The 124,798-nt window shown below is 47.8% G+C and overlaps 10 protein-coding genes and 1 non-coding gene across 17 annotated transcripts; 4 read left to right on the top strand and 7 right to left on the bottom strand.

Moving 5' to 3' along the window:
- Nucleotides 1-14,785: 14,785 nt before the first annotated feature.
- Nucleotides 14,786-18,868, top strand: LOC127224265 (H-2 class I histocompatibility antigen, D-D alpha chain). Of its 2 annotated transcripts, XM_051187224.1 has the most exons (8): nt 14,786-14,930; nt 15,133-15,402; nt 15,636-15,911; nt 17,423-17,698; nt 17,826-17,942; nt 18,118-18,150; nt 18,299-18,346; nt 18,490-18,868. In XM_051187224.1, the coding sequence occupies exons 1-7, from the start codon at nt 14,858-14,860 to the stop codon at nt 18,343-18,345; spliced, it is 1,092 nt and encodes a 363-aa protein (XP_051043181.1). In that variant the 5' UTR covers nt 14,786-14,857; the 3' UTR covers nt 18,346; nt 18,490-18,868. The 2 variants fall into 2 exon arrangements, with proteins under 2 accessions (XP_051043181.1, XP_051043182.1); XM_051187225.1 differs by lacking the exon at nt 18,299-18,346.
- Nucleotides 18,869-74,262: 55,394 nt separating this feature from the next.
- Vps52 (VPS52 subunit of GARP complex) lies at nt 74,263-83,687 on the bottom strand. Its single transcript, XM_051187223.1, has 20 exons — nt 83,340-83,687; nt 82,488-82,572; nt 81,792-81,844; nt 81,566-81,641; nt 81,305-81,372; nt 80,887-81,062; nt 80,289-80,439; nt 79,479-79,579; nt 79,253-79,385; nt 79,085-79,142; nt 78,513-78,646; nt 78,031-78,186; nt 77,508-77,626; nt 77,080-77,203; nt 76,833-76,928; nt 76,627-76,734; nt 76,383-76,448; nt 75,762-75,873; nt 75,425-75,543; nt 74,263-75,270 (listed from the first exon to the last, which is right to left on the bottom strand). The coding sequence occupies exons 1-20, from the start codon at nt 83,427-83,429 to the stop codon at nt 75,124-75,126; spliced, it is 2,172 nt and encodes a 723-aa protein (XP_051043180.1). The 5' UTR covers nt 83,430-83,687; the 3' UTR covers nt 74,263-75,123.
- Nucleotides 79,891-79,994, bottom strand: LOC127224428 (U6 spliceosomal RNA). Its single transcript, XR_007834707.1, has one exon. It is a non-coding gene; the product is annotated as a U6 spliceosomal RNA (small nuclear RNA).
- Nucleotides 83,688-83,744: 57 nt separating the features above from the next.
- Rps18 (ribosomal protein S18) lies at nt 83,745-87,091 on the top strand. The gene is made up of 4 exons (XM_051187221.1): nt 83,745-83,880; nt 84,302-84,400; nt 86,595-86,875; nt 86,976-87,091. The coding sequence occupies exons 1-4, from the start codon at nt 83,878-83,880 to the stop codon at nt 87,049-87,051; spliced, it is 459 nt and encodes a 152-aa protein (XP_051043178.1). The 5' UTR covers nt 83,745-83,877; the 3' UTR covers nt 87,052-87,091.
- Nucleotides 87,092-87,552: 461 nt separating this feature from the next.
- On the top strand, nt 87,553-89,088 carry B3galt4 (beta-1,3-galactosyltransferase 4). Its single transcript, XM_051187220.1, has one exon. The coding sequence runs from the start codon at nt 87,764-87,766 to the stop codon at nt 88,877-88,879; it is 1,116 nt and encodes a 371-aa protein (XP_051043177.1). The 5' UTR covers nt 87,553-87,763; the 3' UTR covers nt 88,880-89,088.
- Nucleotides 89,089-89,401: 313 nt separating this feature from the next.
- Wdr46 (WD repeat domain 46) lies at nt 89,402-96,427 on the bottom strand. The gene is made up of 15 exons (XM_051187219.1): nt 96,312-96,427; nt 96,014-96,211; nt 95,835-95,915; nt 95,603-95,715; nt 95,417-95,504; nt 95,278-95,339; nt 94,911-95,015; nt 94,654-94,804; nt 94,411-94,546; nt 93,594-93,693; nt 90,371-90,684; nt 90,198-90,292; nt 90,007-90,102; nt 89,801-89,914; nt 89,402-89,712 (listed from the first exon to the last, which is right to left on the bottom strand). Exons 1-15 carry the CDS (start codon nt 96,378-96,380, stop codon nt 89,605-89,607), a joined length of 1,830 nt encoding a protein of 609 aa, XP_051043176.1. The 5' UTR covers nt 96,381-96,427; the 3' UTR covers nt 89,402-89,604.
- Nucleotides 96,428-96,911: 484 nt separating this feature from the next.
- On the top strand, nt 96,912-98,231 carry Pfdn6 (prefoldin subunit 6). The gene is made up of 4 exons (XM_051187218.1): nt 96,912-97,112; nt 97,282-97,352; nt 97,432-97,556; nt 98,024-98,231. The coding sequence occupies exons 1-4, from the start codon at nt 97,049-97,051 to the stop codon at nt 98,145-98,147; spliced, it is 384 nt and encodes a 127-aa protein (XP_051043175.1). The 5' UTR covers nt 96,912-97,048; the 3' UTR covers nt 98,148-98,231.
- Nucleotides 98,232-99,066: 835 nt separating this feature from the next.
- Rgl2 (ral guanine nucleotide dissociation stimulator like 2) lies at nt 99,067-106,056 on the bottom strand. Of its 4 annotated transcripts, XR_007834692.1 has the most exons (19): nt 105,957-106,056; nt 105,541-105,737; nt 104,208-104,291; nt 103,769-103,947; nt 103,617-103,667; nt 103,234-103,531; nt 102,726-102,977; nt 102,538-102,641; nt 102,372-102,456; nt 102,230-102,298; nt 102,033-102,107; nt 101,231-101,263; nt 100,989-101,110; nt 100,810-100,902; nt 100,617-100,728; nt 100,372-100,528; nt 100,235-100,276; nt 99,779-99,893; nt 99,542-99,691 (listed from the first exon to the last, which is right to left on the bottom strand). XR_007834692.1 is itself a non-coding variant. In XM_051187212.1 (18 exons), exons 2-18 carry the CDS (start codon nt 105,694-105,696, stop codon nt 99,483-99,485), a joined length of 2,331 nt encoding a protein of 776 aa, XP_051043169.1. In that variant the 5' UTR covers nt 105,697-105,737; nt 105,957-106,056; the 3' UTR covers nt 99,067-99,482. The 4 variants fall into 4 exon arrangements, 3 of the variants coding, with proteins under 3 accessions (XP_051043169.1, XP_051043170.1, XP_051043171.1); XM_051187212.1 differs by having other exon boundaries at nt 99,067-99,691; nt 100,235-100,528; XM_051187213.1 differs by lacking the exons at nt 105,541-105,737; nt 105,957-106,056 and adding an exon at nt 104,642-104,778 and having other exon boundaries at nt 99,067-99,691; nt 100,235-100,528.
- A 681-nt stretch (nt 106,057-106,737) lies between these two features.
- Nucleotides 106,738-113,862, bottom strand: Tapbp (TAP binding protein). 2 transcript variants are annotated; one of them, XM_051187216.1, is made up of 8 exons: nt 113,558-113,858; nt 113,249-113,419; nt 112,791-113,051; nt 110,455-110,853; nt 109,927-110,268; nt 109,762-109,851; nt 109,595-109,653; nt 106,738-108,141 (listed from the first exon to the last, which is right to left on the bottom strand). In XM_051187216.1, exons 1-8 carry the CDS (start codon nt 113,592-113,594, stop codon nt 108,130-108,132), a joined length of 1,371 nt encoding a protein of 456 aa, XP_051043173.1. In that variant the 5' UTR covers nt 113,595-113,858; the 3' UTR covers nt 106,738-108,129. The 2 variants fall into 2 exon arrangements, with proteins under 2 accessions (XP_051043173.1, XP_051043174.1); XM_051187217.1 differs by lacking the exon at nt 113,249-113,419 and having other exon boundaries at nt 113,558-113,862.
- Nucleotides 113,863-113,969: 107 nt separating this feature from the next.
- On the bottom strand, nt 113,970-116,716 carry Zbtb22 (zinc finger and BTB domain containing 22). The gene is made up of 2 exons (XM_051187215.1): nt 116,556-116,716; nt 113,970-116,443 (listed from the first exon to the last, which is right to left on the bottom strand). Exon 2 carries the CDS (start codon nt 116,372-116,374, stop codon nt 114,485-114,487), a length of 1,890 nt encoding a protein of 629 aa, XP_051043172.1. The 5' UTR covers nt 116,375-116,443; nt 116,556-116,716; the 3' UTR covers nt 113,970-114,484.
- A 939-nt stretch (nt 116,717-117,655) lies between these two features.
- Daxx (death domain associated protein) lies at nt 117,656-123,282 on the bottom strand. Of its 2 annotated transcripts, none has more exons than XM_051187211.1 (8): nt 123,138-123,282; nt 121,510-121,732; nt 120,407-121,238; nt 120,119-120,330; nt 119,691-119,892; nt 119,122-119,551; nt 118,780-119,002; nt 117,656-117,901 (listed from the first exon to the last, which is right to left on the bottom strand). In XM_051187211.1, exons 2-8 carry the CDS (start codon nt 121,714-121,716, stop codon nt 117,842-117,844), a joined length of 2,166 nt encoding a protein of 721 aa, XP_051043168.1. In that variant the 5' UTR covers nt 121,717-121,732; nt 123,138-123,282; the 3' UTR covers nt 117,656-117,841. The 2 variants fall into 2 exon arrangements, with proteins under 2 accessions (XP_051043168.1, XP_051043166.1); XM_051187209.1 differs by lacking the exon at nt 123,138-123,282 and adding an exon at nt 122,654-122,803.
- Between the last annotated feature and the right edge of the window lie 1,516 nt (nt 123,283-124,798).

Below are 124,798 nucleotides of genomic sequence, written 5' to 3'. Positions count from 1 at the left end.
CTGAACTTCCATTTGTTTGCAAAAGGAAGTAAATCTCTGAGCCCTATAGGCTGGCCCATTATCAGTTTTTAGCTGTTGAGGTTTTTCCCCAAGCCGCCCAGGCTTCCAGGCAGTGTCCAATGACATTGCGGGCTTTTTCTCCGCTTAAAGTCGTAGCATGTACCACACCTGAGCAAGTATCCACAGACACATGTACATATTTCAAAGCTCTGAATTCTGAAATATGCGTGACATCCATCTACCATATCTTTAGGGGCATTAACCCCCTAGGGCTTACCCCCACACCAAGTGGGGTATATTATACACTGTGGACAGTTCAAAACCACCTGTTGAGCATCTGCTCTGGACAAATGGAATTTCTGTTGAAAAGTCCTTGCATTCACATGAAATTGCTAATGGAATTGCCTAGCCTGATCTAAAGATGAGCTGTAAAAAATACATTCCACCCTTGTCCATTGATCAACAATGTCATTTCCTTCACTTAAGGGCCCAGGCAAACCCGTATGAGCTCTAATATGTTGAATATAAAAGCATTCCCTTCTCAACCAAATTAATCTTTGTAACTCTTGTAAGAGTGAACAAACAACACTACTAATTTTAATAGGGCCTGCTAATTCCAAAATTTTTACTGTATTCACCACATATGCTGAATCTGAGATCAAATTAAATGCAAATGGGCAAATTTTGAATACTTCGACTACAATTTTCAATTCCACAATTTGAGGGGATCCTGGCTGAAACTGACACAGCACAGGAGGCTTATTTGCAATCATATATGCCCCACAACCAGTTTTTGAACCAACAGTAAAAACATTTGGCGCCCCACTAAGTGGGACTGAGGAAGTTCCTTTTGGAAAAAATCACAGGGTGTTCCTTTAAAAATGGATGCTTTGGATAATGATTATCATTCCTTCAAACCCACATTGCAATATGGCCCAATTATCGATAGTGCCACACAAGGTCTTAACCTGGTGACTGGAGTAAGGCACCACAAGTAGAGCCGGGGGCACTCCAAAAACTTGAATGCTTTGTTGAATTCCACTATGAGCCAAACTAGCGACGGCTGTGGGATAATGTTCTATTGCTTTCTCTGGGGAGACTTTGGGATAAATCCAAAGCAATGGTCCTTCCTTCCATAACAACCCTGTAGGCTGATTATAGGTAAGGAGAATGCATAATGTGATAGCTTGACCTTCCTTCCATCTAGATAGAAATGCATTTTGTAGTCTTTCCTCAACTTTACATAAGGCTTCTCTCGCTTCAACAGTCAATTGCCTAGGAGATCAAGAGCCGGATCCCCTACTAATATATTATATAATGGCTTTAATTCATAATTTGGCAACTTTAAATAACTCCTAATCCAATTAACATCTCCTAATAACTTCTGAAAATCATTTAACATTTTCAAATTATCCTTTCTCAACTCAATCTTTTGAGGAACAATTTGCCTTTCATACACTTTGGCTCCTAAATAATTAACAATCTTATCCTTTTGAACCTTTTCAGGGGCTATAACTAGGAGTCATGCAGTGTTTATTCAGGGCTTCAACTTGGGCTACAGTAAAAGAAGCTGAAATCCCATATGTTCTCACAGACTCAGCCAAAGCCTTGATGACCTTGAAGTCTAAAGGCTCCTCATAGCTATTGCTTTGGGCATCCTGGAAAACTGGAAAGGCTAGACCAAGGTCAGTTCGCACTGCTCTCCAGACCTCAGGGCAAAAGGAACACCCTGTCCCTTGGGCCCCACCCTTCCTCCATCTGATAAGGAGGCGCCACCTACGGCCTTATTGGGGGGGGGGACGGCCTTACTGGGGGGATCCTCCTCCTCCTCTTCCCCTCTCTGTTCTCTAAGGATTGTTTCTGAACCTTTTCTATGAGGGCCTGCAATTCTTCCTCAGAGTCTGTTTCATCCGTATCAGACTCCCCTGTGCTCTTAACCTCTTCTGATCTTTCTTCTTGTAGCATTTCTAGCACAGCTTGCCCCATTTCCACTGCCTCTCTACAGCATTTCTGGTCCTCAATGCAGCTATGCACTAACTTCCAAACGGGTCTGACTCCAGGCTTTAGCGTCCCTTGTTCCCAAGTGAAGTCAAGATCCTTGCCTAACTTGTCCCAGCACGCTAAGGTAAGGTCTCCAGAAACTGCGAACCAAGGTGCAATGGCATCGCATTCGCCTAGGAACCTTTCTAATGTGTTTTTCTTTATTTTAAGTTTCTTTGACAAAAGTAGCTCCCGAAGAGCCAGAAAAATTGGATGAGACTGAGATGTCCCCATTTTAAAAGATTTTACTTTCGGTTCACTAGAACCTCTGGCCTGAGACTTTATTGCCGCTTATCCCCGTGGTCCTTATTGTCCCACTCTTCCTAGGGAACCTTATTGCTGCTTATTCCCTTGGTCTTTATTGTCCCACCTTACCTTGGGAACTTACCAGCGCTGCCCTGACTGCAAGAAGTTCTGATCTCCATCCCCGTACGGGCCACTAGTTGTCGCGCCCAACCTCGACCAGCAAGGAAAACACAACTCAGGGGAGATCTTCTAGCAGTTTAATCAGGATCCTTGAACAACCTTCTTCTGACCCTGGGGAAACGCCCACACAGGCTTAAATCCACTTGCACTGACCAACCCTAGTGAGCCACGTGGACCCTGCAGATAGGCTGCTCTTATATGGAAGCAAGCAAGCTGAACAGGCTTAGCCAAATAAGGACTTGTTTATGATAGAGAGCGCTCACCATCAGGAAGGTAGAAGGCGGAAGCCAGCACCATCTTTAAGGCGCCGCGGCACTTCGCAGCTCTCTACAGTCAGAGTGTGTGATGGCTAATGCTTCCAGAATCACCCAGGAGGCAAGCCTCAGTGGTACTTCTCAAATACTGTCTAGACTATCGGGCTGTGGTGATACACACCTTTAATTCCAGAACTCAGGAGGGGGCAGGCAGATCTTTGGGAGTTTGAGGCCAGCCTGGTATACATGGTGAGTTCCAGGACAGCCAGGGCTGTGTTAAGAGAGGCTGTCAAAAGCAAGCAAACAAAAAGGAAATTATGTAGACTAAGGTTTGCCTTTGAGAATGTCCATGAGGGGTTATCTTTATGTTAATTGATATGGAGATCTATCTTAACTGTGGCGGGTATAGGGTACTGTTCCCCATCTTAACTGTGGGGGGTGTGGTGGGACCATTCCCCATCTTAACTGTGGAGGGTGTGGTGGGACCATTCCCCATCTTAACTGTGGAGGGTGTGGGGGAACCGTTCCCCATCTTAACTGTGTGTGGGGGTATTGTTCCCATCTTTACTGTGGGGGGACCGTTCCCCATCTTAACTGTGGAGGGTATGGGGGGCTGTTCCCTGTCTTAACTGTGGAGGGTGTGGGGGGACCATTCCCCATTTTAACTGTGGAGGGGGTGGGGGGACTGTTCCCCGTCTTAACTGTGGAGGGTGTGGGGGGACCGTTCCCCATCTTAACTGTGTGTGGGGGTATTGTTCCCATCTTTACTGTGGGGGGACCGTTCCCCATTTTAACTGTGTGTGGGTACCGTTCCCCGGCAGGTATAAAGTGGAGACAGTGAGTTGGCAATGAGCATCTGTCACTCTGTGTCCTGACTGCAGCTGTGATGTGATCAGCTGCTTCAGGGTTCTAGCACTTTGACTCCCGGGACAGTGACTATGAGCCAGAATAAGCCCGGTTCTGTAAACAGAGGTGGAACCCAGTCCCAAATACCCATCAGCCACTTCCCAAATTACCACACAGAGGCTTATGTTAATTATAAATGCTTGGCTGATGGCTCAGGCTTATTACTAACTAGCTCTTACATTTAAATTAGCCCATTCACATTAATCTATGTATTTCCCACAGTCGTGGCTTTACCAGGTCTTTGGCATCTCGCTGCTTGGACATCTGACTCGTTTCTTCACTGACTCTGCCCCTCTTCCTCTGAGTCCTCAGTTTGATTGTCCTACCTAACCTTATCCTGCCTTGCCATAGGCCAAACAAAGTTATTATTAGCCAATGAGAGCAACACACATGCACAGTGTACAGAAGGACCATCCGACAGCACTCCATTCCCCACCCCCACATGGCTTTTGTTGGGAAACTAAACTGAATTTTGTCTAATATGGGACAGCTTGTAATCAGAATTTTCTTGGCCTCCCAGCTTCCAAATAATGACACAGAGATTTACTATTAATTATGCAAACTTGGCCTTTATCTTAGGCTCTTTTCCAACTTTTTCTAATAAAGTAACCCCTATTTTTATTAATCTGCATTCTACCGTGTGCCTTTTACCTCTATCCCATTCTGTGTGCCCTACTCATTCCAAGTCTCACTAGCCTCCCTCCGGAAGTCTCCTCTTCCTATTTCTGCATGGAAGTTCCACCTGTCCTCTCCTGCCTAGCTATTGGCCATTCAGCTCTTTATTAAACCAATCAGAAGGTACCTTGGCAAAGACACACCTTTACATTTCAAGGTCACAGTATCATCAGGGATAATGCCCTAGACTCCTGGTCCTGGGCTAGACCAATGGAGCACTGGGAGAAATAGAGAGAAAAGGAAATCGGTACTATTTAGTTAAAAATAATGGCACCCTGGGCAGTGTCTCATCTCCTCATCCTCTCTCTGAGGAATTTAACTTTTTTTTTTTTTTTTAGATTTGTGGCATGAGTAGATCAGATCCCTGGGACTTTCCCAACAAGGTCATTTTAAAGAGATAACTGTCTCTGTGGCAACTACTTCAGTCAAACCCTAGTCGGTTTACCACTCTAGAGGGAGAACAAAGTCTAAAAGTAAAACCTACTGAAGCCTCATGCCACAGCCAACTTCACTCAGACAGTTTATACTCTGAGGTTAGGAGATGTCACATGAGTGAAGTATTCTTAGAACAGTTCCATGTTTGAAGAAACAGTGGTCTTGTTTCCTTGGAGTTTTTCTCACAAACACTCTGAATTCTCCTCACCTAACTCCATTCTCAGACTGAGTTCAAACACTAGTCCAGCACCTCCCTAATTATCCTTCACCTCTGCCCCTCTCACCTGCCTCCCCTTGCCTTGAACTTCCTAAACTGTTATTACACTTGACTAGGAAAAAAGCTCAGAAAGAGCTTCAGCACAAGGTTCTCCCCCTACCCCTTGGTTTTTTGAGACAGGGTTTTGTAGCTTTGGAGCCTGTCCTGGAACTAGCTCTGTAGACCAGGCTGAGCACAGAGATCCTCCTGTCTCTGCCTCCCAAATGCTGGAACTAGAGGTGTGCACCACCAACACAATAACATCTTTACACATTGTAATCAAATATCTGCAACACTCCCGGTCCAGGAGTTGGCACTTTCATAGGAGTACCTGAAGAAAAATTAACCAGCAGTGCCTTCCACTAAAGAGGGGGCTGACTTGTTCAGTCTGGTGGGGGTTCCCTTAGGGAAGTCACAGGCTTAAACAACAGTTGCCACTTCGTTCCTGTCACCGTTCCTGTCACCGGCCAAGTAGGGACTCAGCCCCTGTATTAACTTGCCCACAATTTACTCTTTGAAGAGGGTGACAGCTGACAGAAGCTAAAGAGAATTCAACACTTTTGGAGGTGAAAAGTCACTGGAGAGGCCACTCAAGCTTCACCCATTTTGTTTTCTCTCCACAGAGTCTCACAGGGAAGCCCTGCCTGGCGGTGTCACACAAAACACACAGCTTTTGATTAATAGGAAATAGCAGATTGTTGTAGAGCCAAATTTCACCCTGTTGTTTCAGGGATATTCAATCACACTGCGGATTCCAAGTTTGCATCTGCATTAATTAAATAAGATCAACCTTGGCCCAGGGGGCGGAGCAAGCAACTAGTTGATCCAAATTAGTTATAGAGAGTTGGGCGGAACCAGGGATATGTATAAAGAGATGCACAGTAGAGTAAGGTGGTACTTGGAGTTTTGTGCTTCTTTTTCATTTGGGGTGAGTGGAGAGATGTGTCTCCTGTTGGGTCTTTGGCCAAAGAGGAAGGTCAGCTGGTTCCTTCTCAGCCTCTTTGATTAACAGGTTTTCACCCACCTCTGACTTCTGAGTCTTTGTTGATAAATAGAATGATAGAGACTTAGTTTAAACCTACACAACACAGCTGCAGCAGAACTGGGCTACAGGACTTGGATTTCTTCTAAACCTCGGCCTGAGTATCTGGGGGGGGGGCACTGACTCTGGGGCCACGGGCCCACAGACCATAATTAAAATATCAGTAGAATCATGTGCAGTCACTAAGCCAACAGAAAAACACAAGATCATGGGTTTAGGTTATCTCAAATTCCAAATTCTGATATGGTAGCAGTTTCAAAACATTGGGTGTACACTTCCCCTTCTCTGTGTTTTGAGGTGACTGTTTATGTTATGGGGCATTCTTCACAGCTTCAAATGATTATCAAGGAAATTTTCCTACATCCTGTACTGCTTGACAAGACTGCTCCATTAAAGCAGACATGGCCTCAACTTGAGGGGCCAAGCTTTATTGACCTTCATGGGAGGCCTGCCCCTTTCTGACCAGAAGTGGAGGAAGTGGAGATGGAAGATTTCCTGTCCTGACCACCTACTCTCTGTTCTGAGAGCTGGTAAATGATTTCTTTACCATTTACTATCAAGCAAAATCCATGGGGAGCCTGAGCCGAGTCACAAGCTGCCACTTACACCTGCCATCCCTCATTCCTCACTTGAAAAGGCCTGTTCCTCAGTCATGTCCATCCCCAATGAAAACCACACCTCTTGGACCAAAATGCAGACAGGTGACAGAATTCCTGTAACATTTCCCCCTTTTGTCTAATTGAGAAGGGAAGATTCTAACTGTAACATAGCAAAACTATACACAATAAGGATTATTATCAAGTGTTGTCCCAAAAGAAAGGAAATGTAATAACCTAACGCAAATGAAGCTACACACATCAAGAACAATTATCTAGTAAGAAATACATTCCCAATGTCCAGTCTCTAAGTAGCTGGCAATTATGTAGAGATTACTCCATCAGCTATCCTTTCCTGAAGAGGCCAAAGTTTTGTACCTCATATGCCTTTTGCCAAGATTCAAGAGAACTGTAACTGTTACTGTCTAGTCTTCAACAACATCAAAGATCTCAGAAGGAGATATTACCCGAGTAAGCAGGAAGTGTAAGCAAGCAACTTCCAATAAATGTGAGTACTAACAGAAACAGCTGGCTGCCTGGACAGTCACCACAGGTTCCTCTGTAACATTGGGCATCCATCTTTGGCCTACAGGCCTAGGATATCTGACAGATCTTTTTCAGAAGCAGGAACTTTTGAAGGACTGTCCTACCCTGTCTTGAAAAAGTTTGGCAGTTGCCTTTGGTTGTGTGCTGCTAGTCCAGTCTGGACAGCGTACTATCAGCAGTAGGGCTAATGGCTAGCTTGTGCCACAAAGAAGGCAAACTCCAAATGGAGGCTCTTCGATGCCCATCAATCCTCTTTAGAAGTAGATTGGGGCTGCCAGGAGCAGAGTTTCTCATGTCAAGAAAAGTCTGTTATTAAGACATTTCAAATTCCATATTCTGTAGGTCTTTGAATGTTTGAAGATGGCCTTCTATCTGAAATATATCTCTGTAGCCTAGAAAACCTAACTAACCTGATGGTAAGCTGCTCGCAATAGAGTGCTGGAGGGAGATGCCATGAAAAAAATAAAATAAAAGCTACTTAGGATGATAAAGAAATACAACACCACCATTTTCTTTATTTTTCCACAAACTGTCAAAAGTTTTATATATCCATACATACTTACATACATACACACACCATTGTGGCCAACAATTGATAAATCAGGATAATCAAATGCATTTGTGTCTTTAAGTTTGTAAAACACTTCATGCCATTAGTTTTCAGTGCCCTCTCAGCTCCCAAGAGAGATGAAAATAACTGAAGGGCTTTGGGAGCTGTAGGTGTTGGCAAATTGGAAAGGCTTTGGCAGATATTTAGAAGATTCATCCTTATATTTCTGTTGCTCCAGAACCACTTTGCTATATTTGCTGTATTAGCTGGGGTTCTCTCTACTATGTGTGTATGTATCTGTCCATCTATCATATTTTAGAATGACTAACTCTGTAGTCCAGCTAATCCAACAATGGCTGCCTATGAACAGGAAGTCCAAGAATCCAGTAGTTGTTCAGTCCACGAGGCTGGAAGTCTCAGTTGGTCTTCAGTAAATGCTAACTCCTGAAGAAGTAGCCTCTAATGCCAGTGAATGAATGGACCTACTAGCAAGAGCAGGCAGGCTTGGAGTCAAGCTGCCTCCTTCCATGTCCTTGCATAGGCTGCCAGCAGAAGGCATGGTTTTTCCAGCCTCAAGACTTTCTAATCTCAACGATCCGGGTCAGAAGTTGATCTTCCCTGTTCAACTTAATAAAAAAAAAAAAATCCCTCAAATTGAGCAAAAATCCCTCTGTTTGGGTTTTCTTTAGTTAATTCTGGATGTAGTCAAGTTGATGACTGAGAACAGACATCAGTCTGTCTCAGAGTTCTGGAAACGTCCCTGGGTCCAGGCTTTGCAGCCTCCTTTGGTTTTCAGGCTCTGCCTCCTCCCTGGGGAAGAGGGGATAAGATGTTTCTTCTCACAGGTAGAAAAGGTTGTCAAGTTCCATCTGGCTGTAATTTTGATGAGGGCGGGTCAGCCTGAGATCCAAGACCCATGGAGTAGTGTGGGCAGGAGCGTGTGGGACAGCTCAGCCAGCCATGGTCCCCCTTTAGCCTTATCGTGGTAGGATAAGACCCAGTGCTGTTTTTTGTTTTTTGTTTTTGTTTTTGTTTTTGTTTGGGGGGGTTTCAACAGGTTGAACGCCTTAGATGCTGATGTTTCTCTCTCACATTAAAAAAAATGAGACCCTGGAGAAAGAGGAAAGATGAGGACAGGGAACATCCCTGGCTGCAGGAACTCTCTTGATGTCTGGGATGTCATGGTGTGTTACACGTTACCATTTAATCGCTTGACTAAAATTTTTCTTGTTCAACAGCAATTAAAAACCAATACAGGGCTCAAGTGCAAAGATGGGCACACACGGTGTCTTCTTCCTGGAGTGTGGCTGTGATCCACTGTGCACAGTAGGTTCATAAAGTGAACTCTGCTTGTATTTTGATTTCATACTGTTTTGCAAGTTTTCATTTCAACAGTCTATTTCAGTCATCAGTGCCCTTCCTTTTCGAGCTCTGGCTTCATTGGCTGGTGATTCAATGTTGACTAAACAGCCCTTTGTCCTCAGCCTCTGTGTGTCACATTCCAGATGTCTAGGAGAGGGAGAGGGAGTTGTTGGAACACTTTTTAAAATATATTTTTTAAATTTTACTTTTATTAGATGTATTTTTTTGTATATAAGTATGTAGGTGCACCAGGCATGGGATTCCCTGGAACTGGAGTCACAGATGGTTGTGATGCACCTGGTGGGTGCTGGGAACTGAACCCTGTAGTGGGTATTCACTCTGCCCATGACCTTGAGCTCCACATGCCTCTTGTAGCCGGTTCCGAGCTGCCTCCAGACACCGGAGCTCCTGCGTGCTGCCTGTGTGTGGGGCCCGCCCAGTACTCTCCGCGCTCATCCTGTTCTCCTAACAAATAATGTGTCCCTTGTAGTTTAAATTCTCTTTAATAATAACAGGTTATTAAACCAGGGCAGCAGTATTCCAGAACCTGCTTTGGCGCCACGCTGCGACACCTGCTGGCCAAACATTGTCATTACATTCTAAAATCACTTTGCAAACCTGCCATCCATACCTGCCTGTTTAATTAAGACCCTAGGACACCTAGGACAATGTCCTGAGGAGTTTATCTTAGGTAAATTATTAAATTTTACACTTTAAATTGATAATCAATTATTTTTTGTACTTTGTAAGCCCCTTCAAAGTCAACGTCGGATAATAGCACCATTCAGTTGGAGTGTGGCTCTCTCCTCTAAATCTGTCTCATATCAAAAGAGCCACCTGTTGTGCCGACAGAAGAAAACAAAACAAAACAAAACAAAATCTAGGGACTATTGTTGTCAAAACTCTGTTATCTCCCCAGAATTCTATTCCCATACTTATTTTTATCTCTTCAGTACCTTCCTGTGTATAAATATCTACCTAAAATTTAAACTTTCCTTTTTGATATTAATAATGTTTAAGTTTTACACAGTGAACAATAAATTCTCTTAACAGCAGTCTATGAAGTCTCCAGAAGGAAGATGGGGCACACACAACAATTCTACCTGTTTATTATGATGCCATCAAGCTGATAAGCACCACTCAAAGATCAGCTTGGACTATAAACTGCTCAAGACAATTCCACATTGGCTAGCTGCGGTGGTCCACCTTCTTATAACATCTAGCCAGTAATTCAGATTAGAACCAACATCAAATAAGCCTTACCCACTACTCAGAAACTGGCTACAAATGTTACAGCTCAAAAATGGTACCTTTTGAGACTTAACTATATTTTAGGTTTTTTTTTTTTTTTTTTTTTTTTTACCATAGAGATACTGTCACCCCCAAGATACCAGGAAGCAATTCTAAGAAAACAACGCGCCCTCTGCCAACAGATTTTGTTTTCTTGGGATTATAAATAATTGTCACCTGTTAGGGGTTGGCTATAAATTGTAATAGGGTTGGGATGGAACAATTAAGTTTAGACTCAAGAATCTCTTTTGGAAAGAAAAGGGGGGAATAGATAAGATAGGATATTAAAGTGCCTTAATGGCCTTAATGTATCTTTTTGTAAATTATTTTAGCAACTATTAGTTTTAGACAATTTACATTGATAGATTCTTGTATATTGATACATATGTAAAATTATTTTGTATTCCCAAGATAATTTGTATATTGATACAAATTCAAAGTTATATTTGTTATATCATGTATGTTCCTATTCCTGTTTACATTATTTTGCATACAAATGTAAAATTATTTTGACATACTGTATCTGTGTTCCTACTTCTCTTTAAGATGTTTTGTACATTGACACAAATTAAGGATATTTTTGTCATATTGCTCTGTACATTTCTACCTCTGATCAAGATATTTTATATATATGTTACAATTTTTTGAGGTTATTGTCCTCATGCCACACATCTGCTTAAAGATTTTTCATTTTTATACTGTAAAACTTTACTCTTTAAGCTATATAGGTTATCAAAAATTACAGGTTATAGTCACCCATGTTTGTCATAGTTATGTTAGTTAGGTTCTCTAGATGTACAGAAGTGTACTACACATAGATAGGTAATCTTCAGACACTTCAAAGACCTACAGAATATGGCATTTAAATGTTTCAATTATTTAGAATCCCATTGACATGAGACACATCTGCTCCTGGCAACACCAATTCATCCCAAGAGGAATTGGTACCAAAGACACTCCATATGGAGCTTGTTTTCTTCTCGAAAAAACTGGCCTATCAGGAAAAGAACTTCCCTTGACTCGACTGCTGACAGTAAGCATGCTGTCCAATCTGGACAAGCAGACTACAAGGAAAATCGACTGTTGAACCTTGCCAAGACAAGGTAGGACTGTCTTTCTAATTTTCCTGCTTCTGAAAATGATCTGTCAGATATTCTAGGCCTATAGCCAAAGTCGGTTGCCTCAACATTGCAGAGGGACTTTGGGTGACTGTCCAGTAGCCAACTGTTTCTGTCATTTCTTGCATCTTTTGGAAGTCACTTGCTTTCACTTCCTGCTTACTCAGGTAATATTATTTTCCTTCTCAGGTCTTTGATGGGGTTGAAGACTAGATAGTCACAGTTATTATCATCTCATATCTTAGCTAAGATATATTAAGTACAAGACTTAGACTGTTCAGGATAAGATAGCTAATGGAATAATCTGTTATTTGCCAACTACCTATGACCTGGATATTGAGAATGTGTTTCTTACTTGACATTGTTCTTGTTGGTTGTATATCTACTTTTGTGTATGTTATTACCTTTTCTTTCTCCTGGATAATACTTCATAATAGTTCTTATTGTATATAGTTTTATATTAGGTTTAGAACCTTCTTATTTAGACAAAAGGGGGAAGAATAGTGGGTATTCCCTCTGTTCATGACCTTGGGCTATCTGGCCTGATAAAGGCAGTGCTTCTTGTCTGTGTGTGACCTCTTATAAGAAGAAGGGGCTGGGGATTGTGCTCTCTTGGAAGGTGAAGACCTTGTTGGATGTGAAGTAGTGTGTAATCAGTCCCCAGATTTCCAAGGACTCTGCAACTGGATTTACCATATCCCTTTTTTCATGTCTTAATGAATCCTTGATACTCCTCAAACAGTATTTCTCACTACAGAACCTGAATCCTCTGCAACAGCAACAGATGATCATAATCTCTAAGGCATCTCTCCAGCCCTGAATGTGGCTTTTAAAGAAGGAAACCACACAGCCTAGCTCACAGCAAGAAGGCTCACTACAGAAACTGGATGCAAAGGAAGAGACAGAGTTAATGCAGAGCTCGAGTGAGGCCTGAGGAGACAGAAGGGCTGAGCAGGAGGTGACAGGAGAAGGGGGGACGTCCTAACGCAGTGGGGTCCTCCTGTTTGAGGGTGTTTGTCTACGGATCTCAGTGGACACATCTGCAGAACCCTGCAGGGCAGCTCACATTCCACACTGAATACTGTGATGGTTTGAATGAGTACAGCCACACAGGCTCAGAGGCTCAGATACTTTGGCCCCACTTGCTGGAACTGTGTGGGAAGGATCAGGAGGTGTGGCTTTGTTGGAGGAGGTGTGTTACCAGTGGTTTTTCTGCCAGCCTGGTCCCACAGCCGCGCCAGCCCCAAATAACACACAGAGACGCTGTATTAGATAAAAAGCTGTTAGCCGGTTGCTAGCGTTTCTTATTTGCTAGCTCTGTCTTAAATATTAACCCATTTCTATCAATCTAAGTATTTCCACATGGTCTTACTGGAGAAAGGGCCCAGACCTCTGCTCTCTTGTTTCTTACATGTTGACTCTCTTCTACTACCAACCCCCAAATCCTCCTTGTCTCCTAGTCCTGCCTATCTTGCTCTCCTATTGGCCAACAGTGATTTATTCATTAACCAATAAGAGAAACATATTTACAAAATGACATCTCCCATCAGAGGTATGTCACTGGGGCTGGGCATTGAGGCTTTAATAGACTCCCACTATTACCAGTGTCTCTGACCCTTGCTTGTGGATCAAAATGTGAGCTTTCAGCTGTTGCTGCCACCACTCAGCTGTTCCTTTCCTCTGCCATCGTGGACTTAAACCCTATGAACACTTAAGACCAAATTAAACAAGTCCTTTTATACGTTTCTGGGGTCAGAGTGTCTTATCACAGCCATAGAAAAGTAAGTAAAGCCAGGTGTGCTGACACAAACCTTTAATCCCAGGACATGAGATGCAAAGACTCATGGATCTCTGTGAGTTCTAGGCCAGCCTGGTCTATCTACACAGTAAGTTAGTTTCAGGACAGCTAGAGGGGAGGAGACAGATCTTGTCTCAAAAACAAAACAAAAACACCAGGAGACAGCCACAGGCCAGAATATTTCATGCTCTCCTCATCCTTCTTCTTGTGTTTCTTCAGAAGTCAGACCCTGGATTCTTTTAGAATAAAGTCACTTGCACAGGCTCTGACCTGCAAGCACCACACAGACTCCCACAGCACCCGGCTCCTGTGTCCACCAGCAGGCGGCGCTCACACTGCCCAGCCTGATGATCAGGAACCTGCCCTGTGAATAGACTTTGCCTCTTCATTCAGGATCGAGTCTTCATAGCCTTGAGTTTATACTCAGACTCCGAGAGTTTCTTCACAGATGATCTGTGGCTCCTCGTGGTTGTGTTTTACACGGATCTTCATTCCACAGTCCTGAGACTGTCTGTGTGGACCTGGGTCATTTTCCAGTACATTAGACTCCCTTCCCCACTGGGACAGAGACCCCGTGAAGACCAAATACAGCAGCAGGGCACTGATCCCTGTCTACACTCTACATTTCCGTGTCCATACACTTTCATGTACAGTTGCTTTAGTGAATAACCATGGTAAGAGAGGAACTGTAACTAACTATAAAAGAGAATAATGATGATACTGTAGTAGAAGTGACCACCCTCTCGTAAACACACTCTCTCTGACCTTCACTCACACTTTATGAGCGGATGAGATGAGGGAGATGATTATCACGGGCTTGTGAGACACTATTTCTGATAACTGTGTTGGCTCCTGGGTTCCTCGGGCCTATGCGATGTGGACACTGGACAGCGGGTGATTCTCATGGCAGAGGTACACACTGGGGATTCTAGGTTTCATCCTACGTTCAGTAGTGTGAAGAAAAATCATATTTATAATTTTTTTAATTTCTGAGGATTTTGGTTGATGTCTCCAAATCCCAGCCACACATAACTGAAGTAGAAAGTGAAAGCAGAGGAGGGTAGGGGACTCCTTCCTGCACCGAGAGTCACATATGGCACAGTGTGTCAGAAGGGCTTGACCGGAGCTATAAAATCTCCAGTCACCTCCCATGCAGGCGCCCACGGCCCACACACTCACCGGGACGGCGACAGCACCTGTCCCCGTGAGCATTCACTTTAAGCGCTGCCTGTATTTTGCCTGGAAACGTCACGCTCATACGGCTCATCCTGATGAACCTGAGGAGCAGTTGGCTCAGAGACACCGCAGCACAGGGTCAGGCAAAGTCTTAGTCCCGGGCGGGCGGGCGGTGAGGTCCGGGTGGGGGAAGCCCAGCGCTGGGGATCCCCTGTCCCGAGTTTCACTTCTCCAGCTCCAAACTTGTGTCAGGTCCTTCTGCCCGGACACTGATGACGACTCTGCGGTCCTCACCCCCATTGGATGTGGAGATCGCGGGGAACCAACCAGCGTCGCCGCGGGCACGGGTTATAAAGTCCACGCAGACCGCGGAAGCCCAGATCAGAGATGGGGGCGATGGCACCGCGCACGCTGCTCCTGCTGCTGGCGGCCGCCCTGGCCCCGACCCAGACCCGCGCGGGTGAGTGCGGGGCCGGGAGGGAAACGGCCTCTGCGGGGAGGGCGGGGGCGGCCTCGGGGAAGCCTCGTCCCCGCATCGCCCGGCCAGACCCTCCCGCCCCTTCCCCACCCGCGTCCCGAGCCCCGCGCCCCGCTCCCCTCCCGGCCCGCGCACCTGCCGGGTCCCGGGAGGAGGTCGGGGTCTCACCGCGCGCCGCCCCCAGGCTCGCACTCGCTGCGGTATTTCTCCACCATCGTGTCCGGGCCCGGTCTCGGGGAGCCCCGGTACATGGAAGTCGGCTACGTGGACGACACGCAGTTCGTGCGCTTCGACAGCGACGCGGAGAATCCGAGGATGGAGCCGCGGGCGGCGTGGGTGAAGCAGGAGGGGCCGGAGTATTGGGAGAGGAACACACGGAACGCCAAGAACAACGAGCAGACTTTCCGAGTGAACCTGAAGACCCTGCTCCGCTACTACAACCAGAGCGCGGGCGGTGAGTGACCCCGGGTCGGAGGTCACGACCTCCACGTCCCTACGTGTGGGCCGGAGTCGCCCCGGCTCTCAAGTCCGAGACCCGGGAGGAGGAGACGGGGACCGGGACCCGGTTTCCCTTTCAGTTTAGAGGATCCTCGGTGGGCGGGGCCGCGGGGCGGGGCTGACGGCGGGAGGGCGGGGCAGCAGGACACAGGCGACCCCGGGGCGGGGCTGACCGCGGGGTCCCCGCAGGCTCTCACACCATCCAGTGGATGTACGGCTGTCACGTGGGGCCCGACGGGCGCCTCCTCCGCGGGTACAGACAGGACGCCTACGACGGCCAGGATTACATCTCCCTGAACGAGGACCTGGAGACGTGGACGGCGGCGGACGCCGCGGCGCAGATCACCCGGAACAAGTGGGAGCAGGCTGGTGCTGCGGACAGATACAGGGCCTACCTGCAGGGCACGTGCGTGCAGTGGCTCCGCAGATACCTGGAGAACGGGAATGACACGCTGCTGCGCACAGGTGCGGGGCCGCGGGCGACTCCTCCCTCTGCCCTCGGGCTGGGCTCAGTCCTGGGGAAGAAGAGACCCCTCAGCTGGGGCCATGCCCCTGTCTCTGAGGGGAGACAGTGGCCCTGGGGCCCTGATCCAGCATGGCAGGGACTGCACTGATCTCCCAGGGCTCAGCCTTCTCCCTGGACAGTCTCAGCAGGGAAGGGGAGAAGATGCCCACATCACCAGCAGTGGCTCCTTCAGTCTGCAGCCCGCTGTCAGCCATGGCCTCTCTCAGGCCGGGTTCTCTGTTCACACCGGGTGTCTGAGTGTGTCAGCCTTACACACCAGGACCGGAAGTCTCCTATACCTGACAGAGAACAATGACGCCCCTACCTGAGGGTGGTTCCCCAATTTCTAGAACTTTCCAAAGGACACATTCTCTCAGATGACTGTGTGTGAGGTTTGCCTCCCTCCCTCGCCCCAGTACATGAGCAGTTATGGGGTGCCCTGAAAAAAACTCTAAATTATGAGATTTTTTCCTTTAATCTTTGTTTCTTTTCTTTTTTCTTTCTTCTTTCTTTCTTTTCTTTTCTTTTCTTTCTTTTTTTTTTTTTTTAACATTGTTAGTGCTTTAATCAGTTTTTCTTCCTCCCTGGGGTGGTACTTTTTCAAACTCCCTTTTTATTATTCTCTGTACCAGTCACCACTGCTGTCATGGGGGACTGCTAATCCACATAACTATACAAGTCACTATCCCTTCAAAGAAAACATTCCCATAAGTTTAGACTATTTTCTGCTAGAATTAACCATTCAAACCCCCACTGCCCTCCCTCAGCCCTAACAAGTTACAGTGTTGCCCCCAGTGAATTAGGAGGTGAACTTCCTCAGACAGGGTCTAATGCACCTCCAGGACTGCAGTGACAGAGAAAATCCACACACCCCTGTGAGCACAGCTGTGTCCCAGTGAGTGCTGCACTGGGACACAGCACACTTCCAGGGATCCTGGGTGACGACAGCTTGTGTCTGAGCCCCAGAGGCAGGATTGGGGAGTCATTTCTTTTGGCTGAGTGTCAGAGGTTCACCCCATTCCTGCTGCACACTTTGGTGGTAGCTGTTCACTTGGACAGACAGTTATGCTGGTCAGCAAGATAGACACAGTGGTTTTTTTTCCTCCAATGATGGCAGAAGAGGGTTAGGGGCAGCCTTTATGTAGCCTGTGTCCCCAATTTCTTATTATATATATATAAATTATTTTTTATCCCTTCTTCCATTCTTTTACCACATAGCTTATGCTATAAACACCACATCAAGAAGAGCATGTGGACCCACTGGTTCATGTGATTCCCTCTTAGCTTCTGGCTCCCCCAGGAAAATGTGCAGATCAGTGATGAGGGTACCAGCTCCACCTACAGGTCACCTGTGTGATGACAGTCAGAAGTGTTCAGACACATAGTAGTACAGTGTCATCATTGATTTAACATGTCTTTGCAGATTTCAGTTTATCTTGTTGTTGTGGGATTTCTTAAATCTTCCACACAGACCCCCCAAAGGCACATGTGACCCGTCATCCTGGACCTAAGGGTGATGTCACCCTGAGGTGCTGGGCCCTGGGCTTCTACCCTGCTGACATCACCCTGACCTGGCAGAGGGAGGAGGAAGAACAGACTCAGGACATGGAGCTGGTGGAGACCAGACCTTCTGGGGATGGAACCTTCCAGAAGTGGGCAGCTGTGGTGGTGCCTTCTGGGGAGGAACAGAAGTACACATGCCATGTGCAACATGAGGGGCTGCCTGAGCCCCTCACCCTGAGATGGGGTAAGGAGGGAGGGGGTACAGAGCTGGGGTCAGGAACAGATGGAAACTTCTGCAGAGCCTGAGCAGGGTCAGGGCTGAGAGCTGTGGTCATGACCCTCACCTCCCCTTCCTGTCCTTCCCTTCCCAGAGCCTCCTCAGTCCACTGTCCCCATCATGGCAGTCATTGCTGTCCTGGTTCTCCTTGGAGCTCTGACCATCATTGGAGCTGTGGTGGCTGTGGTGAGGAAGAGGAGGAGAAATGCAGGTAGGAAGGGGCAGGGTCTGAGTTCTCTCTCAGCCCCTTTTAGAATTGTGCTCTGTCTCATGGAAACACATCCACACCCCCACTGCTCCTGTCCCTGAACTGGGTCTGCTGTTGATTCTGGAAAATTCCTAGGGTCAGGCTCCTCCCTGGTCTCTCACAGCTTTTCTTCTCACAGGTGGAAAAGGAGGGAACTATGCTCCAGCTCCAGGTAAGTGTGGGGAATAGGACTGTCTCTGAGGCCTGTGGGGTCAAGCTGGAGTATTGGGGGGCTCTGGAAATCCATAATAGCTCCTCCAGCAAAATCTTCTGCGGGCCCTGTTTTTATTTTTATTTTCCTATGAATGTTTAAACCCTAGGCAGGGACAATTCCCAGAGCTCGGATGTGTCTCTCCCAGACTGTTAAGGTGACACTCTGGGACCTGATTTGGGATTGGGGGGCAAAGTGGACGAGATTGGGTTTTGGGGACTCCCAGAATCACCTGTGAGTGAGTGCTGGGTTGTTGGGATGTTGTCTTCACAGTGATTGTTCCTGACTCTTGTTCTGTAGCATGAAGACAGCTGCCTGGCATGGACGGAGTGACAGACAATGTGTTCAGGCGTCTCCTGTGACATCCAGGAATCCTCAGTTCACTCAGCAACAGTGTCTGATGTTCCCTGTGATCCTATGGGCTCCATGTGGAGAACTGGGAGCCCAGCCCAGCCTGCACACCAGGACCCTGTCCCTGAACTGCCTGTGATCCCTTCCATAATCAACCCTCCTGCTCCAGCACAGAGGAGGGGACATCTCCATCCTGTCACCGCCATGCTGCCATGAGCTGCATTCCCTGATTTCCACTGAAAATAAGAATCTCAGTTTCAACTTGATTGTTCACATCCTTGATCTGACAGGTTGATTGGCTGTTAAATAAATTATTGAGATGGTTGGAGTTTGTAGAGGAAATCAATGGCAGCGTGGAGAACCTCCCAGAGTCTGTGTTCATTGTGCTCTGTGCATCTGGAGGGACTGGTGAGGCTGTGGAGCTGAGTGAGAACAGGGCTGTGTCCAGGAGGAGCTCAGTCCATTGCTGGCTGTGGCATGGTCTCTCCTCAGCTCTGTCACCTGCTGGCTCTGTTCTCTTCATCCCTTAGAACCACATGCTGAGATCTGTGGTCACAGGGACACAGGGATGGCCAGAATTTTGTCCTGCCCCAGGATTGAGCAGCCAGGACAGCAGGGGCAGGTCAGCCCAGGCACTGTCCTGGCTGTAGCTCTTCATGTACTCATCCCTGTTTATTGTTGTCTTTTTAGTGTGTATGGAGGACTAGGCCTGTGTTGGAAGCTGCCTTTGTGGGGCTGCAATCGGAACCAGCGAATCAGCCCCAAAGTTCCTACCTGGATGGGGGTGTGTGGATGAGGGAAAGGCTAGCTATACATGATAAAAGACAGAGATGCAGAGTAAAATCAGGAGGGCAAATTCAGTTAATAAGAAATGCCATGAGTTTATTTTGAACCACTCTTCTATACCATAACCAAAAAGGGGAACATGGTATCATGTATACAGAACAGACTTTTCTTCCTCATTTCTCTAAGGGTTCAGTAACAACACCTTAGATTCAACTTCTTGTTCCCTAGCATTGAGTATCAGCAGTAGCCACACCTCAGGTCAGTTCTGTTGTTATTTAGAATAGGACAGGCAAAGAGCCTCCTGTAGCCAGACCTTTGACCTTTTGGTCTCATGACTTGCCTAGGACAGTTTTGAACTCTCTGCCCTTGAGCCAAAATGGAGTGCAGCCATCTTTTTGGGCACCAATAGACCTATTCTTGCTCTGTGGGTGGAGCCTGCCTCCTTATCCCTTGTGCTCCCTGAGTGACAGTATTAAATAAAATGTGCTTTTCCATGGTTGTCCCCTCAAGGCCCAGCTAGGCCCGTGCACTCAGGAGACTGTGGCCTGAGAACATGAACTTCAGTCTCCAGAACGCCTACCTCATTCCAGGGCCCTCCCTAGAGGTTCTCTCCTTTCCCTTCATTTATAATTTAATCAGAGTTGTAGGATGGCAGAGAGGAAGGATCCACAGGGTCTCATCTCAGATCTGCCCTGTTGGGTCTGTGTTCTGCCCAAGGTTCCCCTCCCTCCCTGGCTCTGGAAATGCTGCTGCTGCCTCCAGTGGTGACTCCATAATTCCTTTTCCGTGGCTTCAATATCCCTGTGGGCACCAGATAGGCACCTGGTGCATATACATACAGGCAAGAAAAACACTGATAGACTAAAATCAATGAATCTTTTAAAAAAATAGATTGTGGGGATGCTGGAGTTGGAAATTACTCCATCCCCTGCTCTAGGTTCTGGCCCCTGTGGTTTCTCCTGTAGCGTTGTGACTTTGAGTCAGGAGCTCCAGGAGACTTAGCAGAGATGACTGATGACCAAGGAATCTCTGTCATGATGCAGCCGTCTTTGTCTTGTGAGAGATGATGACTTCCCCTACCAGGAACTCTGCAAATATTCCCACCCAATAAATGTTTGATAAGTGAATAAAAACATGAATAGGGCCATGGGTCAAAGACAGGAAGGCAGGTGGGGAGAGGGAGGGAGGGCTTTGCTGAGTGGAAAGCTCAGGTGACCCTGACCTCACTGTGAGGGGGCCTGGTGCTGCACTGGACACACCAGCACTTGGCCTGAGGTTGTATTAATAAAGGGAGCTTCTGTTGAAGAGGGAGGTGATGGTGTGAATTCCTCTAGACTGAAGGAACATCCCTGCTGGAGCCAGGAGGAGGCTGGTGAGGCTCATGAAACACAGAAGCTACAGGTTCACGGAGCTGACACAATGTAGCACTTTCCTCTCCGGGTCACACCTGTTGCCGTTCAGAGGGGAGAGGAGACTACCGAGTGGAGCTGCTGGGAGCCATACAGAGGACTGCAATGATGCAGCTGTGTGGGTTTCATGCACACTGGAGTGGTCAGCTCAGTGGTTATCCCCTACTCCCCCAGGATCCTGTAGGTGACCAGTGTATTCAGGGCTCACCGAGCTGACCACAGATGGATATTTTTATTGGTCTGCTGTCACTGTCTCCATCTGGGGTGGAGGAAATCTGCTCCTAAGCAGGTGACATAGCTATGCCCAGTTTTATCTAAATTGTTCTATTATTAAGCACATGGGAGTCAGATATAGGAGTAAAATCCTGATAGATGAAAAGAGCAATGCAGTAACAGACATCTGAACTTCTCTCCATGCCTCCCACATTGAAAGGCCCACAAATCTTTTTTGTTTGTTTTCTTTTTGGTTTTTGGTTTTTTGAGACAGGTTTTCTCTGTGTTTCTTTGGAGCCTTTCCTTGAATTCCATTTGTAGACCAGGCTGGCCTTGAACTCAAAGACATCTCTCTGCCGCTGCCTCCTGAGTGCTGGGATTAAAGGCGTGCTCCAACACCCAGCCAAGGCCCATGAATCTTTCTAAGCCATTCCCTCATCTTTCCTGTGCCTCTCTATCATATCATATCCTTGGTCCTCCAAAACCTCTATGGCTAGTTCCAGTCACCTAATTGTTGTTCTGTCTCTTAATTCAAGGATAATTTCATTTGCAGTCACAGAGATACTTAGAGTTTGAGATATTTCGAGTTTGTAGAGGAAATAAATGACAACATGGTGAACCTCCCAGAATCTGTATTCAGGTCCCGCAACATTCCCCCTTTTGTCCAAACAGGAAGGAAAGTTTTTAACTCTAACACAGTAAAACTATATAATGAGAACAATTACCAAGCTGGGTGGTGGTGGTGCATGCCTTCAATCCCATCACTCAGGGAGGCAGAGGTTGGTGGATCTCTGTGAGTTCGAGGCCAGGCTGGTCTACAGAGTGAGTTCCAGGACAACCAGAAATACACAAAGAAACCCTGTGTATAAAACAAAACAAAAAACAATTACAGGTATTGTCTAAATAAAAATGGAAGGTTTAAACTGACATGATAAAACTATATACAACAAAAACAAATATCAGGTAAGAATTATATTCACAATGTCCAGTCCATTTTTATTTAGTAAATTTGGAGAATTTACTCTATTTTGTATGCTATCTTGATGAGTCCAAAGTTTTATAGTTAAATCACTTTGTCATAATTTGTATTACTATCCTAAGATTATATTTTTAGACCTTAAAACATTTTCTTAGATGAACACCTTTAGTTTTTATATCTCACAACCTTATAAACTTTCCGTTTCTTTTGTAAGTTTCTTTTCTGAATTTGGCAACAAAGAAAATAGTATAATTGTCAGGTCTTCAACCCCATCAGAGGCCAGAGAATGACATAAAATTACCTGGGTAGACAGGAAGTGCAGAACACACAACTTCCAAAGTTATAGAAATGACAGACATCTGGCTGCCTGGACAGTCACTCACATTTACTGTTCAATGTTGGGGCATGCATCTGCAGCCTACAGACCTAGCATTTCTAACAGACTTTTATGTGAAGCAGGAATTTTGAAGTACTGTCCTATCTTACCTTGGCAAAGTTCATCAGTCACCTTCTTTTGTGCCCTGCTTGTCCAATTTGCCCAGCATACTGTCAGCAGTCAAGACAAGGGCAATTTCTTACCCTGGATAGTTTTGCTGCACAGAAACCAAACTCCACATGGAGGGTCTCCAAATGCCATTTTCTCTGAAGTAAATTGGTGCTGCCAGGAACAGACATGTCTGACTGTCATGAAAAGCTTTTGTGTTATTAAAACCTCTTAAATCTCATATTGTATATATGTCTGAGTATTTGAAGACCATCTTTCTGTTTAACCTTGAAAAGATGCCTATCTTACTACAAGTTTGATTGTTATAGATGATTTCAACTTCTAAGCTGCACTTTTTTTGTTTGTTTTTTGAGACAGGGTATATCTTCATTGCTTTGGAGCCTGTCCTAGAACTAGCTCCGTAGACCAGGCTGGCCTGGAACTCAGAGTTCTACCTGCCTCAGCCTCCTGAGTGTTGGGATTACAGGGATGCACCACCAATGCCCAGCTCTAACCTTCATTTTTTAATTATCCTAAATAGTTTATAATAATCACTTTCAAGGACTAAACTTTATGTTACAATTTTAAATGAGCTGCATGGATACAGTACCTTAAACAAGAGTAGAAACATATATCTAGTATAACAATAATAACCTTAAATTTGTATCAATATACAAAAATCTATACCAATGTAAAATATGAGATTAATAGCTGCTTTTTAGTTTAAAATTAGATTCAATCTTCTACATGCTTATCCTATCATTGCTATATCTCCCCCCCTTTTTTTAAAATCTTTTCAGAGAAAGATCCCTGAATCTAACCTCCTTTGCTTAGTTTCCTCCCTGACCATGGCCAATAACAACTTGCAACTAACATCCCTATACAATGACAAACATTCATATCCATTGAATAACAAAAAACCACCCAGCCCACCTCTTGGGAATGTGAGTGTCATGTCCTTAGAGTTACTTTCAGCTGCCTGGGCAATGACAACTTTAGGGGACCCTGAGAAAATTAAGATAGTAGCAAGTTCTGGGAGAGCTAGCTGTTGTCTAGTCTTGGTATGATGGGAAAGTGCAGGGCTTATCTTGCAAGACTCTCAGAATGAGGAGTCTCCCAGTTTCGTTCGGTATCCCCAAGAACTCAATGTCCAGTCAAGTTGCTGCAACACACAAGAGGCTTTAATGAACAGGAATCATTTGCATAAATGGACTCCCTCAGCATGCAGGCTAGAGAGAAGCCCCCTCCCCCGAGCACAGGTATTTTTAAAGGCAAACCCACAAGTTTAGGGAGGGGGTGGGACCTTCTGTCCATTGAGTATGTGACCCTTTGGAGGCTGGATGGTCTGCTATTAGGGTCAACAGACCTTAGGGCCTCAGGGTGTGCTAATTAATTTTGTCTGGGCAAACTGGAGTTGCAGCTATCTCTTTGTTTCCTAAGGACCCTATTCACCACTTGCTGACTCACAGGAAAGGAGGGGCAGTGTGAATTCTTGGTGTCTTGTTATCTCAGGGCCTTGTGAGGGGAAGTTAGCAAATTCCAAGGAACAGATATTGGTTTCCAGGTTAGTCCTTCATTTCAAGTGTGGGGGTTTCTTTAACTTTACTTTTTTGTCTTTCAGTCACAGTTCACTGCAAAAAAAGGTAAACATTTTAAATGTCACACGCAGACATTAGAAGTTAACATGAGAAGTTAAAGGGCCACAATATGTTGAATACATACAGGCTACACAACCTTAGTTCCTAGTTACCTGCTTTAGACTCAAGCCTGAAATCACCTACAGGAAGCTAGATGGAGCTTATTTCTAGAATTAGTTAGTGCTTTATATGGCCATTAACATTATGAAAAATGTTTAAATATATATATATAATATTTTTATAAATTTTGAGATAATATTTATTCCTGAAGAAACAGTAGAGTCAAAATAAAACCAATGGATTATGACATTAGTAACAACACAATAGTCCCTTAATTTTGGTTTTTATTCTGTCTCATGCCAGGTGGCTCTTCCAACATGAGAAGAGATTTTGGATTTTCCATTAACAACATGCTTCGGTTAAGAGGGAGAGAGACACACTCCAACTCCAAAGACAGCTTTAATTTTTAATTGAATTGGGACTACAAAGAGACCATTTTCATTATATGTCTAGAGAACAGCATTGACAAACATCTGGGAAGAGTTATGAGAATTTATCATATTGGATTGATGCAATACCATTAAGTCAATTCACTCTCTTTACTGGGATTTCCCTTGATTGGTCCTTCTTATGTCTCATTTGTCCAGTGGTCTTCAGTGTAGCGCCCACGCTACCATCTGTTCCACAAATCAGGCGAAGGCCTAGAGATTGAAATAAAGAGACAAGACAGCAGGTCATTCGTTCAATGGCAATGTCTGAATGCCGAATGCCGTTTATTGAGGGGATGGAATTTGCTTAAATCCTGACTTACAGCACAGTGGAAAATAATAGGATTTTTAGGCTTAGCTCCTCCCCACAAGGTGTGTGTTATCATGAGGTGTGTGCTATCAAAACAGGACGAGTACCAATAACAGCTTTGGGGCAAGGAGTTCCAGCCAACAGCTTCAGGCTAGCTCAAGGTGCCTCGGGGGTCCATGAAGGGCCTTGCAGGTCCCCCTTTATTTTAATATAAACTAACATCTGTCTTAGGTGGCAGAGGATGTCAGCATAATTCCTTACCCATCATTGGAGAGGTCACCCAGGCCCGTAACCCTCCTGTCTTAGGTTGGATATTTGCCCCTGCCTTACCCATCTCTGGTGAATAGTTTGTCTGTCAGCCATACACGGGCAGAGGCATTTTCTCTTCAACCAAAGACAGTAGAATCTGTCTTGTTTGAAAGTTGGCCTGGGCCTGTCCAATGCTTTGGCGAAGAAGCACCTTGAAGTGCAAGGACTACAAACCCTAGTGAGAGAGAGCTTGACCATTCTCTAAATATCTGCCTGCAAGTTGAAGTCCTTGTAAAAGGTCTTCTGGACTGGCAGGTGGTACTACTCAAGTTTCATTGATGTTAATGGTCTGCATGGCTAAAGCATGTGTATAATTTAAAAACTTATGTATTAACACAGACATGTGTGAAAGAGAGAGAACATATGAGCCTCTCACAGAAAATCCAAGTGTTCATATAGGAGGCTATTTTGTAGATTTAGTTTAAAAATGCAAATTTGTACTAGATAATCAAGTGTGTTTTGGGTGGCTCAGGCTTCAGCCAAATCACCTGATAGTTGATCCACTGTGCTTGCAGTATTTACAGATTGGGAGAGGGCTATCCTAGAAACTGTTTCTTCAGTGGAGGAGGCGGCACTGGCAGCCATGACCCTGAAATCCTTTCCTCTCTGCTGCACACGAAGGTCATCTGTAGAGGTCTCTTGCATAGGTACCACCTGGGGTACATGGCCACAACAGCTGTTACTTCATACGTCCAGCAGCTAACCAGTCGGCAGACCTGCTGAGAACAATTGAAACTTCTTCCAAAATTAGTAGCATTAGTTACAACAAAAAAAGAAGGGAACCTGAACACAAGTGCCTGAAATGAAGGTGAAATTCTTATCCTTTGGATCAGAGTGTAAATTTATAGCTGCTTGATCCAAACTATAATTAGTGGTCAGGAAAAAGGGGTCACACAGGGCTACTCAGACCCACAGGCATCAGAATGGGTAGACTCTTGATGAAGGCACATCAGATCTTCTCGTTGGCTGCTACAATCATGGCCCCTCCCCATATGGCAAACCAGACACTCAGGCACCCAAACAGGGTTATCTGCATCTTGTGGAAAGACACAAACCGACCCTTGGGCCCATACTAGAACTGGCTCAGGGCCACACCATTGTTCAGTAGTGACATTCTTCCACATAACTGAGCCATAGTCAGATGACCAAGGGCGCCAATACCTGTCGGCCACAGATCGAGCAGCACCACCAATAGTTAAAAATTTAAAATATAAAGGACAAGAGAAAGGTGATTATGAAGAGACCCTGTAAATTCCCCCTATTTTGTTTTATGAAGATAGGCTTTAATTGTGCGATGTGCATGCTCTACCATGGCCTGACCCTGAGGATTATAAGGGATGCCCATCTTATGTGAGATAAAAATTTTTGCAAGAAGAGTTGAAACCCTGACTAGAATAAACAGGGCCATTATCAGTTTTTAATTGTCTGGGCATTCCCATATAAGCAAAGGCTTGTAATCAATGGTTCTTAACATCCTAAAGCCTTTCTCCAGTATGGGCAAAGGCAAATATGAGATGAGAATGGGTATCCACAGATAAATGAACAAATTGTAGTCCACCAAAGGAAGGAACATGGGTAACATCTATCTGCCAGATATCATTAGGCATGACACCCCGGCCTGGGGTTGACTCCAAGGTGTGGAACAGGTAAGAACTCTGCACATAGGGAACATTTCTTAACTATATCAATAGCTTGGTCTCTAGTAATTTTAAAATGGAATTTAAGTGACCCTGTATTAAGGTGGAAGGTTGTATGAGCTTTGCAGGCTGCTGTAATAACCAGACTCTCTCATCATCATGACAACACTATCTGTTTTAATATTAAAATTGGCAATGGCATTTCCTTCACTCAAAAGGGCTGGGCAAATCAGAATGCACTCAGAGATGTCCTACAAAAATTGGATGAGAGCACCTCCATAGTAGGCTTTGTATGGCTAGTAAATGTTCCTGTACATGAGAAACGGGAGCTATATAGGCAACAATTTCTAAGGGGGCCAATATATAATACACATATTTACTGTCCGTGTATAAGTTAAACAGATCATCAGAAAAATGATGAAGGGCTAATTATACTGCAGCTAGTTTAGCAAATTGTGCAGATTTCACTTGTAGTGTAGAGCGTTTAATAATGGGAAAGTAAACAACTACTGTAAAACCATTTGAGAAGCCATCTATAAATACATCGTGAGCCCCCTTCAGAGGATTTTTCGAAATAATCTTGGGGAAACACACAGGGTGATTTTTTAAAAAAAATGAGCTAGTTTATTGGAAGGAAAAATGACTATCAGTGTGGCAGGGTTTGGAACACATGAAATGTGACCAATCCTCATCAAACTGTTGAAGCCATTGTATCTGTTGTTGAGTATAGGGAGTGACAATTACATCCGGGATCTTGCCAAAACATTGAAGACTCATTTTGTATGCCTTTTGAATAATGGAAAGCATTGCCTGGGGATAAGATCTGTCTTTCCTGGGGATGCATGTTCATGCACCCATAATATAGGACCAATTTGCCAAAACACTGAGGTAGGGGAATACGTTGAAGCAAAAACTAATAACATCAAGTTTTGAGAATAGTCAATATAATTTAAGTGTGCAAATTGGAGGCATTTTTGCACAAGTTGCATGCATTCTTGCGCAGCAGGTGTTAAGGTACGTGGAGAAGTGGGATCAGAATCTCCTTGTAAAATATCAAATAAGGGTCTAAGCTGTCCAGTGGTTAGGGCCAAACTAGATTGAACCCAATTTATATCTTCCAATAATTTTTGAAAATCATTTAGGGTGGTCAACCTATCCAGCCTTAAAGTAATCTTCTGAGGACGGATACTAGAATATAACAATTAATGACCCAGGTATTGATAGGGAAATTCTTGTTGCACTTTTTCTGGGGCTATTCTTAAGCCAGCTAGTTGAAGATTATGTTGCAATTCCCCCAAAGTCTCATTCACTTCATTAGGATCCGGGCCAGCTAAAAGAATATCATCTATATAATGTATAATATACAGGGATTAAAATTTCTCTCTAATGGGGGCAATGGCCAAAGATACATAAATTTGACAAATAGTGGGACTATTGGTCATTCCTTGAGGCAACACCTCCCATTGATATCTCCTATAGGGCTCTTTAAAATTAATAGAAGAAATGCTAAATGCAAATTGCCCACTATCCTGAGGATGCAAAGGAATGGTTTTAAAAAAAAAAGCAATCTTTTAGGTCTATAACTAATAAATGATAACCTTGAGGAATACCTACAGGGGAAGGTAAGCCAGGTTGTATGGCTCCCATAATTTGCATACAATCATAAACACCTCTGAGATCTTGTAGGAGTCTCCATTTTCCAGATTTTTTTTTCTTTACAACAAAAATTGATGTATTCCATGGGGAAGTGGAAGGAACAATATGTCCTGCCTCTAATTGTTCCTTTACAAGTTGATGTGCAGCCTGTAATTCCTCAATAGATAAGGGCCATTGCTCCACCCAGATTGGGTTTTCAGTTTTCTAGGTGATAGGAATGGGAACAGGCTGCACAGCAATAGCCCGTAAGGAAAATTTCCCAGCCCAGAGCGATCTCTGGCTCTTTCAATAGTTAAAGTTTTGGATGCAATAGACTGAGGGTCACCTTGGAGGAATTTACACAGTCCTCTTCCTTGTACATAACCTTGGTCAGCCAGCATATTTTTAACAGGTTCAGTAGTAAGGACTGCTCCCATGGCCTGAAGCACATCTCTTCCCCAAAGATTAACAGGAATATGACTTAACACAAAAGGATGAAAAAGACCTGTATGTCCTTCAACATCTGACCATTTAAGAAGCTGAGTACTACATTCTGGAATCACCACAGTACACACTCTTATGCTAAAGGCTACTGAATCATCTATACAGATTCCTTTGGCTCTTAGACCATGCAGACTTTAGCCATTTCCCGCTGACCTGCTCTGGAGGCCAGCTGTGGGAGGTGCAGATTGTCAACCCTTCCAATTAAGACATTGACCTGATGTCTTTTTAAACTATATCCCAAGCAATTCAAATAGTACCTTTTGTATGGAATTTACACATTCATAACCACACTTCATACACACGTTTGTGTGACCACACAAACATACAGAACATACATACATATATACATACATGCATACAAGCTGGCATTTGTGCTCATAAGCTTCAGAAATTCTTTGTCTTAATTGTTCAAATTCTGCTTCCAAAGTATCTTCTTCATCAGTTACAGTAGAACTATCATCTTGTAGTTGAGATCCCTCTTGTTTTTATAGATTTCACAAAATCTAAATCTTGTGCTTCCTCAAAAGTCCTAATCATCTCTGCCATTTTTTCTTTTACTTTATGGCAATGAAATCTTTAGCTGTTTTGTTTTAAATCCGGTGCCCTGTCTTTTCAATAGAGCCACTAATTGCCCACTGAACATTTCCTTACAATTACTGGCACCCATCCTTCAATACACCTTCATTCATCTACTTTGCCAGCCGGCCTCCGAAGGCGATCTCTTAGGTGATCCTTTCTTTCCTGATCTCGGTGGGAGCTCCACTTGTAGTGCCGGCGCTATGATCTGTTTCATGAATCTGGCAAAGGCCTAGAGATTGAAATAAAGACAAGGCAGTGGGTTATTTGTTCAATGGCAATGTAGGAATGTTGAATGCCGAATGCCGTTTATTGAGGGATGGAACAGGCCTAAATACTGACTTACAGCATAGTGGAAAATAATAGGATTTTTAGGCTTAGCTCCTCCTCACAAGGTGTGTATTATCAAAATAGGAAGAGTACCAATAACAGTTTTGGGGCAAGGAGTTCTGGCCAACAGCTTCAGGCTTGTCTCGGGGGTCCACGCAGAGCCCTACATTTCAGATTTCTTAGTTGGATGCTTTTGTTTTCCCAGATAGACAAAAACAAAACCTTGCCCCAACCTTAACTTTGGGGAGTTCCTGTTTTTTGGCAGATTATATCTCATCAAATGAAGGGCATTTGTTAGTCTTATAAATTAGGTTAGACTCAATGAACTATCTTGTCTTCTAATCAAGAGGTCTCTCCACTTCAAATCCAATCTTTATTAGACTTAATTGTATCCATAGCTTGTCTTCTCCTATGGAAACTACAGTAAAACCTGTTCCCTAAGGTAACACATATCCTGATTTCTGTTCTGAGGTCAACTGTAAGGAATAAGGTTTTTCCTCCCGCCGCCAGTCTTGTCCTGCCGACGCGCCGCCAGCCCCAAATAACACACAGAGACTCTGTATTTGATATTATGCTGTTGGCCCGGTACTAGTTTCTTATCGGCTAGCTCTGTCTTAAGTATTAACCCATTTCTGCTGATCTATGTATTTCTCTTACTGGGGATCCGGCCGGCATACTGCTTTCTCCAGACTCTCCATCTTGGCTCCTCCTTACTACTTCCTATTTCCTCCTTGTCTCCTAGTCCCTCCTATCTTCCTTTCCTATTGGCCAACAGTGCTTTATTCATTAACCAGTATGAGAAACATACAGAATGGCATCTCCCATCATCTCCTCTTTTCTGTCTAAATAAAAAGAAGGATTTTAACCTTAACATAGCAAAATATATCACACAACAGTTATGAAATAAGAATCACAGTTAACAATATTTAGTCCATTAACATTTAGCAAGATTAAAATAAACTATTCTATCATCTGTCCAATATTTGTGAATCTAAAGTCCTATATGTAACTTATCTTTAAACCTAACTAAGTAAAACTATAACCATAACTATTTGTCTTCAACTCCATCAAAGACCACAAAAGGTTAATATATAAACTCTAGAAATGACAGAGACAACTCACTGCCCTAAGTTCTTTTGTAATCTTCCATCTTCAGCCCATAAGCCATAGTGTGTCTTGCAGACTCTTCAGCAAAGCAGGAAACTTTAAACTGTCTTCTTGTATTGGCAGTTTGTCAGTCACTTTTATCTGTGTCCTGCATACTGTCTTGCAGACTCTTCCATGAAGCAGGAACCCTGTAGCAATGTCCATCTTGAATCAGCAGTCACTTTTCTGTGGGTCCTGCATGTCCAGTTTATACAGCATAAAGTCAAACAGTCCAGACAAGAGCAGTACCTTGTCCAAATGGCTAGTCTTGCCATATTGGAAGCAAACTCTATAACAAGTTTCTTCAATGTCCATCTTCCTTTCTGACGCAGGTGGTGTTGCCAGGAACAATTATGTCTCACTGTCAAGAAAACCCTAAACCATTTTAAATGCCATATTCTGTAGGTTTTTGAAAGGTTTGAAGAATGCCTATCTATCTCAAATACATCTCTGTGTATCTTGAAAAACCTAACTAACTTAACTCTAAGCTTTGACTATCATAGGTAATTATCTATAATCTGTACTAAATTATACATTACATTTCTAAATGAGCTATATAAACACAATACCTAAATAAAAGGAGAAATATACACATCACAAAATTGACCCTAAATTGTATCAATAAATGAAAATCCATTCCAAAACAAAGTATTCATATCTATACCATAATCCCTTTTTTACCTTTAAAAAGATATTGGTTGTGATCATTAACCATTTATAACCAACCCCATTTAAATGAAAACAAACATTTATAAACAATATTTGGGAATTTGGGCGTAGTTCTTTCCAAACTACTTCCTGCTGGTAAAGGGTGTTGTCATGGGGGAATCGTAAGAAGACGCAGAAATCCTGGTTGTAGTCTTCGAGGCTGCTTTGTCCAAACTGTTTTGAATGTTGGATCACCAGCGACTCTGTTTCAGGGGGCCTGGCATGATCAAACCACATTAGTCTGGAAGGAATCCACAGCTTTTTATTTTCTATGGAAACAAAAATAGAAATCCTTTTCCCCAGTAACTTGTCCTTGAACTTAAATTTTTGAGTCAAAGCATTTTTAAAATATATAAATTGAATTAATTCAGCAGCATTTGTTTTAACATTTGTTTCCTCAGCCATCAAACAATACAAAGACAATATAATACTGTACAGTATCCAGATTCTCTCCATCTGTGGCTTTTTTATTATTCTGTTTCTTTTCTATTTTTTCATTTTTTTGAGACAGGGTTTCACTGTGTAACTCTTATCTGTCCTGGAATTCACTCTGCATACCAGGTTTACTTGCAATCACAGAGATCTGCTTGCCTCTGTCTGTCAAGTGCTGGGATTAAAGGCATGTGCCAACACACCCAGCTGTTCTCTGTCTTTTTAAAACCATTTTTTTTCCCTCTCCCAAGCCTACGTATTTTTAAAAACACACTGTAAACCTTTAGCTTTTACTTAATGTGAATCTGTCTTTACTGTAACTCTTTATCTTTTTCTGGCCACGAGTCTTTTATCAGGTAAACAACAACATTGTGAAAATGAAAGTCATAGCTGTGTCAGCCGCAGTCTGTTCAAGATGGCAGCAGCTATTATTTTACCGCCAGCAGTGAGAGCTGTGTTCACTGCCTTGGACTGAGCTGCCATCCAGCCCCATGCTGCTGGCTTAGAGATGTGGTTCCTATCATTGCCAGCTCTCGTACACACCAAGAATTGTTAGCAGAGTTTCTTAAAAGCCTTGCGGTTTTTTGCCGCTTATGCTAAGTCAGGAAACTTTTCTTAAAGGAGCCGCACAATTATCTGCTTGGCTCTAGCAAATCAGAGTCTAACCAAGAAAAATGCTGCTACCAAGAAACCTTGCTTGTCTCTGTTCTTTTGTTTTTAAAACCCTTTTTTAAGCTTTTGTTAAATTTTAAGTGGAAGTTCTTATTAGCCACGTGGGCGCCATTTGTAAGGAGTATGGGTTTTTCCGCCTGCCTCCTGGTCTTGTCCCACCACCGAGCCAGCCCCAAATAACACACAGATATTATACTGGTGGCCAGTTACTACTTTCTTATCGTCTAGCTCTGACTTAAGTATTAACCCATTTGTGTTAATCTATGTATTTCCACGTGGTCTTCTTACCTGGAGCCGGCTGCCGCATACTGCTCTCTCCAGAATCTCCATCTTGGCTCCTCCTTACTACTTCCTATTTCCTCCTTGTCTCCTAGTCCCTCCTATCTTCCTTTCCTATTGGCCAACAGTGCTTTATTCATTAACCAGTATGAGAAACATATACAGAATGACATCGCCCATCAGTCAACAAATCATTAAAGTATCCAGGCTGATTTAGTTCAGCAGTTTTTTCCCCCCCTCTATTATCCAATGTTTCTCTACACTGTGGTTTCTTTTGCATTAGTATTTAGAAAATTTAAAGTTAATACAGCATTTTGTAATCTATCTCTGGAGGTTTTTATTACTCTTTTCTGTTTATTAAGCATATCTTTTGTGGGGGTTCGAAACAGGATTTCTCTGTAGATTTGAAGCCTGTCCTGGAACTCTGTAGACCAGGCTGGCCTCAAACTCACAGAGATCCACCTGCCTCTGCCTCCCCAGTGCTGGGATTAAAGGCAGGTGCCACCACTGCCTGGCTTCTAAGCATATCTTTTTAAGTAAGATTGAGTCTTTCTTTTTTATGCTTTCATTTCTATTTCTATTTTATTTTATTCAAATAACATGGTTTCATTTATTTTACACATCAAGCAGTTTCCCCTCTCTCCTCAGTTCCCACCCCTGCCCATTTACTCCCCTCTGTTAGCAGTAGTTTTTCAGCCTACAGGTCTTGTCCCTCTGTCGTGCCAGCCCAAAATAACGCACAGAGACACTGTATTAGATATAATTCTGTAGGCCTGTTGCTAGTTTCTTATCGGCTAGATCTGTCTTAAATATTCACCCATTTCTATTAATTTAAATATTTCCACATGGTCTCATCTTACCGGAGAGAGGACCCAGACCTCTGTTCTCTCCAGTCTCTACATCTTGACTCCTCCCTACTTCTTCTCTTCTCCTAGTCTCCTAGTCCCACCTATCTTACTTTCCTATTGGCCAACACTGATTTATTCATTAACCAATAAGAGAAACGTATTTACAGAATGACATCTCCCATCATCTCCTCTTTTCTGTCTAAATAAAAAGAAGGGTTTTAACCTTAGCATAGCAAAATATATCACACAACAGTTATCAAATAAGAACCACAGTTAACAATGTTCAATTCATTAACATTTAGTAAGATTTAAAGAAAATATTCTATCATCTATCCTATCTTTGTGAGTCTAAAGTCCTATATGTAACTTATCTTTAATCCTAACTATGGAAAACTATAACCATAACTATCTGTCTTCAACTCCTTCAAAGACCACAGAAGGATAATATTTAACTCTAGAAATGACAGAGACAACTCACTGCCTGGTCAGTCACCTCAAGTTCTTCTGTAATGTTCCATCTTCAGCCCATAGGCCGTAGTGTGTCTGGCAGACTCCTCAGCAAAGCAGGAAACTTTAAACTGTCTTCTTGTATTGGCAGTTTGTCAGTCACTTTTATCTGTGTCCTGCAGACTGTCTGGCAGACTCTTCCATGAAGCAGGAACCCTGTAGCAATGTCCATCTTGCATCAGCAGTCACTTTCCTATGGGTCCTATGGGTTCAGTTTATACAGCATAAAGTCAAACAGTCCAAACAAGAGCAGTATCTTGTCCAAATGGTTAGTCTTCCCATATTGAAAGTAAACTCCATAACAAGGTTCTATGATGTTCATCTTTCTTTCTGAGGAAGGTGGTGTTGACAGTAGCAGTTATGTCTCACTGTCAAGAAAAACCCTAGGGTCCCACCTAGATCTGCCTGTCCTCGAGGGAACATCCTGAGTCCCAGCCTGCAGGATATTTGACACCCATTGCCTGGCCTGTGCTGGAGCCTGATCTTTGACCCCCATCACCGGGCCCTTGCTTGAGGAGAGACCTCCTAGAGAACTTGGACCACCCAAAGCTACAAATATCGAACTTCTGACCCACCTAAGTCCAATGGGGGAGTACCATGAGAGAGAGACCCCACCTGCACCTACTGGAAGAAGTGATGGGAAGACAGCAATACAAGAAAACACCTAACAATAGAAAGACAAGCATGACACCACCAGAATCTAGGGACTCTACACCAACTAGGCCTTTACACCCCAAAGCAGATGAAGCAGAAGAGAACGACTTAAGAAATATTGTCATAAAAATGATAGAGGCCCCCAAAGATGATGTGAGAAAATCCCTTAAAGAAATGGAAGAAAAAACAAACAAAAAATTGGAAGAAATGCACAAATCTCTTAAGAAAGTACGGAAAGCCAAGAAAAAACAAACAGGTGAAGGAAATGGTTCAAGACTTGAAAAATGAAATAGAGACAATAAAGAAAACACAAGCAGAAGGAATTTTGGAAATAGAAAGACTGGGGAAACAATCTGGAATACAGACACAAGCATAACCAACAGAATATAAGAGATGGAAGAGAGAATCTCAGGCGCGGAAGACAAACTAGAAGAAATAGATTCACCAACCAAAGAAAATCATAAATCCAACAAATTTTTAACACAAAACATCCAGGAAAAGTGGGACACCATGAAAAGGCCAAACCTAAGAACAATAGGCATAGAGGAAGGTGAGGAAGCCCAGTTCAAAGGTGCCGAAAACATACTCAACAAAATCATTGAGGAAAACTAACCCAATCTGAAGAAGGACATGCCCATGAAAGTACAAGAAACATACCGAACCCCAAATAGGCAGGACCAAAGAAAAAAGACCCTTCAACACATAATAATCAAAACATTTAACATACAGAATAAAGAAAGAATATTAAGAGTAGCGAAGGAAAAAGGCCAGGTAACATATAAAGACAGACATATCAAAATTATACCTGACTTCTCCATGGAAACTCTCAAAGCCAGAAGGTCCTGGATAGATGTTCTATAAGTACTAATGCCAGCCCAGGCTACTATACCCAGCAAAACTCTCAATCGCTATAGACGGAGAAAACAAGATATTTAATGACAAAGCCAGATTTTCACAATATGTATCTATAAATCCAGCCCTACAGAAAGTTCTGGAAGGAAAACTCCAACCCAAGGTAGTTAACTACGCTCACAAAGACATAGGCAATAGATAATCCCACTTCACCAGAACCCAAGGGTAAAGCAAGGCAAACATATTCACAATACCACCGCCAACAACAAATCTAAAACAAACAAGTATTAACAATCAACGGTCCTTACTTTCCCTCAACATTAATGGTTTTAATTCTCCTATAAAAAGACGCAGGCTAACAGAATGGATATGAAGACAGAATCCATCCTTCTGTTGCAAACAAGAAACACATCTAAGCTTCTATCGTGGTTAAATAAGGATCAGGATAAACAAATACGGTTAAATAAGGATCAGGATAAACAAATAGGCCGAATAGATGTTTATTCAGGGAGAAGTAACTTACAACCTAGACAGATAAACACCAGGAAATTCAACCCGATGCTCTCCTGTCCGAGTCACGCCAGCAAGAGAGCTTTTCCCGGCTCTCTCTCTGACCTCCTTCCACAGGCCCATGGCTCCATCCCCAATGGGCGTGGTCAGTGCCACAGAAGGACTATCTCACTACAGCTTCAAAGATAGACATTACCTCAGGGTAAAGGGCTGGGAAAAGATCTTCCAATCAAATGGACCCAAGAAGCAAGCAGGTGTGGTGATCCTAATATCTAACAAGTTAGACTTCAACCCAAAATCAATCAAAAGAGATGAAGATGGTCATTTCGTGTTTGTCACAGGAGAAATCCATCAGCACAAAGTCTCAATTCTGAACATCTATGCCCTAAATACAAAGGCACCCACATTTGTAAAAGAAATGTTACTAAAACTCAAAGTTCACATAAAACCTCACACATTTATAGTGGGAGACTTCAACACTCCACTCTCACCTTTGACAGGACCACCAGTTAGAAACTTAACAAAGAAACAAAAGAACTAACCAAAGTTATGTCTCAATTGGGTTTAACAGACATCTATAGAACATTCCATCCAAACACAAAAGAATACACATTCTTCTCTGTTCCACATGGAACCTTCTCTAAAATCGACCACATACTAGGTGGCATAACAAACTTCAACAGATACAAAAACAAGAATGAGGACACAACATACCTGAATTTATGGGACACATTGAAAGCAGTGCTACGAGGGAATTTCATTGCACTAAGTGCCCATATGAAGAAAATGGAGGATAGTCACATTAGAGAATTAACAGCACAACTGAAAGCCTTAGAACAAAAAGAAGCAAACTCACCCCGGGGGAGTAGATGCCAGGAAATAATCAATTTGAGGGCTGAAATTAATAAAGTAGAAACCAGGAAAACAATACAAAAAAATCAATGCACCAATGGTTTTTCGAGAAAATCAACAAGATAGACAAACCTTTATCCAAACTAATGAAAAAGCAGAGAGAGAACACGCAAACTAACAAAATCAGAAATGAAAAGGGGGGCATAACAACAGACACAGAGGAAATCCAGACAACTTTCAGGTCATACTTTGAAAACTTGTACTCCACAAAATTTGAAAATTCAAAGGAAATGAACAAATTTCAGGATAACTATCACTTACCAATATTAAATCAAGAACAGACAAACAACTTAAATAGACCCATAACCCCTAATGAAATAGAAGCAGTCATCAAAAGCCTTTCAACCAAAAAACGCCCAGGGCCAGATGACGTCAGTGCAGAATTCTACCAGAAATTCAAGGAAGAGCTAATACCAATACACCTCAAATTGTTCCACACAATAGAAACAGAAGGTTCATTATCAAACTCTTTTTATGAGGCCACAGTCACTTTGGTACCCAAGCCACACAAAGACACAACTAAGAACGAAAACTACAGACCAATATCCCTCATGAACATTGATGCAAAAATACTCAATAAAATACTAGCAAACTGAATTCAAGAATACATCAGAGAAATTATCCACCATGACCAACTAGGGATCTGGGTTGCAGGGATGGTTTAACATATGAAAATCTATCAACGTGATCCACCATATAAACAAACTGAAAAAGAAAAACCACATGATCATTTCCCTAGATGCTGATAAAGCCTTCAACAAAATTCAACACCCTTTCATGATAAAGGTCTTGGAGAGATCAGGGATAACAGGAACATACTTAAACATAATAAGAACAATATACAGTGAACCAGCAATCAACATCAAACTAAATGGAGAGAAACTTAAGCCAATTTCTCTAAAATCAGGAGCATGGCAAGACTGCCCTCTCTCTCCTTATCTTGTACTTGAAGTTCTAGCTAAAGCAATAAGAAAACAAAAGGAGATCAAGGGGATGCAAATTGGAAAGGAAGAAGTCAAACTTTCTCTGTTTGCATATATGATAGTTTACATAAGTGACCCAAAAAACTCTGCCAGGGAACTCCTACAGCTGATAAACACCTTCAGCAAACTAGCAGGATACAAGATAAACTCAAAAAAATCAGTAGCCCTACTTTATTCAGACGACAAAGATGCTGAAAGAGAAATCAGAGAAACATCACCCTTTACAATAGCCACAAACAACATAAAGTATCTTGGGGTAATGCTTACCAAACAAGTGAAAGACCTATATAATAAGAACTTTGTGGCTTTAAAGAAAGAAGACACCAGAAAATGGAAAGATCTCCCATGGTCTTGGATAGGTAGGATAAAGTAGTAAAAATAGCAATCTTGCCAAAAGCAATCTATAGATTCAATGCAATCCCCATTAAAATCCCAGCACAACTCTTCACTGACCTTAAAAGGATAATAATCAACTTTATATGGAAAAACAAAAGACACAGGACAGCCAAAAACAACCCTGTACAAACACCAAATAACACTATTAAAAAGTGGGGTACAGAACTGAATAGAGAACTCTCAATAGAGGAAATAAAAAAGACTGAAAGACACTTAAGAAAGTGCTCAACATCCTTACCTATTAGGGAAATGCAAATCAAAACAACTTTGAGATACCATCATACTCCTGCCAGAATGACTAAAATTTAAAAACTCCTATGACAACTTATGCTGGAGAGGATGTGGAGAAAGGGGAACACTCCTCCACTGCTGGTGGGAGTGCAAACTTGTACAGACATTTTGGAAATCAGTATGGCGATTCCTCAGGAAAATGGGAATCAGTCTACCACAGGACCCGGCAATCCCCCTCTTAGGCATATACAAATTTTAAATGAGCTAAATGGCTGTGCAGGGGACTCCGTTACGCATGTGCAAGTTTTCCTTTTAAAGAAAGCACGTGCCAAGCGTACCCCCTCTCTTTCTCCCTCCCTCTCTTGCTCTTGCTCTGCTCCTCTCTCTTCTCTTGACTTGCTCTTCCCCCCTTCACGCTTCCCTACCAATAAACTCCATGTGGGCGCTGAGTCTTGTGTTTGTGTTTCATAGGCAATAGTTGTATCAAAAGAACAACACCCCTCCCCACCTTCTGCTCTTCCATCGCCAGTAGAAGGGATGAGGCCTCCCATGGGTTTGCACAAAACATGGCACATGAAGTTGAGGCAGAACAGAGCTCCTCCCTTTACGTGGAGGTGGGGTCAGGTAATCCAGCATGGGGAACAGTTACCAAAAGCCATCTTAGGAGCAGGAGAGGTCCTGCTCTTACTGTTAGAAGCCTTATTAAGAGACCAAGCTACACAAATGTCACACACATGCAGAAGGCCTAGGTCAGATCTGTGCAGGCTCCCTAACTGTTGGTCCAGCTTTCATGAGCTCCCATGAGCTCAGGTCAGCTGTCTCTGTGGGTTCCCCCTCATGGCTCCCTAGCTTGTACAATCCCTCTTTCCTTTCTTCCACAAGACTCTCAGAGCTCAGCGTAGTGCCTGTCCATGAATCTCTGTATTTGCTTCCATCAGTTACTGGATGAAGGCTCTCTGAAAGCAGTTAGGGTATTCACCAATCTGATATCAGTAAATGGACAGCTCAGGCACCCTCTCCACTATTGCTAGAAGTTTTAGTTGGGGTCATCTTCCTGGGTTCCTGGGGGCTACCTTGGCACCAGACTTCTCCCTAACCCCATAATGGCCCCCTCTATCAAGTGGTCTCTGTCATTACTCTCCCCCTCCATCCTGCCCCAATCAGCCTCTTGCACCCACTCTGTGTAGTTCCCATCTCTCTTTGGGCCCTCCTTGTTATCTACCCTCTCTGGGGCTGTGGAATGTAGGTTGGTTATCCTACACTGTACTCCTAATAACCACCTATGAGTGAGTACTTATCACTTTTGTCTTTCTGGGTCTGGGTTACCTCACTCAGAATGATTTTTTTTTTCTAGTTCCATCCATTTGTTTATAAATTTCATGATGTCATTGTTTTTTTAATCACTGTAAATAATACAATAGTACTCCATTGTGTACCATATTTTTCTTATCCATGCTTTGGTTGTTTCCAGGTTCTGTACAAGTTTGCACTCCCACCAGCAGTGGAGGAGTGTTCCCCTTACCTCACCTAATCTCTACCATAAGCTATTCTCAGTGTTTTCTGTTGTTTCAGACAGGGTTTCTCTGTGTAACTTTGGAACCTGTCCTGGTACCCACTCTGTAGTTCATGCTGGCCTCGAACTCAGAGATCCACCTGCCTCTACCTCCAGAGTGCTGAGACTAAAGGTGTGCACCACCAATACCCGGCTGTCTTCAATGTTTTTGATCTTAGCCATTCTGATAGGTATAAGATGGTATCTAAGAGTTTTTATTTGTGTTTCCCTGATGATTAAGGATGTTGAGCAATTCCTTAAGTGTCTTTCTGCCACTTGAGATTCTTCTATTTGAGAATTCTATGTTTAGATCTGTATCCTGAAGGGCACACAAGCCAGTCAAAGATGGTACTGGGGGAAGTCAGGAGGGTGAGTCCTGAGATGTTTACAAAAAAAGGTGATTGGTTGCCAAGATCGAACCAGATGAGGTCACTACAAGAACAGCTTGTGTTCACTAGGTAAAGCATAGGGAGTCTAGGCACATGATAGTTTGACCTTTAAAACCATTGGCTGGCAGTATTCCCACCCTGTGGTTTTTTTGCTTTAAAAGATGCTTGCTATGGGGCAATAAAGGACTTCCTGCTTGACTAGACTCCCCACTGTGTCTGGTTGTCTTCAGGGTCCTGGGAGGCTGGGAAACAGGTGGCTGCCCACTTACTCTTCCTTGGACCTAGCTCAGCCTTCCATGTTGGGATAAGACCCTACATCTGGCACCCTTAACGTGGGGCCTGAAGGATCTACATCTCAGCCGAGGCTAAGTGGTCTCTCAGGGTGAGTGAGACCCTTAGTATGGTAGCTCTGTTTTCAGAAGGAAGGGAGGAGGAGAGGGACTGGAGAAGTCTGCCAAAGATGAGACAGAGGAGAAATGGGCCAAACCATCTGCCCCAGATAACTCCAGACCCCACCTTACGCCCCAGGGAGCAAGGCAGTTGGGTCCCCCTATGTCACCCTCAGGGAAAATCCATGAGACCTGGACCCTATGATCAAGCAGACAAGGGCAGGTCAAGACCTGGGGGTCCAGTTTATGTGGAGGCCTACCCAATCAAGGCTAGACTAGAGGGTGCCGCTAGGGTCCCCCAAGCCTAACCGGTAAACTTGGCCCTCAGGCCCAGCAGGCCTCTAGACTGGTATCCTTGGGAGGCCAAGGATCTTAAAGAATTTCACAAGGCCATGGTGAAAGATGGCCCTAATTTCTCTTGGGCACTGACCTTGTTCCAGGACATCGCCTACCATCTGTGCGCTCCCAATCCTCCCTAGTTCTCAGTTTATCAAGTGGTGTGCCCTCTATAGGAGGAATGTAGGGTACAAGCTGAGGCAAATAGACAAGCTAACCCTGCTATCTCTACTACCTATGCTATGCTGTCAGGAACGGGAGATGGTTACTCCACTTGGATCCAACAAGCAGGGGTCCCTGGGCCGTATCAGGATCAGGGAAGGCAGGCTGGATGGAATGCCTAGGCTAAACTAGTAGATGATGGACCTTCTGATTCTCCCATAGCTGGGACGAGGCAAAAACCTGGTGAGCCTTTGCCAGAGTTCATAGATTGGGCTCAGGTTCAAGCTACCGCCAGGGGACCTTAGAGAACAATTTATCAAACTACTGGGAAGGAATGAATGAGGACCATGATGGCCTGTGCCAGATTGAATGACAGTTCCCTGAGCAGATGGGTGGTAGCCTCCCATGATGTAGGTACCAAACAATGCTAACCCCAGTCTATAAGGCTGGCCCTGGCCTTATAGACACAGACAGCTGCCATGGCAAATGCTATCACCCAGGTCCTGACAACTCAGGGTCAAGTGTCCTAGAGGCCGCTGGGAAAAGGGGCATGCTTTAGATGTGGGCAGGAAGGACATTTTAAAAGAGACTGTCCTCAACACCCCCTATCCCGCTAACAGGCCAGGAGGGGGAGGTCAAAGGACTGTAGGTCAAAATTTGACCTGGAGGGTTAACCTCCAGCTCTGTTAAAAAAAGGGAGGAAGCCTTTCTAAAGGTAGGATTGGAAGGTCTAATACCCAACAACACAAGCCCACTGGACTGTTCCCTTGATTGAAAGACTTTGCCCAAAAATGACCGTTTTGATAGGTGGGAAGAAGTATCACTGCTTAATAGACACAGGGGCAGACAGGACAGTGCTCCAGGAGGCAGAAGTACCTTCCACCTGGGAGCTTGCACCTGGGTACTAGGGAGGTAACTACCAATCAAGGGAAATAGTGACCTTAATGCACTGGACCAGCCCAGATGGGGACCAAGGAAAGATACACCCTGTAAGGAGTACAGTTTTTTCCGCCTGCCGCCACCTGGTCTTGTCCTGCCACTGCGCCAGCCCCAAATAACACACAGAGACTCTGTATTTGATATTATACTGTTGGCCAGGTACTTGTTTCTTATCAGCTAGCTCTGCCTAAATTATTAACCCATTTCCGCTGATCTACGTATTTCTCTTACCGGGGAGCCGGCGGCATACTGCTTTCTTCAGACTCTCCATCTTGACTCCTCCTTACTACTTCCTATTTCCTCCTTGTCTCCTAGTCCCTCCTATCTTCCTTTCCTATTGGCCAACAGTGCTTTATTATTAACCAGTATGAGAAACATACAGAATGACATCTCCCATCACCTCCTCTTTTCTGTCTAAATAAAAAGAAGGGTTTTAACCTTAACACAGCAAAATATATAACACAACGGTTATCCAATAAGAATCACAGTTAACAATATTTAGTCCATTAACATTTAGCAAGATTAAAGGAAACTATTCTATCATCTATCCTATATTTGTGAGTCCAAAGTCCTATATGTAACCTATCTGTAAGCCTAACTAAGGAAAACTATAACCATAACTATCTGTCTTCAATTCCTTCAAAGACCACAGAAGGATAATATATAAGCTCTAGAAATGACAGAGACAACTCACTGCCTGGTCACCCAAGGTTCTTTTGTAATCTTTTATCTTCAGCCCATAGGCCATAGTGTGTCTAGCAGACTCTTTAGCAACACAGGAAACTTTAAACTGTCTTTTTGTATTGGCAGTTTATCAGTCACTTTTTTCTGTGTCCTGCATACTGTCTCGCAGACTCTTCCATGAAGCAGGAACTCTGTAGCAATGTCCATCTTGAATCAGTAGTCACTTTTCTGTGGGTCCTGTATGTCCAGTTTATACAGCATAAAGTCAAACAGTCCAGACAAGAGCAGTATCTTGTCCAAATGGCTAGTCTTGCCATATTGGAAGCAAACTTTATAATGTATTTCTTCGATGTCCATCTTCCTTTCTGGTGCAGGTGGTATTGCCAGGAGCAGTTAAGTCTCACTGTCACGAAAACCCTAAACCATTTTAAATGCCATATTCTGTAGGTCTTTGAAAGGTTTGAAGAATGCCTATTTATCTCAAATACATCTCTGTGTATCTTGAAAACCTAACTAACTTAACTCTAAGCTTTGACTATCATAGGTAATTATCTATAATCTGTACTACATTATACAATATGTTTTTGAATGAACTATATAAACACAATACCTAAACAAAAGGAGAAATATATACATCACAAAATTGACCTTAAATTGTATCAATAAATGAAAATCCATTCCAAAACAAAGTATTCATATCTATACCATAACACCCCTTAGTGAGCAAAGGCCTTACTGCCAGTTTGCTGGGACAGGACATGCTGGGTCAAGTGGATGCTGTTGTGAACACGGATCATGGGGATTTTTATAAGGATATCCTGGAAGAGGAAGAGACACAAAGGGTGGAAAAGGACCTAAAGGGGGTCACAGGGAAGGACTTTTTCAACCTCCACAGCTTCAGGGGGAGCCTGAGAGGCATACCCCCAATCATAAAGGCCACTGCCCCCAAGTGGCACCTATCTGATGGACAAATGCTCTCTAAGGAGGTATTCTGTGACTAGGCCCTTGTCCCTCTGGCTGATTACTGGAGCCTCCTGATTACAGCAGTTCTAACCCAGGAGGCAGAGCCATTGGAATGATCCATGTGTCTTTGGGAGGAACACCCCAGGTCTACTCTCAGGCAGATCAGCTCGCTGATGCCATCATAAAGGGCAGGACCCAGGCCGGGAGACACTATGGGCTAGACCCCCATACGTTGTCTTCCCATTCCGGGTGGCAGATGTTGTTGAATAGCTTGTGCCTGCTAATGCCCAGCTTGCTCTCACCCTAGAAGGATTTATGGGGAATACTGATTACCATTATGGGACATCCAATGGGCTCCTCTCCCTCCCCACCCCCCCAAGATGCCCTCCTTGTTTCCATCCAAGCCCATCCTGGAAGCCATTAACATCTTCACTGACTAGGTGCCGAGCAGGCCCTGCCTACATTGCTTATACCAAGTTACCAAAGATTTCAACCATGCCAGGGTTCTGCTCAATATAAGGAAATGTTGGCTGTGACACTGGCATTACATGACATCTCCAAGCCCTGCAATCTTTTTCCAGACAGTCTCTGTATTTCTCTATATCCTACAAGCACACATCCAGTTAGATAATAACCCTATTACCCTCCCCCCATGGTGGCTTTTAAGGCCCTTTTAGAGGATCAAGAGACATCAATTTACCTTCAATACCTTTGGGGGCATTCTGGTCTCCCAGGGTTCTGACTAACCCTGGCAGTGAATGGGCAGATAGACTGCAACAGCCCGAGAGGCACTAACCCTACAGGCAGCTACCCAATTATATGATATAACCCATGTTAATTGGTGGGGACTACATAATAGATTCCCAATGATTCCTATAAAAGAACTAAAATAGATAGTTCCCACCTGCAAATCCTGTCAACCATATCTAAGAGTTCCCCCTCTACATCTACCAGAAGTTAACCCCAGAGGCCTAATACCCTCTGGCAAACCAATGTTACTAATTTTCCAGCTTTTTGTAAACAGAAGTATGTTTATGTCTTCATAGACGCTTATTCAGGGGCCTATTGGGCCACTGCACATACAGGAGAGAAAACCAAATATGCTCAAGCACACTTCCTCCAATGCTTCACAACCCTAGGATTACCCATACAGGTTAAGACTGATAATGATCCTTGCTTTGCTAGTAATTCCATGGCAGAAGTTTTTGATAGATGGCACATCAGATACACTTACAGCCCTCATGGACAAGGAACTGTAGAAAGAAACCATCAATGTCTTAAAGAACAACTTTTAAAACAAAAAGGGGAATCAGTCCCCATTTACACCTAGGAATGGTTTTATTCACTATTAATATTTTGAATTTTTCTAAGGGAGGAACTGAATCTAAGTTCCAAATACATTGGGGCCACCTAAAACCAAAACCCCAAATTAAGGTCAAAAGGAAAGACCCTCTAATATCCCAATGAGGGGGGCAGAGCCATTACAATAGGAAGAGGATTTGGATTGTTCCCCATAAGGGAGGAAGCACCCACCTGGCTTCTGGCCAGAAATCTAAATTCCCTGCCTTTTCCACAATGCAGGAGAATGACCAACAAGTTGACCAACAAGTAAAGGAATTGGTAATGGTGGTCAAAGCTTGTCTTCCAAAATAAGAGTGCCAATACAAGGATACCTAACCATGTCCAAGGACGGACAGACCCTTGAGAAGCTCTTGTGTTCTTTAAAAATTACAGATGATGTCCCACTTCTTGACTGCTCTGATGCTCATGCTGCTGATGTTGACTAATCCAGTGGCCATCCAAAAGATGACGTGGATGGTGATCAATGGAGATGTCCTCAACATCACCACCAAAGATGCAGTCCCCCAGACCTGGTGGCCCCCACTCTTCTTCGACCTCTGTGACCTGGCCCGAGGATCTTGGGATATGGGAGACTGAACTTCTCTTCATCAAGGACAGTCTGAGTATGGAGGGTTGTGGGGATGCCACCTGCCCCAGATACTGGACCCTCAATCCCTGGGCTGCTCACATGTTCTCAATAGGGCAGACTTATGGGACACTGACTTTTAAATATGCCCAGGGAGCAATCAAACTGCAGCAGACATATCCAAATGTGGTATGCCTTCTACTGTGCACAATGGAGACAACAGAGATGGGATCCCAGATAAGGCAGAGCAGGCCCATTAAGGTCAAGAGGGTGAACCAGCCCAAGCCTGCCCAGAATCCCCTGTATAGAAAATATACATCATATTGGTGTTACCACCTTAAGATTACCCTTACAGAAGAGGTAAAGAGGATTCCCCACTGAAAGATTAGGATGACATAAGGGCTCTGACTATATCAAAAGGAACAAGACCAAGGGTTACTCTTTATTGTAGAGAGCTGCGAAGTGCCCCGCCTTAAAGATGGTGCTGGCTTCCGCCCTCCACCTTCCCGATGGTGAGTGCTCTCTGTATTAAACAATTCCATATTTGGCTAAGGCTGAGAATCTGGCTTGCTTCCATGTATGTGGACCTGTCTGTTTTTGTTTTTCACCACATGGCATTCTGGGGTTGACTGCCCAAGGGCTTTTAAGCTGTGGGCTGGGCTGCCCACAGGGTCAGAAGATTATACAAGGTTCCTGAATAAACTGCTTAAAGAAGAGTCTGGGGGTTGCGTTTACCTTGCTGGTCAAGGTAGATGCGACAAGTGGTGGCTCGTATGGGGAAACCCCCTCATGGAAAGACTCAGAACTTTCTGCAGTCAGGATAGTGCACTGGTAAGTTCCTGGTTAAAGTGGGAATCCAAGACAAAAGCGGGTATTTGCTCTTCTCGATAAACAAAGAGGGAGCGAAAAGAGTTCCTGGGCGGTGCAGCAAACCGAAAGTAAAAGCTTAAAAGGAAACTTTGCTAGTTTAGCAATGGGTGCTTCTCAGTCGCACCCAATTTTTTTTGGCTCTGAATGAGCTGCTTAGTTCTAAGAATTTAAAGATTAAGAAGAGAAATCTAGAGAGATTCCTCGGGGAGGTTGAGATGGTTGCTCCCTGGTGTTATGGTAATTTAACCATTAGTTGCTGGGACAAGACAGGGAAAGACCTAGACTTTTGCCTGGGAACAGGGAATGTTGAGACCAGGGACAAGACCAATGTGGAGGCTTGTTCACAGCTGCTTAGAGGATCAAAGGTGCTGCAGGGCTGTGTAAAGGGGCAAGAAATGTTAGAACAGTTGAAAGAAGAGAGCTCCATGAAGTCAGAAAAGGAAAGCTCTGGGGAAAGTCTAGAGGAAAGTAGCTCAGAATCAGAGGAACTAGAACCGCCCCCTCCTCCATACAATGTAACTTCTTTGTTAGATGATCCTGGAGGGCGGTCTTTCTGCACAGAGGTCTGGAAGAAGGTTAAACGTGAATTTTGTTCCAAGCCTCATTCCCCTAGACAGGGCTTGGGTTTTTCCTAAGGGCCACTGAGGAAGGCATTCCCATTACTTGGGAAAACAGAGGAGCCGGTGTGGATTCCTCAGTGGCCACTTTCCTCTGAGAAATTGAATGCTGCAAAAGAACTCGTGGCTGAATAACTATCCTTGGGACATATTAAACCCTCAGTGTCTCCATGGAATACCCCCATTTTTGTGATTAAAAAGAAATCTGGAAAATGGCGTCAGTTACATGATTTAAGAGCAATTAACAATCAGATGCAAATTATGGGCCCAGTACAACGGGGCTTGCCACTGCTATCATCCTTGCCAGGCTCCTGGCATATAATTGTTATTGATATAAAAGATTGCTTTTTCTCTATTCCCCTGTGTAGCAAGGATAGTGAGAGATTTGCCTTTACTGTTCCATCTTGTAATCATGAGGAACCGGATCAAAGATTTGAGTGGGTAGTTCTGCCACAAGGCATGGCCAACAGCCCTACCAACTTTATGTTGGAGAAGCTATTGACCCATTAAGAAAAGAATTTCCTACTTTAAGATGTATTCATTATATGGATGATATACTATTGACTGCAAAGGAAGAACAAATGTTGGAGCGGGCTCATATAGATTTAGTTAAATTGCTTGAAAAGAAAGGCTTGTTTATAGCTCCTGAAAAGGTTCAGAAAGATAAAGTTGTAAATTATTTAGGAGCTAAGATTAGTGAGAAACAAATTATTCCACAAACGGTAAAATTAAGAAGAGATAATTTGAAAACCCTAAATGATTTTAAAAAATTGTTAGGAGATATAAATTGGATTAGATGTTATTTGAAATTGCCAAATTATGAGTTAAAACCTTTGTATAAGATTTTGATTGGAGATTCTGCCCTAAATTCTCCTAGACAATTAACTGTAGAGGCAAGAAAGGCTTTACTGATAGTAGAAGAAAGATTACAGAGAGCCTTTTTACAGAGGTTTACAGAAGTTCAAGACATTGGTATGTGCATTCTTCCTACATATTATCAACCCACAGGCTTGTTATGGCAAGAGGGACCACTACTTTGGATTTATCCTAAAATATCTCCTGCTAAATCTATTGAACATTATCCCACTGCGGTGGCTAAGCTAGCCTTGAACGGAATCCAACAATGTTTGCAATATTTTGGAGTCGCTCCAAATATAGTTATAGTGCCCTATTCCAGCCATCAAGTTAAAATTCTTTGTGCCACAGTAGATGATTGGGCAATTTTGCCGTGTGGATTTGATGGCAATATAGATAATCATTACCCTAAGCATCCATTATTGGGATTTTTTAAGGAACATCCTGTAATATTTCCCAAGGTAACATCGTCTGAGCCTATTTCAATGGCTCCAAATGTATTTACAGATGGTTCTAAGACAGGCTGTGGAGCCTACATGATAGAAAGACAGGAGCCTGTGTTGCATCAGTTCCAGTCTGGCTCCCCTCAGATTGTAGAATTAAAGATAGAAGTCTTTAAGGCCTATCCTTTTGTTTTTAATCTGATATCTGAGTCAGCTTATGTTGTTAATGCCATTAAGGTTTTAGAAGTGGCTGGACCTATAAAGAGTGCCAGTCCGGTTTGCCTTTTATTTCAGCAATTACAAAATTTAATTTGGCAAAGGAAAACTTGTTTTTTTGTTCAGCATGTTAGAGCTCATACAGGCCTGCCAGGGCCTTTAAGTGGAGGTAATGATAAAGTTGATCAGTGGACTAGGATGGAATGTATATTTTTGAGTTCTACCTTAGAAAACTCAAGGAATTTTCATAAGACTTTTAATGTAAATGCCAGAGCATTACAACAAAAATTTCATCTTTCTTGAGCAGATGCTCGACAAGTGATTCTGGATTGTCCTCAATGTGATTCATCAACATCCACCCAGTATGGGAGTAAATCCAAGGGGTTTGCTCCCTCTAAAAGTTTGGCAAATGGATGTAACACACATATCTGAATTTGGAAGCTTAAAGTATGTGCATGTATCTGTGGATACCTGTTCAGGCGTCATATACGCCACACCTTTAACTAGAGAAAAGGCACACAATGTCATAACTCATTGCCTAGAAGCTTGGGCTGCCTGGGGTAAGCCCCAGCAGCTAAAAACTGACAATGGACCAGCTTATACAGGTCAAGCCTTTGCCTCCTTTTGTCAACAAATGGAGGTGCAGCTCCTTCATGGATTTCCATATAATCCTCAAGGACAAGGTATTGTGGAGCATGCTCATCGCACATTGAAAGAATGCCTCCAAAAACAAAAAGGGGGAATAGGCTACAGCTGTACCCTAAAGGAGAGGCTTTCCCTTGCCATATTTACTATTAATTTTTTTAAATTTGGATGTTCAAGGCCGCTCTGTGGCTGATAGACATCAAGATTATCATGGCTCTGCTAAAGGGATGGTCAAGTGGAAGGATATTCTAACAGGCCTTTGTCGCAGGCCTGATCCTGTGCTGACATGGGCACGAGGTTTTGTTTGTGTTTTCCCACAGGACCAACAAGATCCGGTGTGGGTGCCAGAAAGCCTGATTAGAAAAGTTCAACATGAAGAGCGTCAGGACTGTCATCTTGGCAGACTCCTGCTATGAATCATCTGAAGGAATGGGCGGGTATGGGAGCATTAGCAGGCCTCTTGGTGTTGGTCTCCTTGGTTTGCCTGTGGTGTTTGTGTAGGATCAGAATTACACAGCAGCGTAATGCAGCTATGATCATTCAAGCCTTTACAGCCACTGAAGCAGGACAGTCCCCCAAGTATGGTTAGCTACCATTAAGAACTAAAATCTTCATGCTCAGGATGCGAGGTGAAGCACTGCACTCAGGTCAGCACTAGGGGCTCCGAGAAGAGCATGTCTGATTGCAAGCGGGTTGATACCCCAGGCCCTGCCTCTGAAAAAAAAAGGTATCGGATGGGTCTGGTACTCATTTGGGTGGGTGACATCTGGATGAGGATCAGTGCAAAGGTCCCTAGGCATCAGAGATCAGACCTCTACTCTTGCCTGTTGCATTTTATAAAATAAAAAGGGGGAACTGTAGAGAGCTGTGAAGTGCCACACCTTTAAGATGGTGCTGGCTTCCACCCTCCACCTTCCCGATGGTGAGTGCTCTCTGTATTAAACAATTCCATATTTGGCTAAGGCTGAGAATCTGGCTTGCTTCCATGTATGTGGACCTGTCTGTTTTTGTTTTTCACCACATGGCATTCTGGGGTTGACTGCCCAAGGGCTTTTAAGCTGTGGGCTGGGCTGCCCCTGGGTGAGAAGATTATACAAAGTTCCTGAATAAACTACTTAAAGAAGAATCTGAGCGTTGCATTTTCCTTGCTGGTCAAGGTAGATGCGACACTTTATTATTAGAACAAGGCCCCCAGCTCATTAGGCCATTAACAGCCCCTATCTCCACCATGTTGGGTTCCTTTATAATAATAATAATAATAACTTTAAATTTAAATTGTGTCTATGGGCCTTGCCTTTTCAATATGCTGGTCAGAGTAATCAGAAAAAAGACTCCCGAGATCCAACTGATGACCCCTCATGTACATTGTGATAGGCTTAGCCCTGAGGTTATCTCTCATTTGAGTGAACCTTGACAAAAGGTACTGTAAGATGTGAACCTCTTTGGAGGTGCCAAGAGGACTATACTTTGAAAGGAGGTGGGCCATGGTCTAAAACAAAAAGGGGGAATCTGAGGGGGACACAAGCCAGTCAAAGACGGTACCGAGGGGAAGTCAGGAGTGTGAGTCCTGAGATGTTTACAAAAAGTGGTGATTGGATGCCAAGATTGAGCCAGATGAGGTCACTGCATGAACAGCTTGTGATCACAAAGTAAAGTATAAGGCACCTAGATACATGATACCTGTAAATGTATTGACCTGTAAAACCATTGGCTGGCTGTTTTCCTGCCCTGGGGTTTTTTGCATTAAAAGATGCTTGCTATGGGACAATAAATGAGTTCCTGCTTGACTAGACTCCCCCCTGTGTCTAATTGTCTCTGGGATCCTGGGTGGCTGGGCAATGGGCAAGTGGTGCATTTACCCTTCCTCAGATCCAGCTCAGCCATCAATGTTGAGCTAATACCCTACAGTAGTATTCCAGTTTTTAATTGGATTATTTTGTATTTTGATGTTTAGCCTCTTGAGTTCTTGGAGATCAACCTCTGTCACCCGTGGGATTGTTGAGGATCTTTTCTCATTCTGTAGGCTACTGTTTTGTCTTTTTGACCTTTTTCTTTGGCTCACAGGAGCTTCTCAATTTCAGGAGGTCCCTTTTATTGTCAATCTCAATGTCTGTACTACTGGTGCTATGTTCAGGAAGTGGTTTCCTGTGCCAGTGCACTTTCTCTCCTATCAGGTTCCGTCTTTGATCCCCTTGGACTTGAGTTTTGGGCAGGGCAATAGATATGGATCTATTCACATTTTTCTACATGTTGACATCAAGTTATGCCACTACTATTTATTGAAGATGATTTCTTTTTCCCATTGTATAAGTTTGGCTTCTTTGTCAAAAATCAGGTGTTCATAGTATGTGGGTTTTAGTGCCCTCCCTAAGTTGCTTCTTGTTGGCTATAAGTCACAGTAGACACATTTTATTTGAGCTGCTAGCTCACCAAGTTGGGGGGGGGGGAGACACAGAGGTTTCTCGTTGATTGTGAAATTCGGCCTTAGCATAGGCTTTTTCCTAACTAGTTTTTTCTTTCTTCCTCCCTTCCTTTCTTTCATTCTTTCTGAGTTTTTGAGACAGGGTTTCTCTGTATAGCTTTGTAAACCAGGTTGGCGTCAAACTCAGAGATCCACCTGCTTGTGCCTCCCAAACGCTAGAACTAAAGTTGTGTGCCACCATCATGCAGCTTCCTAACCAGTTCTTATAACTTGAATTAACCCTTATCTTTTATCTATGCTCCCTTATGTGTCTTAGTTACCTTTACTCTGTACAGCTGATCCTGTGGAGCACCTGTGCTACAACCTGTTCCACTAATAGGGTGAAGGCCTAGAAATTGAAAAAAGAGACAAGACAGCAGGTCATTCATTCAACAGGAGTGCTAGAATGCTGAATGCCCTTTATTGAGCGGAACGTGCGGGCTTATATACTGACTCACAGCACAGTGGAAAACAATCAAGAGTTAAGCTTGCAAGTTCTCGGGCTTAGTTCCTCCCCAGCAGATGTGTGTTAGCACAACACGGAAGAGAACCAATAACAACTCTGGGGCAAAATGTTCCAGCCAATAGCTTCAGGCTTGCTCAAGATGCCTCAGAGGTCCATGAAGGGCCACATATGGTGGCAGAGACTGTCAGCATGATTCCTTACCTGTCATGGGATAGGGTCACTCAAGCCCGTAATCTTCCTGACTTAGGTTGGACATTTGCCCCCTTCTGCCTTACCCGTCTCTGGTGATTAGTTCGTCTGTAAGTTCAGCCATACTTAGGCAGAGGCATTCTCTTGAGTAGGATCTGTCTTGTTTGAAAGTTGGCCTGGGCCTGTCTAATACTGTGGCAGCATTGGCAGATCAGGCAGATAGCACCAAGGGCAAGGGCTATGAGCCCATGTGAGAGAGAGCTTGCCCATTCTCTAATTAATCTGCCCCAAAGTTGAAGTCCTTGTAAAATGTCTTTTGCACTGGCAGATGGGACTCATTGATGTGAATGGGTTTCATTGATGTGAATGATCTACAAGGCTAAAGCATCTGTATAATTTAAAAACTGATCACTCCAGGATCCCTGAAGAAAAATAACTACAACTGATGCATTCTTAACTTTAGTGGGTGTAACACAGATATATGTATAAGAGAGAGAACAAGAAGCCATATGAGCCTCCCGCTATAAATCCAATCATTCATGTAGGGGGCTAGTTTGTAGATTTAGATTTTAAAATGCCAATTTGGACTAGATAATTGAGTGTGTCTTGGGTTGTTAAGGCTTCAGTCAATTCACCTCATAGTTGATCCACTGTGCTTGCAGTATTTACAGATTGGGAGAGGGCTATCCTTGAAACTGTTGCTGCAGTGGTGGAGGCAGCAATGGCAATAACAATTGCAACGGTGATCCCAAAATTTCCTTTCCTCTATGCAGCACAAATTGGTCTCCGGCTTAGGTACCACCCTACGTACGAGGACCATGACAGCTGTTACTTCATGAGTCCAGCAGCTAACCAGTTGTCAGACATGCTGTGAACAATTGAGACTTCCTCCAAAATTGGTAGCATTAGTTACAACAAAAAAGAAGGGAGCCTGAACACAAGTGCCTGAAATGAAGGTGAAAGTCTTATCCTTTGCACAAAAGTGTAATTTTATAGCTGCTTTACCCAAACTATAATTAGTGGCCAGGAAAAAAGGCCACACCTGTGAGCATGTGAGAGCCTACTGAGAAAACCTAATGGCTAGCAACTGGTCCCCCACTTAGTGTGGTTCTACAGAGCTGCATCCAATGACTAGGGCTGCAATTTAATGCTGCGAAAGACTCAACAACTGTCTGAGTGAATGAAGCATGGGGACCATAAGCAGTGACGACCTCCTTAAGTTGTTTTATATACTTGAAATTTAGTGGGTTGTGCTCCATAACCCTGTTACCCTGAGGATCCACTGTCTCAGTCACAGGAAAAGCTTGTCTTTCCTTTCCTAATGCTTTTACCTTGGTTATTAAATCCTTGACCTCTTCCTCTATCCCTAGAGGTGCAGAGGCCCTACTCAAGGGATCACAAGAAAAGGGGTTGTGCCTCAGTGTATGGCATTTGTGCTCATCAGCTTCAGCAACTCTTTGTTTTAATTGTTCGATTTCTGCTTCCAAAGTATGTAAGAAGTATGGTTTTTCCGCCTGCCGCCACTGGTCTTGTCCCGCCGCCGCCGCCGCGCCAGCCCCAAATAATGCACAGAGACTCTGTATTTGATATTATGCTGTTGGCCAGGTGCTAGTTTCTTATCAGCTAGCTGTCTTAATTATTAACCCATTTCTATGTATTTCCACGTGGTCTTACCAACGAGAGGTGGCTGATGGTTCTATTCTCTCTAGACTCTCCATCTTAGCTCCTCATTCCTCCTTCCTATTTCCTCCTTATCTCCTAGTCCCGCCTATCTTCCATTCCTATTGGCCAACAGTGCTTTATTCATTAACCAGTATGAGAAACATATACAGAATGACATCTCCCATCAAAAGTATCTTCTTCATCACTTATGGTAGGACTATCATCTCCTAGTTAGGAACCCTCTTGTTCCCTGATAGATTTTGAAGATTCTAAATCTTGTACTTCCTCAAAAGTCCTATTCATCCTTTAACATTGTTGCTCAGGAGTGCACCTTTTTTTTTTCCTGGTGTTTTTGAGGCAGGGTTTCTCTGTATTGTTTTGGAACCTGTCCTAGAACTAGCTGTGTAGACCAGGCTGGGCTCGACCTCACAGAGATCCCCCTACCTCTTCAGGAATGTATCTTTAACTAGACACCAAAGGGAAAGTGTAGTGAGATATTCACCTTGTCCACACCTCAGCACCAGTGTGGGAGAGCAACTTGAGGCCAGGACTCCAGGCAGTCCCAAAATCTCCCCCCTATATTTTTTTTTATAAGAATGAAGACTCTTCTGTCTTAGGTCACCCCCGAGAATCAGACCCTTACCAGTCTTTGGGAGGCCTCTCCCCTGTCTTAGGCGGGCCCTTCTCAGTGGAGGTTGCCCGTCTTTGGAGGAACCCTGCCAAACCTGAGGCACGTCCAAGTTTCTGGCCAGTAGCTCATGAGGACTTGCTGAGTGACCACATGTTGTGCCTTCATGGATTGTCTGAATTTACATAAAACCAGAGACAAATGCCCATGGCTAAAAGCCCCAAAATAGCTAGCAAGAGGGTCTCCAACCAATGCTGGACCAGCCTCCCAGTTGGGCCGTAGCATCCCACTGTAGGGCCCTGAATGGACCCCCGAGGCACCTTGAGCAAGCCTGAACCTGTTGGCTGGAACTCCTTGCCCCAAAGCTGTTGTTGGTACTCTTCCTGTTTTGATAACACACACCTCATGACAGAACACACCTCGTGGGGAGGAGCTAAGCCTAAAAATCCTGTAATTTTCCATGGTGCTGTAAGTCAGTATTTAAGCCCGTTTCTTCCCCTCAATAAATGGCATTTAGCATTAGGTTTTCCAACATTGCCATTGAAAGAATGACCCGCTGTCTTGTCTCTTTATTTCAATCTCTAGGCCTTTGCCCAATTAGTGGAACAGACTGTAGCAAGGATGCTACATTCCCCCATCCCTGAGCTGAAACGGGGTACCCGAGTGTTATTTAGCTCAAATATCTGATGTGACAATTGCAAAATAAAATTAAGAAAGGGAGAATTCCAGGGACCCCACAAATAAGCACTAAGTAATTTTACAGTTTCAGAGGCATTGGTCACAACAGAGGGAGTAACACAAGCTGTATGGTAAAAGTGTCAACAAGACATTTGTTGAATAAGCCATGAAGAATCAACTTGCTCTTGTAACAAAGCAGTCTGTTGATTTAAATTTAAAAGTCTAAATCTGATATGCGAATTCAGGGCATTTTGGGTTTGAAGGGCCTCGCTGACTTGTCCTGCCAGTTTGTCTAGTTTCTGCCACAAGCGTTGTTTGGTCCTTGGCCAGTCCAGCAACCCTCACAGCGGTAGCAGATACTGCAACAATCGCCACCACAGCAGCCGTTATTCCAAAATCGTGTTTCTCTCGGTACAGAGTCACTTCTGTCTGGATACACACTGGCAGAGGGATGATCGCTGGCACTCGAACTAGCAGGGGGGCTGAGGACCTTCATCCCAGCAGTTACTCAGGCTGTAATTTCTGCAAGAAACATTAAGAACCTCCTCCTCCCCAAAGATACCATTCCAGAGTATAAAAAGGAAAGGAGGTAATATGCAAGCCTGAGTTTGAATAGTAAAATTTCATCCCACTGTAAAATTAACTTTAACGGACGTCTCAAAGAGATCTGTGTGATTATAAGTGGTGGTGCCATTAAAGGCAAGTCCGTATTGTAACATGATCGGGACAGCTTCCGTACAAGCTTGAGGTCTACAAAGGTATATCCGGGAAAAGGTTGATACAACACCTGCCTGGGTAGGGTTCCTAAACTAATATTCATACCCAGGATCGGTAGCATTCTTCGTGGCAGGCCTGTGGTTGTACCACTATCGCGGTTAAATAAGGATCAGGATAAACAAATAGGCTGAATAGATGTTTATTCAGCGAGAAATAACTTACAACCTAGACAGATGAACACCAGGAAATTCAACCCTATCCTCTCCTGTCCGAGTCACACCAGCAAGAGAGCTTTTCCTGGCTCTCCCCCCGACTTCCTTCCACAGGTCACTTCCGCCCATCGCTCCACCCCCCAATGGGCGTGGTCAGTGCCACAGAAGGACTACCTCACTACAATTCCCCTTTTAGTCTAAAGAAAAGATTTAGGCTTAATACAAAACTATATACAAAACAGTGAATAACAAGTGTGCTCTAAGGAAAGGAAAATTGAGAACAAAATGACCTACATATCTAGTCCTAGGGTGAAGGCATAATGGAGTTTACAATAGAGTTGTCCTAAGCTGGAAAACGTAAGTCTAGTACCTAATATATCTAACTAGGAAGGGAGAATAATAGTTGTGATAGTTTAATCTTCAACCTCATCAAGACCTGAGAAGGAAAATAACAATACTAGAGTAGACAGGAAGTGCGGATGGACAACTTCCAAAAGGTGCAGCAAGGACAGAAACAGCAAGCCACCTGAACAGTCACCCAAGGTTTCACTGCAACATTGGGACACCCAGTTTTGGCTAAGGCCAAGAGAACTTGACAGACCACAACAACAGCAGGGAGGTAGAATGGCTGTCTTACCCTGACTTGGCAAGGTCAAGCAGTCTTCTATATTTGTCTCCTGCAAGCACATAGGACTGCATGTCCAAATCAGTGGTCAAGGTGGGGGCAGTTCTTTGCCCAAGAGGCCATTAGCTGAGGCGAGATTGAACTCCAGCAGGAGCAACAACAGTGTCCAACATATTTTCAGGAAAGTGCATGGTGCTGTCAGGAGCAACAGTGTCTCATGTCAATGGAGTACTAATATTAAAACATTTAAATGCCATGTTCTGCATGTCTATGAAGTGATTGAAGATTAAGCATCTATATCTGACTAATCTCATAGGTACAGGAAACATGAGTGAAGATAATCTGTAATACTCAGGAATTTAGCTAAAAGACTGACTAAAACTTCCCTGAGTAAAGCAAGAACAAATACTTAAACAATATAACTATTTACATATACATACATGTAAATCCCTAAAATAGAGGTAGAGTATAAGTGTCAAGACAAGAGGTAGAACTATAAAGGGCAGCAAGATAAATATCCCAAATTGTATCAATATACAAAATGTCTTGAATACAAGTATACATACATAGAATATGGTAAAAAATAATGTGCATAAAACATTGTAAGGGGAAAGATTTAACACAATATAACAAAATATAAACTTAATTTTACATAGCTTACCACATAAGAATACATAACAATGTAAGCTGTAAAATACTATCTCATTCTTACTCAAATTCTCAAGAAAATAGGCTAATCTACCTATATCCCATCTAAACCATACCTTTCCCAACCATTCCCTATTCCTGTCTAAAAGATAAACCCGAGTGTAAGCATCACCCAATCCTAAATAACTAAAACCAACCCAAAGACGATGACTATTATCTCAAAATTCCAAGGGTAGGGAAAGGGGGCATCGTTATCTTAAGGTTACTTCCTGCTGAAATGGGACGATGATTGCTCCAATGGATCCTGTAGGAAGAAAATTTTTAGCAACGAAATTTCTCAACAGAACTGGCTGTGACATATGTAGCTAGTCACTGTGTGGCAGAAAAATTTTGACTGTAGTTCTATTTGAAACTCTGGCCAGGGTGTAATAAAAAGGTGCACAATTACAGCTAGCTAGTCATGAGTTGTCTTGAGCAAAACAGTCTCAAACCGGTTTTAGGGTGATGTTTGTAGTTCAGATGCATCAGGTTGAGTCAAGTGGAAACGATGATGTGGGGCCCCATCTTCTTTCTGGAGAGTTCAAAGACTGCTGTTAGGAATCATTATTATTCCTTGTGGAAAAGTTACACATCAATATTAAAGTAAAATTTTCAAGTTTTAAGGTATGCATTAGGGAAAGACAACAATAAGCATTAAAAGTATGTGAGAAAATTAGGATTTCAGAGAGAAAAGTGCATAGAAGAAATGAGTCCCCAGAATTTGTTTTCTTCTGCCTTACACCAATTGGCTTCTTGATTTAAGGCAGAAACCATGAATTTAATCTTAACAACATGTTTGAATTTAGAGAAGGAAAGCCAAATCCAACTCCAAAGCCAGCATTGGTTTACATAAATTGGGACTTCAGGAATACTAGATAGTAGAGAGATATAGATTTCTGTGTAGAAATAGTTTACTACAATTAAATATTTTTACCATATATCAGATTCCGCTTCATTAAGTGATTGTTTCTGAAGAGCTGTCTTCTCTTCTGTAGGCACCTACATGTTCAGTGTCTTTTGGCTGTTTGATGATAGGTTTTCTCTGTTTTCCTGTAAGAAAAAGAACAGAACACTTCCCCTACCTTTGAGAGGCCTCCGCACACCTCATAGGACCTAGTTTGTTGGATGACTTGTCATTTCTCTTCATTAAGATGTTTCTCTTGTTCAGCTCGGATATTGATTAACTTAGATGGTATCCATAGTTTTTCTCCTCCTGTAGATACAAATGCAAAGCCCCTACCCCAACGTAACACATATCCTGCTTTCCATTCTGAGGTCAGTACATCCTTGAAATACACTGGCTGATTTAGTTCAGAAGTTTTTTCTATTGTCCAGTGTCTTTCTGCCACTGTTTTTCCTTTTTCATCAGCATTAAGGAAGTTTAATGTTAATAAAGCATTATGTAATCTGTGTTTGGGTGTCTTGGTTCCTCCTGCCTGTTTATGGAGCATTTCTTTTAAAGTACGATTGGATCTCTCAACCACTGCTTGTCCTGTAGGATTGTGTGGTATACCAGTTATGTGCTTTATCTTGTAATACTCAAAAAACTGTTTCAATTTGCTGGAGACATATGCTGGAGCATTGTCAGTTTTTATTTGTGCAGGTATGCCCATAATGGCCATCACCTCTAATAGGTGTGTGATAACAGAATCAGCCTTTTCAGAGCTCAGAGCAGTAGCCCATTGAAACCCTGAAAATGTATCTATAGTGTGATGTACATATTTTAATTTTCCAAATTCTGCAAAATGAAACACATCCATTTGCCATATTTCATTCCTATTTATACCTTTAGGGTTACTGCCTGGTGGTAAAGGAGTTTGGTTATAGAATGAGCAAGTAGGACATTTCCTTACTATTTCCTTGGCTTGTTCCCAAGTGATAGATAAATTCTTTTTTAAACCTTTGCTGTTCACGTGGTGTTTCTTATGAAACTCTGAGGCTTCTAGCACACTTCCTATCAATAAACGATCAATTTCATCATTGCCTTGTGCTAGAGGACCTGGCAGACCCGTATGGGATCTGATGTGTGTTATATATATAGGATGAGTCCTCTTTGTGATAGTATCTTGTAACTGTATAAACAATGAAGTTAATTCTGTATTGTCAGGAATAAATTCTGCAGTCTCAATGTGTAAAACGACTCTCTCTGCGTATTGAGAGTCAGTAACTATATTGAGGGGTTCTTTAAAATCCATAAGTACCATGAGAATGGCATACAATTCTGCCTTTTGTACAGAATTGTAAGGGCTTTGAACCACTTTGCTAATTTTTCCTGATTTATATCCTGCCTTACCTGATTTGTTTGCATCAGTGTAGAATGTATGAACTCCAGAAAAAGGTGTTTTTCTTACAATGCTTGGAAGAATCCAAATCGTTTTCTTTATGAATTTGATTCTCTCAGTTTTGGGATAGTTGTTGCTAATTGTTCCCAAAAAGTTACTGCAAGCTCTCTGCCAATATTCATTATCTTTCCATAAGGAAGAAATTTCCTCATTAGTTAAAGGTACTATAATTTCTGCTGGGTCCCTTCCTATTAGCTGACGAAGTCTTAATTTACCTTTTATAATCAAGTCAGAGATCTTTTCTATATATGTTTTTAGTTTTTTATTCTGTTTATGTGGTAGGAATATCCATTCTAATATGATATCTTCTCTCTGCATCAAAATCCCTGAAGGATATTCTCTAGATGGTAATATAACCAGAATACAGTCTAGGTTTGGATCCACACGGTCCACATGTGCTTCTAGTATCCTCTTTTCTACCCATTCTAATTCCTTCTCAGCTTCAGCTGATAGTATTCGTGGACTATTCAAGTCCTTGTCCCATTTTAGGGCCATTTTCAGGTTTTTCAAATCATGCCCTTCTACTCCAATAACAGTTTGCAGTTGAGAAATCTCTCCTAGTAATTTTTGAAGATCATTAAGAGTCTGGTAGCGATCTCTCCTGATCTGTACTTTTTGTGGTCTAATTTTCTGTAGACCTATTTTATATCCTAAGTAGTTGATAGACTCTCCTTTTTGTATTTTTTCAGGTGCAATTTGTAATCCCCAGTGAGGTAAAACTTCCTTTACTTTCTCAAACATTTTTTCTAATATTTCTCCTTTAGAGTCAGCTAACAATATATCATCCATGTAATGATAGATTGTGGATTGTGGAAACTGTTTACGAATTACTTCTAGTGGTTTTTGTACAAAATATCAGCACAGGGTGGGGCTATTTAGCATTCCCTGTGGCAAAACCTTCCATTGATATCTCTTCACTGGTTGAGAATTATTGTAATTAGGTACCGTGAAGGCAAATTTCTCTTTATCTTGTTCTTGTAAAGGTATAGTGAAGAAGCAATCCTTTAAATCAATAACTATAATAGGCCATTCTTTGGGTATCAAAGAAGGCAAGGGCATTCCAGGCTGTAGAGAGCCCATTGGTTGGATAACTTTATTGATGGCTCTCAGGTCTGTAAGCATTCTCCATTTACCAGATTTCTTTTTGATCACAAATACAGGAGAATTCCAAGGGCTGGTTGATTCCTCAATATGTCCAGCATTTAGCTGTTCCTGAACCAGGCCTTCTAAAGCTTCTAACTTCTCAGAGGTCATAGGCCATTGTCCTACCCAGACAGGTTCCTCTGTTAGCCATTTTAAAGGTAGGGCTTTTGGTTCCTCTGTTTGTTGAGCACTTGTATTCTGTTTTTGTACTGCCTGGATATTTGGTATCTGTCTTATATAGTACTTGACAATATTTTTTCCACAATCATGAGGTCGTCTATGGTTCCTATCTAATACTGGAGGAATGTTAATCTGTGTATTCCATTGCTGTGATAGATCACGACCCCATAAATTTATCACTACATCAGCCACATATGGTCTCAACCTCCCTCTCTGTCCTTCTGGTCCTATACATTCAATCCATCTCATGCTTTGTTTTACCTGAGACAGGGTTCCAATCCCTAAGAATTGAACATTTACCTCATGCAGGGGCCATCTTTGAGGCCAAGATTTATTAGATATGATAGTTACATCCGCCCCTGTGTCCAGGAGACCCTCAAACAGTCTATTATTCATCTTAACTATCAATCTAGGCCTATGACTATTTATAGCAGTTTGCCAAAATATACGTTTTTTATTTCCTTCTGTCATGTTTGATTCAACTTCGTCACTAGTTCGTCATCCAGAGCAGTATGAGTTTTTATAATAGGCACAGAATTTTCTAATTGTCCTGTGGGAGATTGTCTTCCACTGTGACTGGGAATGTTCGGACCACCTGTGATGTGGGGGCCTTCGAGAGGCCCCCCCAAGGAGTTTCCCGATGGTAAAGGGTTTCCTTGCTTGTCTCTGGTCGATCTACACTCATTTGTCCAGTGTCTGCCTTTGCCACACCTTCTACATAACCCAGGAGGCTGAGGCCTTCTGTTTGATTCATTCCTGGGAATGTTATTTCTAGGGAAACTTTGCCTACAATTTCTTTTTACAAGTCCTATCTTACCACAGTTATAACATCTGACATGTTGATATCTCTTCAAACCTTTGGAGATGGCTTCTCCTACCCAAGCTTTGAAGTCACCATAGTAAGGAACTCTGTTATCTTGATGTCTTCTCTGACCTTTAGATATGGCTTCTCCTACCAATGCTTCAGTCTTGTCATTATACTCAATGTTGCCTGTATATAGGACCCATTCATCCAAGGGTATTGATCGCATTTTTAAAGGCCAAAGCACCTGTTTGCATTGAGGATTCGCATTCTCATAAGCTAAAGATTCTATGAGTATTCGCCTAGAATCTATGTCTGCTACCTCTAATTGTACTGCCCTAGATAATCTTTCTAGAAAGATACTAAAACGTTCTCTAGGTCCTTGCCTTATCTTGGTATAGGGTTCTATCCTCTCTCCTAATTCATGAACCTTATCCCAAGCATTCAAAGCTGCTGTACTGCATAGAGACAAGATGTGTTCATCATAGGCAGCTTGGGTTTCTGGGTCAGCATAGAGACCCTCACCAAGAATTTTATCTTGGGGAGCTTTATAACCTTTCTTTAAGCCCTGAAGTTCAAGAGCTTTTGCTTCCTCTCCCCATAAAGCCCTCCATTCTAATTGAGAGGAGTTTTCAAGGACAGCTGATATTAATTGATCCCAATCCTTAGGGGTTACCTTGTTATTCCTTGCCCATGATTCTACTAATTGCATGCCATAAGAGACTACTGCTTCCTTTATACCTTTTAAATCTTTCATACCTATTGGTTCCCACTGATATGCAACGACACCTTTTGGATGTTTCTTCGTTGCTGGCTTTTCATGAATAGATACAGGGAAAGCTCCCCTGACCCTAAAATGGTGTGGAAAATTTTAAGTCTTTTTCATGCCCTGTTACCTGTAGTTCTTCTTCTGATGTATCAGACTGAAGGTCTTCTAAAGCCTGAAATCTATTCACCATTGTTTCTTTGAGTGTCTGAACTTCTTGAATCAAATAACTTTCTAGAGACTTCATTGCATCAGTCAGTTTCTTACTTTCTCCAACTACAAATGATTCCATGTTTTTAATCTTCTCATCCTTAGATATTATCTGAGTGGCGTGTAAACTGCCTTCCAGCAACAATGTTCTATCTGCTAGCTTGCCATTATCCTCAGACATGGAAGAGATTCTATCATCTAGTCTTTCTATCTGATGTTCCAGTTTTTTAAACTTATTAGTAGCTTCCTCCGACCAGGAGCGAGCTGTTTCTGCTAGTGTGTTAATGCATTGCATTGTTTCTGTTCTGGTTATTGAGGTATCTGACATGAAACAAATTCTACCTGTCAGCTCACCAACACCATCTTCAATATTCTGAACCTTTCTTTCTATACTTTCTATGCTTTGAATTCTATCATTTTCAATGTTTCGAACCTTTGTCTCTATGCTTTGAATCCTTGTTACTAAGTCTCCTATGGTTTGTACAAGTTCCTTATTGTTTGCTGTAATCTCAAACCATTTCTTTAAGAATATCATGTTAATGATGAAACCCATTGCTATTACAAAAAAAAAGTACATATTGGTCCAGTCATAAGTTTCTTCTGCTAAAATCCCTTCTACATATGAAGTAAAATAATTCCTAAAGTTCTGCATTGTAAAATTATCTGCCATAGTTATGGAACAATTTATCTCAGATTTTATATCAGCTTAAATTGCAAAGGATGTTACAATTACCTTACGTGTAATTCTGCTGTCCTGGAACTTTGATGCTTTTAGTTGTAGATCTCAGCTTGTGGTAGTTATGCCTGGAGGTATACCACAAATGGCGCCTAGCCGCCAAGGCCTGTCTGATCCCGGTTCTGCCCGGAAGTGTACCACCAAATATCCAGCAGCAGACGATCCTTCTGATTCCGGTCCTTGTAGAATAGCTCTTAACAAACTATGGCAAGCTAAATTTTGTTAAAAGGAGACTTCTAGAATTACTGGGAACACAAGACTAAACGCACAAGCAGGGCGGGTGCCGCCGAGTGGCTCTGCGCAAATGCAAAGTCCCGTGCGGAAATGGGCAAAAAATGTTAAGCGGTAAGTGCCTTCTCAGGTCTGCTTTAGCGGCAAAGATCTCCTTTGCGGCAAGGAAGAGGCAAATGTCCCAAAGCTGTGGTGAGTCTACCTGGTTAAACCCTGCCCGTTGGGGAAGGTGGGGGAGGGGATCCGGCGTCTGCCGCTTGGGTGAAACCCAGGTCCTGGGAAAATCCTAATCCCGCTTCTGACACCAGATATCGAGGTTAAATAAGGATCAGGATAAACAAATAGGCCGAATAGATGTTTATTCAGGGAGAAATAACTTACAACCTAGACAGATGAACACCAGGAAATTCAACCCGATCCTCTCCTGTCTGAGTCATGCCAGCAAGAGAGCTTTTCCTGGCTCTCCCTTTTTTAAAACACACTGTAAATCATTAAAAAATTTAAAATAAATAATATGGAGGTTAATTGATTATTGAGAGAGGAGATGTACTCACCCCGTTATATTTTTTGAAAATATTGTTTGAGGACCATATGCGCATTCTTTCTACTATTGCTTGCCGGGTGGGATTATATGAGATTCCTGTAACCTGTTTAATATCATACTCAACACAAAAGGATTGAAATTTCTTGCTAGCAGATGTAGGTCCATTATCAGTTTTAAGAACATTGGGAATACCCATATAGGCAAAAGCCAGTAAGTAGGCAATGAGCTACATCCTCAAATTTCTCTCCACTATGTAACGAAGCAAAAACCACTTTAGAGCATGTGTCCACCCAGAAGTGCATATGTTTTAATTTGCCAGCTGAAGGCAGGTGGGTGACATCCATTTGCTAAATATCACTGGGTTTAAGGCCACGGGGGTTAACTCCCATAGCAGGTGTATTATGAAAGGGAGCATAAACGGAACATTGAGTGGTAATCTGCAAAGCAGCAGCCTTAGAACAGCCAGTATGGTGTTGTAAAGAACGAGCATTTAAGTGATACTTTTCATGAAGTTGAATGGCCTTTTCTTCGGGATTGGGATATAATATTCGGGTATGTTCATCGGCAAGTTGATTTCCCTCAGCCAAGGGTCCAGGTAAGTGAGTATGACCTCGAATATGACTTACAAAAAGAGGGTCTCTCCTGGACCATAATAAATGTTGCAAACAGCATAATTGTTCTATGCGGGACCCAGGGGAGATACAAGGAGCAGTCTCCAATGGAGCGACAATTTGAGACAAATAAACACTATCAGTATACAAATTAATAGGCTCATCAGGGAACGTTTGTAATGCCAAAATACAGGCTGCAATTTCAGCTGCTTGAGCATAAACATCGCCAACAGGTGTTTGGGATATAAAACCTTGAGAATTTGCCACAGCATTTCCCCTGGTAGAGACATCTGAGAAAACTATATGAGCTCCCACTTGGGGTCGATGCTTTACTACTCATGGGAAAATGACCAGATGATTTTTGAAGGAATTTAATAATGAATGTTGGGGATAATGATTAACAATTATGGCATCAGTAGATGATAAATACAATGTCCAATCATCATTATATTGCTATAAATGCAACAATTGATCCTTATCATAAGGGAGCACAATTTTCTCTGTGTACTTTCCAAAGGTTTGGATACTCATCTTTCTAGCTTTCCAAAGCAATTGTAAAACCAACTCATAATAAGGAGTAACAACACGGGAAGGAGAAGCAGGCATATGGGATCACATAATAGGCCCAGCCTGCCCAAACACACCAGTTGGTGCAAAATGAGAGGTCAGCACTAATAATTGTATGGGCTGATCATAGTCCACTCTCAGCAGATGTACCGGTGCAATACTTTGTATAAGCAACTTCAAAGCTTCTTTGGCTTTAGGAGTGAGCCCTCGGGGAGATGAGGGATCAGTATCCCCAGGTAATATAGCATATAATGGTTTTAAATCTCCAGACTTAATAGCAATGGACATATCCATTATACATCACCCAGAAAACATTGCCAATCGCGTAAAGTCTTAAAATGAGCACAGTCCAATTGCAACTTTTGTGTTTTAATTCCTTCTTTTTGCAAAATGTGTCCTAAATAAGAATATGGGGGCAATGTTTGGACCTTTTCAGGTCTTCCTGCAGGTCAGCCAAGGCATCATGTACCTTCTCTAAACATTCAGCAGCTAACAAGATATCATCCATATAGTGAACTATATAGAGGTCAGGATATTTTTGTCTAATGGGTTGCAGTGCCACTGCCACATAAGATTGACATATAGTGGGACTATTTGCCATACCCTGGGGTAATACAACCCAATGGAAATTTAAAGCTCCTTAAAATTAATGGAGGGCAGACTAAAAGCAAATCGTGGACAATCATCAGGGTGCAAAGGACTGTAAAAAACAGTCTTTTATAACAACTACAATAAGATGCCAATCCTTAGGAATAGCTACTGGGGAAGGGAGCCCTTGCTGTAGCGGTCCCATAATTTGGATGGTTCTATTTACTGAGCAGAGATCTTGGAGCAACCGCCATTTGCCAGACTTCTTTTTTTTTTTCTTTTTTTATAACAAAAATAGGTGTATTCCAGGGGGGTATAGATGGTACTATATGTCCAGCAAGCAATTGCTCCTGTACTAGAGCATGGGCCACCTGCAATTTTTTCTCAGTTAGGAACCACTGTTCTACCCATACAGGGTCATCTGATAACCATATAATAGGTATGGGCGCAGGTGATGGAACAGTGACCTGTACTAAAAATGCCCCAACCCGGCACGATCCCCGGGAAGGCGAGTGGCCTGGTCATCAGGTGTTATGGATGATGTTCAGCCTTCATTTAAGGCACCTAGGCCTTGGCCATGTCGCCATCCTATAGCTTTCCTCGTAGCAGTAGCTTTCCTCGGGGACATTTCCACAGGTTGTGTTGTTAAGACAGCCCCCATCTCTGCTAATAAATCCCGCCCCCATAAGTTTATCGGTAATCCAGGAAGAACATTGGTTGAAGAAATCATGTCCTTCTTCATCATGCCACTTTAGTATTTTTGAACTATTTTGGGGAGTGGCTTGACCTAATCCTTGTAATCTTGCTGCACTGTCATCCAGGGGCCAAGCCTTAGGCCAAAATATCATAGATAATACAGATACATCTGCCCCAGAATCCAAAATACCCTCAAAAGCTATCCCTTCTATGTTTATTTTGAGTTGGGGGCGTTCATTCAATTGAGCAACCCAAAAGGCGGCCGGTCCTGAGGATCCAAATCCCAGGTCACCACGGTTCTCTCTGCCAATTGCATTTTAAGAATTTAAATGGGGAATTAGCACTAATTGAGTTCTCCTTGGGGAATAGCTACGACCCCTGCCAGACAGAAGTCATGATCTTAATTTCTCCCTGATAGAATCTATCATTTCTGGGTGTACCTGGATCCCATTTAGGATAATACTACTTCTTCCTAAAATCAATCCCATGGACTCTGACAGTAAGGGACTATATACCTTCGTAGGAAGCCCCTGTACCCCCATTTGATGCGTTAAGACTGCTCGGGTGGAGGTACAGAGGTCCAATCCTGCGCTCCCTGGTGTAGCTCTGATGAGGTCTGTAATGCGAAAGGGTTGCTCTGTGGCAGGAAGTGGATATGGCCACTGCCGAGATAGTGTCCCCGTGGCCCGGCAGTAATTGCTCCATACACTGAGGTTATGGGGCCCTAGAGCAGCACGCCGCCAATTTTCCTGCTGTTGATTCATGTTTGGTGGCAAAGGCTTCCTGTCTATGTCTGTCTTGGAGTGGCAGCCATTAGCCCAACAGGCTCTCTTCCTACATCTAGAATACATACTAGGTTTTCTCCCTTCTCCCATCAGCTGGGGGCATTCCTTTCTGAAGTGGCCTGGGGCTCCACAGTTGAAGCAATTATGGCTTCCAACTCCTGCGTTAGATCTCCACATATCCCTACACTCTTGGATGGCTGCTGCCATAACCTGACCTTGAAATACCCATCTATATCTCTACATATCCTGATCTATTCATTTAAACTTTTGGCTTTATGAGGGCCCAAGGCTTCCTTGCATTTTCAAATGCAAGTTGCTTTACTATAGGCATGGCTGTGGTTACATCACCAAACAATTTGCCTGCTAATTGTAACAATCTGTCCACATAATCTTGAAATGGTTCAGAGGGTCCTTGTAGGACTTTTGATAATTTATCCCCTGCAGCCTTATTAGGTAAGGCCTTCCGAGCTTTGGTGGCAGCAGCAGCTATTTGGGCAAATACTGCTGGATCATATAAAATTTGTTGTTGTAAATCAGCATAAACCTCTGCTCCAGTCAACATCTCCAAATTACATTGAGCGTGCCTGCTTGAGCATTTAACCAGGCCATTTGCAAGCAATTTTCTTGGTATTCTCCACGCCATAGGAGATAGTCTCCCCCAGATAAAACGGCATGGCATAATTGTTGCCAATCACTTGGTGTAAGATTCATAGCAGAGAAAGGGCTCTACCATGGCCAAGGTAAAGGGTGCTTGAGCCCCATATGCAGCAACAGCTTCCTTTAAATTCTTCATTTCCTTAAACTGCAATACAAAATGTTGGCAAATTATTTGCCCAGGGTTTGGGGGATCTGGCTCCTCCATAACTGGCGCCACTGTGTGTGTGGGACCAAAACAGCCTCCTTTATTTTGTTCCATGTTAAATCCTGTGCTAGACTGTGACCATCACCTTTCTTCATTATAAGCCTGGGCTGGGGGGGTGGGGTGGCGAGGGAGTTGGGGACAAGTCTTCTTCTTTTATTTTACATTTTCTAAGTTTTCTATGAAGGTTCTGTATCTCCTGCTTTGCATTTCCTCCTCGTCTTCTGATGATCTTTCACTATTTTTTAAGAATTCAGAATCATCAGACTCCTCCCTAGCGATAGATTGTTTTCAAGCAGAGCGGATTTTTTCCATTGCTCCCTTCTTAGTATCTCTGCCACATGCCCCTTCTCTCTTTCTGACTCTCAAAGTAGCACAAAGACCAGAAGGTCTCTTCTTCCTGAATCTTATGTAACACTTCCTTAGCTGCCTCAACCTCCTGTCTTGTTTTCACTTTATCAGTTAACAAAGCATCTTTAACTAAGCTCCATAGAGAAAAGGTGGCAATGGGAAAACTGTCAGGACCCTCCTTCTGCAAGTCCCTTCCCACCTGCTCCCAGTCCGGGACATTCAGTCCCCCTCTGCTAATAAACCAAGGACTGGCTTCCTCTACTGTATTAATGAAGGCTTCTCATGTCTTTGCTTTTACCACTGTTCCTTGTTCTTCCAAAAATTTCTTAACCTGATATTGTAATTCTTGTTTACTGCTAGCAGTTCCCATCTTCATTCCCCCATTACTTCCCTACCGGCCAGGGACGACCCTGTCCGCTTAGCCCTCTTTCTCGAGTCTCAGTGGAACCTCCACTTGCCGGGCCTGCACGGCTGGGGACCGGGAACCAGCAAAGGACATCAGGGTTAAAAGGACACACACTCTGGCTGTTGCAGGATCAGAAGCCTTTATTTGTATAGCACCAGGGAGGTTTTATACCTAACCCAAAGTGGAAAGCGAGCCAGCAGGGAGGGGAGATCTTATCACCTGATCCTCCTTGGGTCAGTACCAAGGCAAGGCGTACTCAGGAAATGGGGTTGGTAATCAACCCTGAGAACGGGACTTACTCAGTTCTCAGCACCAGTGGGAGGAAGGCAACTAGAGACCAGAACTCCAGGTAGTCCCAACAGGTTCTCTCTTCCCTTGTGGGTTCTGGGGACTGAACTCACATGATCAAACTTGGTGGCAAACACCTCTAACTATTGAACCCTTTCTCCTGCCCACTCAGTGTGCCACCACACTAGCTTTGGAGGTGCTGAGAAATCAAACCCAGGGCCTAAGGTGTACTCTATTCTCTGGGCAACATTCCCAGTGTGTCGGAAAAAAATCTCAGACAACAAAGGTTTGAGGTTACTTCAAAGCCTAGTAGTAAAGTTTTGGAATAATGATGTAATCAGAGGCTACACATTTAAAAAGAACATGGGTAAAGTAGAAGAAGCACTTTGTCAACAAACCCACTTGATCTGAGGACCATCCAGAAGAACCAGGTGGACTGGAAAGTTCTGTGTGTGAGTTGTGTTACTCCTGCGTTGGTGCTGGAGGACATTGACCTTTCTGCAGAGTGTGACAGTGGGGACAGATGGGGAAGCTCCTCCTTGATTTTCGTGTACATGGCTTGTACTCTGTGACCTGAGGAACCCAGATCTTGTCCCATTCAAACCCTCTCTGCAGGGGATGTGGGTGGGGTTGGCGGGGCAAGGGTGGGGTTGGTGGCTCAGGCTCTGGTTGAGCCCCAGGCTGCAAGAGAAAAGAACCCCAGAAAACTCAGCATAAAAACAAAGATGATGTCACCTCCTCGGACAAGTATGGAGCTGGAGAGATTAAATCGCTCAGGGGTAAAGATCACTCACTGATCTTCCACAGGTCCTGGTTCATTTCCCAGCTCACACCTACCTGCAACTCCAGTCCCAGGGTGATATGGTGCCCCCTTCAGGCCTTCTCAGGTACTGCATGGGAATGCTGCATAGACAAGCAAGCAACGGATCCCTAAGTTGGCCCCATAGGCTCACATACTTGAATACTTGGTCAGGGAGTGGGCATCTTTGAAAGGATTAGAAGGATTAGAGGTGTGGCCTTGTTGAAGGAAGTGTGTCACTGAGGTTGGGCTTTGAAGTTTCAAAAGCCCATGTCAGGCTGTTCTGTCTCTTTCAACTATCTGTACTGTAGATCAAGAGGCAGCCCTCAGATTCTGCCCCAACACCAAGTCTGCCTGTGTGTCCCTAGGGTCCCCACCATGCTAAAATGGACTAAGCCTCTGAAACTGGAAGCAAACACCTATTTAAATGCTTTATTTTATAACAAGTTGCCTTGGTCATGGTGTCTCTTCACAGCTATAGACCCCTCTGGCCTCCTGGGGCACTGCATTCACATGGTGCATGGACATACACTCTGGCAAAACACCCATACACATAAAAACAAATAGTTTTAAAAGAAAGAAAAATAAATGGAGGGAAATCAGATTTCTCTAAAGAAAGAGATCCCTGAACAATGTTGGGGGTCGTTACAGCACGAGGGGAAACCTCCGAGCCCCTGCTACATGACTCTAGAGTTCCCTGCACTGGTCTACAATGGTCTTAGGGAGAAGCAAGGGAGTGGGAACTGACACAACTTTTTCTACAGAGTTGCCCCAGATACTACAAGGCCCAGGTTGGCCTTCAATTCTTGATCCTTTTGTCGCCTCAGCATGCTAAGTGCTGGGATCGTGTGTGTGTGTGTGTGTGTGTATGTGTGTGTGTGTGTGTGTGTGTGTGAGAGAGAGAGAGAGAGAGAGAGAGAGAGAGAGAGAGAGGGAGGGAGAGGGAGAGGGAGAGGGAGAGACCACGACTGGAGTGTGATGTTCAATAACAATCAGGGGAGGAGCTTGAGGCATAATCTACCTTAGAAGTTGAGTTGCAGGTCCCATGAAAACTGCAAAACAGAGGATCAGGGCTGAAGGGAAAATCCATCAGTGCTTCAGGATGAAGTAGGCATAGGTGACACCTCCCTGCCTTCCCCAGCTCTCAGGGGCTCCGGTTGAGCCTGGGCCCCGGCCAACTCCCACTCCTGGGTCTTGCTGCCCCCTGGCGGCTATTAGCAGCATCGCGGCGTCCAAGGGTCCCGGGGATGGACAGGGAGGCCACAGCTAAATGTCTCTTCAAACTGCATGCTGAAGAGTCGCCCAACTGCTGTCGCGGTTCGCGAGCCTCCCAGTCTGTCTGGGCCACACTGAGGAGCCGAACAGGCTGTCTCCTGCACAGTCCCTCACATCACAGCGTTAGTCCCCCCTCCCCTTTTTTTTAGGTGTTGACGTCGCCCTAGATTTAATCCAGGGCTCCTGCATGTCGAGCACGTCCTGAGCTACACCTCAGCTCCACTAAGTTTGATGTAACCCACCCAAAGAAAGGGCCCTGGTCTCTTTGGGAACACCTTTAATCCCAGCCCTCAGCAGGCAGAGGCAGGCGGATCTCTGAGTTCCTGACCCACATAGCAAGTTCCAGGACAGCGGGACTATAAAGTGAGACCAAACCACAGGGATGCCCAAGATTCTCTTCTGCCTGCTGCACCCCTGGGGGTGGGGTAGGGTGCAGCAGGCAGAAGAGAAAGGACCATGAAGGATTCCCGGGGCCTGTGGCCCCCCGACCTAGTACTGCACCAGGTGAGCCAGAGCAAGCTTGGGAAAGCTGGTACTTGGCCCAAGGAAGGGGAACATGGCGGTGGCCTGGGTGAGCTCCATAAGGATCACAGTTGACCCCGCCCACAAGACCTATGACCCAATCAAGAGTGGCTTTTAGTCTTCCTCCTTCCTTTCTTTCCCTTCTCTCAGCTTCAACATGCCAGAACCTTTGGTGCACGAGTCAAGATGCCACCAGCCAAGGACCTGACAATGGAGTGAAGGAAATGACCTCAATTTTGTGTGTTTGTGTTTCTGTGTATATGTCTCTGTATGTGTATTTCTGTGTGTGTGAACAGCTTCTTTCTCCTGAAATCCCCCACCCCATACACACACACACACACACACACACACACACACACACACAGTCAATGGAACCTAGGGAATGCTGTCCACCTTGAAAGCTTCCTGCTACTGAGCTACGTTCTGGCCCTTTGCTTTTAAAAAATGTATCTTATGTGTATGGTATTCTATCTACATACACACCTGCAGGGCAGAAGAGGGCACCAGATCCCATTAAGGTGGTTGTTTGTGAGCCACCATGTGATGCTGGGAATTGAACTCAGGAGCAGCCAGTGCTTTTTTATTTATTTACTTACTTTCTCCTTTTTGGTTTTTCGAGACAGAGTTTCTCTGTATTGCTTTAGAGCCTGTCCTAAAACTCACTCTGTAGACCAGGCTGGCCTCAAACTCACAGAGATCCGCCTGCCTCTGCCTCCCAAGTGCTGGGATTAAAGGTATGTGCTACCACTGTCAGGCCAGCCAGTGCTCTTAACCACTGAGCCCTGTCATTCCTTCAGGCCCTGTGCCCTTTTAAGAACTGGTCCAGGCTGGCCTTGAACGTATTCTGTAACCCTAGCAGGCTTTCCATCCCATGCCTAGGTCTCCCAGTTAGCTGGGATTACTGGTCTACAAACCATACTGTCTTTTGAGACTTGGTCAAGTTTGCAGGATGGTGGTACTGCACACTTAATCCCAGCACTCGGGAGGCAGAGGCAGGCGAATCTCTGTGAGTTCAAGGCCAACCTGGTCTGCAGAGCGAGTTCCAGGACAGCTGGGGCTGCACAGAGAAATCCTGTCTGAAACCTACTTCCCCTAAAGGACTTGTTCCTTCAGACTAGAGCACTGGTTCTCAACCTGTGGGTCACGCATGACCCTTTGGGGGTTGAAGGACCCTTTCACAGGGGTTGTCTAAGACTACCAGAAAACAGATATTTGTTTATATTATGATTCATAACAGTAGAAAAATTATAATTATGAAGTGGCAATGAAAATAATGTTATGGTTAGGAGTCACCACCACGTGAGGAAATGTATTAAAGGGTCGATGCATCAGGAAGGTTGAGAAACACTGCTCCACAGTCTCCACTGGGCATATAAGCAAGGCAGCAGGAAGGGTCTGAGGCAAATGTAAATGACAAGATATAAGTTTTGGAGCCGGGCCCACCCATCCCAATGTCTGGGTGCAGGTGTTACAGGAACCCTACCCTCAGAGGAGTTGCGACAACCACTTAGAGGCTAAGGCAGACAATCTCAGAGTGGTGGTCTTCTCCCATGGTAGCCCTCAGGACAGTGCCCAAAGCTATCCATGTTCCCAAGCCTTGTGACATGTGCTACCTTCCCGGAGAGCTATAAAGCAGCCCCCTCCTAAGCAACCTGTTGGGTCAGAGAAGCGACAGACCATAGGCTGCCACCTGCCTCCTTCCTGGATGCCCACCATGGTGGGAACTGGACAGATCTACAGTAAGGAAATGATGGAGAACTCGAAGGCCCCCGGACAAATAAGAGGAAGCTGTCATAGCACATTAAGTACTTATTATTGCAGACAGACAGACAGACAGACTGAGGTGATGGCTTAGTGTTCAAGTGGAGACGGCAGAGCAAGCTACAGGAGAGTGGGCAGCCTCCGCCGCTCTTCCTCAGAGCTGAGACTCAGTCAGAGACAGAAGCAGGGGAAGTTTCACAGGTGTGAGCAACCGGAGTGGAGGAGACAGGGATAGGAAGTGGCAAAGGTCCCACAGAAGTCCAGGAAGAAGTGGCCTCGGGCACATGAAGGCCAGATGGAGACCGTGGAAGCCTCAGAGATAACAGCAAGAGGAGAGGGGACCCCAGGTGACTGCGTGGGGCCGTCGGTCCTAGAGACGTAGTCAGAAGTTGGGCTTGTGCTTCTTGAGCTCCACCATGAGGTGGTGGATGTTGATGAGCTCGGCCCTGGCTGGCAGCGCCCGCAGCTGCGGCTGTGCCAGCACCCGGTGGAAGCGATGGTAGAGCTGGATCAGCTGGGTCAGTGCTCCCTGCACAGAGAGGAGAGTCAGGGTCACACTGACGGTGGCAGCAGGTCAGAGCCTCACTGGACTCTCAGACACAGCCTTCCGTCGTTGACCTCCCAGAGGAAAGAGCAGGCAATCAAGCTTGGGACATGGGCAAAGGGCTGGGTGTGGCCGGCACCTGGATGATGCTGGTTCCATTTCGAAAGTTGGTGAAACTCCGCATTACATCCTGACTGAGGGACTCCACCGACGCCTTCCAGGAACCACCAAAGCCACGGATCAGCTGAGTGACTCGGGCTGCCCAAGGCAGGGAAGGTGGTGTTAAGAGAGCAACCAGGCCTGAGGACCATCACCCTGGCGTTGCCTGCCTGGGGCACAGCCATGCTCACTGTCAATCCCTAACCCTGGTACTCCTCCATCCCAGTCATCCCCTCTGTGCCACCTCCCCTGTAAGCTACACTCTCACCGTCCTTTGTAACTCACCTCCCCACAGTCCCATGACAACAGCCTCATACCTTCTTCCCCTCGAAGTCGCTCAGCCTGTCCACGCTCAATCAAAGCTTCAGCCTCCTTCACAAACGCCACCAGACCCCCAAAGGGGGGAGACAGCAACTCTTCAATGAACTCCTACAGAGAAGTGCAAGCCCGAACAGAGTCAGGGGTCTTGGGAACAAAGGACCCCTATCTTGGACTGGGACGACTAGGAGGTGACACTCCACAGAGCAGCCAGCCTCTGTGACCTCACAAGGTGTAGATGAAGTCCGAAAGGATTTCCTCTTCCAAAACTAAGAGCCATGAGCTGGCTCAGGAGTGGGGAGACAGGAGACAATGACGGTGCTTGTCCCAGGCCCCCAGAGCACACAGAAGCAAGAAAGGAACCCACTCCTGAAATTGTTCTCTGACCTCTATGTGCTTCAAACATGTACTTGCGTGTGTGCTCACATATATGTACACATGTACACACACACACTCCCCTGCAAAGCAGAACTGGTTGTTTTGATGTGTCTACAAACACATACAAACACCGTTAAAGTTTTATTTTGCTTTTAAGTTATTAATATATAAGTGAAACAGACTGGCAGTGAGTTGTAATAACAGATGCACACTGAGGTCTCCCTGCCACACCCAGGCCCTACCTGTGTCCGTGCATTGAGCAGCTGCTGGAAACTCTCCACCTCTTTGCTGTCATCAGCAGCCCGCTCCTAAGGACACACTGAGTGAGGAACTTGGGAACTGCCTTGAGGCCACCACCTCCCATCATCCCACACTGCAGACACTGCCAGAATCCAGGGCTAAAGCCCTCAACTTGTGATGCTAACGAGCCATGGGCACGCCCTGCGGGGGGTGGGGTGGGGTGGGGAAAGGGATGAGCAGCATTACCATCAGCACACCCAGCATCATGTCATAGTTGTTGATCAGAAACACAAGCTGCTCCTTCCTGGAGGAGAACTCTGCAGCCACTCGGAGGACAAAGTTCTCCACCTCCACCTGCAAAAGACCAACAGAGGCAGCAAGTGAGAGCTGGGTCCCAGGTCCCGGGGCCCCCCATACCCACCTGCTGGGAAGCCTGCCCCACCCAGTCCCACCTGTAGCTGTCCCAGCAGCTGCAGTGTGCGCTCATTGGGGATGGTCTGGTTGATGCTGACAAGTGCAGAGGAGAACTCAGCATAGCGGCGTGTGATCTAGGACCAAGGAGGGGAGACGCCCATCAGCCTGGCAGACACAACTTCCCAGCTGCCTCTGCAGCTCCTATTCCCAGTCCCTCCTCCTGCATGGCCAGCCCACCACTGCACGTGACCACAAGACCCCCTTGTTACCCTCACCCGCCCTCACATAGTGGGGCCGAGTGTCCAGCCCCCCGAGGCGCTGGGGGTCGGTGGTGCGGACACTCTGAACGTTCATCTCCAGGATCAGCTCAAACCGAGGCCACAGCAAGGCAAGCACCTGCTCCCAGTACCTGCAGGCTTAATTAGAAGCAAAGGTCAGCTGGCTAGGGGTGCTGGCAGGCACGAGAGCGCAGCACCCTTCAGGGGAATGTGAGTGAGCGTGCGTGCGTGCGTGCGTGCGTGTGCGTGCGTGCGTGCGTGCGTGCGTGTGTGTGTGTGTGTGTGTGTGTGTGTGCAGGTGTGGCACCAATGCTGCCTCTGGGACACACACGGGATAAGTGAAGGGTGTCAGGTAGGAAGAACCAGGGGCAGGATGCAGTTGTCTGTGAGATAAAGAGCTGAAGCCTGTAGGCACTGGGACCAGAGCTCAGTGACCTGTCCAGAGCAGGGACATCCCTCTTGGCAGCAATGTTGCGGAATCGGAGAACAATGTGGATACAGAGAAAAACAGCAATGGCGTCGTAGCAGTCGGCCAGGTAGGACTCCAGGTGTTTCTGTGGTACAGCAACAGGCAGACAATTGAATGCTGGTTCGTTGTTCCAGTGGCTATGAGCAAATTGATGTACATGTCTAGGGGCAAGGTGCTGGCTAGGGAGACACCTCCTTCCCTGTCCAGGGGCCCTGGCTTACTCACTGGCCTCACAGTAGAAGCCAGGGCTGAGCCTGGCATGGAGGTAAAGGGCCAGGATTTAGAGGTCCTGCTGTCTGCTTGTGGAAACAGAGGAAGTCGCAGGTTCCCTGCATTCAGAGGTCCCTTGGAGGTCATGTTGTGAGATAAAGGCTTGGACATCTTGGAATGGGACCTCTTGTTTTCAACCCTGCCACTTGTGACCCCAGTGGATGTGGATGTGGAGGAGCCCTGGGAAGGGAGGGAAAAGCACAGGATCTGGGGGCTTACCAGAGTCATGGCGAGCGTGCGGCCCATGACAGCATGGAACAGGTCATGTGCAGCTGGGCCAGACACGACAAAAAATTCACAGATGAAAAGATATTCCCGGCAGGAATTGTCGAGGAGCGCGTAGTGCTGGCTGCGGAAGAGAGCTTCAAATGGATACTACGGGGACAGAGAGAGAGGGGTGGATCCAACACTGACCCCGCAGATATGGAGGCTCAGTGTATCCCAAGAACGAGAGCTCAGAAGACCCCACACATACCCTCCAGGCAGGGAGGAGCACAGGACACAAGAAAAGCCCTCCCCACTGGCTGCACTGCCCCCACATCCACTCCAGCTGCTGCCTCATGACAGTCACCCCCATGACCAGTCTCTAAGCCATGGCTCCTCGCCCCCTCATCACAGCAGGCAAGGGGGGATCAGGGGCAAAGTCCACTCTAACACCTTAACGGGTTGATCCCCGGCCACAGAGGGGTACCTCATCATACCCTCTGCTCTCCACGCTGGGCAGTATGGGGCACCAGGATGGGGGCCTCCAGTTCAGTGGGGGAGATGACAGCACCACGGGTACCCAGGGTGAAGATGGTATTCCTGCTTCGGAGGGATGGCTTCGAGAAGAATCGTGAATAGCATCAGAGTCAGGGAAAACAATGAGACTGAGCACACCAAGCCCAGTGAGCCAAGACCCGAGGATCCCGGGAAGCTAAATATGACCTGGACACTCCCTTTCCAGAAGCAGGCCTCACTTCACCTGACACCTGCAATGGGTGTCGGGGATTCTATAGACCCCCTCCCTCAAATCCACATGAAAAACTGACAGAATGATGTGTACCTCTGGGAGGGAAGCTCTGGTTCTTATACCCTCAAAGGTTCCGTCCCAGAGAGTTAAGCAGAGTTCTGTGGGCTGCAGCCAGGCATCCCCACTGTGAGCCTGACTTGAGGGGGGTGAGCCTGACAGGAGGGAGGTGAGCCTGACAGGAGGGAGGTGAGCCTGACTTGAGGGGGGTAAGCCTGACTTAAGGGAGGTGAGCCTGACAGGAGGATCCCCAGTCCAGGATATCTTTCTTCGCTGTGTCTTCTACACCCATCAGATCGTCTTTCTCAGCAACTTCCTCATACTAGAGAAAACAACAGAGAGCTCAACCATGGCTCCCCACCACCAGAAGGTGAGGAACTCCGTCCCTCCTCCAAGCCACTGCCTAGGGACAGCTGTCCCTGCCTGGCTCACCTGCACTTTCATGAGCCGCCCCAGGTAGGAGCGGAAGTAAGACAGGTAGATCTTGCTCAGCGTCTCCACATACTCATCCCTGATCTCCTTGGCTGTTGCTCGCTCATTGCCCAACAGGAACTGATAGAAGAATCTGGAAGGGCCAGGGAAAGTCAGACCCCAGACATCCATGCTGGGCCATTAAGAAACTCACAGGACACCCTGTGCCTGTCCCCAGGGTGGTGACCTGTACTTCAGCAGGGCTGTCTGGGGGATCTGATAGTTGGTCATCGGCTTTCTGAAGGAATAAATCTTCTGGAGGATGAACTCACGGATCTTTGTCACTGCCTAGATGTGGGGGACAAACAGGCCATGAAGTTGTGGGCTTTAACTGTATGGAAGGAAGGAAGGAGGTGACAGACGTGAAGGTAAAGGGAGGGGAGAGAATACACCCCACGTGTATTGTTTCATGGGGTTTTTGTTGTTGTTGAGTCAGGGTTTCTGTGTAGTCCAGGCTAGCCCGGAACTCACTATGTAGACCAGGCTAGCCTGGAACTCTTCCTATAGACCTGGGACTTACAGAGGTTCACCTGCCTCTGCTGGGGCTAAAATCACTCACCACCATGCCTGGCCTTATTTGTTTCTTTTTTTTCCCCCTTTTAAATACGGAATGTTTTATCAATTTTTGTGTCCTCCCTTACACAGAGGCCATGCTAATCTTCTCTCTATTGTTCCAATTTTAGTTTCTGTGCTGCCAAAGCAAGCAGTTTGTTTTTGAGACATAGTCTCATGTACCTCAGGGTAGCCCCAAACTCCCTGTGTAGCAGAGAATGACTTTGAAATTTCAGATCTTCTTTCTGCCACCTCCTGAGAGCTAGGGCAGCAAACAAGTGCCATCCTACCAATGTTTGCAGTGCTGGGTGGATCCCAGGGCTTCGGACACACTAAGCAAGCACTCAACCAACTGAGCCACAGCTCCAGCCTCTGGGTTTTCACGGGAACCAGAAGGCCAACGATGCACTGCACTGAAGGGAGCAGTGTGAGGTCTACTCCCCACCTTGACCCGGAGCCGGTCCAGCACGCCTCTGACGTCTGCACAGGCAGCTGTGCCTCTGGCCTCCTGCTCTCTGACTGCAGCTGCCTTGGCATCCAGTTCCTGCAGCTGTTCCAGGAATCTGGACTCTGTTACTGGAGCTTCCAGAATTGCTCTGCGGAGTAGAAAGCGTGGGGGTGATCAGAAGGGATACTCAACAGTCCTGAAACAGACCCAAACCACACCCCTCACAGCTCCTGTCATTTCTACCTTTCTCCAGTCTCACACCTTCATTATATGTACAAAGATTTAAACTCCTAAACCCCAACTCCCCATAGGTCCCTACTACACATCTAACATTATAATCTATTCATTGATTTCTAGAATGTAATTTTTTTTTTTTTTTTTTTTTAAAAAGAAGATCCCACTCTGTGGCCCAGGCTGGTGACTTGTAGCAATCCTGCTACCTGGACCTCCCAAGTATGTGATTATAGGCACAAGCCAGCAACCCTGGTCCCTAGACGGCACTTGATAGCCTCAGCCTGGACCTGTGTTGTAGAATGGATAGATAACCCAGCCCAACCACCTGCCCTGGACATCATGACCTTACAAAGTGACTCACGTGACCAGAGTCGAGGGCACCACTAGCCCATCTACAAGTTCCCCAAGTTTTCCCCGAACAGCTTGTCGGTTACGAAGCCTGATGTTCATGGCTCCTGACTGCTCCTGCAGGGTCCGAATCTCAGAGCTGATGGAGCTCAGGTCGCTCTGAAAAGCTCCCAGCATCTGCTCCATGCGCTATGGGGAGGGCAGAAAACACTGTGGGCATGCCATTAAGGTTGGCAGGGACAAATGTGCCTCCCAAGTATCTGAGTGAATACCCCAGTATCCAACAGCTCAAGAGCGTGGACAACCTCCACTTGCCCAGGGGAACAAAATTACCCACCCCCACACACACACACAACAAAACAAAAAAAAAACAGGAACAGAGAGTGTCACAGGATCAAGGTTGTCAGAGGCCACAGGAGAGGGACACTGACCTCCAGGACTGCATCGCAGGCTGTGATCTGATTGTGCAAAGACGCTATGTTTTCACTCTCTTGGATATCTGACCCACAAAAGTCAAGGTCTTCACGGCGAACAGAGAGCTCTGAAGACCAGCATCACCTCCCCCCCAGAGTCTCTCCAAAGTGACAGAAACCTTAGAGAGAGATGCCATCCCTCCGGGGGCTACCTGCATCACAGGTCCCCAAACCCCAGGATAAATCAGTAACACCATGTCTCCCTCTGCTGGAGGATACAGTCCCGGATCGATTTCTGCTCAATCTGCTCCAGCTCCAGCTCCACCTGCTTTGAATAGTGCCGCAGATCCACACCCTGGGGGAAACGACAAGGAGAAGTCTGGATGAAGCCACAGTAAAAGGACACCAGAACAGACTCAGTGACAAGGGGCTAGAAGGGACACCGGTGATATAAGACCAAGAGGAGGGGAGAGAGGGTTCAGATCAGCATAGGGGAGAACCTTACCGTTCTGAGGGCCTCCTTCACTAACTCATCCTCCAGATTCGCCTGGATGTGAACTGGAAACAGACATTCATCACTAGGGTCAGGCGCCATTCTCCTCTCTGCCCACATCTGGCACCTGCACACCAATCTCCCCTTTCCTTCCAACCCCGTTCTCTCTAGTTATAAGAACAGTCCCTTCAATTTTCTGCTTTCAGGTCCTCATAGTCTAGTCAACCACAAGCCAAAAATATTAATGGAAATTCCCAAACGTGGCTTGTACACTTTAAAGTGTGTGGTACTCTGAGAAGCTGAAGGACCTTGGATTTGCATTTTCTTTGCTGTATGAATCTATGGTATGTGTGTGTGGTAGCAGCCTGTCAATCATTCACTAGCTATCTCACTGATCAGACAGGCTGTCTGCACATGTCATGTTAAAATAAAGCTTGCTTTTCCTTAAATAATAGTCCCAAAGAGCTAAACTGGTGATGTAGCAATCTTATTAGAGTGTGCTGCTCTAATTATCCCACTCTTAATGCTCATTTCTTACGGTGCCTAAATTAGAAGGAAACCCTTCTCCGTTCGTAGATAAAACTTTATACTACATTACAGAAAACATGCAGGGGTTAGTATGGGGAGTCATCTACTGGGAGTTGTATAATATATTCCTAAAGGATAAAGGGGGCTGGATACTTTGCCCCACCCCATGGCACCACTTACCATCCACTTCATCGAGGATGAATTCATCAGAGGTGATATCCAACTCCCCAAGTTGCAGGGGCTCTTGGAGCCCAGAAACACCCCCCTGAAGAGGGACAGATTAGTGAATTAGGGATACAGAAAGAAACACTGGAAACAAAATACAACCGGATATCCCTCATCCAGAAAGTGAGATGGGGGTACTTTTTCAGGGGAGCCATATTTAGTGGGTCAAATATCCCGATGCACTCAAATCTACCTTTCTGGGCTAATGAGTAGAAAATGTCACAAAATCAAGCAATTCATGGAGTCGCTGGAGGTGTTCAAATGAGAAAAACTAGGATTAGCCTGACTTGCCTTTGAATTTAGGACCTGTTTTGTTTTCTCAGGTGATCCACCATCACCCCCTCAGGGAGCTCCAGATGGTAAAATTGTCCGCTTACATGCTGTTTCCCTGTGGGTCAGGTGCACCCTTACACATACTCACTCGGCTAAATCCTAACGACGACCTATAAGGTAGGTCTTGATAACTCCTCCTCTTTACAAGTGTGGGAAGTGAGGACATGGAAAACAACACAGCTTACTGGCGGGGCTGGAAGTGGAGCCAAGGCAATGAAAGTCCAGAGCCCACATTCCTCATCTTCTACAATATATTCTCTTTTCTACTAAAACAAGTTGTTGTTGTTTTCTAGCGTGAATAGAAAGCTGACAGTGTGTCCATGGGACCTGAGTTTCAGCCACTCTGGCGACCATCACCATCACCCTGTGTCTGAGCTCTGCCTACGCCTTACTGAGCATAGGGAAGACCTGACGACACTCAAGAACAAATTGCCCCGTGTTCGCTCTCTCTCGCTCTCTTTCTCTCTCTCTCACCAGCGGGCCCTCCTCCTCCTCCACATCTGAGACCCCGGCGCGCAACACCAGTTCGCGGGCAGCAGCCGCCATGGTCGCCGCCGCTGCCATTCCCCGCCGTCTCACTTCCGCCAGCTGTCAGGCTTAGAGCCCGTGTCCTGAAGCAGAACCACAAGTCCCAGAAAGTCTTGTATGGCGCAAAAGCACGTTCCCAGATATCTGAGCTAAAGTGATTGGCTCCAGTCTCCTCTTTCAGGCTTAGATCACTCCGGCCAAATGCAAAAGCGAAGGTGTCGTCCCAAGCGCAGTCCCGGAACCTTCGCTGCTCTCACTCCCCGAACAGGAACCTTACGACAGTAAAGACGACAGGACCGGAAGTTATAGTCCGGGAGCTAAACTCAGAATTCCACTCCTCGCTAAGGGGGGGGGGGGAGCTGTTTCCGGAAGCGCTGCTCCTAGGTAGCCCCGCCTCTTCCTCCGGGAATCTATATAAGAGTCACACGTCACTTCCGCTCCCTCTTCCACGGGAGGCCTACACGCCGCCGATTCTGCCGCCGCCATGGTAAGAGCGGACTCCGCGCCGGGATCCGGCGACATCTGAGCCGGGGCGGGGAGAGATTCCCGTCCGGGCTTCGAGCTTGATGCCCCGTGCTGCGGGCCCTGCAACTCCCCCCGAGGCAATGGCGCGCGGCTCCGGGAGGGGACGACCTAAGGCGTGAAATCCCGGGGAACTGGGGCCGTTGCTCCCCCGGACACACGGGAGCTGGCAGGAGCTTGGCCATCTGTGGGCGCCTCCCGCGTCCCCGGCCCAGGGCACACGTGGCCGCGGCCGGCGTTCCCACTCAGGTCAAAGGTCGCATCTTCCCGCGCTTGGGCGCTTGGTGAGCGCTGAGGAGTTTTGTGAGAAGTTAGCGGCTGAAGGGCCCCTCCGCCTCGTCAGCCCTGTAGCCGCCCGTGCCTGACAATGCCCCGTGTCCTTTCAGTCTCTAGTGATCCCTGAGAAGTTCCAGCACATCCTGCGAGTACTCAACACCAACATCGATGGGCGGCGGAAAATAGCCTTTGCCATCACCGCCATTAAGGTAAAAGTGTTAGCGGGTAGGAGGCGGAGACTTGAGACCCTGGCCCCGCGTTAGGGAGAGAGATGGTTAAAGTCACCGCTAAACTGGCCTTGCACGATACAAGCCTTAAGGTGCTCTAGTGTCGGACCAAACCGTGTCACCCGGGGAAGTGGGACCTGAGCGATCCTGCTCCCTCTCAGTTTTCGAGACGTCCTGGAGTGTTCTCTGCGGTGTGCTGTAGCTGCAACCTTTGGGAAGAATTCCTGTGAATCGACACACATAACTCTGGCATGTCTGTTGGAGGCAGTCTGCAGAACATACACGCGCGCGCACACGCGGAAGGTAGCATTTGTTCTAGTGTCAGTGGTGAATGAAAGACTTAAGAAAATTCTCTGCAGAGAATGTCCTTCTAGGTGAGGGCATTGTTAGTTTTTACCAGGCTTCGTAATTTTGGAATTAAAAACATCTTGCCAGTCAGTGTATGTGCTCTCTGAGGGCAAGGATCAGACTGCCATCTTTTTGTTTGTTTGTTTTTAATGTGCATTTCTGGAAACAGAATGACAGTGGATGTAGCTGGCAGGGCAGGGTGAATCCAGTGTCGGGGGAGTTGAAAAGCCAGGTGTGTGACCTGCCTTTTCCAACCTGACTCTTGCTGATCTCTGGAAGATATTACAGCCTCCTACAACCCAGCAAGGCACTTGAAGGCTAGGCACAGTGTCTGGAGATTCTGAGTGCTGGGGGTTCTGTTGATTATGTGGAGAGGGCAAAGATTTCTAATCGGTAAAGCTTGTTGGAGATTGGGGAGAATGGTTGGGGGCTTGAGGGGAAAGACGATGGGGGGGTCCTTCAGAGGTGTGGTGAAAATTGATCAAGAAAAGGTGAGACACAGTGGAGATTCTGCCGTGGTGCTTTGTTGTCTGAATTATTTTTGGTTTTTCAAGACAGGGTTTAACACACTCTGTAGATGAACCTGGCCTCGAACTCAGATCCTCCTGCCTCTACCTCCCAAAGTGCTAGGATTAAAGTTGTGCACCACCCTGCTGTTTTCTGAGTTCTTTAAGGCTTGCCTGCTGCCTCTGTGTCAAGGTGATAGTATTTGGATATCTGGAAGCATGTGGGAAGAGGTTGGACAGACCTAAGAAGTGCTGGCTGCCCTTGTGGGGGCTTCTGGTACTTTCAGGGTTCCCATCCTTCCAAACTGCTGTCAGTAAAAGATCAGTTCTAAATAAGTACACAACACAAAAACTAGACTGGTTGGGCACGGTGCCATGCAATTTTATTGAGATGGGGTCTCACTGAAGGCCTGACCACTACAACCAACCTACCTGGCATAGTGTAACTGTGGAGGCAGGGTTTGTCCTACTGTACCTGTGGCAGTCAAGATCACCTAGAATTGGCAAAGCTGTGAGTGCTGGGTCCTCTGGAAGAGCAGCCATTACTCTTAAACACTGAGCAGTCTCTCCAGCCACTAGTACACATTTTATTCAATTCTGGAATTTGAGGTGGGGCCACCTCAAAGTGTAGTCAAAGAACTACACTTATGGGTGTTTGTTTCTGAGACAGGGTTTCTCTGCCTATGGAGCCAGTCCGTAGACCAAGCTCTGGGGTTAAAAAGGTGTGCACCACCACTGCCTGGCTCTCCTACCTGACTGTTTTAACACAGACATTTTTGTCTAATTACCCAGGCATCTTTGGGGGGCGCAAGGTCACCTTTTGGGGTGTAGATGATGGTATGTAGTGATGTAGGGATGATGCATCAGATTGACTATTATTCGTTGTCAACTTCAATTTGGGGTTGCCTACTGGACATTGGCCACTGTCAACTTGTCAGATAATTGTAACCATCACAGGTCTTCGCTCTGATTCTGAACAGTAAGTGGGGGTGTTACCTGGGCTTTTTGTGAGCTGCGTCCCTCATCTCAATTCTTGATCAGCACAAAAGAACCTGAATATGTTGTTGATGTGGAAATCCAGGTCTTCGTTCTTCACAGGGCAAAATCTAAATGCATCAAGGGGTCGATAGCTGCTTACATGACTTCACATTAGAGTTACGGGGCCAGTGTGGTGCTGGAGTCCCTGTAGGTTCACTGTTAATGGGATTGGTAGGTTTAGATGGTAACTCAGGCTGGCTGGTAACAGCCCTGGGTTGGGGGATAATGGGTGAATGCCACCACAGCCAGTCTGTACTTGAATAATTCCCAGCTTTTCACCCCAGGGTGTGGGGCGGAGATATGCTCACGTGGTGCTGAGGAAAGCGGACATTGACCTCACCAAGAGGGCTGGAGAGCTCACAGAGGATGAGGTGGAGCGCGTGGTCACCATCATGCAGAACCCAAGGCAGTACAAGATCCCAGACTGGTTCTTGAACAGACAGAAGGACGTGAAGGATGGCAAGTACAGCCAGGTTCTGGCCAATGGTCTAGACAACAAGCTACGTGAGGACCTGGAGCGGCTGAAGAAGATCAGAGCCCACAGAGGGCTGCGCCACTTCTGGGGGTGAGTGGGGTGAGGCATTGCCTGCCTGCGTGAGTGGACTGCTCCCGTGCACATAGCCTGTCTTGGCCTATATGACCTGTCATTTGTTTTCCTTCTGCAGCCTTCGTGTCCGAGGTCAGCACACTAAGACCACTGGCCGCCGGGGCCGTACTGTGGGTGTATCCAAGAAGAAATGAGTCTCTGGGCCTTCACTGTTAATAAATAGTTTATATACCTGTGGCTTCAGTCTCTGTGTCTTGTGTGGCGGGATGGCAATGGTGTTTGGTGTGGTTGAAATGAAGCCCCTCCCTCTGACGAGCCTATAACCCAGCTCTACTTCCTGACTGGGGAGCAGTATGGTCTACTCCTCCCTTTCTGACTGGTACCACTCACCTTTGGTGCAATCCTGTCTGGGCGGAAACAGGAACAGGTGCCGCCGCCAGTGTTGGCAACCTCAAGGGGGAGCTTGGGCAGGTTTTAACTGGGTCGCTCATAGTTGGGAGTGCAGAGCTGTCGAAGTAGGTGCGGCGTGGCCAGATGCTGCTACCCGGGTGAGTTACTAGCAGTCGTTGGCCATTCCGAAGTGGGTGGTCTGTTTTGCCACATGCCTTACAGCAAGAACAGATACAGGAAGGGCTGGGCCATGTGTGCTGTGCGTGATGCTTGGCGACTTCCGGCCTTAAGTGGCATGATGGGAAAGTTGTGGGGGAGGGGCACAATGGAGGATCCGAGCTTGGCGTGTGGGCTAGAGGAAGACAGTTTGCGGGGCCATTGTGGACTTGGGGCCGTACCTCACGATGTGCCAGGTCACCTGTGCACAGGCCATCGTGTTTCATCAGCAGCCGGCTAGGGCCACTTTCCGCCTCCTGGCGCTCTAACCGTTCTGCCCGCAGGTCTCTGCAGCTCACCATGCCCCTCAGCCTCTTCCGGCGCCTCCTCCTGGCGGTCCTGCTGCTGGTGATCATATGGATCCTCTTTGGGCCCTCCGGCTTTGGGGAGGAGCTGCTGAGCCTGTCCTTGGCGTCCCTGCTGCCTGCCCCAGCCTCACCGGGGCCGCCCCTGGCCCTGCCGGGCCTCTTGATTTCCAACCCCCAGGCCTGCGGTGGCCCGGGACCCCCTCCATTCCTGCTCATCCTGGTGTGTACAGCCCCGGAGCACCTGAACCAGAGGAACGCCATTCGTGGGTCTTGGGGCGCCATCCGAGAGGCTCAGGGGTTCAGGGTGCAGACGCTCTTTGTCCTGGGAGAACCTACAGGACAGCACATCCCCGACCTGGCCTCAGAGTCAGCGTCCCAGAAGGACATCTTGCAGGCTTCCTTCCAGGATTCCTACCGCAACCTCACCCTCAAGACCCTCAGCGGGCTTAACTGGGTGCATAAATACTGTCCAATGGCCCGGTACATCCTCAAGACAGACGACGACGTGTATGTCAATGTTCCAGAGCTGGTGTCAGAACTGATCCAGAGAGGGGGCCCTTCAGAGCAATGGCAGAAGGGTAAGGAGCCACAGGAAGAGACCACAGTTTCCCGTGAGGAGCACAAAGACCAGGCAGTGCCACTCCTGTATCTAGGCCGAGTGCACTGGAGGGTAAGCCCCACTCGCACACCAGGGGCCCGGCACCATGTGTCAGAAGAACTGTGGCCTGAAACGTGGGGTCCTTTCCCACCTTACGCCTCAGGCACAGGGTACATACTGTCTGCCTCTGCAGTGCAGCTTGTTCTGAAGGTGGCCAGCCGGGCACCCCGTCTACCTCTAGAGGATGTCTTTGTGGGAGTGAGTGCAAGGCGGGGGGGCCTTGCCCCCACACACTGTGTCAAGTTGGCCGGTGCCACCCACTATCCCCTGGACAGGTGCTGTTATGGGAAATTCCTGCTAACATCCCACAAACTGGATCCTTGGAAAATGCAGGAGGCCTGGAAGCTGGTGAACCGACTGAATGGGAAAAGGGCTGAGCCCTTTTGCTCCTGGTTCCAGGCATTCCTGGGTGTCTTGAGGTGCCGGTTCATAGCCTGGCTCAACAGCTGAGCCCTGGAGCTACAGAAAAGTCAGCACCTCAGAGACCAGGATGCAGCTCTGTCCCTGTGGTGATCCATCTCCTCACAGCAGACTCTGAAGCCATTGCTGGGCAAGGTTAGAGACTTGGGGCCTGGCCTGACAGCTTCAGAGACAGTCATCAGGGAGGGAAAAATGCAGGAGGGCGCCAGGGACTACTGTACTGTTTTCACCAGCTGGGCCAAGAGCCCAATAAACCCATCTCCCCACCTCAAGTGCAGGTCTTCACCTGTCTTCCCCAGAAGCCAAGCAGCTCAAATACAGCTACACAGAAGTCCACCTTGGACTCTAAGAAAAAGCACGAGGCAACCATAGGTGTGAGGTAGGAGAGACAGGGGATGAGCTGAGTCTAGAACAGCCCCACTCAGAGAAAGAGAAAAACATCTCCATCTCCAGGATGGTCCACTTTTCACCCTCCCAAGTGCTGGCTGCGTGCTGAGGCAAGACACAAGGCCACAGGATGAATTCCCTTTTGATCTTTTTATTTGCTCGTGTGTGTGTGTGTGTGTGTGTGTGTGTTGTATGCACTGCATGGCACCCTGAATGAATATGCACTGGTCCACATGTCCACAGAAAGCTGAAAGACAACTTGTGTGACTGGTTCTCTTCTGGCATGTGTCTTCTGGGAATTGAACTCAGGTTTGGCACCTTTGCCCATCTGATCCCTATGGGCCATATTGGCGACTGCTGTCTCTGGCTCATCTTACAAATCTATCCAGTGCAGATGGGCGGGCTCCAGTGGGCTTGGCAGTCTCTTGCTGCTGCTGCTGCTGCTGCTGCTGCTCAAGGCTCTGCCTGACTTTGTCCTGGACACAAAGTGAGGAGCACAGGACAAAGTGAGCAGAGGCTGACTAAGGCTTAAAGCTGACACCTGGCCACCCCACGTTCACATACCCTGTGTTCCTGGTCCATGACCTTCCCCTTCCTCTTCACCAGGCTGGCTGTGGAGCTTCGGCCCTTCTGCTTTGCCTTGGGTTGAAAGGCAGTCTTGGCATCAGGGTCATAGCCCTGATGAGGGACAGGAATAAAGTCAAGAGCAGCCCCAGCCAGTCAGCTGAGGGCAGCACTCAGGCAGGGTGGGCAATTCCACAGCTCCATACCAGTCTCTCTATCCGCTCCTTCTTCTGCTGCTCTAGAGACACCACATCTACCTCTGCCAGAGCTCGGGGGTCCAAACAAATGAGCTCTGCAGGTACCTGGAGGGGTCACAGGACAGAAATGGTAAAGAGCCACAGCGCTCCAAAAAGGATTGGAAGCCAAGGAGGGCAAAGCCAGCCCCAGCAGGGCTCACCTTTTCCAACAGGGCCTTCACCTCCCATTCCTGGCGCTGCTTCCGGCTCCTATATGGGTTATTCTCTAAACCATCAAAGTTGGGCTCAGCGGACCCTAAGGGAGGAACACAGATTGAATCTAGTCCTGCAACTACTGGCCCTCCCCAGCTGTTATGCTCTCTGGCCCACTCACCAGGGACCAGCATGCTGGTGACACCTCCACTGTGCCCCACCCCCAACACGTCTTCAAAGGGGCAGAACTGGAGTCCATGCACTTGGCCTGAGAGTCGGTGGGTGAGGTAGGGCTGTTCCAGAGAGGGTGAGCTGGCCTTGCCCTGCCCTGCCCATATGTTGACCACATCACCCATTCCTGCAACTAATAGTCCCCGCTGGGAAAAGGCCAGATGTCCTGCTCCCTGGGGGAGGGTCCGGGCACTCAGGGGTTGAAATGTCCCTCGCAAGTCAAAGATTTTCAGCTGGTGGTCCAGGCCAGAAGTGGCCATGTATCTGTGTGGAAGACGGACCAATTAGTCTCTAGTGGGCATTGACAGGACCTGTGGCAAGTCTGGATGTGAAGGAAAAGACTAGCAACCACTCTGCACACCAAATGCTGCATCCCACTGTTTCATTTCATTTATTACTTATTGTCTGTTTTGAGATAGTCTCACTATGGAGCCCTGAACTCAGAGATCAGCCTGCCTGTACCTCTCTAAGGCTGAGATTAAGGGTGTATGCCCCACTGTTTTCAAGGCCAGAGAGGAAATCTGGGTCAGAGTGGCTGAGACAGACAACAAGTCTTTGGGTTTTGTTGTGGTTTGATGGGGAGGTTGAACTCAGGGCCTCTTGCATGCCTGCTGGACAACTGCCCTACCCTTTCCTCCAGGCCCAAGCCTATTTGGTGTTTGCCCCCATACATACTGGCCCACACTGCCCCCACAAGTCACAGATCTGTAGAACACATACCAGTCTATATCTAAACATGCATTCTACCTCAGAAGGGCAGCAGGGTGGCTCAACAAAGGCGCCAAGCACATTTAAAGATCAGGGAGGCCTCTCCTAACAAGAGGCCCCAGCTGTGATAGTAGACCATGAAAGTAGACATTTGTCTTCAGGGCTGGTGGGAAATATGGTAACAAGGACTATGTGGATTCCCTGAAGCTCCACAGCTCATTAGCCCAGCATCTCTCTGGCACTGGCGATACACATAAAGATGTAGCAAAGTGATGCGTGGACAGTGTAGTGCTACCCCATAGGTAAGCGGTTTTCTTTCAGAGAGAGGGGAGCTAAAGGTAATGAGCCTTGCCAAGGAGTCTCTTAACCTTAACCATGAGTGCAGGAAGGGGTTGAAAAATACTATGACAGAGCCCAGTAGAGTCCCAGCAGGACAGAAAGGCTCCTGGGCTAGTCATGGTGTGCATGGCTTTAATCCCAGCAGGTCTCTGAGCTCCAGGCCTGCCTTGTCCACACAGCAAATTCTAAGCCAGCCAGGGCTACATACTAAGACCATGTGCCAAAAAAGCCATTGGTACAAACCAGGAATGACTGAGACCCTGGATGGTGGTGTCACGTCCTCGGGTGAACCTGACACACATTGTCTATGGGATCCAATAGTAACTAAGTTCCATTCTGGCGGCCCTGCTGCTGGGCACACAAGAACCACCCCAGCTTCCCGAAGTCGGTTTAGGGTTTCCAGAAAGCCTTGGGGAAGAGGCTGCTTCACCTGCAGCCTAAGGAGAACCAGAGATAAGCAGGGACAGGCTGAAGGTCCAGAATGTTTGTGACTAAGATGCTGACCAGGCAATGAAGCCCTGGACAGGAGAGCTACAGGCCCCGGCAGGGTGAGCTACAGCTCAGGTCTAGTGGGCACTAAAGGCAAAAGCCAAGCTTCCAGGGTTAAGCTGGCACAGAGAGATGGGGCAGAACCAAATTGCTTGTTCACAAAGAAATGGCAGCAGCCAGAGTGACCTCAGCATCTTGAAAGCTTTTGCACACTGTATCGTTCAGACTTTCTCTGGCCTACCTCCTTGTTTACTGCTTTGTTTTGGTTTAAATAACAAAAAAAAAAAAAAAAAGGGTGGGGCACTGGTGGAGCACGCTTTAATCCCAGCTGTCTCTTGAGTTCTAGGCTACTCTTAAACCCTGTCTCATAAAACCAAAACAAACAAAAGCTACAATGATGCAGAAATTTCATGTAGAAAATTCCCTAATCATTGGTGTCAGAGGGAAGTGGCTTGTAGTGAATTCCTCTGAAAACAGGTCAAGGGCAAGCCACAGAGAACTAGCTGCATCATGCCTGTCAGGAAGGGCACAGATAGCGTGAGCTCCCAGAGGGACAAGGAATAGCAGGCGGGACTTCAGAAGTAACCACAAGCAAGATCAAGATGACCAAAAAAGTGCCAGACCTCCCAGAAAGCATGGAGAACATGAGTGTTTCACTGGTTTCAATATGTAGCCCACACTAGTTTTGAACTTTGAATTCTCCTGCCTTAGCCTCCTGGCTACTGGGATTAAAGTGTGCACTACCAGGCCCCCATCAGGTAATCAATGCTTTTGATTCCTGAAGAACTTGGGAACCATGGCTCAAAATGTAAAAACAGGCACTGTGGCACACACCCATACTCGCACTCAGCAGATAGAGGCAGGGGGCTTACTGCATGTTCTGGGTCACCTTGAATTATGGAGCAAAACAGCTATCATCCCCACGCACAAACTGTGGGCACGGCTGTAGGTGGGTTAGTTAGTAAGCCTTCCTTTAGCTGTTATCGGTCATAAAAATTAGTTCAGGCACAGTTTGAGCAGTGCCTAGAAACTAGGACACACTGTCATCCTCATCAGATGTCAGCTGAGACATAGCTAGGCGGTGGGGTGGTGCGGGGCGGGACAGGGTGACTGTTCTGGCATTTTCTTCAGGCACAGAGCACCTCTGTCAGCAAGGCTCTAGTCTGACCTGTGGACATTAGCATGACTCCCAGAATCTACCCTCATATGGTGAGAGAGGAGTTGGATTCAAGTTGGGGAAACTTTTCTAAATAAAATGGGAAAGCCAGGCGGAGGTAGCCCACATCTTTAATCCCAGTATTTGGGAGACAGAGACAGGCAGATCTCTGTAAATTCCAGGCCAGGCTAGTTTACAGAGTGAGTTCCAGGACAGTCAGGGCTACACAGAAAAACTGTCTCAAAAAAAAAAGAATGACGACACCGACACTTTAGGAGGGAAATGATGATCAAGAGATCCACCACAAGTCTTTACTGACAAAATGCTACCAGACAGAAAGGAAGTGCACCACCTGGGGAGTACTCCCATCTGTGCACAGGGCTGCAAGGACACACCATGCAGCCTGGATGCAGCCTGTGCTCCTGTCTTCCCGCTCTTTCTGCCTAGCCACGAACAACACCTCATCCCCAAAGTGACTTACGTGCCTGTAGAATCCACTGCCACAGCCCGCACCGCACCACGGTGACACAGAATTTTTGCCAGTGGCTCCTTCACAGCTGGACTCCACAAAGACACAGTGCCTGAAAGTGAGAGAAGCTGAGTTATTAATGCAAACCAGCCCGGATTCTTGCTGTTGTTTTAGCCTAAGGTTATTAAATGGAGGAAGAGGAGAAGGATGACTTCCAAGGACTTGAGTGGCTGGAGTGCCTCTCAGTGGAGAACTGATGTGTACACATGTCCTCTTGTGTGCACAAAGACCTGGGTTCAGTTCCCAGCACCACAACATGTATTCATGCATTAGCAGACAGCCAGAAAAGTACAACAGACGTAGTCAGTCAGGCTGGCACACATTTGCAGCTTCTGCTATGAGCAAAGCTGAGGCAGGACAGTTGCTGGAAACACAGGCTGTGATGGGTACCTGTTATAGGGTATTTGTACAGTGTGAAGGCGTATTGCTGTGACTGGTGTAATAAAAAGCTGAATGGCCAATAGTCAGACTGGAGGTATAGGCAGGACTTCCAGGCAAAAAGAGAACTATGGAACACTCAAGAGTCACTAAAAGACACAGTGGAAGCCCCAAGGACAGTACAGAGAGATGAGGTAACAAGCCATACAACAGAACATAGGTCAATATAAATAAATGGGTTAAATTAAGTTTTAAGAGATAGTGGAACAAGCTTTAGCTAAGGCTGAGCATTCTTATTAGTAAGTCTCCATGTTGTTATTTGGGAGCTGGCTGGTGGGACAGAAAAAAACTTGTATCAGACCCTGTCTCAAAGAAAAAGCCAGACACTAACCGTTACTGTGTCCAAGGTGGATGACAGCATTATACGGGTTCTGTGCCATGATGCTGAGCCGTCCAGCCCGGGCATTGAGAGCTGTCACAATCTTTCCCACTGATACATCCAGGTAGGTCAGAAACCCTGTCTCTGACTGAGAGAAAACAACACGTCCGGCTGTCCAGTGTCCCTCTATGGGTCCTAAAGGAGAAAGGTCCTCCCAAGGACTGCCACAGGGGCCCCTGCTCCACAGACACTCACACAGGTGGCCAGGAGGAAGTGGAATGGGAGGAATTGGAGCCGAGTTACTCGGTCACAGCGGCGGATGCAATGGAGCTCAATACCCTGGTTGTCGTAGATATAAAGCCAGCGGCTCTGAGCCACAGCGAGCAGAGCCTCAGAATGGAGGAAGCTGGGTAGAAATGGGGAGGGGTTCCATGAAGACAAGACCCCAGGGGTCACCCAGTTGGGATGGGGCTGACCCGCTCCCACCGACCAGCAGGCAGGGGGACACTGACTGGACATCCTGCACTGCTTCCATGACGTTGATCTCACACATGAGCTTCTTCGTCACCCAGTCAAGGGCGGCCACGTGACCCCGACGACCCCCTAATGCCAGGTGTCTGTTGGATGTGAAGCAAAGGCAGCGTTGATGCAGGCCCCGCCCTGAGCTGACTGGAATCATTCAGTCAGCCCCACCCCAGCCCCTCGACAGACAGGACGCGCTGCTGTAGTCAGCAACAATCAGACTAGGACAACCTAAAACCCCTGCCCCAATGAAGAGGAAGAAGGGGTGACCACAGGGGACCTGCAGGCTTCCAGGTGTGTTCACACATGCACAAGTAAACTAGGCCTTTGCAGAAAGAGGGAAGAACTCAACTTTACCTCCCTGTTCGAGAGTAGTTCAGTCTATAGGGTCCAAACTGCCTCAGATTCAGGTCAAAGTGCTGGGAGAGGGTGGAAAATAACCATGAAAGGATGAACTCCCCAAGCAGTCTCCTGGGCCCCTCCTCCCCCGGCTCACCTTGGCAGCACTTGCAATGTCCACAGCCTCCACGATGTCTGTCTGCAGTATTTTTGCTGTGTCTTCCCCATCTTCTCCCTCCAGGAACCTGAAAGTTAGGACGACAGCGCCACTCTCCAGCATGCAGCTGACATACAAGCAGAAAACCCGCAAAATCAAAGCCCCAGAAAGCCAGGGTCCACTCACCCAGGTTCCTCAGTAAGCAGCAGCTCAGCGCGGGCAGCTCTGACGCTCGCCTCTTCCTCCTGTGCTTCAGCCGCCTCAAGTTTGCTCCGGGTTTTAGGCTTCGAATGTGGGAGCTATGGCATTGTTGACAAGGTTGGAAGAACCGTGAAGTGCCAAAAAAGCCGCCAGCAGACAGGCCAGCACCCTCCTCACCCGGCCTCCAATCCCTCCCCACAGTCCAACAGGGCCTCACCGCTTTGGACTTGTCAATACGACAGAACTTCTGGGCCCCCTCCACGGGCGCGGGGGCGGGTCCTGGGAACGGGTCCTGGGCCTGGCGAGGGCAAGGGGCAGATTCTGATCGACTCGGCTCCTCTCATCCTCAAAAGCGCGGGGCGAGACTCACTGCCACCCGGTCAGTCCCAGGCTCACCCCAGACAGGGTCCGCGGCGGCTTCTTCTTCCGGTCTGTGGCGCTCTTCGGGGTCTGGGGCTTCTGGTAGAACCGAGACTTCTTGGCGCTGTGCACGCTCTGTGACCTCGGGGGTCGCGGCTCCCGAGTCCTGGCCTTCTTCCGAAGCGGCCCCGGAGAGGCGGGAGTGGTCTCCTCCTCCCAGTATCGCCGCGGTTTCTAGGGGCAGAGGAGAAGGGCTCGCACTCGCAGCCCGATCGGGAGTCCGACCCGGAGCCCGAGCCCGAGGGCGGCGCTCGCCTCCCACCCAAGCCGCTACCTTCCTCTTGGCCTGGGGTTTGTCTTCCTTGGGTGGGACACCCCTGCCCGGCTTGGGAGCTGTCTCCATCACGCCTGTGACCGATGCGAAACTACGATCCACGTGCGAAAACTCTCCACTGGAGTCCCACGGCCCTCTAAGCAACTTCCGGGCGTCCTACGGCCTTCATCCAATCATCGCCGTCTGGGAGTCTGAAGCCTCTGGCGCCATCTCGAGTGAGGGCAGGCCTCTGTGAGACTTGAGCGGATTGGCTCCCCCGAGATGAGCGGCTTCTTCTGACCAAATGATGAGTAAAAAGCAAGTCTGGGCCCCGAATCCGGGTGCCGATGAGTTCTTCTTTTTCTGATTAACTCCCCGGTCTTGTCTAAAACCTCTGGAGTCAAATCTTTTCGGTAGAACGAGGTTCACACAGTTCAGAACTACACCTCCCGACATGTCGGAGCGCAGCTTCCGGCGCCGTCCCTTTCCCGGCATGCCTTGTTCACTTCCGGGTTGGTAAAGACAGTGGGTATAACGTGAAGAGGTTGGGGTTTGGCTTGGAGGAGCACTTGGGGGCTCTGCCTTCGCTGTCCGCTCCCTGGGGAGTGTCTGTCGTGGGCGAGGAAGAGCTGCGGTGCCTCAGGGAGCTGCTGATAGGAAGTGCTGTCCTCCCGCAGGGCCAGAGGGGGCAGCTCGGGTGCCTGCCTTCCATCGCTCGAGACCCAGAGCCCCCCGCCCTGTAGGCTCGCACCTCCACCATGGCCGAACTCATCCAGAAGAAGCTGCAGGGAGAAGTGGAGAAATACCAACAGCTGCAGAAGGGTAAGAGAACAGAGGCGGTGTGTCCTTGCCCCGACCCACCTTCAGCTCGAGCTCACCGCACCGAGGTGTCCTGCTCCCCCCAGGGTGCAGCTAGCCGCCCCTCGCCTCCGTGCCCCCGTCCTCTGCCCGTTTGATGTCTTTAACAGTGCATTTCCTCTCACCACCTCAGACTTGAGTAAATCCATGTCAGGGAGGCAGAAGCTCGAGGCACAGCTAACAGAAAATAACATCGTGAAGGAGGTGAGGATCTGGGGCGCTGGGGCAAAGAGGAACTCTGTTGGGCACGGCCGTCTTATCAGCCATCCCATCCTCTCCTCAGGAACTGGCCCTGCTGGATGGATCCAACGTGGTCTTCAAGCTCCTGGGACCCGTGCTTGTCAAGCAGGAGCTAGGGGAGGCTCGGGCCACGGTCGGGAAGAGGCTAGACTACATCACAGCAGAGATGTAAGTGCTCGCCACCCCCCGCGCTGTACCGGTGATGCCACTGTCGAGCCTGTGCTCCACAGCAGTCCCCACTTCCCAAGCCCAAGGCGCCTTGGCTGGCCTGGGACTCTGTGTAGACCAGGCTGGCCTCAGTCATAAATAGGACTCTCTGCCCCCTCAAGGATGGGCTTAAAAGCCCAACTTCTGCATTCTTTTACCATTACACCATGGGGGGCATGCGTGCCCTGGCAAACATGTAAAGTCAGAGGACAGCCTGCCGCCACCTGTGTTCCTTCCTGCCATGTGGGTTCTGGAGATTGAGGTGTCAGCCTCCGAGGAAACCGGCCCTACCCACTGATCTATCCCAGCAGCCCTTAGTGTCCTGCCCCCCCCCCCCAACACTCAGCATTCCCGTCAGTCACCCTTTGCCACTCAACAGTGAGCCTCCACTGATCTCTCTCCTGCTTGTCTCCCTTTCCAATCCTCAGTAAACGCTACGAATCGCAGCTTCGGGACCTTGAGCGGCAGTCAGAGCAACAGAGGGAAACCCTTGCTCAGCTACAGCAAGAGTTCCAGCGAGCCCAGGCAGCAAAGGCTCCTGGGAAGGCCTGACCCCATGGAAGGGGGAGGGGAGGGAGGGATGAGGCAGCTCCAGGGTCTACATTAGAATAGCCAATAAAATGTAAACAAAGCCAACTCTTTCTACCCAGTCTTTTCCCTTCACTGGAATCTCTGGCACTGTTCTGGTGGTGTTTTCCTGGGGCTGAGGACTAAAAAGTCCAGGTCTTGCCTGTGTGCCTTCAGTTTTGAGTCTGAAATGTCTCAAGCTATAAAGATACAACCCTTTATCTTCCTTTACATTGGCTGGCACAACGCAAAGTCGCAGGAGTACAACCTTAAGATGCAATGCAGTGTGTTGTTGAGGATGTCAGTTTTGCTATAGAACCCACAGTTCTCTAGCCTGAGAGCCCAGGATATGTGGTCACCCAGTGTGAGCACTTGTCCCCCAACAGCCCTAGATCATTAGCTTGTCTTCGCTCTCTCTTCTTAGCACTGGTTTGAATCCAACTTGTTTGTTTAGTTTTGTTTGAGATAAGGTTTCTCTGTATAGCCCGCCTGCCTCTGCCTCTTGAGTGCTGGGATTAAAGGTGTGCGCCATCACCCACTACCCGGCTGAATGTAATTTTTAACTAATCTGAAATTCTTCCAAATTTATGTGTCGTGTCCACAAAGTTGTTCTGAGAGCTCTGCCTTGAGAGACATCTGCAGTGATTCCTGTCCTTCAGGGGCCCCTGCTCCTTAGGGTCTGTGGCAAGAGCCGGGAGTGAAGGTCATCAGGTTAACTGTCACCAGTACCTTGCTCTCAGGTTCCAGGATGGACCAGAACCTTGTGCATGCTGCCAAGCAGGTCATCGCTGAGCTATGCCAGGATCTCCTGGGAGTGGGGTCACTGACCCTTGTCCTCTGCCTTTTCCCATCCCACTCCTCAGTCCTAGCACCCAGTTGTGTACACTAAAGGATGGGAACAGAATTCAGGTAGTGTTTTGGTTTATTATAGTGTTGTCACAGTGACAAGAACCCCCCGAGTGGACAAGAAAGTCCCAACAGAGCGTCTTGTCATTGTCCTCTGCCCTGGCTTAGAGCCTCTGGGCCTTTCCTCGGCCCTTCACAGGCTAGTGTGTGGCAGGAGCTAGCACTCTTCCCAACACTGACAGTACGCCTCATTCTCCAGAGGCGGAAGCTATATGCAGGGGTCCAATTTGGTTATATGACCACCAGTCCCACGCCACTGGCTTTCTTGGTGGTTTGGTAAACAAATGGCACTTCACTGTCCCACAGACACTGGCCACCTTTCAGGATTTCTGCCCTAGTGTGATGGCCACCACTGGTGGCTGCTCACACCTGGTTTGAGTGCTATGACTTCTGTAAACCAACAGGACTTCATCCTCAGAACAGGACCCGTGCAATCTTCCTCCCTGTGGCTTTAATCCTGGGAAAGGAGCCCCCTCCTCCCTCGATTGGGGGAGTTCCTGAGGCAGAGGGACCCGTGGCACCCGGTGTGGCAGCAGAGAGCCTTCTGCGCTGCCGAAGGAGGAAATCGTGAGATGCACCATCCATAGCATAGAAGACATTGGCAGAGTGCGGGATGGTTAGCTCTGTGGGTTCAGACCAGGTGTCAAGCATTCATGTGTCCATCACCCCCACCACCACCACCCGCTTCCCTTCCTCCCCTGGCTGCTCACCTCGATCTCCAGGCAGCAGCTGTACCAGCTCAAACTCTGAAGCCACTGCAGAATCACGATTGTTTTTCTTAAGGACACGATTAATGACACTAGGAGCCTTGTCCTGGCTTGTTACCTTGCAAATGAGACCAGAAGAGCAATAAGTATATCATGCTGACCTGTTTCCTATCCTTCCAACCCAGCCAAAAAAAGGTCACCTGGGTCCAATGCTTTAAAATGAACAGGAAATCTATTATGGTGGTTGCCAGTACCCTGTAAGCCAGCCCACGTGGTGCCCAGTACAAGGATACTTCTCTGAAGGAAAACTGGCTGCTAACACAGTTGCCATCAGCATCAAATAACAGCTTAAAGATTCCCACAGAAGCTACAATTGAGTCCTGGCTGCCCAAACCCAAGATGACACTGATGTCTAATGCTGTAATACTTCCCACCCTGCCCAGTCCCAGGCTCCCTCACCAAAATGCTCTTGTAGACACTGCCATCTTCCCCCAACTCCATCTGGACTCGGATAATTCGGCAATCAGAGGACCCTGGTCCGGATACCCCTGCCCCACATCCAGCACCCCTAGAGGCCCCCTCTCCTGTACCCCCACTCAGTGGAGATCCGCAAGAGGCTGAGCGGCGGTGACCTCGAGAAGGCCTAGGGGAGGAGGCTGGAGGAGAGAGGTGACTAGGGCCAGCAGGACTATGCAAGGAGGGGTTGCTTTCCAGGGCAGAGTCCAGAGATGAGACGGATGGCCACTTCATGTGCTAGGGGCAAACAGGTGAGGTTGTGAAGGAAGGGAGGCAAAAGAAACGGCTTGGCGTAGTCAAAGAGTTAAGAGCAGAGAAGACTCACCTGGGCCAGCCTGGTCAGCAGAGGAGCGGGTGTTCCAGGTGCCTCATCTCCTCCAACGCTGGGCTGATCCCAGGGCAAAAGAGGGGTGGGGCCTCCAACAGAGCCCAGAACTCTGGAGAAGCAGGAAATTAGATAACCACAGGGGCAGTGGCGAGTCCCCATGAAACCAGCTCCCAACTAGCAGTGCTCCTACTCTGTCCACTGCGAGACGACCAGCGTTGGGCGCAGCATCCGTGCAGGAGAGTCACTGGTACCGGGTGGTTCCACTTCACAGGACACACGGTGACTGGAAAGGAAAGCCATGGGAAGATGTCAGGACATGCCACCCATGTCCCCAACCTGAGTCCTAGGACCCAACCACCCAGCAGTCACCTCTGAGCTTCTGTTAATGGCTGGAGCCCCTGGAGCCATTGTTGGATGTCGGGGTCAGGTCGGAGGTCATAGCCACGACATTCATTCTGGAGGCGCAGCAGCTCCGAAAGGACAGCAAACTCCTGGGAAGGAGCCCTCAAACTGCAGGAGCCAGAACTCAGGGGGCCCTGAGTTTGTCTCCCTCTCCCCATCCCTGGGATATGGACAGAAAGCTCCAGCATCCAGCCCCACAGTCCTCTCACCTTCCTCCGCTTGTCAAAATTGATGTAGCCATTCTGCAAGGGCAGAGGGACAGGGGTGAACGCACTAATCCTGCTCCAGCACCAGAGCACTCCCCAAACACAGCCACTCAGACCCTGGGAGTCCATCCCTCTCCCATTCATATCCCAGCCCAAACTCATCACAACACAGAGTCTCGTGTGTAGCCTTGGCTGGCCTAGAACTTGTTATGTAGCCCAGGCTGCCCTCTGCCCTGAATACGGTGCTGGGATTCCAGGTGACACCCAGCTCCACTTTAAATTCCTGTCTAAGAGAAAGCACCTAGCTTCTAGATGAGAAAACTGGACTCACAGCAAGCACAGAACTTTCTGGAAACCTCAGCATTTTCCTTTGCAGCACTGGGGGTGGAACCCAGGTTCTTGAACATGCTAGGGAGGCCCTCACACCACCACCAGTTATTCAGTGTCTGTGTCTGTACATTTAATAACCTGCATATGCCAATGTTTCCAGTATACTCTAAGCACTTGACAAATATGTATGCATTTACCACTTCCCTAATATAGATAGCCGAACATATACGGACAGCCCCTGAAGTGCAGAGTTTGAACTACGTGCCAGGGCAACAGAACCTGGCTCCAGAAACTGTACTCTGCTGCTTCTACCTTGTAGCCTCTCTGGGAAGTGTGTCTGACTCAAGTACACTTGTTAAGCCTTCCAGAACAGACCTCCCTCTCTCTCCTTCTCTCTCTCTCTCTCTCTCTCTCTCTCTCTCTCTCTCTCACACACACACACACACACACACACACACACACACACACCACTGACCTCCAACTCATCCTTGGAGGCTGCATCCAACATCACAAGATCCTTCAGGAAGGTGCCTAGGTATGGAACCACACCCTGCAGAGAGGTCAGGGTCAGATTCCCATCAGGATACAAACCCTTCTCTCCCCTCCACGAAGAACTGTCTTCATTCACCTTGGCAGGTGAGCTGCCCCTTCCCAGCCCCACTGGTCACTCACCCCAGCCCTGCAGCCAGACCTTGGGGCCTTCTTGGAGTGCGGCTCCACAGGAAGCTGCAGCTTCACTTCCTGGTGGTGACAAAACAAGGTGATGGTGGGGAGGGGCAGGGGCAGAGGCTGGGGAAGGTGAGACTGGCCTCACCTGCATGAGGAGCTCTCTGCTCTGTGAATAATTGTCCTCCTCTGAGAAAATCTGGCACAGGCTGGAAAAGACTCTGAGGCTGTCCCTGGAGGAGGAAGAGCAGGACCCTGAGCACAGGCCTGGCTCACCTTCGTACCTCAGGCTTCAGACACTTGGGGTCTCCCACCTGGCTGCTTCCCCCCAGGCTGCCCGAAGCCTGTGGATAGGGCTGGACTGCAGGGCCGACACAACAGCATAGACTGAGGAGAAGTTCCGAAGCAGGCGGCACTCCTGTGAGGACCCGAAAACACACGATCAAGGCTGTAGGGCTCTTCTCCGTATCACAATCCCCAGCCAGCAGGACTGCTCTCTCACCTCCGCCACTCGGATCCACTTCTCCAGGAGCCGCGCCCTCTGTGGGGGTCGGAGTGGCCTCACAGTCACCTCCCCTGGCCCCTCTCCAATTGAGGTGGCCCCCAGGACAGAGCTAACTACTGCCCCTGCCACCTTGTTGAACTGTGTAACAGTAGCTCGGACGGATGGGCAGAGGTGAGAATGTCCTGGCCGGTCTCTGTGACCCCATAGGCCTCCCAAACACTGAGAGGGGATCAGATTGAGAAACAGCTCCTGCAGGACAGAGGTCACAGGTTAAAACTTATAGTGAAGCCAGGTACGTTTCCAATATCAGGGATCTGAGGCTCTTAGAAGTGACCAGGGACCAGCAGGGCACAGAACTCAGGGTAAACAGCCAGGGGGAGGAGGGGCAGAAGGAGGGGCAGAGCAGAAGATGGAAGAGGGGCTCCAGGAAGCAAGGAAAGGATCTGGAGCCAAGAAAGGGTTAGTAAGGGATCAGAGAGCATAAGGTCAAAGGTCAAGGTCTCACCGCATCTAGCAGGGTCAGCTGTTCGGCCAAGTGGTCAGCGAGGAACACCAGGACATCCGTGGGGTCAGCAGGGGAATCGCCAGGAAGGGCCAGGGGCTTAGGAAGGTCAGGGGCCCGGGGATCTACCCGGGCCCGGAGGTTTCGGATGAGGTCAGCACTGCCCCCCACAACACCCTCCCGAGCTGCATACCCTGTCCGAAGCAAGAAGCTCTCAAGGCGGTCAAGCTGACCCTTGACCTCAGAGCCAAAATCCTCAGGGTGAGAGGCCAGCCAGGTTGAAAGTACAGAGATGGCTACCCTGAGAGAAAGGGAACCAGTCAAGGGTCAGAGGTCTAACCTCAGCTTCCTCACAGGGGCCTGAGGTAGAGTCAGGGGCCACTCACCCTGTGGTGCTCTCTAGCTCACCAGGAGGATGTGACTCGAGGGCTTCCAGCCTGGGGATGAGGAGAGGGTCTACCTATGCAGCTTTCCAACCCCCTGGTGCAGTGAGGGCTTGGAGGAAGTCCAGGAGGCCCCTCAACCCTCGGTCCCTGACCTGTCAGCCACAAGTCCAAGCAGGGCAGGCGTGGAGGTGAAGGCCCGGTGGGTGGCCAGCAAGGCTGGAGTGAAAGTCATGTCAACCCCTGATGTCCTGGCATCCAACAGGTGTCTGACCAGGGCCTCCAGAGTGCCAGCACGGAGCCGTCGGGAGGAACGAGGAGGGGGCAAGGGAGCCTGGAGAACACGGGAGGCAGCTCACGGATCTCCTCAGTCCCACTGCTAGATGCCTAGGGTAATCCACACCCAGCTCATTTTTGCCAGGGTTCAGAAAGGATAGGGCACATGGCTTAAATCACACCACACAGAGTCCTAGCCTAGACTCCTGACCTCCAACCCACTGTTCTGGCCAAAAAGAGAGGAAAAAAAAAAAAAAAATCAAAGAAAGGATGGAGAGGTGAGGGGTCAGAGGTGAGAAGTCAAAGTCATGACCTCACCAAGGGGTCAAGAGGCCGATACTGGCGGCTTGTGACAGTAAAGGTGGCACCATTCTCCTCCTCATCCCAGACAGACACAGGAGCCTGGAGGAGCAAGGAAAAAGAAGTCAGTCCCATATCACCTCAAGCCCCCTGTCCCCAGCCATTCTTCCCCAGGCCCCGCTCCTCCCTTTGTACCCCTCACCTGTGATGGCGGGGGACAATACCAGAGAGTACGAGGGGTAGAGGGTGCTGGTGACCCCAGGTCTACCCCCAATGGGGCTCAGACAGCCCCCCCCCTTTACGGTGAACAGAAGAATTTGCAGTGAGGCTTTCAACTGAATGCAGGAACACACCCAAATCCCCCCTCCCCCCAGCTGAGCCCAACAAAAAGCAGGGTACAAAAGGGCGGGAGCCGGTAGCCAGAAGAGGCACAAAGCCAAAGGTAGAGAGACCTGAAGCACAGGGAAGCTGAAACTTCACAGTTCGTCATATGCCCCTCCCTCCCTGACAGAACCAGAGGAGCCCAAAGGGAGTCTTCTTCATAGACTCCCGAATGCGAAAGCAGCTTCCACTAAATCTCAGCACCGGGCATGAAGGTGGCGGCCCCAATCCCAGTCACAAGAAGGGGAAGTAAGGATGATGTGGGGGGGGGGGGGGAGAGGCAGACTCAGAGTCATGTGGCCCTAGCCCCTCCCCCGACCGATCCCGAAAAACCAGCCTTGCCAGTCATCGTAACTTCACCAAATGTCGGGACCCAGGAGTTCAGGGCCTCCGGGGCTCCGAATCTGACTTCTAGACCCCCAAGTCCTACTGCTGGCCACAACTATTAGTCCCTAAGAACGAAGGTGACTACTCTCTACCAAAGCCGGGATCATCTCTGCAAGTGTCAGTACCTCTTGGTTTGCTGCATTCAATCCAGCACTGGGGGTGGGGGAAGGGGCGGCGAAATCTGAGGGTTTCCCTCCCCAACCCTAGAGGCTGAGGAACTGGTTACTGTGGAAACAAACCCCTCCCCGCCAAACAAAAACCTGGAGGGAGACAGGGACCAAGACACAACTGCCCAGAGATAGCTCTCAGAGGCGGGCATGGGCAAAGAGGACCTGAGCCCCGCAGGCACAGCCAGGGGCCTGTCAGCCAGACATTCGAGGCAGGAACTCGGCAGACTCCTGCAGGCGAGTCCCGAGTCAGACCGACAGGGAGAACTAGAGACACCTGGACTCTCCGCGGCCAGATACCCAGAGGTGCGGATGTGAGCGAGGCAGGGAGGAAGAGACAGAGGGACCCAGAGACACCAAAACGAGAAGAGTCTCGGAAATATTTAATGCCTTGCTTCCCGTCACCCGCGTCTCACCTCTTCTTCTTCCTCATCCTCTTCCTCCTGCCCCCCGCCCACGGCCTGTCCACCTGGGTCCCCACCCTCTTCGGGGTCTCGGCTCCGGAAGCTGCTCAGCACGACTCCCCCGGGGGGGTTCGTGTCCAAAAGCAGCCGTAGGGGCCGCGGGAGCATGGCCGAGTGAAGGAACCAGCAGGGTCAAGCCATGGGGGCGCCTGGGGAGAGACGGGTGGGGTGGGGGTGGAGTCAGGCGGGCGTGGGGGAGACGGGCGGTGGGGAGACGGGCAGGGAAGGGAACCTGGGTGGGAATCCCTCGCCCCTCAGGGAGGCTGGGGAGCACACAGGAGTGGGAAACCAGGGCTCTCGGTGCTGTTAGGGGTTATAGGGATCGCAAGTGCGGAATGGGCAGGGTCACCCGGTGCTCCGGCTCTGACCTGCTCGGGAGGGGTACGAGGCTGCGCGCGGGTCCTGGACCTCCGTTCTTCGTCGGCCTCTGGCCCTCGACCGAGTCCCCTCCCGGGCTTTTCCGCGCCCCCCCCCCCAGCCCCGCCGGACTCCCGGGCCCTCCCGCCCTTTCCGCTCCCCCCCTCCCCGCGTCCGCCCGACAGCAGGAGCCAAAAAGGGAAGGAAGTGAGGACAGGAGCCAGGGCCGCCGACTAGGGAAGTGTTGGACGCCAGGGGCCAGGACCCAGGCGCCAGGTGCCCCACTCCACTGCCCCCTGCAATCCCGCTCGGAGACTCAGAAGCCCCAATCGCCCAGAACAGACAGACTGGAGATCAGAGTCCTGGCCCAGGCCTCCGCGGGAGAGCGAGGACGGAATTTTAAATCTTTCTCTAACAAGAACAATGCTTCAACTCCCTGGGAAAGCGCTTGAGTGGGAGCGCGACCCCGTTACTGCGGGCCGCTACTGACACTGCCCACGCCTGCACGCGAGCGCGAGTGCAATGGAGCGAATCCGCCCCGGGTTTTCTGGGCCGCCTTTGTGCCCGCCCACTCTCGGGCTTCCGGCCCCTCCCCGAGACGCCTCGGCGGCTTTTCCGTCGCCTTGGTTCCGCTCTGGTCCGTCGCTCTCGGAGTTCGGGTCTTCCAGTGTGCCAGAGTGCGTGCAGTTCCTAGGGTGGCTGTGTGTGTGGGAAGACCGCGTAATGGCAGGGGCTCGGAGGCGACCTAGAGGTTCGCTGTGCTTATAAAGAGAGCAGAACGAGAGACCCGCATGGAAACTCGGAAAAACTTTATTGGCACACGACTAGACCGGTGCCCGGCGGGAGGGCAAGGACAGACAGACATCCTTTAAGTACGGCCGGTGACCCGGGACACTCGGAGCCCACAGACAGCGAGGGTAGAGCAGGTAGAGGAAACGTTGTGGTCTGAGAGGAGAGGCGAGCTGGAGAGGCAGGCGGTGGTCGGTCATGGGAGACTCGGGGACCGTTCTGCTCTGGAACCATCGAGAGCTGTCCCAGAGGCCCCCAGCACATTAAGATACTATGCTCCCTTAGTCTTCATAATTATCTAGGCAGTGGTTCTCAACCTTCCTAATACTACAGTCTTTAATACAGTCTCTCATATTGTGGTAAGCCCAACCATAAAATTATTTTTGTTGCTATTTTATAATTGTGACTTGCTACTGTTATGAATTCTAACGTAAATTTCTGATTATTTCCGATGGTCTTATGGGATCATGACCTATAGGTTAAGAACCCTTGTTGCTCTAGAGCATATGGTGGCTCTTGATCCTGTGGCTCTCAAGGAGGGACTGCAGTGCGTGTATAATAAATATACATATATATATATATAAAACAAATCTGTATAACATACATACATATGTACACATATATGATTATATATATACACACACACATACATACATACACACACACTTTGTAGTTTTTCAATACACGGTTTCTCTGTGTAGCTTTGGAGCCTGTCCTGGAACTCACTCTGTAGATCAGGCTGGCCTCAGAACTCAGAGATCCGCCTTCCTCTGCCAACCTGACTGCTGGGATCAAAGGCATGTGACACCACCACGACATGCTTATATATTCTCGTGTTTAGTTCTCTCAACAGGACCTCACACTGGCTGACCTAGAACTCCCTATTGTAGATCAGGGTGGCATGAAATTCCACCTGCCTCTGCCTCCAGAGTGTGGCATATGTCACTACCATGACTGGTTTTTTTCTTCTTTTTTTTTTTTTTTTTTTTTTTTTTTTTTTTTTTTAGTTAAGTTGCAATAGCTGTAGCCCACATAAGAAAATTCTTTGGGCTCCTTGGTCATTTTTAACATGTATCGGGACCCAAATTTTTGAGAACCACCCCCTAGAATCTTAAGAATGCTAGATGTATCTTAAATAAAAAAGAAATCATGAGGCACAGTGGCCAATGACTTCCGTCACTCCTGAGGCAGAGGCAGATGGATCTCTGGGACTTCCATACCAGCCTGGTTGGTTTGGTGCAGCCCAGGCCAGCCAAGGCCAAAACAAGGTTTAAAACAACAACAAAAGTAAGATATTGAAAACCCCAGCCACTGGATGGACAGAGTAGAAGAGGACTTGACGGGACTATGTTCAGGGGAGGAAGATGAGGATGGCGTCCACTGAACTGAATGCCTTTACTGTGACTTCTGCAAGAGAAGTGGAGAATTTGAAGTGAGTTCCTCCTGGGTAATCTAGAAACATCCTTATGGGGGATAGAGGGGGGACAGGATGTCACTGGCATTTCCCACCTGTCAGACAGTGTTGAATGGTCTACAAGAGAGGAGCCATCTTCTCAAAGGCCCTTTGGGTCATCTGAGATCAAGCAAACTCTACCCCTGGGCTGGGCGCTGAGCTTTGGAATGTCTTACAATGTTTACATGTTTAAATACTCTGGATAGATAAGATTTGAGACTTAATGTAGACTTCACAATGGTTTCCCTGGCCATTGTTCTTTCATACTTTATGAGAGTCTTTTCCTCCACAGCGGTCCCTTTAGCTATCACCTACCCTTGCACTTTGATGGTACCCACTTCCCTCTGTAATGGATTCTGATTGTCTTCTACACTTTAAAAGTAAAAACGTATGCTGGTGAGATGGCTCGGCAGGCGTCAATTGCAGGAAGTTGAGGTTGATCTGGGATCCCACAAGGTTGAAGGAAAAAATGGGTTCCCCAGAGTTGTCCTCTGACATCCAGCCACATGTGATCACACACCCCACATTCATATACACACACAATAAAATATCCAAAAAGGAAGATAGCCTAGTGGGGTGGCTCAGGGGGTCCCAAGACCAACATGGTTGGAGGACAAAACGACTCCCCCAAGCTGTTCTTTGACCTCCATGTGTATTCTATGGTGTGCACATGCCCACATGAATAAATAAATGTAATTTCTAAAAATTACAAAAGAAAGGTTCACTAACTGAGGGTGGTGACACTCCTACAATCGTAGCACTTGGAAGTGGAGGCAGAAGGATGAAGAGTTTAAGATTGTCCTCAAAAAGCTGAGCATGGCGGTGTGAGCCCCTCTTAATCCCCAAACTGAGGCAGGCAGATCTCTGGGTTCCAGGCCAGCCTGGTCTACACAGAGAAAACTTGTCTCAAAAAAAAACAAAAACAAATAAAATCATCCTCAATTGTGTGTCGAGTTTGAGGTCAGCCTGGGCTACATGAGACCTATCTCAACTAAACTATAATAAATGCATTATTAAATTATTTTGACTGTTTCATTTTATTCTTTCACTCCCTGATGAGCCGAGGTTTCCTTGTAGCAGCCTAGAACTCAAGATTATGCCTAAGCCTCTGAAGTGCTGTGCCTAGAAGCATGGCCCACCTGGCTTCTTCTTTTTTTTTTTTTTTTATGTAGCTACTAATTATTTCAGTTTGTATGTATGACTTAACATCTCTAACAGAATGAACTGCACCTGAGGAAAAAGACCCCCAGATTGGAAAGTCTGAGGTGAGCTATAGTTAGGACAAAGGATTTAGACCAGATCTGTATCAAGTCTACACCCGTAGCTGCCTGCCATGCCCGCAACTAGCGTCCCACCACGGAATAACAGGGCACGAGGAGGGAAAGACCCAGAAACGGGCACTGTTACCTTTGAATCCAGGCTGGCAGCTGTTACCTTCGTGTCTTCAGGAATGGTCAGGTAGGCAGCTATAGGAAAGATGGAGGGGGAGGGATGTGAGCGCCAGGGGGAGGGAGAGGTGTGAGACTTCAGAGAGTAGGTGGGAAATGTCCTGGGGAGCAAGTCCACTCACTCACCCATCCAACCTAGTGCCTTGATGAGTGCCAGAAGGAGGAAGGCGGACAGGAACAGGCCGATGCCATCCTCCACCAAAGGCCCGGAGAGGCCTAGCAAGGGAGACAGTGCATATGAGCTTGGTGTTTGCCAAGGTTCCACCCTGGTTCAGAGGTTCTTCAGGTTACCTGCCACTTCCAGGGTGACTTCAGCACTGCGACCCGATGCTCGCAGGCAGGGGTGGTAGACCCGACAGGCATAGCGTACTCCGTGCTGCTGGGCAGTGACTGGGGGCAGCTGCAGGTGCCCGGCCTGACTCACAGAGCCATCAGAATGGTGACGGACGTTGGAGAGCCACATCTCCCCCTCAGCCTTTCTAGAACCGCCTTCTGGACCACCCCTGAGCTCCCACTCCACCTCCAGGCCCTCCGCAGGGTAAAAGTGGGACACAAGGCAGAGCAGTTCCGGGGGTGCCTCTCCTGGGGCAGCCCACACAAGGGGTGCTGGTGTCAGAGACACTTTGGGGGACTCTGAAGAAAGAACATGAAAATGAGAGATTCCTCTTCTCCCCTCAGTTTGTCTTCTGTTTCCGTAATGCTAGAGGAGGAGCGCTGATGGCGCCAATTCCCATGTTAAAGCCTCAGATCCCTAGAATCCCCCACCTATCTTTGCTCCTTTCTGTGATCCCCTCCCCCTGCCAAGGTCCCCTGACTCACTGTGCACAGTCAGCTGCAGGGAGACCTGTCCTTGCAGATAAGGCAGGTGTACAGTAGCCAGGTAGACACCCTCCTGAAAAGGTTTCACAGCCGGCAGCCATAAGGTCCCATTCCCAGTCCATGGGCCCCAGGGCTCATTGTCATCCCAAGCAGCAAATGCCACAGCCTTTTCTTGGGCTGGTGGCATTTTCTCAACCAGTCCAGGAGTTGCTGCCAGCAGCAGATGACCCTTGCCCCTGTGTTGGCGCCGCCACTCCAGCCCAAAGGGAGGGGGACCTGTGGCTGGAGACAGAGCATCTTCTGGAGTGGGGGGCATGTAGGCAAAGCTCAGGTCCAGCACTGCATCTTTTCCCAGTTGGATCCGAGGGGCAGGGCTGTGCGTGAGGACAGTCAGCACCACTGGGCATTGGGGGAGAGGAGAAAGGGAAGGTAGAGAAGCAGAGCATTGGCTTGGGCCACGCTCCAGCTGACCCACCCCTCAGAGACACCTCCATTTGTAATACTACCTCCAGGCTCTCCCTGTACTCGGGTTCTAAGCCAACATAGCTAAGAATGTGCAGGAACTCTAGGGATGTGTGTATGTGCGGCTGAGGTATGGCCCTGGGCAATCTGTGACGAACACTGCCCACTGCAGGTATCAAACTCTGGAGATGTCCAAGATCTAAGGGCACATTAAAATTGTTTTAAAATTTTTGTTTGTGTGTTTGTTTTGGTTGTTCAAGATAGGGTTTCTCTGTGGTTTTGGAGCCCATCCTGGAACTCACTCTGTAGACCAGGCTGGCCTCAAACTCACAGAGATTTGCCTGCTTCTGCCTCCCAAGTGCTGGGATTAAAGGCGTGCACCACCAACGAATGTCCAGCTGTTTTAAAATTTCTGTGTATGAGTACCTCCATGTATATAAATGTACCATGTGTGTGCAGTACCCAAAGACTCCAGAAGAGGGCACTGAATCCCCTAGAATGAGTTCCAGGTGGCTGTGCCATCATGTAGAGTGCTCTTCTGGGTCATTCTTCTAAACACACACACACACACGCACACACACACACACACATCTTTTTTTTTTTTCCTTTTTTTTGTTTTTTGTTTTTTGTTGTTTGTTTTGTTTTATGAGACAGGGTTTCTCTGTGGCTTTGGCACTCGCTCAGTAGACCAGGCTGGTCTGGAACTCACAGAGATCTGTCTGCCTCTGTCTCCCTAGTATTGGAATTAAAGGCCTGGCTTTTTTTTTTTTTTTTTTTTTTTTTTTTTTTTGAGACAATACTCTGGCCCAGGCTATCTTGAAATTCACTATGTAGGCTAAGCTAGTCTGGTGGAACTTGATTGATTCTCTTCCTTCAGCCAAGTTCTTTCCAGTGTGTGTGTGTGTGTGTGTGTGTGTGTGTGTGTGTATCTGTGTTGAGGGGGCGGAGGTTGACTAATGATGGGGTGAGGTGCTAATGATTGAAAGTAGGACCTTATATATGCCAGGCAAGTAATCTATCACTGAGTTCTCTTGTTGGAAAGTCTCATGTAGCGCATGCTGTCATGGAATTCTTGACTTTTCATCCCTACCTCTCAAGTGCTGGCATTATAGGCATGCACCTCCAACACTAACAATCAGACCCACACATAGTAGGCAATGTGTCTACCACTGAACTACACCCTCAGCCCAGTGACTCATACTGGTAGGTAAGCCTAGCACACAGGAGACTCAGGCATAAGGACTGCCATTAGCTCCAGACAAACTTGGGTTACTGCTTGAGACCCAGCAAAGTGCTGAACCCCTGGGAACTCAGGGTCATTGCATTATTGCACTATTCAGTAAGTGGCCTTGGCAGACTCCTCCGTCTTTGCCGCATTCCTTCTGCCCACTAGAGGCCGCTATTTAACGGACAACAGACGGTGACTGCGAGTCTGAGGAGTTTCCTTGCCTGGTTGATTGTCGATAGGCTACAGTGGGCTTGGGTGACAGTCTGATTTTTGAAACGGGATCACCTATACCGGGGTTGGGGGGGATGCCTAGCGATTTACTCCTTGGAGGAATACAGGGGAAAAAATTCGGGTTTTAGGACTCACTACCTGTCACAAGTTTCTCAAACTACTATCTGGAAACCACCATGACTTCCCCAAACTTCTACAAAGCCCCGCCCAAAAAAGCACAGTTGATTTCAGTTTTACTCTTGACCTGCAAAGAAAGGTGAAAATAAACTCTTAAACTGCCTCGCTTAACAAAAAAGTACATATACTGAACCCCAGCTGGAGAAAAAGACCCATTCAACTCTACTCAGCCAGTGGCCACTAGCCGATCTAGACCTTTAAAACTACCCACCCATCTCCCGCACCTTTTCAGGGCTACCTGTTGCCATGGTGATGGAGGCGGGCTCCAGCTGAGGCTCTGGCTGTGGTCGCAGCAGGCTAGAGAGGCTGAAGACGGTGCTGGACACGCTGACCAGCAGCCAATCGCCGTCCAGGGCCCGCGGGCAGCTCTGCTGCGGGTTCAGATGTCTAGCCCAATAAGCCGAGGCAGGGAACGGGATGAAGCGGCTCATCTCGCAGTATGGTACAGGGGCGCCTGAGGGGTACCGCCTGAAGGCAGCCAGGAGCATTCCCGCTGGGTCTGCGGGACGGAAAGGATGCAACTGTAGCCCCGGATGGTAATGATGGAAATGTGCGGACTAATGCACATGCTAACAAAGTAGCGAGAGACTTAGGGAGACTTATCCAGACTTATCTACAAAGGGGGAAACTGAGGCCCAGAGTACCTCCGTGAGCTAAAGAGGAGGCGATAGATGCAGGTGAGTCCCGAAGACTCACCATCCACCTTCAAGTACAGCTTGGGGTCAAGATCTGGCCGGGGCGGTGGACCCCTGGGTCCCTGGCGCAGTAGCAATGTGGCAGGTTTCTTGGTCAGGCCACCCCCACCTGCATCTTCCACGAACCAGCACTCAATCGCCTCCGGTCCAGCCGAGACGCCAGGCACCAAGCCTGGGGGAGAGGGATTCGGTGACCAGGTGGTCAGGATGTCCAACGATCGGCCCCTCCCCTTCAGGCCCTAGATGGGACCACCTCCCTCTCCTTCCCAGTGTGCCCTTTCCTAAACAAGAAGAAATGGGGTTCGCTCACCCAAAGCCACAGCGATGAGCAGGGACAGAGGATTCATGGCGCTGCGATCTCTACTCTAAGTCTCCTCTTCCCCCTTTCACTTTCATTTTCCTCCAAACGCCAGCGAGCGGGACCGGAAACTCCCGCTCAGGTCAGGTAAGGATTGACTGCACGCTGGAGGCACGCAACCAACAAGAGCCAAACCGAGATCACCAAAACCTGCCTCCACTTCTTTTGCCACTCTGCGCCCTGCACACCCTCCTGGATCATCCAGCAGCGCCAACTTTGAGCCCTTAAGCAACCTAGGCTCCTCCCTCCGACTGGCTGCGCGCTCTCCACGTCACCTCCCTGAGAACCATTACTCCCGCGTTCTCCCACCTCACTGACAGGTGCCAGGTCCCAGCAAACACAGAGGGGTTGTCGGGATGCCAAGTGAAGTGACCAATAAATATTTTAATCACCGTTAAGAATTAAAACCTATACTACATGACCAACTCCTTGTCTCCGCCTACTTTAATGAAAAACCAATTCGGGATCCCCCTGGGGAGAGTAGGGTAATACAGAAAAAAGGGGCGTACCCTCCAGAAAGGGAAAGAATAAAGCTCAAAAGGCCTCATCCCACAACAAACACAGACCAGGCACAAACTAGCACAACCTGACCGTTGGCCCTGCGACTCCTGGATGCTTAAATTTCCATTCCCTCGCCGTGTGGGCCCTGCTTCGTAAAGGTGAGGCACTGGTGTGCCCAAGAGAGTAGAAAAAAGGCTTAGTTCCAGAGACACCGACGGAACGGAGGAAGGGGCTGAGGAATGGAACCGGCTGGCGATGGTACAACCTATGCCCCCTCTAGAATATATACAAGTCCACAGAGATAAGGGAAAGCAGGGTAGTGTAGAAACCCCAGGGGGCCACGTTGCCCATAGACTAAGTTCCCAAAATGCGTGTCCCTCAGTGTGCTCCTCCGCCTCCACCGAAATCCATCTCCACCTTGTGCACGCTGGGCGGGGACCAGACACGCCTATGGGATGGGGGTGTGGCCGAATTCGCCTCACCGCTACTGCCCCCACCCACTACGGAAGACTCCCTCTTGGGTTGCAGGGCTGGCCCAGTAGGAGTCCCTAGGCCGGGTCCGGGTCCGGCCCCACCCATCCGGTGCCGGCGCTCACAGTGTCCCCGGTGCCGCATGAAGCTATCTCGCCACATGAACTTCTTGGCGCAGACGCTGCACTCATAGGGCTTGAGCCCCGTGTGTGTCTTCATATGCTCGGTCAGGTGGTGTTTCATCTTGAACTTTTTGTTGCACACGGGGCAGTCGAAAGGTCGCAGGTTGAGGTGCATGTTAACGTGCCGGTCCCGCATACTCTTATGTGAGAAAGCCTTCCCACAGTGGCAAAGAAAAATCTTATTCCCGTCGCTGCTGCCCGTCCCTCCAGGGGCTCCACCAGAGCCACTTGCTATGCCTAGACCCGCCGCAGAGGGGCCTCCCAGGGTCACTGCCCCGTGCTCGGTCGTGTTCCCTAGGGGCTGGCCTGGAGCCTGTGACGACGATGGGAAAACCAAGATCTGGTTGCCGGACACATCCAACGGAAGGAGGGGGCGTGGAGGGTGGGTGGGGGCATAGGAGGAAGGGGTGGGTCCTCCTGAGTCATCAAGCCCTGCTCCTCCCCCCGCACCCTCATAGGGGCCAAAATCGTTAGAGGACTCACAAAAGTTGACCTGTTCCTCCCCTTTTTCTGGAGGCTCGGTCAAGGTCCGCACATCACTGATACTGAGAGTAGCCTCAGGCTCTTCCCCTGCAGGAACCCCAGGGCCACCCCCCAGTTCTTCGTCCTCATCATCCTCACACGTCAACACCAGATCTTCCTCTTCTTCCTCATCCTCTAGATCAGGGTCTTGCTGAACCAGAGAAGCTGGCGCAGGGCAATTTCTACCTCGCTTCACATACACCCAGTGTTTCTGTGGTGCAGCACCGGCAGGCACGCAGGCGGGCCTCCGGAGCCCAGCCCCAGGGGCCACAGCCCGTCTCCCATCCCCACCATCATCACACAGTTCATCCGCCTCTAGCAGCAACTTTCCGGAGGTGGTACCCGCACTGCCAACCACGGGGACTGGGAACACAGGGCCACCGTCTCGACGGCTCCCACAGCCAACCGCTGAAGCTATAAATGCATCTTGGGAGGAAGAGGAGAAATCGGTGGACTCCCGGGGGCTGAAGTAGTTGCTACTGCTGGGGGACTGATTCTCACTGGCCCGGCTGGAAGTATGGGAGCGGACTGAGCCCATGCTGGCAGGGGCTATAGTGGCCCCACTCCCTGATGGGACACTGGCACCAGGGACAGAGACAGAGGGGGCTGCAGCAGTAGCGACAGTGCTTGTAGTGGCCGAGGGTCTACCCTCCCGAAGGAGTTCAGTGCACTTGTCCACAATGTGCCACATCTGAAGGACTGAGCCCACCGTGAGGAAGTTGACAATGTCAGCAGCTGCCATGCTGAGGCGGCCCGTGTACGCTGAGGCCAGGACAGTCTCAAAAGCACCTGGGTCCATGACACTTGGCAATGAGATGGATGTCATGCCTTTGAGTAGGACCTGGTCATGGAAGTAAGGAGAGGATGCAGCCAGGACAGCCCGGTGAGCACGAAACTCCCGTCCCTGAACTCGGATGGACACATCGCAGAGCTGGCCCTGCAGCCGCTGCTGGTTGAGGGACTCCAGGAGGGCACTGGTCACTTCAGGGAAAGACACATGCACCACTGCAGCTGCTGGCAGAGGCAGCGGCGGGGCAGCCAGCGCCAGAGGTAGGGGGAGCGCCGCCCCACTGGGTGACAGAGAGGGCTCCATGTCGTGGAAGGAGGAGACACCCCCCCAGCCACAGGAACGAAGGAAAGAGGAGGGCGGCCGGGGGGGTCTCTGGGAGGAAAAAAGAGAAGAGTGATAGGTTTTGCAAGAAGTCACAGCCCATCACAGCATAACAACGTTGTGTCGGCCTTAATTATTCCCCGTGACACTGGGGTGGGTGTACCTTTCAACCCCATGGGACAGATGGGGCAACTGAGGCTCAGAAGGATGAAGTCAGTCATCCAAGCACCGACATCAAACCGCGGCGTTAGCAAGAGAAAGTACTCCAAGTTCAGTGCTCTTCCCTAGAAAGCTAGGAAATGAGGGAATGGGAGTCTACGCTTCTCCACCACTGCCTGCCTTTCAAAAGCGCGCCTCCTGGGCATTTCGTGCCTTCTTTCTTGGGGCGAAGGGGTGTCCCCCTCAACTCGCAGGCCCCTCCCCCTACCGCCCCCAGCTAATCCCCGGCTCCGCCCCCTGGCTCCGCGACCCCGCCTCGTGCCTGCCCCCGCCCCCGAACCCCGCCCCCCCACTCCACCCCCAAGGCGCCCCTGGAACTACTCCCCCACCCGAGAGGCCCTCAGCCCCGCGCATCCCCGCTCACCTGGCCGCGCGCCCCCGGCCCCCCCTCACTCGGCGACCAGAGCCGCAGCCCCGGCCCCTCCCGCCGCCATCTTGTGCCGACTCCCTCCGCCCTCCGCCTCCACTCCGCCTCCCGGACCTGCGACCTTAAAGGCGCAGGCCAGCACCTCTCCTGTGCCGCCTGGCAAAACTCGACCGACGACGACACTTCTCCTTTAAAGGACCGTCCCGCTGTTCGCCCTTAAAGGCACCAGTTCCCCTCCGCCGCCGAGGACCAGGGACTTGATTTGGCCGAAGCTTTCGTTCCCCTTTAATCCTACCAGCCTGCCTTTTCCCACTGACGACCAGTACCGGCTTCCGCTGCTCAGGCTCCACCCCCAGCTATGGACATTAGCTGGCTGGCGGGATCAACAACCCTCTTCCCAGCAAATGACAGGACCCCTGAAGCCCCGCCTCCTTTTGGATTGGCCAGATAACCTTGAGTCGGCCCCCGATTGGCCTTTTCACTCAGCCGCTCCAAGTGAGAAAGTAAAGCGGCTTAGGAAGGCTTCCCAAGTGCCTAAGCTTTGGAAGGCTCCAGGAAGGGTGATGATGAGGGCGCCCCAAAGAGGTGTCCAGGGCCGGGATAGTAAGGGCAGATACGGGGATAACCCTGAACCAGATGGCAGCTGTCACAGCAGAAACACAAGGTAAACACAAGAATACAATAAGAAAAGAAATTCATTGTTTATTAATGTGTCTGTGTAAAACTTAAAACATCTGATTCTTTGTCAAAAGAAACACCACCGAAAGGGGAGGAGCTCAGTCCACCCTCTGCTCAGCCACAGACTTCTTGCCATCTTCCCACAGCCATCCAAAACATTCTGGAGGCAGGAGAACAGGAGGTTGCTAATCAGAGTCTGAGAGCACGATGATCTCTTCAGGATCGCACTGCGTGGCCACACTCATCTGTAGAAAAGTCCCAAGGGGAGAAGTCAGATTAAAAGTGAAGCAGGTCCAGCCAGCCTGGTGGCACATGGAGGCAGAGGCAGGCTGATCTCTGAGTTTGGGGCCAGCCTGGTCTACACAGAGTTCCAGGACAGCCAGAGCTACATGGAAACACCCTAATCTCAAAAACAAAACTAGGATGGAGGGCTGGAGAGACCTGGGTTCAGTACCCAGACTCACACAGCAGCTCGATGCCTTGTGTAACCTCAGTTCTTGAGGATCAGGTGCCCCCTCTTGTGGCCTCCACTGAGTACCAGGCACAAATGTGGCACACAGACATAAGGAGACAAAACACCTTTCCACGTAAAAATAAATCTTTTTTTTTTTTTCTTTTTTTCTTCTTCAAAGAGAGGATTCTCACTATATAACCTTGACTGGCCTGGAACTCACTGTGTAGACAAGACAGTTGGCCTTGAAATTACAGAAATCTGCCTGCTCTGCCTTCTGAGTGGTGGGGTTAAAGCCATAAGCCACTATGCTATGCAAAATAAACCTAAACACACATACACCTAGGATGGGGAAATTGAATGGGAGGTGCAGTACCCCATGGAGAAGGAGGGGACAATAAGAAATGGAATTGTTGCCAGGTGGTGGTGGCACATGTCTTTAATCCCAGCACTCAGGAGACACAGGCAGGTGGATCTCTATGAGTTCAAGACTAGCCTGGTCTACAAAGTTACACAGTTTAGAAACCCTGTCTCAGAGAAAAGAAACCCTGTCTTGAAAAAACAGAAAGAGAGAGAGAGAGAGAAACAGGAATAGGAGGGAGGAAGCGAATAAGGGAGGGAGGGAGAATAAAAGAAATGAATGTCAGGGAAACACAGCAGCCCCCAACATACCTTATAACTTGGAGGCCTGGGAGACTGACACTGGGGAGTTTGGGACGTCAGAGATGGAGAAGAGCTGCACAGGGAGCTGGTCACCAGGCCATGGCTGGGGGAGTCCACCCTTGTGGAGGAATCAGCAACAGGAGCCATGGAGGCCACCAGGGAAGATGCAGTGGTTGGGGTCCACATGTCCTTCCCATTTCCCTGCTGCTTTCCCGTTTGCTTCTCTACATAGCTAAGGGCAGAGAGAATGAATGGACAGGAAGGAGCTGTGGAGTGCTGAGTATCTCCCAGCAGACCCTGACCTCAGGTCTGCTATCAGAAGGCACCTCCTTGCCTTCCGCCTGCTCTTACCTGTTTTCCAATGGTCCAGATCCCAGTTGCTTCTTTTCCTTCCGAGATCTCTTGGACGGGGGACTGGAATCTCTCCAAGTGTGAGAAGTGACACGCCCATTGAAGGATGTAGAGGTGACCATATCTGCCCCGTTTTCCAAGACAGTGAGGAGGGAATCTTCTGACTGTTTCCTACAAGAGGAAATGTCCCTTTCTTCAGGGGATGGGGTGGTAGCCTTGGGCAAGGCTTCAATCTCTAGCTCAAAATGCTGGGACACAGGACTCTCTTCTCCCAGGAATGGCTCTTGGAGCTGTTCCCTGCTGCTCTCAGCATCCATGCTAGGAGCTTCTGGGGATGCTCCTGAAGGGGACACTGCTGCCCCTGGCAGTCCTTTGTTTTGCTGCACTCCTTCTGAGTCCCTTCTAGCGGGGCTCTTATCTCTTTCATTGTCTGCAAAAAGCAAAGAGGAGAGGGTTAGCATGAGGGCCAGGCAGAGGGGCTGTGCAAAGGAACTAGGAGTAAGAGAGGGAAGGGAAGGCCAAACAGAGCAGAACCTGACAGCAGAGGGGTGCCCTGTTTGTGTATGTACCTCCTCCTTCCTCTTCATCGTCTTCCTCACCCCCCTGATCTTCCTGCAGCTGTTCTAGATCCTCATCTTCATCTTCAGTGGCCTCTTCTTCCTCTTCATCCTCCTCCTCTTCCTCCTCCTCACTTTCCTCATCGTCCTCATCCTCATCAGTCTCAGTTCTGGAGGTAGCCGGGCACTCCTGGGATGCCAGTCCACTAGGACCCTGGGGGGGGGGGCAAAGGGGCATCTTGTAAAGAATCCCTTTCCCCATTGTTTTTGGTAGTGCTAAGACTCGAACCCAGGACCTCAGGATGCTAGGTAAGCAGGCCATAAATGGGCCCCACTCCCAAGTACTTGGTTCTTTCACTGCTCCATGAGTACCCCTGGGGTCCCTGGTGGCCAGTGCAGGGCAAGGGGAGCATCTCTGACAGGTGCTGACCCTTCCATACCTCACCCGAGTCCACGGAGACTTTAGGGGAACACGAAGATTGGGGAGCGTTGCCTAGGAGCCGCGCTCTTCTCTTCTGTCTCTCGCCCTCCTCACTCTTGTCTTGCATCATTGCATACTTGGAGATGACCTCATCCAGCCGGCTCATGGCCAAGCTCCGATTTTCCCGAAGGCGTCGAGCCAATGTGGGATCTGACAGTGCAGGGTCAACACCTGTGTGAGAAAGCAGGGTCAGAGGGCATAGCCCATGTAATCTAAAGGACCCCCAGTCATCCCAACAGCTTCCTACCTGGCCTATAGTCATCTGTGAGGTGGCAGCCAAAATTGTAGATGAGGTCAAGGTGGCGGCGTTCCTGTAACCTGACGCCCACATCCCGGAAGGCATCCTGAGCCATAAGCTGGAGCTGCTGTCGGGGAAGGCCAAGACTATGCCGGGTGGCTGCCCTCTCCACAGCCCTCAGCACGTCTCCATAGTCAGGAAAGGTATCAGGCCCTGGCTTGTTGATGAGCCGCTCAATGCGTCTGTTGACCTCTGGGTAGCGTGTGCCGCGGTAGGGGATTCGCTGCTCTATGACCCGGCCAGTCAGGGAGGAGCAGTCCTTCAACTCACACAGGCGCCCAAAGAGGCGGATCAGTTTCCGCTTCAAACGGGCCTCCTGCAGATACGTGGAGTCTGGGTCATCCAGTTCTGACAGATCCAACTCTTTCTCCTGCAGCCGCCGAATCTCTGCTACATACAGTGCCAGCAGTTGCTCCAAGCGCTGGATCTGCCTCCGGGAACCACGGGTCCTTGAGGCCTCAGAGGCAGTGTTTTCAGCATGTGTAAGGTCAGAGGAGGACTCTGGGGGAGGATTATCACCAGAGGGTTCACCGGGCATAGAGGGTGCAGGAGCCAAGTTCAGCTTCTTCTTACTCGAATGGGCTTTAAGAACAGTGCAAAGCTCATTGATGTAGACATACAGCTTAGCTGGCCGGTTCCGAGCCCGAGACAGAACCCGGGATAGGATGTTGCAAAACTCTGCAGAGGCCAGAAACAGAGTCTGGGCACGCTGCTGCAGTTTGTGAAGGAATGGAACCACCTCAGGGTGGTCTGATGTCTGCATCTTACACAGCTCAAGGAACTGAAGAAGAGTTTGTTGAAAGGGTTGGAGACAAGAAAGGCATTAAAAAAAAAAAGAATTAGTGGGAAAGTCAGAACAAGAGAGCCTTTCCTTCCCATCTTCCCTATAAGGTCACAGTGCTGCACACCTTTTATCCCAGCTGTCAGGAGGCAAAGGCAAGTGGAGCTCTGCGGGTTCAAGGCCAGCCTCATCTAGACAGCCCCAGGCAGGAAGGGCAACACAGTGAGACCCGATCTCAAAAACAGAGGAGCCTTCCCCAAAGCTTACTTACCTCTTCAAACAGCCTCTCATTCTCCAACTTGTAGCACTTCCTGCCACCTGAGTTACCACTTCCTCCATTCCCATGGGACTCAGAGGGACCAGAGGCTTCTGGCCCTTGTGAGACAGGATTGGAAGGCAGGTGTGAGGGCCCCGGCTGAGCAGCTACTACATCCTCATCGTCATCATCCAACACAATGATGCTGTCAGCGGCGGCCATGGGGGATCAAATCCCCCTAAGGAAGGAAGTGTTGTAAAGATCAGAAATCTGGAAGGAGAAGGGGACCCCAGGGAGAGCCCCTCCTGCAGAGCCCCACCCCAGCGGGTACCCTGGGTTTCCCTGTCTTCAACAACCACCAGTTCCAAGCAGTTCAGGGGGGCAAACCTCCGGATTATCCGAAGTCCCCACACTGAACTCCACCCCTCCATCAATTCCGGTATCAGCTGGGAAGTTTTTTCTTACTCCCTGTCCCAGTACAAAGTCCCACTGGCCTGAGTTTTTCTGACTCCGTCTACAAAAACCCACACCCTGACGGTGTCACCTCTCGCCCTCAGACACAACGATCCCATTTCGAGTTTTTCCCTTTTTGTTTTGTTTTTCAGGACAGGGTTTCTCTGTGTAGCCCGGACTGTGCTGTAACTCGCTCTGCTGACCAGGCTGGCCTCGAACTCTAAGCTCTGCCTCCCGAGCGCTGGGCGCTGGGATTAAGAGGCGTGAGCCACCACCGCCCACCTCCTGCGAGCTTTGCCTTAACTCCAACTCCTTGACTACGAGGTGAAGCCCTGTCCCCTCCTCTGGTCATCTCCATATTCCGCCTCCCACTGGGTTTCCTCAACCCGGGACTTGAGGCTGGAGGTTTTCATCCTAAGTCCCCTCCCTCTACCGCACCCCGGTTTGCCTCCCAATGCTCGGCAACTTGTAACCGACTGCGAGCCCACCACCGAGTACTCCTGGTACCTGGGCCCCCGGCCCCAGGTGGGGTCGGTCCTGCCTCAGCTTCCCGCCAAGTACCCCCTCCCCCAGTTGAGCCCTAGGCCGCCTCACTCCCCTTGAAGGCTAGCAAGGTAGCACACGGCACCCAGGCCCCGCCGACGCTCGCTCTCGCCACGCCTGCCCCCGCCACGGCCGCTCCGCTCACGCACGGCCCGGCCCCCACCTCTGAAACGGTCTCCCGAGGCTGCCCTCACCGCGGATCACAGAACCTCGCATGGTTCCCTCCGCCTTCCTTTCCCCCCTACCCCCACCGCAGGCCCCACTACGGACCGGAAGCCCCGGAGCTTCCGCCTGCCACACCTGGGGGCGTCCATGTTGCTGTACGGAACCCGGTCGTTTTCCCCCATCCCCCACTCTCCACCAGCCGAAGTCTCGCGCGACCCGCTCACCCAGGATGCAGCTCGCGGCACCCAGACGCCCCAGGGGAAGAGGCTTGGGGCTCTGGGAGCGGGGCGCGCCATGTTGCCGTACGGCACCGGCCTGGCCTGCACAGCTCTGCTCGGGGAAGGCGAGCAGCTCTTTGCACTTGGAGCTCCCCGAGGCCACTCGCCCAGTGAGTAACACCCTGCCTCAGGCCTCCCCGACGCCGTGTGGTCGAGCCCCGCTCCTGGAAGGGGAAGGAACCTCCCCCCCCAGGTGGTACCTACGGAGATGGGTTCTCTACAGCTGTGCAGGGTTCCAGGGAACGAAGTAAGATTTTCTTTTCCCGTCTTGGGTAAGCCTGACACTCCCTACTGTGCGAGTCTCTGGCCTGGTTTCACCGCCTGGTTGCCTGCGCTCTCCCTTCCCTTCCAGACGCGCCGCGCACCTGAAGGCTATCCAGCCCCGGCCTCTGCGGTCAGGTGCTTACACACAAGCACAAATGATCACAGCATGCTGCACAAGTGAGGTATTGTTATTATTGCCGTCGGGGACTCGCTGCCCAGGCTGCATCACTGACGTGACGGCCGAGCCAGCTGCTGGGGACTGTGGCCCTCTGTCTCCCCGAGGGTCATCCTGACCACAAAGTTGTGCTTCGTGCTGGGGTTTGCAGGGCGTGAGGCGGGGCGCGGGATAACCTGGCGCGGGCTTGCGGTGGAGCGGTTCAAGCAGCCGCTGGGAGCGCCAGGAGACCAAGGGAGGCTCATAAAATCCCTTGGGCGGCTCCTCCTCCGGGAGAGCTGTGGAGAAAAGGAGAGGGGGTGGGAGAATGACTGGGACGCCCGCAGGGTAGAGAGGTGAGGCCTGCAGTTGTGCTGATGAGGAAAACGGAAAAGTAAGCGTCGGCATCCTTCCGCACTCCCTGGGTGGTGGGCGTCTTGCTCATTTATAAGACCAAGAAGCCCAGTGGCTCTCTAGAGGACCTGGACCTCAAACTCGCATTAAAGAAACCCACCTCGTTTCCTGTCCGGTCCTTTAAGCTTATGACATTTAAATTGGGGAAAAAGAAAAGTTCCTAAGTGGTTAATAGGACTCTAAAGATTTTATTTCCATATTCTTAGTTTTCTCAAAATGGGTTTTCCTGAATGCTTGCCTGAAAGAAAGATTCCCTAGATTTTTTTCTGTTGATGTTGTTTCTTTAGGAGTGCTCTGTCCACATGTATGCCTGCAGCTCTAAAGAGGAAATCAGATCCTGTAATAGATGGTTGTAAGCCACCATGTGGTTGCTGAGAATTGAACTCGGGACCTCTGGAAGAGCAGCCAGTGTTCTTAACCTCTAAGCCATCTCTCCAGCCCTGAAGATTCCTATCTTTTCACCATTATTTACTTTCTGTTTTTTGTATGTGTGTGTTCGCCCATGTAAGACTCCGTGTGAATGCAGGTACCTGAGAATGTTCCCAGGACTACAGAGTGACAGAGTCATCTGTAACCCCAGTCCCAGAGTGACAGAGTCATCTGTAACCCCAGTCCCAGGGCATCCAATAGGCATGCTCATGATGAACATGCATGCATGCAGGCAAAACGTCCATACACACAAAGTCAAATAAATACATTTTAAATAAATAGTTGTACAAACTGACAGCAAGTCCTAGGCTGAGAGCACATGGAGGACTAGGAAACTGAAAAAGAGCTGGAAGATGGAGACGAGTGCAGACTTGGAAAAAAGCTTCCATGGGAGTGAGAGGAGGTGTGGGGGAGTAATGGAGGTGAGTGCATTATATAATGAATAAAAATAAACATACGTTTTACTTATGTTCTTTCGATGATTGCAACTACTCAGAAGAACTTTATCTTATATGTGTGGGTGTTTTGCCTGCATGTGTGCATATACACCTTCTGTGTGTCTAATGACTACCAAGACCAGAGAGCGCAACTGACCCTGGGACAG

This window comes from Phodopus roborovskii, unplaced genomic scaffold (assembly GCF_943737965.1).
Source record: "Phodopus roborovskii unplaced genomic scaffold, PHOROB, whole genome shotgun sequence".
Lineage (NCBI taxonomy): Eukaryota > Metazoa > Chordata > Mammalia > Rodentia > Cricetidae > Phodopus > Phodopus roborovskii.
This window is presented reverse-complemented; position numbering and strand designations above follow the sequence as displayed.

Coding starts and splice junctions, on each gene's coding strand:
- LOC127224265 (XM_051187224.1), top strand. CDS start 14,858: ATGGGGGCGATGGCACCGCGCACGCTGCTCCTGCTGCTGGCGGCCGCC. Junction 15,403..15,635: donor CTACAACCAGAGCGCGGGCG/GTGAGTGACCCC, acceptor GGGTCCCCGCAG/GCTCTCACACCATCCAGTGG. Junction 18,151..18,298: donor GAACTATGCTCCAGCTCCAG/GTAAGTGTGGGG, acceptor TTTAAACCCTAG/GCAGGGACAATTCCCAGAGC.
- Vps52 (XM_051187223.1), bottom strand. CDS start 83,429: ATGGCAGCGGCGGCGACCATGGCGGCTGCTGCCCGCGAACTGGTGTTG. Junction 78,647..79,084: donor AGAAGACACAGCGAAGAAAG/ATATCCTGGACT, acceptor GATGCTATTCAC/GATTCTTCTCGAAGCCATCC. Junction 75,544..75,761: donor GCGACTTCGAGGGGAAGAAG/GTATGAGGCTGT, acceptor TGCCTTGGGCAG/CCCGAGTCACTCAGCTGATC.
- Rps18 (XM_051187221.1), top strand. Junction 84,401..86,594: donor TTGCCATCACCGCCATTAAG/GTAAAAGTGTTA, acceptor TTTTCACCCCAG/GGTGTGGGGCGGAGATATGC. Junction 86,876..86,975: donor GGGCTGCGCCACTTCTGGGG/GTGAGTGGGGTG, acceptor TTCCTTCTGCAG/CCTTCGTGTCCGAGGTCAGC.
- B3galt4 (XM_051187220.1), top strand. CDS start 87,764: ATGCCCCTCAGCCTCTTCCGGCGCCTCCTCCTGGCGGTCCTGCTGCTG.
- Wdr46 (XM_051187219.1), bottom strand. CDS start 96,380: ATGGAGACAGCTCCCAAGCCGGGCAGGGGTGTCCCACCCAAGGAAGAC. Junction 95,916..96,013: donor CGCCGCGGACCCTGTCTGGG/GTGAGCCTGGGA, acceptor TGCCCTCGCCAG/GCCCAGGACCCGTTCCCAGG. Junction 89,713..89,800: donor TCATGGACCAGGAACACAGG/GTATGTGAACGT, acceptor CTTTGTGTCCAG/GACAAAGTCAGGCAGAGCCT.
- Pfdn6 (XM_051187218.1), top strand. CDS start 97,049: ATGGCCGAACTCATCCAGAAGAAGCTGCAGGGAGAAGTGGAGAAATAC. Junction 97,113..97,281: donor ATACCAACAGCTGCAGAAGG/GTAAGAGAACAG, acceptor TCACCACCTCAG/ACTTGAGTAAATCCATGTCA. Junction 97,557..98,023: donor GACTACATCACAGCAGAGAT/GTAAGTGCTCGC, acceptor TCCAATCCTCAG/TAAACGCTACGAATCGCAGC.
- Rgl2 (XM_051187212.1), bottom strand. CDS start 105,696: ATGCTCCCGCGGCCCCTACGGCTGCTTTTGGACACGAACCCCCCCGGG. Junction 100,903..100,988: donor CCATTAACAGAAGCTCAGAG/GTGACTGCTGGG, acceptor TTTCCTTTCCAG/TCACCGTGTGTCCTGTGAAG. Junction 99,692..99,778: donor GCTGCTGCCTGGAGATCGAG/GTGAGCAGCCAG, acceptor CTGAACCCACAG/AGCTAACCATCCCGCACTCT.
- Tapbp (XM_051187216.1), bottom strand. CDS start 113,594: ATGAATCCTCTGTCCCTGCTCATCGCTGTGGCTTTGG. Junction 109,852..109,926: donor AGTCACCCTGGAAGTGGCAG/GTAACCTGAAGA, acceptor CTCCCTTGCTAG/GCCTCTCCGGGCCTTTGGTG. Junction 109,654..109,761: donor CAAGGCACTAGGTTGGATGG/GTGAGTGAGTGG, acceptor TCTTTCCTATAG/CTGCCTACCTGACCATTCCT.
- Zbtb22 (XM_051187215.1), bottom strand. CDS start 116,374: ATGGAGCCCTCTCTGTCACCCAGTGGGGCGGCGCTCCCCCTACCTCTG.
- Daxx (XM_051187211.1), bottom strand. CDS start 121,716: ATGGCCGCCGCTGACAGCATCATTGTGTTGGATGATGACGATGAGGAT. Junction 120,331..120,406: donor CACAGATGACTATAGGCCAG/GTAGGAAGCTGT, acceptor TTTCTCACACAG/GTGTTGACCCTGCACTGTCA. Junction 117,902..118,779: donor CCAGGCCTCCAAGTTATAAG/GTATGTTGGGGG, acceptor ACTTTTCTACAG/ATGAGTGTGGCCACGCAGTG.